At 43.5% G+C, this 144,179-nt stretch overlaps 3 protein-coding genes across 8 annotated transcripts in view; 1 reads left to right on the plus strand and 2 right to left on the minus strand.

Annotated features, from left to right (window-relative positions):
* Positions 1–203: 203 nt before the first annotated feature.
* On the minus strand, positions 204–80,978 carry dip2ba (DIP2 acetate--CoA ligase B (putative)a). The gene is made up of 38 exons (XM_086128133.1): positions 80,687–80,978; positions 44,964–45,026; positions 43,805–43,960; positions 43,593–43,718; positions 37,858–38,094; positions 37,635–37,766; positions 36,630–36,749; positions 36,361–36,558; positions 32,518–32,609; positions 32,325–32,435; positions 31,506–31,629; positions 31,198–31,307; positions 30,967–31,069; positions 28,847–28,911; positions 28,667–28,760; positions 28,470–28,589; positions 28,215–28,329; positions 25,270–25,409; positions 25,034–25,170; positions 24,520–24,600; positions 24,306–24,433; positions 24,106–24,220; positions 23,170–23,371; positions 22,977–23,089; positions 20,958–21,038; positions 16,527–16,650; positions 15,727–15,848; positions 15,514–15,625; positions 15,122–15,231; positions 12,881–13,011; positions 12,639–12,807; positions 9,996–10,166; positions 9,832–9,893; positions 9,714–9,771; positions 9,563–9,637; positions 8,259–8,433; positions 6,978–7,101; positions 204–3,931 (listed from the first exon to the last, which is right to left on the minus strand). Exons 1-38 carry the CDS (start codon positions 80,769–80,771, stop codon positions 3,679–3,681), a joined length of 4,734 nt encoding a protein of 1,577 aa, XP_085984259.1. The 5' UTR covers positions 80,772–80,978; the 3' UTR covers positions 204–3,678.
* A 4,531-nt stretch (positions 80,979–85,509) lies between these two features.
* Positions 85,510–90,775, plus strand: LOC147211525 (uncharacterized). Its single transcript, XM_086128144.1, is given in 4 exon segments — positions 85,510–85,646; positions 89,044–89,162; positions 89,475–90,318; positions 90,320–90,775. Coding segments are annotated over 3 exon segments (1,392 nt in total). The 5' UTR covers positions 85,510–85,646; positions 89,044–89,047; the 3' UTR covers positions 90,753–90,775.
* A 13,187-nt stretch (positions 90,776–103,962) lies between these two features.
* atf7a (activating transcription factor 7a) overlaps positions 103,963–144,179 on the minus strand; it is a 41,417-nt gene continuing 1,200 nt past the window's right edge. The window contains exons 2-12 of one of the 6 annotated variants that reach the window (XM_086128196.1): positions 132,302–132,373; positions 120,172–120,265; positions 119,029–119,144; positions 118,445–118,609; positions 118,227–118,375; positions 111,814–111,907; positions 111,615–111,734; positions 107,899–108,048; positions 106,347–106,535; positions 105,786–105,891; positions 103,963–104,868 (exon numbers count right to left, since the gene is read on the minus strand). In XM_086128196.1, coding sequence (XP_085984322.1) covers positions 104,633–104,868; positions 105,786–105,891; positions 106,347–106,535; positions 107,899–108,048; positions 111,615–111,734; positions 111,814–111,907; positions 118,227–118,375; positions 118,445–118,609; positions 119,029–119,144; positions 120,172–120,265; positions 132,302–132,349 — 1,467 coding nt within the window. In that variant the 5' untranslated portion in view covers positions 132,350–132,373 and the 3' untranslated portion in view covers positions 103,963–104,632. Of the gene's footprint in view, positions 104,869–105,785; positions 105,892–106,346; positions 106,536–107,898; positions 108,049–111,614; positions 111,735–111,813; positions 111,908–118,226; positions 118,610–119,028; positions 119,145–120,171; positions 120,266–132,301; positions 132,401–144,179 lie in introns of those variants that run through there. The other 5 variants (XM_086128179.1, XM_086128171.1, XM_086128164.1 and 2 more) reach the window with 5 other exon arrangements.

A 144,179-nucleotide genomic window follows, 5' to 3' on the forward strand; every position in this document is an offset into this window, starting at 1 on the left:
TTCAGTTTGACAGCATCATTCACTGCCAGTGTCCTCCAAAGTGGTTTGGGGATTGGTGCCGCAGAATGCATCGACCCCCTTACAGCCACAGCGCCGGTCACATTCATTGAGCGGCACTGCCAGCGCACACGGCACGGATGCTGTTGTCTCTCATTTAAGAAATGTCTGTGAAAACGGTGGGAAAATAACAGGAGCTTCTGACACAGACTCTTATTTTTTTATTATTTCACATGAACCTCATCCGATGACAGCGTGAAAGCTTTTTTTCTTTTGTCAACCCAGCTTTGAAGATCATACACCATTGATTGAACTGCTGCTTGCAGCTCGTCAATGCATAGTGGAGAGAAGTCATTGTTGAGGTATGCATTGTGGGCCCTTGGCTTCCTAATGACACCAAAAGCAAACACGTGCCCATGTACATCAGCCTGTGCTTGGAATTACTTTGGAGAAATGGAATGAACGTGAATGAAGAGAAAGTACATCAGCCTGTGCTTGGAATTACTTTGGAGAAATGGAATGAACGTGAATGAAGAGAATCCCTTGTCGAACACAGCAATGAACAGCACCTGATGAGCATCCAGAGACCAGCGGAGGACATTTTTACATCCCTAATCGAATAGCACCGAAAGAGGTCGGCATTAAATTATAAAAGTTTATTAAAAACCTTGTCAGAGTAACAACAAAGTGGCTCACATGCTTCAATTCACCATGAGTGCTTCTCACGTGCCAGTTGCATACATGTCACTCAAAGCAGTGTGATGAAAAAGAGCAATTCAACCCTGCTAATGTACTGGATATTCAATTCCAGAGTTGGATGGAAAGGGTTCAATTACAGTGGAGGCGACAAAAATTAAAAGAAATCAAACCGTTAGAAAAAATGAATTCAATTTTTTTTCATCTTAAAAAAAATCGCCATAAAAGCAAATCACCCACACACACACACACACTTGCGCGCACACACACAAAACAGTATTTGGAAAAGTGCACGGTGTTCCTGCCAGAGTCATCTAATAATAGTCCCAATGGTTATTTTTTTGTTTTTTTCTTTCTTTTTTTGCAAATGAAAGCAGAAAAATGCTGTCAAGTATGAAAGATCAGTCAAGTCTCATCGACGCTGCACACGATAAGACCAGTGATAACAGTATTTGACCTAAAAATACAGAATACACAGTGACATCCTTACCCTCATTGATCTCCTCCACCTGTGTTAACGCATCTCCCTCTGTGACTTGCTCGTAACTCGCACTCTGCTGTTCTGACCTTGTTCGAGACATTCAGTTAGCACTGGACTCCGTAATGACGGCATGGAAGAGAACTATGAACCGCTGGGTTCGAGGAGCTTCCAAATTAAGTGTTCCGCAGGTTTCAATAAGGCAAAAAGTTGTGTCCTCACTCGCCGATATCTTTAGTATATAACACCATCGTCCATCGCGTCACAATGGAGCTTATTGTGAAAAGGCACGGCCCCGTCTTCTAAACAATCAACCTATTTGACGATCTTGTTTTTACGCACCGTTAAAACGACCCTGAAGCACATTGCGAGAATGTACTCGCACAGATCGTGTCATGTGCGAGTTGAGAACAGTCATTCTCATCTGGTGTCAAAAATAAAACGAGAAAGATTTGTTATGGAGAATTGCTTTTACTTTGAAATGCTGGCATGGTAAATGTCCACTTTGTCTTTTTTTTTTTTTTAAGGACGCCAAGTATTAAAAGTCATTTGATGTGCAGTACAGTCATGTGTGGGTCTTTTTTTTTGCGGTAGTAAACTTTTAATTCATGCAATTGCCGTGTTTCTCCTTGGTTAGTGCATTTTGACTGTCCTTAATAAATGGTGTGGAACATGCCTTTCCCATGCTTTTAGACATCCTGTATTTTTTGTTATGAAGGATGTTATGTTGTCAGATATTTCACGGCTATTTTAACTGAAATATAAATGTGCTCAGATTAGACATCAACAGACCAGTTGAGAAGATGCGCTCGAGAGTGCACCACGCCAAGCGTGACCCATTAAGGTCCACACATACTGTACATGGATATTAAAAAACAAAAACAAAAAGTACATTTTCCTTGCCCCAGGATTTTTGACAATATATAACCACCACACACCTATCAAGTCTGAAATTAAACAACCAAGTCAATCTTTTGTTAGCTGCCTGTTTTCCAAAATGTGTCGGTGAGCAAGCCCTTTTTAACTTTGAAGGGTTGGGACCTATCAGTGCAGCTAATTTGCATAATTCCGTTCCCACAATGAGTCTCTCCTCCCATGACTGGGGAGCGAGGCTGTCTGAAGATCCACCAGTTTTGAGCCACTGATGGACTAACTGCACAGAAGCACTACCGTGTCAAGCCAAAAGGTAAGCAGAGCTGCAGATGAGCATTAGTTCACGTTAACTGGCTAACTGGCACTGACTCAAAATTTAAGCTAAGTGGCTGACACAGGGGAGGGGTACATTTGTGTTTGTACATTTGTCCGCTGCATGCACCATATGCACAGATCTACTATACTAATTGACAAATGTCATTTGACAGCTTGGTGATGAAGGGCAACTACCTCCACCGGTGAAAACACAAATGACGCTTTTACTTCTTCTTCATGAGGTCTCGCTTTTCTCTTTGAAAACAAAAAGCCGCTCATCTTGTCACAGTGCACAAGCGCCACCCCTGGTCACCGTGGTCACAAAGGCGCCAATCGATTGGCCCAGCAGTAAAGAGGAGAGCGGCAGCTGTGGCTCACTTCCATGAGACAGGACCTTGAAAACAGGTTAATTTCAGCGAGGCAAAAAAAAAATAAAAAAAAGAACGTGGGGTATAGTGTGACCTAATTCTTGAGGATTGGGAGATTTTGACGAAAGCATTTCACTGGAATGTTATTTAGACACCTGGACATTGCTTTGAATTGGGTGGAAGTGCAAAAAATGTCCACTTTAATGGCATCTAATTTTGTCTATATTCGTTTGGGTGTGGACTTAACGTGCAGCGGGCTGACCTACTCAAGGCTCCTTTGTGTAAGAATTGTGCAGGAATCCCCCCCCCCCCCCCCCAATTTGTGCTGTCAAATGAAAACCCTGTTCAATTATTAATTCAACGTTGTGTGGGCCGCTGTCGGCAGGCTGCGGCAGAAGACGATTCTTTTTTCTATTTTTTGTTGTGATAGGACATGAAAAAGACCAGCTTAATGGTCACAAAGCAATTAGCCCTCATCTTAACTCTCCTGACTGCCCTTCAAGTGCATTTTCAGGACGTTTTCTGTAACATGCGCTCCCATTGTGCACATACCAGGACACCCCCTGTTGGCGGTATCTGTTAATACTGAAGCGGAGGTTTGCCCCTGGGACGGCAGCAAATATGGAAGGGAGAGCGTGTTCCCTTTGAGGCAGGCCGGACAGGAAGTGGACTCCGAGGTGCGAGGACTTAAAGTGCGAGGGGGAGGAGGAAAGTTCCACCTCTTCTCGGTAGCTCCAGTCGGTGCGCCTCACTGTTATTGAGAGGTGAGTGCCCTTTATGAGGGCGTGGGGGGACAATAACAATAAAAAAATTAAAATGAAAGTCTGGATGGATTGTTGACATGGAAAGCAATGAATGGATGGGACAATGCAAGCCATTAAAAAAGATGAGCAATGACGAAACTAAGGAAGCCCGCTTTGATTGCTCGTAACGTTCTTCCCCGCCCCCAGATCACATGTTATAGGCCACATAGATGGGGTCAAGCTGGTCGGCCAGGAAGGAGTCGCGCAGGTGCATCCGCTGCTTCTCCCCTCGAGAGTTGATGGGGATCACGCCCGGGTCCACGATGACCACGACGCCCACGATGAGGTGGTGCTCCTCTAGAACCACGTTGGTGACGAGGGGAACCAGGTCCAAAGCCTCCTGCTCGGAGCCGCTCAGCTCGGCCACCACCACCAGGAGGTTGGTCCACGTGAACACGGCACTGAAGAGAACACACGTGCAAGTCTGATGTCAGGGAACACTCGGCATCCGAGCACACTTCAAATTCCCACCCCCAGTTTCAGATTATTCCTCCAAATGGGGAATAATTGGTGCGTTTACCAGAAGAATAAATACGGGAGTCGAGTCCAGGACTGGGTAGCCGATAGGTGACCCACAAAAAACACAATTTGTGGGTGCTGTTTTTGTTAACAAAACATGCTCGGACAAGAAATATGGTCATGGTATCCGTCGAAAAGATTGAAACTAACTTGACGATGCGCATATGTTAAACTAAGGCATGTCCTCTAATGAGCATCACACCAGTCTTCAAACTTGTATTCATTCAGTCAGTCGGCCTATTTGTCGTCACCATGTTGTTTGGCGCATGGTGCGTACCATACTGAAGACTGACCAGAGAAAGTGAAGGAGAGCATTGTCTCTGGGGATAAGAACGGAAATGACAAACAAGCTTATTCAAGGAAAAGGCTCGAAGACCATAATCAGAGATGAAAGTGGGCTTTTCTGAAAATCCCGGAAAAATAAATAAACACACACACACACACACACACCTGGCCGATCACGCATGAATCAGTTTACACAAAACGCTATTCAAATACTCGACATTCAATGACTAATCTTCCTTTTGTGTGCACACGTGCAGCCTTTGTGGCTTCCGTTCTCGACGAAATCTCGAAATCTCCGAGAAATGGCGAGGCCATGAGAATGTGAGGCGAGGGTATTACTGTTGAGGCGACGCCACTCAAGCTCAGCGAGCCTTAGCAGTAGATAGTCCGCTGCTCCCTGTTGCGCGTGCTTCAGCGCGTACATATACGCATGCGCGTTTTGATTTCAACCAATCAGCGCCGACGCAATAACGACACACACGACAACAGCTAAGCTAAACTAGCCGAGACGACACTCGAAGTCGGACGCACACGTTTTTCTGCCAATCTGTGTGTTTCCCTTTTTGTCCAAATATATTTTTTACGACAACTGTCTTGTCCACGGTGTCTTTTATTCATTTAACTGGGGTTTAGCAAGTGTGTTTATAAAGAGACGAAAATTTCTTTACTGTTACTAGTGTTAGTGTCTCAACATGGCTACGCTTCGTGAAAGCAAAACAACGAACTCAAACGCGTCTTCGTTCAATGTTGTCAACTAATATCCGGATTAATTTTAGGCAGATTTTCCTCAATTCCCTGGAGAGATTTTCATAAAAATGTGAAAAACCCGGAATTCCGGGAAACTACGGAGGACTTTCATCTCTGCATAATTCAAAAGCAATGATTTTCATCACTTAGTTTTTCAATAAATTATTATTTTTTTCCTTGGATTCAAGTTGGGTGGTTTCAAGTTTTTTTCCCCTCCACCTCGAACTTATAAGTCCAAGTACAGATCCGGACTTACTGATGAACATCTTCAAGCCACATTCACCTGCTCCCTCCCTCAATCCAAATCTGGCTCTGCTGTGTGAGATGAAGCGCCGCCAAAAATGATGTTTGAGAAGATTTTTTTTGTTTTTGGCTGGTGGGGCAGGAACATCTGATGTGGCCCGACCTCAGCCAGACCATGCTTCCTGCAGGCTCCCCAGGTAATTTGAGTTTGATACGCCTGGTTCCTATTTTATCCATCCATCCATCAATCCATTTTCTGAACCGCTTTATCCTCACAAGGGTCGTGGGGCATGCTGGAGCCTATCCCAGCCGTCTTCGAGCAGTAGGCGGCTGAACGGGTTGCCAGCCTATCGCAGGGCACACAAAGACGAACAACCATCCGGGCTCGGACTCACACCTAGGGACAATTTTGAGCGTTCAATCAGCCTGCCATGCATGTTTCAGGAATTTGGGAGGAAACCGGAGTACCCAGAGGAAACCCACGGAGGCACGGGGAGAATGTGCAAACTCCACACAGGAAGGCCCGAGCCCGGAATCGAACCCTGCACCGTGAAGTGGACGCGCTAACCAGTCGACCACCGGGCCGCCCATATTTTCTCAATATTAAGGAAAATAATGGTGAGAGTTTATTTTGAATAATGCACAAGAATCCAAAACTCATGGTCATAGTGGAGGGGTGGGCCAACCAAAGGCCAGATTATACAGATTCTATATAAAATGATGAAAAGTGAGCATAATAAATGAAAAAAAAATTCAAAGTAAGATCACTAGGTCTACACATTAGTTCTTTACCCATGTGATATAAAGCGATGTATTTATTTATTTCCACTATTGAAAAAATAAGGACGGGAGAAAAAAAAAAAGCTGAATTTAGGTCATTTTATTTTAATATCCAATAGTTGACCTTTAATAAGTCAAATAAACTGGCCAATATGAAGAGTAAATGGAACAACGTGCTTTGTAGGGCTCAGCGATATGCCTGAAAAATATTTCTCAATATAAGGATATCAGATATCACATATTGATCGTGACAGATTTTTTAAATTCATAATTTTTTTTAAATGTGGGTGACTATGACTCATCGTGCGATGGCGGCTCACATCGATTTGGTGAAGTATTGGTGTTTGGCAATGTGTCTGTTGCATGGGCCATATGCATGGACCAATTGGTAAGCGTAATTGGGTGGGTGGCTTGGTGACGTGCTGCCTCTAAGAGATATTCATTTAGAAAACACCTGTCAACAGTTTTCAAGTGTGCAAATTTTTGTTGACATTTTTCAGATTTCTAATATCTTTCCACATTCAAGTTTGACATCATCCATATTGATGTCTTGTTTCAAAGGCCATCACAGTCAAAAGTCAAAAGGTCAAACTTGAATTATGTCGTGCCACGCGTGGTGATTCAACTGCACCATGTAAACCTGCCGAGCATGTACGGCAGCTGGACGAGGACCGAGACCTTCCCGTGGTGTCCTGCGAGGGTTCGCCATCTGGCGACCTGCGAACACGGTCCAACCCACCCGCGGTGCCCTGGGAGACGCGCCGCATGAACTTGCGCGTCTCCCACGAGCATCGCTGGCGCTTCTGCGGACTATCCTCAGGCGCTTGCGGTGATACAACAACAACAACAACAACAGCATGTACGGCAGCTCACCTCTCTGCGATGCTGCGGTGAGCTCGAGACACGGACGTCTCAATGTCAATGGGGTGGTAACGTAAGCCCCTTAGTTCCAGCGTCTCATCCAGTGATCCCACTACAAATAAGGCGTCATGGCGATCTGCGGCAGGAAAGCAAAAAGTCCAATTCTATGCAGCACATTTCATACACAAGGCAATTCAATGTGCAAACCAGAGAAAACAAAAGTAGCTTACGAAAAATTTACCAGGAAGAAAAAATGATTTACAACCGTTTCGGGGATATCTGAGGTATGAGGAAAAAAAGGAAAGGCTTTAAACTGGATTTATAAGCATCGATTTCACTTCTGTCGGTAGCTTATTCCATTTGTGTGCTCAATCTTATATCATTTAGTACTTTAATAAGAGTTGCTACTGGACTGTAATGAAGTCAGAATCCTTATTGGAATTTATCAAAAAGTCAGTTTGGCTTCAAGAATTTGCTGCGCTGATTAAAAAAAACACTTTCTCGACAATCTTGGACAAGAAAGGAAGGTTTGAGATGGCTCTATAATTTACAAGGAGTCATCCACCTTTCTCTTTTTGAGAAGGGGCTTGATGGTGGCTACTTTCAGGGGTTCCTAATTAGGAAATTTGCCAGACTGAAGTGAGTCGATTATTTACTGTAACTCGGTTTGAACAGATTTCACAATAGTTTTGAAAAAGTCAGACAGTATTGAGTCAAAACAGCTAGTTGATGGTTTCAACTGCTGAGACAAATCTGTTGGGGTTTTTTTTTTTAGATCCACGCTCTCAAATTCTGCCATGATAATTGAATTATTCCCGGGTGATTTTGAAATTTTGCGGGTTTGTGACAATGTTAGACCTGATGGATTGTACTTTTTCACAAAAGTAGCAGGCAAATTCGTTGCATTTGATTTGAGGGATTTGCGAGTAGGTCAACCACAGCAAAAAGAGCTTATTCTTTAGGTTCTTACTAATGATTTAAGAAAAGCGTTGCCTAGCTTCAACTAACTTTTTGTTAAAAGTACAAAGACATTGTCTGGACAGTACTACAAGTCAAAATGTACTTGGAGTTTAGTTTTCCCTCGCTTCCGCTCCGGTTTCCTGCATTTTAATTTCAAAGTCATTACGCTCGTAGCGTATCACTACGATGTTTTAAGTCAACTGATTTTTCATCGGAGCAAGAGCATCCAGGACATTTGAGATTTTCCAAGGGACTTTATACAGAAGTTCATCGACAGTCTCTGCATTCAGAGATCTGTTATATTCTATTGACGGTTTAAAAACAGGACCTTACCTCCGCTAGCATCCAGGAGCTCGGTTCTCTTGATGAAGCCCAAGTAGCCCGTTTTGGCCCACAGCGTGTTGGGATCCCCAAAGCTGAGTCTAGTGTTGAAGTGGTCCGCCTGCAGACTCTCCTCACCGTAGATGGTGTAGTAGCCACTCGCACTGTGGGGACTGTTCACCCAGATCTACACACAAACCGAACTAAGTTTTGACTCACAAAGTCAGGCAGTTGACATTTTATGAAACACCCAACCCCACACACGCAGAAGTGCATGCACGCACACAAAGATGCATCATCAAAATGAAGCTCACGGAGTAGATACGGTAAGTCATAATTATAGTAAATGTATGTTTGGGAGAAAAAAATTTAATTCTACACCAAAAATATAAAACAAAAAACAAAACAAAACCCAACAAGTTCATTGCGTTCTATCTGTAACCTTGAATCACCGTATGTCATCAGCATAGTAATCTATAGACCTGCTGTAAGGACAAATGAGTAGGGGCAATAAACAGCTCTCTTTTTTTAACATTATATTAAATCAATCACTGATGTCACCTCTCATGTTTGTCTCACATGTAATAAACATATGACACGTCCCCAGTCTACATCTTCACTTGGAGCTCCTTCTTGTTAAACATTAAAACTCAAATAGACGACACCAGAAAATCAATGGCCATGCCCTATTGTGCATACTGTTCCCTATAAAGTGCACTATCAAAGGGTTATGCCATTTTGTACGGGTCTCCCAATGTCCAGGGAGGACAAGCATAGGCCACTCAATACTACTCGCGATGCATTTGGCAAAGTAGTGTGCATTGATGCTCACTCAACAGCTTCATCTAGACCGCAATGCATTGCAGGCTGGAAAACAACAGGTCGCAAGCGTAAACATGAAAGGGATACTTTAGCTGTAGACCACGGAAATCATGTACTGTATTCATTTTATTTAATTGAAAATATGTACAGTTTAATATAAATATTTCTTATTCCCAAAAGATAGTCAGAGATCTTAATGCACCGGTGCGTCATTACAGGTCCGGTGGTCACGTCATTTGCAAAAGAGGAGAAAGTGGTGAGCTGGCTGTCCGAATCACAAAACAGAATGAGGACAGTTACTTTATAAAGCGAGACATATCGTACAAGACTATATAGTGAAGAAGGGGTTCGGCAATAAGGGTGGATATTCGGACACAGCCCATTTCCTTTGTTCACAAAAAAAAAAAAAAAAAAAAAAAAAAAAGCACCTGGATACCTACGGAAAGTCCAGTTGAGCCAATGGTAAGTTTTTGCGATCATCTCGATCCACTTACCTCGCCGAGGTGGGAGTCTCCCAGCGGTCCTCGGGTCTCTGGGTTGACGATGATGACTCGCACCCCTGGTAGAATCTTCAAGCACAACACAATCAGCGTTTAGCTGCTGGGTTTGCGTCATGGTGCCAATCGAGCAATAATCAACACTCACAGTGCCTGACTCCATGAGCGGAAGACTCTGTGGCGCCCCCCGTTCCACCAGCCTCACCCTGAAAGACGCAGACACGTTTTCATAACGGTAGTGTCACAAAAGTAGCGTTGAGCATTACCTGTCATGACGTAACGACTTCATGTCAACGTAGACGGTGGAGGGGTCTGGTCCAGCCGTGCCCTGTAACACGGCCAGGAAAACCCCCAAAAAAGGAAGCATGCAGACAGCCATTGAGTATGTAAACCGTCAAGAAATGAATGAATTGAGCGTCAAAATTCACACCTGCATACAGACAGCCAGGTTGACCCTGGAGCCGAAAGCGGTACTGACGGCTCGTGACGATAGGCCGACATCTTTGAAGAGCTTGGAGAAGGACTGCGTGAGAGCAAGTCGGGGCCGCTCCTCAGCTATCACCACGCAGCTGCGCACGCATGACAAATTCACACCACGCGCCTGTAAACATACACGTGCACACAGCTGAGGTCTTGTCTTGGACAGCAACATGTTATTCATGAGCTATGAGAGAAACATGGACAAAATATGCACGGTGGCAGACGACCGCCTTTATCGCAACGGGCACCATCCAATTGTCTTTGGTACTCTGTATGTCACATATTATGACCACAAAAGTTGTTCAGCAAAACTGCTTTGCTTTCTTCTTGCAGATGAACGGATGGGCTACAACTTTGCGACAACCCCCGCCATCTTGCCTTACTACGGTGGGATCCAATAGGAATTAGAGCTGTAAACATTGATGAATGGGCCCTGAAACCCCCTTTTAAATGGTGAAAGCTCCAAATGCATTCAATGCTTCACCCACATGAGATGGCGTCAGTTAAAAAAATATTTTTAATTGTACACTGTCCATCTTTTCGGGATAGCTACTTCCCACTGGAGCTCATTAGGGCAAATTCCGAAGTAGGAGTTAAAGTCAACGTTCGAGTCTTGTCATTTGTCTAAAATGGCCAATGGCTTTGAGTCAAAACGGCACATTTCCTTTTCAATTTGGGGCATGGGTCCTTGGAACTTTTGACTGCACCCAGTTAGGCTCAACGTGGTCACATGTCTCTCGGCAATAAGTCTGATTCGTTTCCAGTGAGGGTCGAACTTCGCCAAGACTCCCTTCTGTCACCGATTCTGTTCGTAACCTTTATGGACAGAATTTCTCGGCGCAGCTAAGGAGTGGAGGGCGTCTGGTTTGGAGGTCTTAGTATTATAGGTTTGCTTTTTGAGTGTGAAGCGGTTTGGGATGAAAATCAGCGCGTGCATATCTGAGATCATGGTTCTCAGTCAGAAAAGGACTGATCCAGGTTTGGGATGAGATCCTGGTCCAAGTGGAGGAGTTCAAGTATTTTGGGGTCTTGTTCACGAGTGATGGGAGGATGGAGTGGCAAGTCGAGAGGCGGATCGGTGGGGAATCTCCAACAATGCGGACTCTGTATCGGTCCGTCATGGTGAACTGAAAAGAGAAGCTCTTATTTTACCGGTCCATCTGCTTTCCTCCCCTCACCTATGGTCATGAGCTCATGGTTGTGACTGAAAGAACAAGATCCCGGATGGAAGCGGCCAAAATGATTTTCCTCTGCAGGGTGTTCAGACTCTCCCTAACAGAAAGGACCGGTCAACCGGGAGGGGCTCAGAGTTGAGCCGCTGTGCCACCACATTGAGAGGAGCCAGATGAGGTGGCTGGGGGATCTTGTTAGGATGCCATCTGGATGCCTCCTAGGTGAGGTGTTTCGGGCTTGACCGGTCGGGGACGAGGGCCCCGCCGAGGACAAGCCAGGATATGTTGGAGAGACTACCTGTATGTCTCCCGGCTACCTTGTGAACGCTTCTAGATCTCTCCTCAGAAACTAGACAAAGTGGCGAGGGAGAGGGTCTAGGCTTCCCTTCTGAAGCTGCCGTCCCCATGACCCTACCGTCGGCAGGCGGAAGTCACATTTCTGAAAGGTCGTGGTGGGACCACCCACATTTTCAATGGGAGATACATGCTTGCAAGAATTGGTGAGATGCTACAGTTTTAAACTTGACCAGCAAATTGCTGCCGTTCTTAAATCTAGCTACTTTCATCTTAGGCAGCTGGCTAAAGTAACACCTCTCCTTTCTCATGAGCACTTTGAGACAGTAATTCATGCCTTCGTCACATCCCGGCTGGATTACTGTAATGCAATTTACTTTGGAGTGAGCCAATCCTCCATTAAGCGTCTCCAGCTGGCCCAGAATGCTGCTGCTCTCCTCTTGACTGGTACTCGTAAGAGGGAGCACATCTGGCATCCCTTCACTGGCTCCCGACACATTTTAGAGTTCTTTTTAAGATCCTATTATTTGTTTTCAAATCTTTAAATGACCTCGCGCCACCTTACCTCTCTGAGCTCATCCGCCCAACACACCTGCCTCAGGTCTGTGGACCTAAACATTATTAGAAGTACCAAGAACTAAGCGGCGGCTCAGAGGGCATCGAGCCTTTTCCGTTGCTGGTCCCTCTCTCTGGAATGACCTCCCACTGAATATTGGGCAAGCCCCCTCGCTGCCCATCTTTATAACTCGTCTCAAAACTCATTTGTATTCTATGGCATTTGACACGACATGGCTCAGACTTGATCTTAGTCTTACTCTTTGGTGCTTTCTACTGTTTTTGTTATTAACTTGTTGTTTTATTGTTGTAAATATGATATTTGCTCCATGTACAGCACTTTGTATACAGCGGTGGGTGTTTTAAAGTGCTCTATAAATACAGTTGAGTTGAGTTGAGACAATTGGAAGAACAATAACACATATACAATCACACTTATACATTCATTCCCAACTATTATGGAAACATCAACAAGAGCCAGATTGGATGCATAAAACCAAATGAGATCAACACAACTGACAATGAGTGAAAGTGTTTCACAAAGACAGCAAAGACAATGGAAAAACTCCAACCTTCAGCAGCTCTGTCTGGGTCCCGAGGCCTTTGGTGCAGAGCTCCATGACTGAGTAGGAGCAGAAGGTGTCTCGGATCTTGTACTGACTGAGTGTACTCAGCCACAGAGGAAGTGAGCTCTCCAGCTCCAAGGGAGGGATGAGGATTGACTGGTGACCTGAGTAAACACTGTCCACCACCAACACAGTCACTTTTGCAACAATCGCACTGCTCGTCATCATTGATACAGCCTTTTATGTACCTGGAGAGGCACCACAGGACAAAGCCTAGGCCGCAGTATGGGTCCAGGCAGATGGCTATTTGGCGTGAGGAGTATAGTTCACACTGCAGCTTGATGGAACGACACAGAGTGCTGACTGCAGCATGAGACATCTAATAACAAAACACAACAATGCGTGTGAGATACTACACAGAAGCAAAACATTTGGCAACAATTAGGCTGCATACAGTGCCACCTTGAAGTTTGGGCATGTGTTCCGCGTTGCAAATGTTCAGCCAACCACCATCCGGTTAACTTTGGAAACAACATTTCCCATTGAGAGCAATTATATTTTAAACTCTGAAATTATTACAACGATTGCCTGAATAGTTTGGATTTTATGGACGGAAAGCATTTTTGTCAGAAATGACATTAAGGTTGTAGCTATGGAGTGGAAGACGTGAACACAAACTCCAGAACACCGGGGCGATGGTTCTGATATTTGCAGTGGTCGAAGTTGCCAAAAGTAGAGATGCTTACATCAGTTTTGTTGAAGATTGATTACAGTTTTCTGACCTGAAACCCCTCAACTGATGTTAAGCTTTTTACAGGAAGTGTGAGACTGTGGCGGTCATGGAGTGGGAAGTAGTAGGTTTGGCTGGGTCCTCCGTCTGCTTTAAACTAAATAAGACTCTGTCCAACCACTTTCAACCAAACATGACCAACTTCATTACTGTGTGGGCACTGATATGCCTTAAGAGCAGACCGGGGCAAATTACGGCCCGCGGGCCGGATCCGGCCCGCTGGTCTTTTTAATCCGGCCCGCCGATGGTTGGCACAGTACACAATTAAGGTTCGATGTAAATGATTGTATTCATTTCATTTGGACTTGTAATGACAGGCATTTCAACGCCAGGTGGCTGAGATTTCAAGATTGCTAATTGCTTCACCATCTGAAGACACAGCTCATAGGGTACCAAAACATGCGACTATACGTTTTCATCCTTCCTAAGAAGGAAGCAGGATTGAAATGTTTTCGCTTATAAGCTGCACCAATTGGCATTCACGAGTTGTTCAAGTCTGCCATAGAAAGTGGACGAGCACAGTTTCCATGTGAACAAAACGCTGGCCTGTTTTGTGCAAACAGTGTAAAAAGGAGTTTGCATATACCACCAAAGCACTTCAACTGTCCGGTACCACAGACATAAAGTACAGATGACATGCCTCCTTGAGCTACATTCAGTGGGGGCAAGGAGTCAGCACATTTCACGGTTGTGCACTTCACTAAAACCAAAATAACAAGGACACTTGCACACCGGTACACACAATGTTGTATAATCACAACGGGGAAACTTGGAATAATCTTTCAGAGGTAAGATTATTTGTTGGTCTCTTTGTTCACATGCTGTAATGTTAGCAATAGCAAATAAGTAAACTTCCTGAAAGTCATTTTAGAAATGGGTTTGACATATTTTATTTATTATTATTGACTTTAATGGGAACATTTCCCCAACTCACGTAGCCTATATGTCAACTTCTATTCCTATCGGTGGCCGTCCGGTATCATCTGCATGCAAATGAAGTCACAGTGCGCACACAAACCGCTGGAGCTGTTAGTGCAAGCCGTCCAGGTACTAGTTTGAAGTCCACCGAACTTGAGCAAAGGATTGAATGGCCTCACGACGAATACTACAATTACAATATTTTAAAAATTGTTTTGTATTGTAATTCAATTGAAATGCAATTAAATGTAGTTTCAGGGTTAAAAATATTCAAGATCGGTGTTTGTTTAGGTCGCCCATTAAAACACATTTTTACAGCACAATACACACCGTTTTTTAGAATATTGCACTAAAGAAATACACACATTAAAAAGAAACTAATACTAAAAAAAAAAAAATAAGGCAAAACAAAACGGAAGCATTAAAAAAAAAAGTAAATAAAAAAATAATTAAATAAAAAACTACCGGTAATTTAAAAAAAACTGTGGAAAAAAAGCAAAGCTCAAAATGAAATTAAAATGAACTCTAATGTAAATTCCCAAACTATTATTACACTGGTGGTCAGTCATCAAAATGGCTGCTGGGCATCATCTTCGAGGTTTAGTGAGGTGCAACTCCTGAGGTGTCATGATGTTTTCCCAATTATTTTACAGTGATACTTTGGTTCAACAATATTGTCAAATTGTTCAAGGCAGAACTGTATATACAGTATTGGTCACAATTATTTAGCTCATCTACAATTTAAAGTATGTATTTTAACTCAAAGTGTGCAAATCGTTACCTTTACTCCAGTTAACATGCCTGTGGTAGACACACTGAAGTCCAGGTAAGCCAACATCTCGGCTGTTGGGGGCTTATAGATGTGCGGTGGCCGCTTTCTGGGTAGATCATCTAAGAGGAGAAAACTTTTAAAACACTTTTAAAAAATATTTATTTGTAATAATTATGTACTGTTGTGGAAAATGGTGGGCTACAACAAAGTACAAATTAACAATTTTGTACGGTATTGGATGTTTTTAGGCCAACAGAAATGAAAAGGACTTCAATGGAAATGGTCACTCGGCTGAAACAGAGAACACCTGCCACCCCCCCCCCCCCAATTAAATTGAGGTTCCACTTAGAAAAAAAAGTTTTTTTAATCCGTTACCCTGCGAGCACATGCAAATGGCCCACCTGTGTCGATGATGGTGGGCCATGTTTTGACATTCACGCTGGCGGCAGCTTCCCGGGACCTGAGGATCCTCATGAGTGGCTGAGTGGTCAGGATGCAGGCTGCTTTGCTCACCTGGAACACACAGCAAGCAATTACCCACACACCCACACACTCTCAAACAAATAATAGCCAGTGATCAAATATGTTTCGGGACCAAGGTGGCACCGACTCACGTCAATGATCATGCGGACAGTGGGGAGAGTGGCAGCCAGATTCTGTGGGTGGGGCGGCCTCACAGTCACAGGGATGACGCCGGCATAGAGGCAGCCATAGAAGGCAGCTATCAGGTCAATGCCTGCATGCAGAAGGAAGATATACAGGCTATTAACATAATGCAGATAATAATATTACTTGAATCACTTAATCGACTCAAGGAGACAATGCATTGGTTCCCACTTGTTTTAATGTGACATCTTTACATTAAAACACACAATCGAGAATTACAGAACACACAGTTTTGCAGCTTAGACCGTTTCACACAAATGAGCCATTGCTCAACCTGCTTTCGCTACCATGAGGACATGGGTGGAAGCTATGTATGGCTCTGCAATGAGGCCAGTGGCTACTTGTCGTCAAACAGTCCCGAGTCTGAAGAGAAAATGAAGGCTCCTTTACGATGAAGTAAAATCATCATTCGTATTTCCATTTTTGGCGCACTTCATCACCAAGCCAGCTTGTCACTACATGTGGCAAATCCGTGTATGTGGCACATGCAGAAGAAACATCGCCAAGTACAAATACCGTAGCCCAACTTTTTCACTAAACACACGACAGGGTCCATCTGTTCATGAGATCCTGGTCACGAACTTATCATTCATTATTTGGTCGGCTAGAAAGGTGATCAAGAGTTTATTCCAACTCGGAGCAAAATAAAGTAGCACTGTATTGTAGGAGCAACCGCCTCAACGTTCGTGCTCTAACAGGGAAGCTCATCGATGGTGTGTTTACATTTCATGATGATGCACATGTTCACCTGGAGGATAAAGCAGCACCACGTTGTCGCCGGTGTTGAGACCTCCTCGCTCGATAAGGGTGGCTGTGATTTTCTCCGCCCTCTTGTGAAGCTGAGCACAGGTGGCCGTGCACACTGCCACCCCCTGCAGCCAAAACAGAAAAAGTACAATTAACCCTCATCCGGCATCATATCGACAGAATTATGTTCGTACGACGACTATTCTCTTATATTCAGTGTGTCAGAAATGTTCCAGGAGTGGTGTCACAAAAACAAAACATGTTTCAATCCAAAATAAATGCCCGACTTTCAAACAGAACCAGGTCAGGTGAATAGGGATGTTTTTCCAGCATGGCAATGCTCTTCTCAGCCAGGAACGGTCAGATTCTAGCTGTTGCTCAACTTAAGCTTTAGTCCATGAATATGAATATATGACATATTAGATTATTTTCATGCAAACCAAATATGCAAAAGAAAAAGAGTAGGTAGATTCTGAACCAGCGTGAAAAATTCATCTCAATAAGTTTAGTTGCATCTCTGATTTAAAAAATGTGTTGACCAGTGTTATTATTTTAAAAAAATAATGATGATGCTCCTGAACAGAAATGATAGTCACATTAACTTGCAAGGCGGTATGTGATTATATTGGTCTGCATCATAATCCTGCATGAAATGACTTCACACCAACAATCAGGAGTGCTGTTACAATGATTGCCATGTCTCCCACCCAATGATGTTAGATCTACAGAAGAAAACACCCACAGTGGGTTGAGACCAAACACGAAATTTCACGTCGCCCCACTTGCCTCGCGTGCTTTTGTTCACGGGGGAACAAGAAGTTTGAATCTCGCTCGTCAATCTGGTGACTGGTGGTCGTGTTATTATCTTGGCCGCTTCAATGCTATCTTGTTTGACAGTTCAACATCTATAAATACGTTAAGTCAAAACATTCGCCAGATATGCCACCTTCCTCCTGCTGCCCTTTGGCTCGGTCCTGGCTGCTATTGGCAGCTAGCTGGCTGTGGCCAAGAGACCACAATGATTTTGTCCCACCTTGTTTTTAGTTTACCATGCTGTCGGTGTCTTGTTTTCTTTTTTTAATTTTGTTTGGCTGTGTGGCTATGCTTGTGCTGCTGCTACGTGTGACATAATAACGACACCGATTGGCTTATTGATTTATTTTGTCATTTTTTAACTTTCTTTTGATGGCGGCGCGGACACCCGCAGCGGCTCCTCTTGTTTTATTTTGTCTTCAGAGGGAAGAAATTTGATCTGTGCTCTATGTTACACATACAGCACATTTGACAATAAAGTTGTATCCAATCCAAAATCCAATCCAAACTTTCACTTCCAACGCTTCACCCGCTCCTCCCTGCTGGCAACTGTGCCTGACTGCACAAACTGCATTGATTGTATACAGTAGGTCAGGGGTGGCCAACCCGCGGCTCGCGAGCCGCATGCGGCTCTTTGGCTGGTTCCATGCGGCTCCCGGGCTTTCACACGACAATTGTCGAAAACGCCTCGGCGATGGCGCTGCCATTTAAACAACGGTGCTTAATACACAAAACGTACTACGTCAGCCTATCATCAATTCCGTTACTTGATTGACATAGAGGCAACCAATCAGATGACTGAATCACCGCTCATGCGCAGACAACGGTGCTAGGTGCTAAGTGCTAAGATAGTCAGCGATTTTCCTCTGTTTTTAAGGCAGGGGTGCCCAATACGTCGATCGCAATCGACCAAGAGCCAGCAGACTGGTCCCAAGTCGACTGCGAGCAGTGGGAGGAGGAAATGGGGGAAAAGAACAAAGATTTGTGTGTTTGTGTCTTTAGGTTTAATTTATGTTCGGGAGTTGCGGCTGTTGCTCGTCGTGGCGTGCATGGTGGTGTGTGTGTGTGTGTGTGTTTTCATATGCTTGCACGTGCACGATCGGGTCGATCGTGGGAGGTTGGTCGCTCCAAAAGTCGATCTTTGGACAAAAAAGTGTGTGTGTGTGTGTGCACGCGCGCACGGCTCTTTGCAGTAACACAGTAAAAAAAATTGGCTCTTAGTCTCTGACTGGTTGGCCAGCCTTGCAGTATGGCAACACACAGCTCGAAACATTCAGCATGAGTTTGGTCTGACCACAGCATAAAGCCGTTTCATGATGTCATAGAGCACAGACAGGACTTAAATGGATGCATGTAGAATGACTGAATGAATGAACTCGTGGATAATTTTAAAATTGACACATTTTACATTCCACACATTGATATTCAATTGAAAAAAGAAAGTTCAAATGCACTGTAACGTGTCATTGAGAGTTTAAGGTGTCTAAAGGTAAGCATAACTGTATTAGTCAGGGATGAGAGTCGCGAGTGATGGAAAAAGCAGAAAGGGGCGTGGCCGGGACGTGGGTCGGGGCCACTTACAAAAGTGGCTCTAAACATGCTGAAGATGAAGTGTATTCAATTTACACACTATTTGAAACTTTAACAGAAAAAAAATCCCAAGATTGTTCACTCTTCTTTCAAGTGAAAATTTGTGCAATTTTGCTTATGCATTCTTGGTGAGCACCAACATGTAACTTCAAATTTGCTGCTCAAAATCAAAACTAAAAAAGGAAACACATTCCCTGCCATATTTAAGATTTGCTCATTACTTGTATTCATAAAGTGTTGTGTAAATGGGATTTTAAAAAAAGCTGTTGATTCTTACCTCATACAGTGATAGCGAAGTCCCACACTGTTTACTATATATGGGTTATGAATGTATTTTATTATATAAAGTGGATGCCTATTTACAGTATAAACAACATTATACAGTTTCATGAGGTAGAATACTTTATTTTCTCTTCCTTTTAAGCTTTTTAGCAAGCGCTAAACGCTTATTGGTTCTTTCCGTCTTTTTCCACTCTCTTTTTAGCCAACTCCTCTTGTTTTTACACATGCCCCAGGCCAGTGGTGTCAAACATATGGCCCGCGTGCCGGAACCGGCCCGCAAGGAGGTTCAATCAGGCCCACAGGATAATTTAAAAGTGAAAAAATACATAAAAGACACAGAATTCATATTTTTAATAAGGTGCAATTCATTGAGTATCCGCTGGGGGACACTGTTTTGATCAGATCAGAAGATAACAGCAGCCTCAGTCCGTCACTGAGACAGACCCATGACAGCAGACGCTATCAATAGCACTCTCACATCTACACATTTAATAGCACTCTCCTTAGTTTGGAAGGTGTAGGCAGGGATTACATTTAGATTTTATATGCACGTGTAAATGGTTTAAAACTTCCTTTCTTTATAAATCTCGTTTAATCTTAAAGTGCATTACTATATTTTTCAATACCAATTACTTGTTAAAGTTTGTACAATCAGTGGGATCAGTTGCAATGCATATATGTGAATGATAAAAGTAAATTGCACATTTGTCTAAAGAAATCTAAGGTGCTTCATGAAATGTTTTGTAAAAGATATGTTCATTAAATTTCAACATTTTCCTAATGTTCTTGTTCTTCTTTATACCAAAACAAAGGAAAGACATATTGTTTTGGTTATTTATAGCAAAGTATGGTATCATTTTAATGGTCCGGCCCACTTGACATCTACCGAGGCCATATGTGGCCCCCCATGTGAAATGAGTTTGACACCCCTGCTCCAGGCTGTCTAAAAGCGCTTGAGATCGAGTAGTTACTTATCAGTAGAGATGTCTGATTTCAGTGTTTCACCAAGGTTGCGTGACTCTGTAAAGCTTTCCATCCTCTCGATCCGTATAGAATGACATCGTCACACACTGTACACAGAGCTTTACCGGCGACATCGAGCTTTTTCACGAAATCCGACACAAGCACAATGGTTCCTCTTTACTGTTTCCTACTGGGGACACCGTCATCTTTCTATCCAACCAGTCCCATCGAAACGTGTTTTTCAGATCCGCATCTATCTGACACACTTTAGCTTCGTCGCGAGTCTCGATAACATTCGGCATTCGCGAGCAAGGGGTTTAGGAAGGCGAACACGGATTGGTTGTGATTTGCATTTGCCGATATAGCGACCAATCACAACAAGTAAGACATTGGTTTGAGCCCATATAGGAAGTAACGACAAACTAACGCTTCGCGATAAAAAACGGGATTCAAAATGGATGCTTGCAAACGTTACTTGTAAACATTACGAGCCCCGAATCTGCCGAAGACAAGTCCGGACCGCCCCACTCCAGAATTTTTTTACGGATTTGGAACAATATAAAATGGGTCCATTTCGACTGGAAAAAAAGCGGAATTCCGCCAAAAAGTGGAAAAATCTCATCCCTGATAAGTAACACCTTCCATTACTGTTGCATTAAAGCAAAAGGTGATACTTCCATTGTGTTACTCGTACAAGACTGACAAGCACAATACCCATTCAGTCATTATTCGTGTCATCTTCTTTCAGAGATGATTAAGGTGGCTTAGTACTTGTTTACTCTACCTTTGCATTTAGCAGCACATAGAGAATATGGTCCGGGTCGGTCTGGGCTCTCGACTGCAGTGCGTCAGATAAGAACTGGTGCTGAAAGGGAGAGGAATAGACTTTTATATGGATGGATTATCGGTATATCAAAGCACATGTAAAACAGACAGACATGAAATAAAAACAACCCTCTAAACATCACAGTAAATATGTGGAGGTTGTTTGTGAATGCTCGCTCAGAGGCGCACACGCACAACAGGAGGGTAGCGGTGTGCGGAGAAGGTTGGTTTGCCAGGTCATGCTGGGACCATCTGCACCTGCTAACAAGCCATATAGTATACGGCAGTAGGCTTTGCAAAATGGGCATGGCCAATACAAACATTAAAAAAAAAAGAAAAAAAACATGCACGGTTCAGAGCCACCATAACCCAACACACATCCACAACATTGGCATATTAAGCAGTAACTATCAGAGCATTAATGTTCTGGAGGTTTAAATATACCGGTAGTGCAGCATCTATTTTCTTAGTCATTTTCAGAATCAGAATCAGAATCAGAATCATCTTTATTGGCCAAGTATGTAGAACACACAAGGAATTTGTCTCCGGTATAACACGCTGCATTAGTATCATCGTAAACAACAAATCATTGAACCATTTTAGAGTAACCAGTAGCAGTATTTCAAATCAAGTCACTGCAGAAATGATTTCTTCATTGTCAACTTTGTGTCAAGCAATCAGACACGACAAGACACGTTGTTATTCATTCATATCCATTCGTGACAATTCTTCGACACCGCTTTTCGAATACAGTATAAACACTGTATATCTTTTGTCTCTTTTGGGTTACCATAACTTCCCTTGAGTGAACCAAAATAAATAAGTACGCGTGTAATGTATTTGCCATCACTTTATTTACAATAGTATCATGTGACTGTCACTCTAAGAAGGAAAAAAAATAAATAAATAAATTCCGTCCTCTGGTCTCTCGACGCCAAGCGCAAGAGACTTTTAAACATGGGGGGCAGGGCACGAAGCGAGGAGGGTAAGGTGTCCCTTGGTGGTGGTCGAGCGGGGTCATGCAGACAGAGCTGCTTAGACCACTCATCAAAGCCATGCCACACACAGCGTCACAGCAAGCAGAGGTGCACACCAAAACCGTCAGTAACGATGTCATTGGAATACTTTGAAATTTGCTTTTCCTGAACATGAAAAGTCGACTTAACTCATTTGATGCTGCGCTTGTGACAGCTGATAATGAGAAGTATATATGAACACCTTTTTTTTAACCTCTGACTCACCATATACGGTACAGTTTTGTCAGTGAATGCGTGTGGACCCCTGCTGGCTGATCTGTACCGCTTATCATGGGGCTTGGAGGACTTCAAGACGGCAGAAAGCACGTTTTGACTGACAAGCAGCAGAAGCACCGGGAGCGGGGGTCAGACTAAATGCTTACCATCACTGTGGGCCACATACAGAGCTAAATGCCAACCCAAAGTGAGAATAAAGGTAGAATGACAAGAGGTGGATGGTAAGACATCATCAAGAAAAGGTCCCTAACAAACTGCCAAATTATATTTGGACCGGGGTGAACACAAATAGGCTTGTTTTCTGGTCCTTATTCTTTTTTGATAGTTTCCCCCTGGATTGCATCAATAAATATGACTGCTCCTCGAATACTGAAAAGTGAATGAACAAAAGACTGCTCTTTACCCATTGAAGAAAAAATGATTAGACGTTGGCTTTTCCAGCACTGATCCCCGGTGACCCGACTCTCCAATTGAAAAGTTGATTATGTCTTAGAAACTTAATGAATGTGTGTCTAATTAGCTAAATCGCAGGTATGTAAAGGTTTCCTCTCTTCTTGTCCTCATGACTATACAACATACAGCATGTGCACCCAGTTAGGATGTTTTATGTGGTGTAATGCTGTAAGAAAGGCCCGGTTTAGTTACTTTCATATTCGTATATGTACTGTATGTCTAACCTAGTGCAACAGATATGAACACGGTCAATGTTGTGTTTTGTGTGTTACCTTTCGAATCAAATCCTGGTCCTCCACCACACCCAGTTCTCTGCCGATTGCCTGGGCAATACGTTTCCCTGCCACTAGGTTGCCCACCAGCATTGATGCTGGACCAACGTCCACTGCACAGATCAGATCCGACCATTTTTGGCAACACCATCATTCAGTTGAGGAGTTGAATGGTTTCATTCAACAAACTCACCAGGCTGTTTCTGCCGTGGTTTGGGCATGTTGGTGACGCAGGTGTGCGGGCACATGAGGATGTTGCAAGGGTGCAGGTTTCCTTCCAGGAAGTTCTGCTTGGTTTCGCAGATGTGGATGCCGCCGAGGGGTGTCTTTGGAAGGGTATTGGCAGGCACCAGTGCGAGGCAGTATAAACCCACCTGGTGGATACTGTCGATGGCCTGTGGGGAGAATGTGCATCATGACATACACTGCGGTGCTAATCTACATTGTTGAAACCCTCTCATTGCTTTAATGCTGAATGGGGAGGGGTAAAGAAACTCAATTAGCATCTCCCTTTTTTTTTATATTATGCAAAGCCAGCCACTAATGACGCAAGACTAGACATAAAGCTCTCAAGCAATGTCCATCATATGGCAGCTGGCTATAGTCAGTAGCTAAATAGCAGCGAGTGTGAGAAGCTAATGTAGCAGTTGCACTCAGTGCTGCTTCTTGGGAAACATCACAATCAAATGCACGGAAGATTCAAATTGAAAGTTCACAAAAAGCAGCGCAATCCAGTCTAATCAAGCCAACTGCTATGGAACAACAAACAGGAACTACAAACTTCCCAAATGAAAACAAGTACCAGCACTACAGTGAAAGTCGTTTCCTTGTATCCTCAGCCTACTGCTTAGATACGAGTCTGCTTACTTCACACAAATTTCTTGGGAATATTTTTCACTCACTATCACTCCAAAACAAGTGCCACAAAAACACAAAGAGACATGCAAGCAGAGTTCCTTCGTTGATGCTAGATAAAATGAGGTCAAGTACATTAATGGCTTACATCATACAAAGCACATTATGTCACTTCCAAAAATAACATTTCACCATAAAAGGGGATGGATCATCAAACATCTGAGACGTTCCCATTGGTAGAGAGAGAGAGAGAGAGAGAGAGACCGTGACATACCTGCAGGACTCGACTCATCCACTGGAAGCTGTCCTCCTCACTGGCATCAGGCCGTTGCTCTGCCACGATCACGATCCTTTCATCGTAAAAAACAGTCACTGAAAAGACGGCGATCCTAGACACAGTCGGACAGACGAAAACACACACACATTACACATTAGTATTACACGTTTCATGTTAACAAGCAGGTAGGGCCTCACCTCCCCCTGTAAACTGTTTTGACAGGCTCCACGGCGAGAGCGGTGGCCACTAAGTCGTCGGCGTTGTGGCGTCGCCGACTCACCATCAGCAACCCCTCAATCTTGCCCACAACGAATACCAGACTGCCCTGGGGAAAGAACAGAAGGAGCACCTCAGCACCTACGAAACGTACACTTAATGTCAGCACTTTATTTCTCGGTGCGTGGGACTTACTGGGCCAACAAATCCAAGCAATCCAGTTCGGGTAAAGGGAACTTCCCCTAAAGGTGCTCCAGACTGGTTGACAGGGATCACCTAAAGTGGCAAAACATTAGATTGGGGTAGATGACAGTGTATCCAACTGGGCACCCTCCAATTGTCCATGATACTGCAATCGGTAAAATGCGTCTATCTAGTACGAGCAGCGTTTTGTATCACTGCCCCTCAACACAACTGCAAAGTAGAGTTGAAGTTAAATTGACATAAAAACCTAAGAAGGGTCACAACTTCATCAAACTTGACTAAAGAGGCACCATTTGCAGCCAGGCTTATTTATTTTGGGGAATTATTTATACTCAATTTTACTTTCCCACGTGTTCTGAAATGCACTTTCCACACATGGTTATGAGAATTTCTGCTTACAAAGATGTGCCTTCAAATAAATGTGCTGGGTTCCGCTTTTCTAAGAGTTTTTGGAGGAGAAAAAGATCATTTTGAGAAAATCGCTTCAACTTGAGCTTTGACAGACCTCAAAAGTGTTCTTGGTGACCCCAGGAAGACCGTAGTACATGGTGCCCCCCGCTCGGGAGCTGATCACAATCTCTCCTATTTCGTCAGTTTTGCACATCTGAGGAGAGCCATCTGGTTTCACGATGCACATCAGAGCTGAAATATATATGATGGATGGATCAACTCTGGGCAAGTATCACTTTGTGTTAGGATTTTGCCGGTAGTTAGTGCACGCAGCCACGGTCACAGACGAACCTCCAGGCATAATGTGGCCGACATCTTGAACAGTGAGAGCCGAATTCTTGTCCTCCGTGTTCACTCTGATCACACCGTGGCTCAGTCCACCCATGGAGAGGATGGCCCTGGCTGGCAGAGGAGCTCCTCGCGCCCCAGGTCTGCAGCAGAGTCGGCGGGAGAAGTGATCGAATTTCCCAAATTTGACCATGTGGCGACAGAAAACAATCATACTTTGTCAGCACATAACCAACATATCCTCAATTCTTTGTTTATACTTTGTAAATATTGAAGCTTGGATAACAATTTTCATGAGTGCACGCACCGCTGGCTGAGTTCACTTGAATGAGTGTCCCAGCCTCGGCGGTCACCCGGCCCAGCGGTCATGCAATTGGACGCCAGAGTGTGATGATGAACTAATCCAGCATTTTTCTTTTCAACTGGATTTTACATTGACTGCTGGACATGATCATCGTATGGACTTAACCGAGAATGGATTGCAGTACAAATTGATGAGTTCTTGGGACTTTTTGCTGCACTTTCAACATGCTGGATGAGCATGTGCGTGACCAGCAGGACCTGCGTGAATGTTTTGTCAGGATTTGCAGGCATCGGAGGTGGCTGAAGCAACATTAACAAAAGCGAGGCAGCAGAGATAGGCTATCGTAAGGCTATGGTAAATTCTAACCACTCAAACTCCACTGCTGAGCCTCTGCCTCTGATGCCAGACCGATAACACACAAAACAGTTGATCTGGAAGTAGGACTGGCAGAAAATCGTTGCTAAATTCTTGACTGTTGCATTTATCAATCACGGAAACCTGGCTACAGGCTCAGATACCACATACAGTACTTCTGTGCAACTGTACGTGAGGCTAACCGCAGTACAAAATGAACTTTCATCAGCAGATTATGACGTCCAGTAATGTACAGACTTGTTGGAATTTTGGCCTTTGAAAATGTCTTCTCATTAAAATGACCATTCGCACTAAAATGTTTGGGGTACTGCATTTATTTTAAAATGTGTGTGTGTGCATATATATGGGGGCAATGTGCATTGTTGAAAGGTCACTGCTGAATAAATCATTTTGTGATTTATTCTGTGTTGCATTAATATGAAATATATACAGTAAAACACGCCCGTGCGCAGTCTTGCTGTACTGTTTCTGACAGAAAGTTAAAAATAGGAAAAGATAAATTGTTCAGCAAGAAAGGAAGGACATAAAATACATCATTTTAATCTGCCAGTACAGATACTGTAGGTGTTGTGTTGACATTTGTCGAATGCTGTTGTTTAAAAAAAATCATGATGGGCCGAACAATAAATAATGAAAATACCTTACACTGACTAAAATAAAATATCTATGATGAAGCTGGTCGGCTTCTCTAACACCAGGCAGAGCAAGTTTTCTGCGGGGAAATCCCGTGTTCTGGTTCTTGCAACAGGTTAGCTAGGATGGGCTTTCCACCAATACCACGGAACCCAACACCACAGGTTCATGTTGTCATTACATGAATCGATGAGAACAACCACAACAGTCTAGATGTGACTGATCATAAATTTATTCTTAACATGTATTCAAAAGTAGTTTGAGCACAAGTGCATATCAAAATGGTAGCCCTTCGTATTAATTAGTTCCCAAGAAGTAGCTCTCAGTTTCAAAAAGGTTGGCAATCCCCATGCAGTAGTCTACTTAATTGCTCTGTAACATTGGTTCTGCATTTCTTTTTCATAGTGAACCTTAAGTTTGTTTTTTCTTCACTGTCTTTCCGGCTGGCAGTTCTTTGATGACCACATCGTTTCTGAAGGAAGCCCTCTGCGTTTCTACATGACTAGTTGTAATAAGAGCAATGTCATCTTTCTGTGGACAAAGACAACAAAATTGAAAACTTTGAACTGTCATTATTATTATTGTTTGAGTCCTCTTACATTGTACAATAGCAGACTTTACTGTATAGCGTAACATTAATGTTCCGGGATTGTAAGTGAAGGCATCATCTATGCACAGTTTTTGGTTTGCGCCCTTTCAACTTGAGGCCAACCGGGTGGAGCTGAGGCATATCAAGTGATGTAAGGAGGGTGTAGATGCATGTTTTGGCTTTGAATATAAAGCTGGGGTTAAAAAAAAAAAAAAAAACAATCCTGCAATGCTCCACATTGTTCTTTTACTGTATGTTTACATCGCACAGGGTTCTGATTTGCTTTAAAAAAAAAATTTTTCAAAAGAAATGGATTGGCTCCATTTCCGTGTGGACATGGTTATGTGTCGCCGAGAAGCAACGTCATCAGGCAGTGACTTTGTTTTGGTTGCCAACTTCCCTCCAAAGAGGTAACATGTGGCCTCTTTTTTTTGGGGGGGGGGGGGGGGGTTAGGGCAGGTCATATTACAACAAATAGTGCGGCACACCTGGGCTTCAGAAGTTGCAGCATTAAAAAAAAAAAAAAAAAAACATTTTTGGGGAATCCTAGCAATCATGCAAAGTGGATTTTGTTTTCGACCTCTACTTTATACAAGCTACCAAACGAAACTGAAACCTTACACTGTGTAATATACAGGTAAAACTAAGTTAGTGCTGCTCAATCAAAAAAAGTGTGAGTTATTTTATCACTGTGACCGTTATAAATCGTGAAAATTTAAAAGGTTGAGATTTACAGCCGATACCGATCATCTGAAAATCATGTGAACGGTCAGGTTCTGATCACATGATCAGATCGGGACAACCCTAATTATAAGCAAGTGTGGCATATCATACAATTCCATCTAAGTGCAAAATAAGGTGCAACCTTGCCAATGGCGCTTTTGACCTTTGACAACCTCTGATGTGCATGAGAGGAAAAGTGTTGAAGTCGGCTTGGGAATACACACAAGGCAAGATTTGACAGGTGAAAATCAGCACAGCCAGTAGAGCGTGCAACTATATGTCTTTCCCCTTTTCCGCATGTGGGAGAAGCTGGACATATTGTACCTGCGAATGGCCACCGTCAAGGCCTCGGGCGAGGTGGCGCATGGACAGATCACCTCAGGCTTTAGACCGTGAGACTGGAACACATTCAGGAAGGCATCGCATGACGACACAGACCCTAATCGCACAGACAAACAAACAAAAAAACCCCACACCAAATAAATAAATAAATACTTTTTTAGAATGGGGAAAGGGTCAAATATCAGCAAACAAACAAAAAAAATTGAGATAATCGTAAAAAAATGGGATGTGACTCACAAGGGTTTGCTCCATCAGCTACGATCAGCATTCGTATGGTGGACAGGTTGGTGTCCCTCTGATCTTTGTGAGCCATCATTGCCCAATGAAGGTCACGGCACTTCACTAAGGCCACGCGAGCTGTGAGATGACAAGAAACATAATGTGCACTGACAAACAATAGACAGACAACCATCATAAGAGTGATGAAGCCAAACCTTTGTGAATGTGCACCCTCTGCACCCAGGACATGGGACAGGCTTTCATGACGGAATACGGCACAGTAATGGTATGAATTCTATTCATGACACTCTGGAAGGACCACATACACATTGTCAAAGTTGGGACTTCCCACCAGTCTAAAGTCTATAGCGGACAAATGGTACTATTTATCTTACCGTTAAGACGCCATGCCACAAGCCCATGTCCTTTTTGCAGTCCAGCACGTTGACCAGAGTCTCACCTGAAACAATAAGCAGAAACAGCGAATGGGAGATACACACACAAGCAGGGCTAATGAATTCCATCCATCCATTTTCCGAACCGCTTGATCCTCACTAGGGTCGCGGGGGGTGCTGGGGCCTATCGCAGCCGTCTCCGGGCAGTAGGCGGGGGACACCCTGAATCAGTTGCCAGCCAATCGCAGGGCTCACACCTAGGGACAATTTAGAGTGTCCAATCAGCCTGCCATGCATGTTTTTGGAATGTGGGAGGAAACCGGAGCACCGGAGAAAACCCACGCTGGCCCGGGGAGAACATGCAAACTCCACACAGGGAGGCCGGAGCTGGAATCGAACAACAGCGAATGGGAGATACACACACAAGCAGGGCTACCTCTGCACTGTGAAGCCGACGCGCTAACCACTGGACTACCGGGCCGCCCTAGCTAATGAATTGTAATCCATAAAGATGGTTTGGTGAGAGGGAGGATGGAAACGGGCGCTGTTGCTCATTCAATCGCCTTCTTGAACAAATGGTGACAAAACACAGGCACACGGAGCCAAGCTGTCAACGGCCTCAACTGAGAGTGCCACTCTGCACACACAGTGGCTAATGCTAAAGCCACTTCGGTGCCGACCAACTATATATCCTCATTGGCTCACTTCCATGTCGTCAAAGAGGCCAGGTCTGCCTTTTAAAGGCAAATACACATTTCGCGTCATAGATACTGTAGTGTAGTCTGGTGACCCCAAGTTTGAAAAAATAATACCTGCACCTCACATGCATACACTGTATATTCAAGTCAAGTCAAGTCAACAGTATTTATAGAGCACTTTCAAACAGCCATCGCTGCATACAAAGTGCTGTACATGGAGCAATTTAACATGTACAATAAACAGTAAGACAAATCAATAATAAAGGCGGTAGAAAGCACCAAACAGTAAAACCAGGAACAAATCTAAGTCATGCTGAGTCGAATGCCAAAGAATACAAGTGAGTTTTGAGGAGGGTTTTGAAGATGGGCAGCGAGGAGGCTTGCCGAATGTTCAGTGGGAGGTCATTCCAGAGAGAGGGACCAGCAACAGAAAAGGCTCGATCCCCTCTAAGCCTCAGTTTAGTTCTTGGTACTTCTAATAATGTCTGGTCCACAGACCTGAGGCGCCGGGCAGGTGTGTAGGGGCGGATGAGCTCAGAGAGGTAAGGTGGCGCGAGATTATTCAGAGATTCGAAAACAAATAAGAGGATCTTGAAAATAACTCTAAAATGAATGGGGAGCCGGTGAAGGGATGCCAGAGTAGGAGTTATGTGCTCCCTCTTACGAGTACCAGTCAAGAGGCGAGCAGCGGCATTCTGGACCAGCTGAAGGCGCTTAATGGAGGACTGGCTGACTCCAAAGTAAAGGGCATTGCAGTAATCAAGCCGGGATGTGACAAAGGCATGAATTACTGTCTCAAAGTGTTCATGTGAGAGGAGAGGTTTTATTTTGGCCAGCTGTCTAAGGTGAAAGAAGCCGGATTTAACAACGGCACCAATTTGCCGATCGAGTTTGAAATCACTGTCCAGTTTAAGGCCCAAGTTTGAGACTGTTGACTTAAGATAAGGAGACAGGGGGCCCAAGTCTACAGGATGGAATGTACAAGGGCCACTGGGACCAAACAATATCACCTCTGTCTTCTTTTCATTGAATCTCAAGAAATTTTGTGCCATCCAGGTTTTGATTTCTTCCAGACAGGATAGGAGTGGCCTTAATGAGAAGGCGTCTTTCTTGCTCAGTGGGACATATTGCACAGCATAACCATATCGCTGAATAAATAAATAAATGAATAAAACCTCAAAACTAGATAAAAAATACAATAAATACTTGGTCACTCTTCCACGAATTTTGTCTATTGCAGGGGTAGTCTGGAACCCCCACGAGGGTTTACTGTACTGTAATCTGCAAGTATAGGTGAGAGAGGGAGTGGGAGAGCGAGACCGAGTGAGAGGGAAGCATGAGGGGCACCATTTTTTTTTTTAAACACACATTTTCCGTACTTCTTCGAATTGCCAGCAAGTGTAACTACTATCGTATATTGACCTTCACAGTAGTTACAAGCCTGTGTCAGGGCTTGACAGTGAGTCAGCATGGAGATCTTGGACACAGCCACTCCCATCACGGTCCCCTCCTTACTGGCTTTGTACTGGAAACACACACAAACAACACGGAGTGGAGGACAACCACATTTGTGAGATTTTAGAAGCGAATACATACATAATACCATATAGTAACAATAAACATAAACAAACAATAAAGATGACCTTGACCTACCTCGATATAGGCCGTGTCTGTGTTGGCGGTGGGAATATGGGGCTGCCAGTCTTTGGAAGGTTTGGTCAGGTACTTTGTGTCTGTCACCACCCATTTCATTCTTGGCCATCCTGGGGAAGGTGAACAAGTTTTAGCTTGACACAAGGTGTAGGGGAGAAGTGATGAAGAGCAACATCACGCAAAAAGGCCACCTGAGCAAATCTCAACACAACAATGTAAAGTCTTTTAGATGATGATCTCTGTTTTGGTCCCCAGGAGCAATACAGGGCCAGTGGTACATATTGACGATCGAACCGAGGCTGCCTGACCTTTGAACTGGATGATCTCTCCATTTGGTGTCTTGGGCAGCCCTTTGAGACACACTTCGCTGGTCAGTGCCAGACTGACACCACAGCTGCCCAAGAGGAAGCCAATCTGCTGGCTGCCTGCATCCTATGGAGAGAAACAACATTTGATAAATATCATGGATTATTAATCTGTACAAATCTATAGGACAGACACAGCAGGCCGCAGTCGGCCTGTCCAGAATTTCTGACCAGCTCTGACAAAGCTTTTATGAAGTGCAAATAAAATGCAACATAAGTGTGGTGCTTTTATATTTTGATATCATCTTTGGTGGCCCAGTAGTCGACTGGTTAGCCCGTTGGCCTCACAGCGGAGAGGTGCAGGGTTCGATTCTGGCTCTGGCCTTCCTGTGTGGAGTTTGCATATTCTCCCCATGCCTGCGTGGGTTTTCTCCGGGTACTCCAGTTTCCTCCCACATTCTGTCGCTGCACTATTCATACTAGCAGCATGTCATAACATTACAAGAGTGGTGAGTCTCGGCCACTGTTTTTGGGGTGATACAAAGTACGAATTGTCGTTGCATGATGTGGCGACATTGCAAGGTACAGCCTATTAAATGCACAGAAGCTTTTATAAGAAACAGCTGGCCACCGCAGGACAAAAATCCAATATGTTCAGCACACATATTTTTTGTCTTGCAACAAGATTGAACCATATTTACAATTTAATTTGTCCCATGGATGAAACTGGGTGACAGAGAACGCACTCTCATTCATTTGGCTGCCTCTCCAATTAAAAAAACATCATCAGATGTCTCCAAAGTTCGATAGCATTGTCCTTACTTGTTTCGAAAGGGGTACTTCAATAGGCACAGGGATAACCTCAGCCAACAAACAGCCATAGAATGCAACCCAGAACATAGCGGGGTCACTGTTTGGGTAAACCAGTGCCACCTAGGAGACAAGAGATAATAAATTTCAACATCACAAGCGCCACATGTACACACTCTGTGGGTGGCGATTGACATGCTCGTACTCGATCTCCAGGTGATAGCACAGGTTCCGTCTTCGTGCCCAGTTTATTCAGTAGGGTGTAAGCCAGTTTCAGACTGCGACTCCACAATTTGCCTGTGAAGAAGAAATCAAAGTGTTGATGGAAAATACACCCTGAGGTTCGGACAATATCCGTGATTGGAACCATTAGCATTCGTGGCGTCATACGGCGTAAGCCATCAGCATACTGCACTGGACCTCCTTTCAGCCAACAGGAAGTGATTAGTGGTGCTTGTGTGGTTTGCCTTTTCCTGTGGATTTTTGCAACACTTTTTCTTCACTTAGACATGAAGTTAGGGTTTGTTGGGCGGGGACGGTATTTGTGGTGGGTGCTGACGGAAGATTCAGACGATGGCAAGGTACAATGACGTGTAACCTGAGTGAACGCCAGTTTTCCATGCAGCGAACATTTTTTTTCTTTGGGGGGTATCACAACTGTTGTTTCTCTTGTTAAGGAATTTATTCCGTACTGTGATTTTTTTAGCCCCCTCTGTTGTTGGTTCTGTTCAAACACTTGAAAAAAAGAATGGAGAATGCTGTTGAAGGTATTTCCTGCGAACTGTGATTACAATCACCTTTAGTGCCCCTTGACACTCGGGAGTGTCCCTGAAGGCCATCAAGTTCCCCCGGGGAGGGACTCTTATCTCAAGATTTACGCGCAGCAGGAGAGGTCTGGACTTTCCCAACATGTCAAGATCGAATTGCATTGAGCTTTCTTTGTTTCCGGGATTTGCATGGAGGCGTAACTCCCCGGCTCTCATTATAATATTGTCTCTATATATTCTCATGACTGTATTTTTTCTGGGCTTCCTGACGAAATCTGAAACTCTCAGGAGCCCGAATCAATTTGTAAACTGCAGAAAAGAAAAATAAAAACTTCGAAGGTACTGTTCATCGTCTCCAGCCTGTATTTGGACAACCAATATCCTCATCATCCGAAATTAACGAACACGCGGGGGAAGAGAAAGGCCGACTCTCCCCCCAACACTCTTAAGACATGTTGAGCAATAATTCTAATTTTATTTAGTTGGGTCCCCATTTCCTGTTTTTGTTCTTTTCCACTATAATGCTCGGACCCGGGAGCTTTTTGTGAAAAAAGTATTTTGATGTGGATATTCTGTTTGCATGCAGTTTTGCATGCAGACTTTTTTGTTATTTTGACTCAAAGATTTCTGTAGCATAACATAGTTATTCTTCATTAAATTACACCTGCAGCACAATGTAAATTGAACTATATTTAATTTATTGCTGAATTTGTTAATGTCTCTGTAACACAGCAAACCATTCTTTCTTTCTTTTTAAATGCTTAGTTTTCACTGAATCCACAGTAGTATCGTTATGAAGATATTTGTCATGAATATAGAGATATACAGTACAATTTTAGCCTTATCGCACTGTCCAACTATAGATTGTGATTCATTTCTGCCACCTGGTGGCAGTGGTGCGGCATAAGGGTAATAAGTGAAAGCCCATCAAATAAGCTCTGTATGTGATGTATTAATTACAGGCAGTTTGATACAGATGACATCTGACAATAGTAGAAAAGTGACACGATAAAATGTTATTTATCGTCTTCGCAATGTCCTGTTGAGAGAGAGAGAGAGAGAGAGAGAGGTGGGTGGTGAGAAAGTGAGAGATAGAAACATACAGACACCGAGAGAAAGAGAGAGAGAGAGAGAGAGAGAGAGAGAGAGAGAGAGAGAGAGAGAGAGAGAGAGAGAGAGAGAGAGAGAGAGAGAGAGAGAGAGAGAGTATTGCCATGAACCTTAGAAGATGTTAAAATGTACCGTTTTCAAATCAGGGAGATAGCCTCGATGTAAGATAGATAGCGCTGCCGTGGTGCCACAATAAATCCCTAATATCCCAAAATACTGCTGCTAACTAACTAACACATAAGTTGCCACACTTGACAGACCATTTGAACATATTAATCAGACTACCTTAACCATAAATATATCATAGCTTAACTGACCGTCTTTTGTCCGCCTGGAATGATCACGTTAAAATGCACTTGACTTTTTTACAGAATTGGTGGACACAACCGAAGGGAGGTTCGAGGTGGGAGTAAATTGTAAATCGACTTTTTAGACACACTGTGGAGACGATATAAGTAACATTTACAATAACATTTTGAGTTTAGTATTGCCAATAGTAGGGGTGGCAATTGGGGTGACAAGACATTTGGTAAGGTGGCAGCTGCCACTCCTTGCCACTCGGTAAAACTGTCTCTGTACCAAGGGACAATTTAGAGTCTTCAAATAACCTACGAGTTTTTTGAATGTGTGAGGAAATCGGAGTAACCTGAGAAAAACCCACCAGGCAAGGGAAGAGCGTGCAAAGTCCACATGGGAAGGCCGCAGGTGACCCCTTGCAGATACGTCATGTGATCACGTGAGTGCCCATGATAGACGGCAAAAGTTAATGACTGCTGAATTGAATTTTACCCATCTAGCCATCCACTATTTCAACTGCTGCCTGCTGTGTCAACCGTTTTAATAAAATCGACGACTTTGCCGGAATTCACAGCGCGCGACCTTTATCATTATGTTTTCAATGCCTTATCCCCTTACAATGGAGCTGATAAAAGTCTGGACACATACCAGGTTTTTTTCTCTGGCTCGGTCCCTGGAACAAAATGCTACGCCCACACCGGGGGGATAAGATATCTTGTGACGGCAAAGGTAAAACTTGTTTATGGTGATTATGAGTAAAATATATGCACACTGATCGACTAACCCGGTAAAAAATTATTGCTGCAAATCCTCGAATACTTTGGGGGCTGCTAGTCCTTTTGGTTGATTGCTGCTATCCATCATCGTCTTTTATCTTCATCAGCAGGTACGTGATAAAAGCCAATTTTGGTTTCCACTCTTGTCTATTAGCCCATCCGACCGCACAGCAAATTATGACTATTTTAGAAGATAATCGCTTTTATAAAGAGACAAGACTATACACTTCACAGGAGTTTCAATGGTTTCAACAGGTGTAAATGGTTATTTTGGGGTGGTCGTTCTTTTAAAGCAGGGGTGCCCATTACGTCGATCCTGATCTACCGGTAGATCTAAGACAGGTCCCAAGTAGATCCGAGGAGTGTCGAGGAGAAAAAAAACAAACAACCATTTGAGTGTCTTTGTACATGTTAGTAATATATTTTTTGTGTTAATGTACGCTGCACCCTAATCATCCTATCAGTCTCATTTTCACAAAAAAAATAAAGCAGGTAAATCCTGAATTTACGGTGGCGCGTGATTACATCACCGGAAGTTGTTAGCACTCAGCAGTCTGCAATTGCAGCTTGTGATCAGAGCTGTTGCACTCCATCTTTTATCGTGATTATTCTCATTCAGAGTTTGCTTCGTGTACAATTCACCGAGGGCACGGGCAAAGAATAGGAATCTAGAAGGGTCCAGGGAAGCACTTTAAAACGGTTTGTGTGAGCTACGATAATTAACAGGCTGCAAAAGTGCATCGCATGCCTCAGTTTCAGGCTGTTTCTCATCGTGTGTGTGTGTGTGTGTGTGGGTGTGTGCGCACACGCGCGTGTGCCGGTAAGGGTAGATCCCGGGAGGTTAGTTGATCGAAAAGTAGATCTTCGGTCCAAAAAGTTTGGGCACCCCTGTTTTAAAGGCTGTGATGTAATACGCAAAAGGTGAATAGTAGAGTACAATATATTCTTGTGGGTATGCCGATTAAAATGGAAAATCAAATCATTGCCTGTATCAAAGGGTTTCTCACAATTTGGATTCTGACCCAGCATCACAGAACAGATAGTGATCTAACTAGGAGCTATCGCAGTATTCACAACTTGCAACGAATTGGCGCTCACCATATGTGAGAGTGTAGAGGGGCTTTCCTGTGATGTCCAGTGCTGTGAGGGCGGGGCTCTTGGCCTGGGTGGCCCCCCAGCGGGCTAGGGCTGCTTGCAGGGCAGGAGGCCAGTTACTAACAACACCAAGCGGCTCCCCCTTCACTGGGATGATTTGACGGCCTTCCGGCTTTGGGGTGTTGGGGTCTGGCTGGGGAACTGGATGAAACAGAGATTCATGACAAAGGGTACGGGCGTCATTTTTTTTGTAATGAATGCATCCTTCTCACCTTCAACTATTTCCTCTGAGTCGTCAAGGAAGAATTCACTGAGTGGTGGTCTTTTAGGGCGCTTGAGCGTGTTTAGTAACTGTTGAATCTTAGTGGACACTCTGCTGTTGACTGGCACACCTGCATAAACAACCACCACCGTCAACAAGCAAACAAATAAACAAACCAATGAAGCAAAACATTATACACACGTGCAACCCTAAAAAACATTACTATAGTAGTACACACTCACACAGTCGGGGTAAAAATCAGCAACAGGAAAGATTTGAATACTAGTTGGACAGACACAGGTCGGAGGATTCGGGCGGGGGGGGGGGGGGGGGTGAGCATAGGAGTTTGCCTAAATCTAAGCCTAAATCACAAGACAAACATGGAGAGAGACAGGCTGTAAAGCAAGCTGACAAGGGTGTCTTCAGCATCCCTTCCATTCCCACTTGGATTACCTTTTCGCTTTCCTTTTTAAATGAAAGTCAAGATGGAATAATGGACCCAAAAGAAAGAAGACAAAATGTGTGATTAGCACCATATTCCTTGACTTAAATGAACACACTCAAATGAGTGTCGTCACCACAGATGCCTATCAATAAAAATCAGCGGGGAAAAAACATTTATTTGACTACCTCAATTAAAAAGTGAAACTCACTTTTGATTCACTCTTCACAGTGTGAAGTAGTTCATGACTTTATTTTTGACAGTTTTGATGAAAATAGCTCACACAGCCAAAATTTGCTCTCTCAAGAAATAGGTTCCATAAGAAACCATCAAAACCATCAAAAACACTTACAATAAGATCGGAAATGTGTTTTAATCAATCCGCACAATACACAGTTTGAATTGAACTACTGAATCCATGTTTCTTTGATATTAGAACTTATTGAGAAGCACCTGTATGACTGGATTGATTCAGAGGCGATGGCTGGGTTTTATTTCCCACACGGTAAAAATGTACTCAGGTGTACCCATCTGATATCACCACCACTTTTGTGTAATTGAATGTGCATCTACCATCAGCAGTATCCAGCATACTAGAACGGCTCTGGCCACGGCTCATGCCCCTGACGGCAGGCGGCAGGTCCATCCTCGAGCCTCTGTCCTGGGCAGTGGAGGACGATGTCACATCTGGAGGAACACTGTTCTCTAATGGAGAACCACAAAGCGACTCATGCTAAGGTGGATGTCGACAGAGCAAAACAAACCCGTCTGTGTTGTTGATGAAGGGACTTTTTACCAATGCGCGCGTGGGCTAGTACATCAGCCAGCAGAGAAGCAGCAGGCTGAGGCGGGGGCTGGGACTGGCTTTTTGGCTCTCCGTGGGAGAGGGTGGAGGACGCCGATGAGGAAGTGGAGGAGCTTTGAACGGAACGGTTGATCCAGTAATCAGGACTTTGCAGCCCGTGGGCCAGCACCGCGCTGAGGGTAGCCTTCCTTCGCAGTGAGCCCTCATCCTCTGATGCAGAAGATGTATCTGGTAGAAAGAAAAAAAATCATTTGAAATCTGTCACCTTGATCAATACTCATACGCAGGTGTACCATGAACATCCAATGCTCCAAAATTCTTACAATTTGCAGTTCCACCAAAAAACAGGTGAACACTATGGCCCCAATGTCAAACAATTTCTGGAGCATGTACCGTCAACATATTACGTTTACTATATCTCATTTGAGTCAGCATCAAAGGACACTGTTATTGTTCGATTGCTTTGGGCTTGACAAGACTCTCAGCTGGCATAGAGCAGCATTTTGTAAACAGTACAAAGTTAATTTGGGTCTTTTGTGACTGGGGTAGTGCATTTGAGTGTTTGTGACTTTTGACCAGACGGAAGCACCAAGATGAAATTTCAGTCTTTTCCATTGGTTTCTAGTTGTTGAAGCCAGCTGGTTAGTGTCAACACTAACGGTGGCCCGATGGCCCAGGGCCACCACATGACTGTATCCATCTGAAGTTCATCCACCACTAGTTCACTGATGTTGGCCCGTACAGGCCACCCCACCATTGCAAATTTCATAAATGCATGTCATGAATTCAACACATTCCACAACACATGAACGCAAGTGGAAAAAAGACAAATTGCATGTCTCTTATCAAATTTGGAAAGACTGCTGGCGTAACTACCAGCTCACAGTAAAAGAGAATATCTGTCAGACCTTATTCAAGCTAACCGTCACAACCCACGCGCACTATTTAAAACGATAGATTCTGTACTCAAACCCCCTCTGCCTACTTGCTCGGATTCTTCACCCGAGATGTGCAACAGATTCCTTCAGATTTTCATTGACCCCTCTGTCCATGTTCCATGTTCAGCTGTGCTAAATTCTTTTGAAACTGTGTCCTTGACGCTTTTGGAGGATGTAGTTCGCCAGACGAAGCCATCTGGCTCCCCTTGCGACTCTCTTCCCCCGCACTTCTTTCAGGAGGTCTTGGATATCATCAACAGCAGCCTCTCTTCTGGTGTAGTTCCCCAACAGTTTAAACATGCTGTGGTCCAACCCTTGATCAAGAAACCTGGTCTTGATCCAGATGTGCTGTCAAGTTTCAGGCCCATTTCCAAACTGCCTTTCATTTCCAAAATTCTGGAAAAAGTGGTGCACATGCAGTTGAAATTTTTCTTGGATGAACATAACATCTAGGAGGTCTTCCAGTCAGGTTTCAAGACGATGCATAGCACGGAGTCAGCCCTGTTACGCGTTTCTAATGACATCCTCCTGGCAAATGACTCTGGAGACCACGTGTGTCTAGTTTTATTGGACTTAACTGCAGCATTTGATACAGTGGATCACAGTATTCTGCTGACTCGTTTGCAGCACTTGGTGGGCATTGGCGGCAGTGCTCTTGAGTGGTTTAGGTCCTATTTAGCTGACAGAACCTTTTGTGTCAGCCTTGGCTGCTCTGAGTCACGCACTGCTCCCCTGTCATGTGGTGTTCCACAGGGCTCAATTCTAGGGCCTCTGCTGTTCTCGCTGTATCTGCCCCCTTTGGGTTCCATATTAAGGAAACATGGTATGCTTCCACTGCTATGCAGATGACTGCCAGATCTGTGTCCCACTGAGCAAGAAAGACGCCTTCTCATTAAGGCCACTCCTATCCTGTCTGGAAGAAATCAAAACCTGGATGGCACAAAATTTCTTGAAACTCAATGAAAAGAAGACAGAGGTGATATTGTTTGGTCCCAGTGGCCCTTGTACATTCCATCCTGTAGACTTGGGCCCCCTGTCTCCTTATCTTAAGTCAACAGTCTCAAACTTGGGCCTTAAACTGGACAGTGATTTCAAACTCGATCGGCAAATTGGTGCCGTTGTTAAATCCGGCTTCTTTCACCTTAGACAGCTGGCCAAAATAAAACCTCTCCTCTCACATGAACACTTTGAGACAGTAATTCATGCCTTTGTCACATCCCGGCTTGATTACTGCAATGCCCTTTACTTTGGAGTCAGCCAGTCCTCCATTAAGCGCCTTCAGCTGGTCCAGAATGCCGCTGCTCGCCTCTTGACTGGTACTCGTAAGAGGGAGCACATAACTCCTACTCTGGCATCCCTTCACCGGCTCCCCATTCATTTTAGAGTTATTTTCAAGATCCTCTTATTTGTTTTCGAATCTCTGAATAATCTCGCGCCACCTTACCTCTCTGAGCTCATCCGCCCCTACACACCTGCCCGGCGCCTCAGGTCTGTGGACCAGACATTATTAGAAGTACCAAGAACTAAACTGAGGCTTAGAGGGGATCGAGCCTTTTCTGTTGCTGGTCCCTCTCTCTGGAATGACCTCCCACTGAACATTCGGCAAGCCTCCTCGCTGCCCATCTTCAAAGCCCTCCTCAAAACTCACTTGTATTCTTTGGCATTCGACTCAGCATGACTTAGATTTGTTCTTGGTTTTACTGTTTGGTGCTTTCTACCGCCTTTATTACCGATTTGTCTTACTGTTTATTGTACATATTAAATTGCTCCATGTACAGCACTTTGTATGCAGCGATGGCTGTTTGAAAGTGCTCTATAAATACTGTTGACTTGACTTGACATTCTGGCTTTTTAATATTCATGTACCATATTTTCCGCACTAAAAGGCACACTGGATTATGTGGCGCACCTTCAATATATATTTTAATTTTTTTTTAATATATTGCACGCACTGGACTATAGAGTGCAATCTACAATGCATCCACTAGATGGAGCTACAGGTACGTCTTTGTTCATCTCCGTGCCTTCTCTTCTTCCGTTCGACTCGAGAGGCGTTCATGACCGCCTCCAAAAAAAAAACGTAAATTAACGATTACTTCAATGAAATTACGAAAATTGAAAATACAGTAATGCATCAAAACAGAAAATCACAAAATAAATTCTATAGCCCCGTAGCTGCCACAGAACGATCAGATGTCAGCAAATTTGATCTTAGTTTTACTGTTTGGTGCCTACTACCATCTTTGTTACTGATTATTGCTTTATTGTGTATATATGTTCGTTGCTCCGTGTGCAGCACTTTGTCTGCAGCAATGGCTGTTTGAAAGTGCTCGACAAATACAGTTGAGTTGAGTTGAGTTAAATTGGAGGAGACTGGACTGTCTCAGAAGTGTTTGTTATTTATTTCTTTGTTGTGTACTGTATTCACAAACGAGGAAATCACAAAATAAATTGTGATTGATTTTCAGTTTTGATGCATTAATTTCAATTTTCGTAGTTTCATTGAAGGAATAGTTAATTTACGTTTTTCCGAGGCGGCCATGAACGCCTCTCGAGTCGAACAGAAGAAGAGAAGGCACGGAGACAGACAAAGACGTACCTGTATTTGTTGAGAATGTGAAAACCATTAATAAAGTGTGCGTTTTAAAAAAACAACACCACAGCTCTCCTTTTTGCGGAGCTGCAACAAAAACGTATTTAATAAAGCAGCGACACAGTTCACTGAACCAACAGCAAGTTCTAACATTGTAAGCATGTCTGCAGCAAGGAGCCATCTTGGGGGCGACATATTACCGTAATGGCGCACCAGAGTTTAAGGTGAGCTTTTCAGAAAATGGATGACTTTTTGGTGCGCCCTATGGTGTGGAAAATACGGTACTATATTTATTAGAGCTGTCAAACGATTAAAATATTTAATCTAATTAAAAACGCAACTGTCATAATTAACTCAAACGAACTAAAAATTAATAGTGATTACTCACGCATTTTTTATCGTTTCTGAATTTCCTTTTATTTTTTTCTATTTTTCCCCATTTTAATGCTCTCATCAACATGGAATCATGAATCAGTTTTCTATGTGCATAATGCAAATATTTTCTGAAATGACAATTTCGATTTTCAATTTTACATGAAGATTTTTCACTTGGAGCAGTTATTCACACATAATCTCTCACACAATATTACTGTCCATCAACAACAGCGAAAAATATATTTTGTCACACAAAAGCTGCTTTAACAGCTCTTTTTATGGAATCAAAACAGAGCAATATAACATAAAATGCACATCAAAGGTAAACTAGTACTCAGCCTATAGTGGATTTAAGCCATGGTTGCATACTTCGTTTTTCTCAAGTTTGCTTTGAACACAGCAGTCGGGCTATGTTGATTGTGTTGGTCCTTCTTGCGTGTAAGTCTCTCTACGCTTTTGTGTAGACATCATTTTGGATGACTACACTTGGTTAGATGACAACACTGGAGACGTTTTATTTTCAGCTAGGTCGCTACCACTGCACCGCTGAACTCTTGACGTGCCTCAGCGGCGCACCGTCGCTGTCAGACGAACACAGAGAAGCTCCACCCGCTTTATTTATATGGCCACGGAACACTGCAACCTTCCACATAAAATAGTTCCAAACAAGTAACAATCGCATCAGTGGCATACATCGTATTCGACAGGCTACCTGCTCTTTATTCATCAGAGGATCATCAACCTAGTCTCTTATTTCTCTCCCGAAACAGTGTCTTCTCCGCTACGTACAATCTCTGTACACAGCTTGTAATGGAGGCTCTCGCTGGCAATCCGTAGTGGAGTCGTTCGATGCAATGCGAATGATTTCAGCTTGAGTCGAGCTGTGGACAATGTTGACAGGCTTGCATGCAGTAGCCATACATTTAGCTATGGCTTCAGCAAATTTGTTCTCCGTCATGTCATCCATTTTTTTCGCTATGAAATGATCCATAGCTGTCTGTCTGAGACGAGGGGGCGGAGTACTCGAGTCAGCTGTGTGCTTGGCCATTAAGTGGCATTTCAGACTCGACGTGCTATGACAATAGCTCAGTTTACGACTGCAAAACATCCAGGTAACTTTGGTCTTGTCAGTGGAACTATCTGGCAACTTTTTAAAAGTAAACTTTCCATTCATTAACTCTTTAAGTATCCGTTTTCGGTGTCTCGTGCTGCCGTGGCTGGCAAAACAGACATGGGCGTGGACTTCTGCAGCGCGCCTGTTGTTTTGTTTCTGGTTTATTTATAGAGCAACGTAACATCCGCTGTGACGTGTGCCGCGTTAATCTCGCTAGAAATAATTCAATCCCGTTAAAATTCATTTAAATCAATGCCAATAAAAACGCGCTCAACTGACAGCTCTAATATTTATATCTATATTTTGGGTTTTATAAAGTTAAATTAATCAGTCAACTGTGCTCTTTTTACCCCTGCTGTGCACATTCGATTTCCCACAATCACAGACACATTGTGCTGTGTGTACAGGTTGGCCAATTTATATAATTATGAATTTCATTAAGTATTGCACATGCAGCTAAAATCTTGGAGGAACATTGCGGTGGGCTATTTATCACATTACTTTTAGGGCTGGTTAATCCCTGCTTATTCTTGTGACGAGTAACAGTGCTAAAATGTCACTTTAACATTACTTGTGTGGTTAATACAGGTTTTATAGAGGCGGCAAGTCAAAGATGGGAGAGTGTCATAAAACAAAATGTTGGCCGACTTGAAGTACCATTGCTGAACCACGTCAAAGCGAAAAGGTCATGGGCCATTATTTGTACCTGGGGGTGTGCAAGCATCTCCAGGAGATTGGACAAAAGCTGAGCGTCGCTTGGTGGGCATGGGAAGGGCCATCTTCTCCTCTTTGTGTTTGGCTAGTGCTGCCTGCACAGCTTCTGTGTGAATATCTAAACAAATGAATGTAAAGAATGAGAAAAGTAGTCTTTAGAATACAATAAATAGTAGATCTCATTAGAGTTTGGTTGGTTTGTACCTGATCTGTAGCGCTCATCTCTGGCCCCTCCACTCCGATGTGCACGATGATGTCTGGAGGCTGAAGATGTGGTGGGGCCCGGGGCCTCAGGGCTCGGCGTAGGCTCACCGCTGTGGCCCCCAGAAAGCTGCACATCTGGCAGGGTCACATCCGCATCTGGAGTAAAGTTAATACAGTTTACAAAAATTGACGTAATAAATACATTTACAACTGGGGAAAAAAAAGAAAAAAATCTTCATGACATCTTAAAAAAAGATTTAGAAAAGAAAAAAAGCACTTCTTAAATAGACTAACTATATCCTCAAGTTTATTAAGTAAACTAAAAAGCAACCAAACTTAAATGACGCATTAAAAAAAACCCTGCTTGAGAAACAAAATTGTACTCAATAACAATTTTTTTTAAAAAACCAATACAAAATAAAAACTAGCGATAATGAGCAATCCAAAATTATTATAATGTTGATCTGGAGAAATAGCACATGGTGGCTAAATAGATAAATATAACAAATAACAGCTGCACGATATACCAAGAGCACCTCTAAATTCACCTGAGCAATAAAACCTCGAAACATAACATCCTGTGTGAGGAGATAGAGAACATGACACGAGGGTTATTCTCTAGGGAATCCAAGTCCTTTGGAATATGACACCTGAGATGGCTAAAGAGATACAGGGGTGGGGGGGGGGGGGGGGGGCGTTGTTGAGGAATGGAGGACGTTTACTGGGGAAGGGCAAACAGCATCCTCTTGCTGAATAGTTCCCAGAATGTCCCCCTTTAAGTTTGTATGGTGAAGTGACTCATTTGAGACTGTCACAATTTTTCTGGTCAAGCCCAGTTGAGATCAAATTAGGGTGACTGTGGCCCCTGAATCGGATGCATTTGATACGCCTGGCGAGGCAGATAACAGTGTATTTTAACCCCATTGTCGTTTCTTGTGTGCAGATCTACGAATGACCACTAGAGTGTAACAGAGCATCATAGATGATGGTGGCAAAAATTGGTCAAAAGTCACAATGGACATTGACCTTACTGATTTTTACAGAGCAGAGCAAGTGAGTGTGTACGTCTAAGTATACATTTATATACTTGCTGTATTCATGAATGAACGAGTGTCACAAAGAACATGAAGCTAACGTAAGATTCAGTGGGTCGTCTTACTGGGCAAACAGGAGGCCAGCAGCTTGGCTCTCTTCTTCTCAAAGCCTTTCTGCGTGATGTCACCTAGGAAAGAGGACAGCGATGCCAAACTGTTATATTTGTATATTTAGTGCTGCACAAAATTCAGTGTAGAGGCACAGGTACACTCATGCATGCACATCCATACCCATCAGGCACCGCTCTGATCTGAACACACTCCTGGAGTTCTGAAGTTTGCCTGAATGGAGGCTAGTGCTTGGCGATAAGGACAAAATTCCAGACTGTGTCTCGAAATTCATGCCAGATACCTTGATAACAATACTTCAACAACAATAATGGGAAAACACTTTTTTGAGAGAGAAAAAGCGGAAATATAAATCTAAAAGGATCTGGAAAGTGCATTTTCTAACAAGACCTTGCTGACAGTCATCAACATTAAATCAATAATGAATCCAATAAAAAATAACTATAATTCACAGTGCACTGCCACTAATTAATTCTTTTGCTACAACAGAAGTACTTGTTTGCAAACATACGCATGTGTTAACTTCATCAATGTGTGTTTTTTCGTACAAATGTGTCCATGCGCTTATGGATTGACATATTACGTATCTTCAGTTCTAAGGACCAACGCACAGGGCATGATACTTTGAACACACGACTTGTCAAATGGGTTTTGGTGGATCCCGGGTTTTTTTTTCTGTTTGAAAAGGTTTAAAACAGCTCTGAGCTGCCAACCCTTGCCAATACCAAATCCAATGGATGACATGATAATACGTCCCTCTTCACTTGTTGTACTGTTAGTGAGCCAGCGTCCTTGATAGGCCCTCATTATTTCCAAATACAGACATATTTTACAGAATTGTCACACCGCTGCCACACCAAAAAACTGGAAAATGGGCGGAACATTTGCACACTAACATTGACATGCTCATCATCGTCACGTAAACCTGCAGTGGCGTGCACCATGGAACGCGCTTTCCGTTCACCAATGACGATGGCTCCTTTATATTTTTCTTGTCTCAGTATGAGCATTTCTTAACATAAAAATAAAAATATATTTTCCTTGTTTTGGGTTCCATGCCTCAAGTGGGTGGTGGAGGGGTTAGGGTTAGGTGAGTGGTGGTGAGTAGGAACAATAATAATAATAATAATACATCACATTTGCAAGCACCTTTCATAACACTCAAGGACACTGTACAACCAAGAGCAATAGTAAAACACAGATAAAATAATAAACAAAGAAAGAAAGATTTAAGGTGGGTAGGCAAGTCTGAATAGGTGGGTTTTGAGCTGGGTTTTGAATATGGAAAGAGAGTCAATATTACGAATGTTGGGAGGAAGTGAGTTCCAGAGTTTGGGGGCAGAGCGACTGAAGGCTCTGCACCCCATTGTACTGAGACGGGCAGAGGGTAGAAAAAGGTGGAGGGAGGATGAGGACCTGAGTGAACGAGAGGGAATGGAGATTTGAAGAAGATCTGACAGATAGGGGGGCGCAAGGTTATGGATGGCTTTGAATGTATAGAGAAGTAAATTGAAGTTGATTCTAAGTTTGACAGGAAGACAGTGGAGCTGTCGGAGGATGGGGGTGATATGATGGAAGGAGGGGGTTCTCGTGATGATCCGGGCTGCTGAATTCTGAACAAGTTGAAGTTTATGGAGGAATTTTTGATGGACACCGAAGAGGAGTGAGTTACAGTAGTCAATACGGGAAGTGACGAGACTGTGAACAAGGGCCCTCTATGGCCCGCCCACAGAGGCGTGTGTATTTGAGCCATGTAATTGTAGCAGTTTATTCCATTTACTTGACTGCACTGCTTACAGTTCGCTCGTTCAATCAGATTTCAGCTTCTATGAGCTGCCATATCAATCTGATCTGTCCAGGCCTTCAGAATCAGTTGTGCTGGCTGCTGTAAACTAAATTTTACACTGGTGCCTTGAGATAGGAGTGACCCAACTTAGGAGTTTTTTGAGATATGAGCAGTCTTTTGGCCGATTAAAAAATTGCTTTTGATTTCTCAGCGCAGACATAATACACGAGTGATGTATTATAGTGGCAGTCAACTCAATTAAATATCAGTTTGGCAAATATTAAAGGATTCATGGAAAAAAGAAAAGAGACTTCGGGCTGCTTAATACCGCTCCCAGGTGAAATTTACTGTCAAACTAAACACAAAATAAAGACCATTACAATTTGGTATTTAAAATAGCAAAACAACTGTCTAAAGAAATGCATTGCTAGTTGAAGGCTAATGCTGATGAGCATCTACATTGTGTTGCTGTGCTTCAACCTTTTGCGCAACAGACTGAACAAACGTTTTTGGATGGCATTGCCGGTTTCACGACTCGCGAAGAGATAGTGGCGGTATAATGAAGTGGAATAAATCGAAATCAGTGGTTTTTAACCTTGTTAGAGGTACCGAACCCAACCAGTTCATATGCACGTTCACCGAACATTATGGAAAAATAAAAGTGCAGATTTTTTTACAAATTCAAGACATTACAAAAACACATTTATTTAAAACAAATGCAAGTAAATAAAATTGCACGGCATAAGTATGGGTTTTTTATTTAATTGTATGACGTACTATCAGACCATCACACGGTGACTACTGAGTGAACTAAATTTTCCGCAGCACTGATTGGACAAGCAATGTCATGTGATCATCTGCAGCCAGTGATGGCCATGCGGGTGTTTCATAACTCATTGATATCTTGAGATCAGGTGTGTCTTAACCTCCATGGCAGAGGCTCCGTCGAACCCCTGAGACCGATTCACCGAACCCCTGGGGTTTGATCGAAACCAGGATAAGAACCACTGGTCTAAATGCTAACAAAGGGCCCAGGTACCAAATGCACCTCCGGTCATCTGAATAATAATAATCCTCTTTACACTAAATCTACTGAACAAACATGCTGAGAGGTAGGAATACCCACTGCTTAGCAGGGGAGAGAACATCATTTTGTGGCTTATATGAGTGTTGGGTGAATAAACACGTTGAGAAAAAAGATAGGCTTGCTGTTAGCTCTTCTGGTGCTGGATCGTCAACTCCACTGTTGTGATAGTTAGCCAGTTTGGTGTGTTCAGTCTCAGGCAAACGAGCCCATGATGACCTAGATTCCCTCGACTGTGAGGTGTGCCAAAACTAGTATGATGAGTTTGCATTGCCAAGACGACGACCACACTGGAATCCCGAGAGAAACAGCAGCACAATGATATGAAGAGGGGGTCAAGTCCAGTGCAAGAGGAGATTCCAGTACAAACGGAAGTGCCACAGAAACAGCAGGATGTCACTGAAGGCTTATTTATCAACTTCGTGTCAGTTAGCACTTCCTCTCATAGATAAAGTTAATAGGAGTTATTCTGACTGAGGTGGCTAGGCTTGTGACGAGAGGTGTCTCGACTAACCAGTAACCGAATCATAATCAATTAATGGAAAACGCAATATTTGGTTTAATCTATTGTGTAAATCATGCTTGTTTTCAGCCAGAGTACAAATAACCTCTGTAAACATGTGACACTGCTAAGTCATGAGTGGGGAAATGTATACACCAATGGGGGCGGAGTGAACTCTTTTCTCAAGTTATAACAAACATGGGTCAGGTGGAAAGGTTTGAAAAAAAAAATGAAGCTAGCAGTAAATCGACTTTCCCATATGAGATGAAGTCGATCTCCCTCCCTCCTTTCCTCCGTCACAGTTCTAGTGCATTGGATTGGAATTGTGGGTGCTCGGGCTCCCTCCACCATTCCAAAACCATGCATGTTAGACACCAGACAGAATAGACCATGCAAATATTTAAAGAAATATATCATATTGATTTGTGTTTGTTTTCAATATATTCCAGTTACATTAATATTATACTTGGATTCCGTAAAAAGAAAATTCTAACAAGTAACTAATAACTGTATTATATAAGAAGATATGAGCAAGGCACTCATCTAAAAAGAAAATAACACTTGTATACATGACACAACAATGGAATGGAAAGGAAATAAAAAGGTGGGTGCCGTTTTTTCTCTCTTTCGTTTGACATGCCAAACTCATAGTGTAGCCGACATAGGAAGTTGACTTTTTAATTCCTCGTATACCCTCCTAAGACCCGAACTCTTGCAAGGCATGCATTTTTATTTTATTTTTATTTTCTCTTTGATATTTAGGCTAATTGGGACCTGATGAGTGTAAAAACAAAGAATTATCTTTTTACATGATGTAACGTCCTCGTAAGTGGACGCCAGGCCCTTATAGTCCAAAATTTAACATTATAGTCATGAAAACCAAAAACGTCATGTCCACACATGTGGACGCAGTTGTGCGTCTAGAGTACCTAGACACCCATCAGGTGTGAAACTAAAAAGCAAAGTAAGTATTTTGTTCATTGCAAATTTCTTAAAATGTGTGACATTTCAGTGTGGCCGCTTAATACCTCCCAACATCAAATTTCTCATTAGAAAAATCTCAGGAGCTAACCAGTACAGCTCATTTGGGTGGCCAAGAATAGGTTGTCCAACTCACTTACCTAGGCGACATTGAATCCGCTCAATGACCTCAATCTGTCGCTTGAGGGAAAAATGACCACAGTGCTCAAGTTGGCAGATAAAGTTGCGCAATTCAAAGTCAAACTGGAAAGGTGGGGGCGGCGTGTGCATCGAAGGATATTTGACATGCTTTAAACATGTGGGCCAGGATTCTCCCTGCTGGTGCACAAATACCTGTCTTTGATTTTACAAGACGTGGAGTGCGAATGTCCATCTCCAAAGTGCAAAAAACAGAATCCACTCCCTGTTTGTGAACAAAACAAGTGAATCAGCTGTTGGAGATCACAAATGCCAATGATCTTAAACGCCACGCACGAGTGACATAGTTGACACAACAGACCCTGGTCAGTCAGGAGCAGTGCAAAAAAAAATTTCAGTTTAGGCAATCGCAATTTCAATCAGAAAATAATAAATGCCTGTGCTCATATAGCAAATTTCTACTCAGAAGCCCTTCCCCACCCCCCAAAATTACAAAAATCAGGTGAATGATGGTTCCTCTCGAATAATCCATAAATTGAGACATTTGTATCTCCAGGCACAACTTTAGTTCATAATTTGGTTTGAAATACAGTCTCTATTAACACCAGTACTGGAAAAATACTCCCACAATTCTTCTGTGCACGTTGGGACATATTTGCATGCTAGTAGTTTCAGTTTGTTTGGCCTTGTAGGTGTGCCACATTTATGCGAAGGGGTATACGGAGGCAGAAACACCCATACAAGCACAGCGATGTACACATGGATTGTAGCGGACTGGGGCATCATTGTCCTGTCACGCCCACTCCTGATACTCACTTTGTACCAGGAGAAGGGAGGGTGGTCGATCATTAGCAAACAGAGGAGGGCTTGTCGTGGATGTGGGGCAAAACAACCACACCGACTCTGTGATGGTGCGGCGGCTGCCAAATGAGAGGGAAAGCTGCACGTTTAGAGTACAAGAATGTGGCGCCAGCAACAACAGCACTGAGATTGTGTGTGTGTGCGTGTAATCTGAAGTTAGTGGACAGGATATGAGTGTTACTCCACCCTGTGTGCCTGTGTGTGCGCACGCTACCAAAGCTGTCTCGGCAAAGGAGGAATGTGTTGATTGAATAATACCATTCAAAACGAAAGAAAGCAACAACTTGCCGAGTATGTCCGTATACACAGGTGGTACAGGTTAAGGGGTGTTAATAAATGCAAGCTAACAAATGCTTACAGAGGGCTTCATGGTCAGATCTGTGAATATCTGCAATGACGTACTCATGATATTTACATCAGTAAATAAAAAAATAAAAAATCCATCGTCACACATTGAACGCAGACATTATTGACGATGAAAGAAAACCTTTATTAGTCTCGCAATGGAGAAAGTGCACCACTCAATATTTAAGTATTACTACGTGTTCCACAAAAAGATGCCACAAATAAATTGTTTTTCATCAGAAGTATGATCAGTCATCTGTGTATGTTTTATGTGTACCTCTCATGACACTATAACTTTAAGCGCATTTTATCAGCGTGCATATTGACTTTTGTTTCTCTCAACTTTTAAGAATGGATAACATTTTATCAACAAAATATGGTCTTCATTTAATGCATGGAATTCAGCAGAATTCATCGTTTCATGCCGAATTTACTCTCCCAGTTTTGATTCGGTAGCTTCAGCGCTCTTCATGTCCAGCGAGATGACAAGAGACAGTTTTCAACCCTGAAGATCAAGTACATCGATGATAGATAGCCTTCATTAAGTGAGGGCTTAATTCATCGATCGCAATATTCAGGGCTCTAAACAACAGGAGCATGCAGCACGGTGGACTGATAAAGCCAACAGGGTTCTATTGGAGTAACTTCAAGAACTAAAATACAAAACTGGAATTTGGAATTGCAGCTCCCCAAACCTTAAAGGGACACTTGAAAAAAAAGAGTATGAATTGGTAAATGGGCTGTCACTTATATAGCGCTTTTCTACCTCAGGTAGTCTAAGCGCTTTACACGGTTTCCTCATTTACCGACTGATGATGCAGCATCAGGAGCAACCGAGTTTTTGCTTCAGGACACTTTGAAAAGGTCGCAATGGCTGGGAATTGAACCCCAACCTATGGGTTGGGAGATGACCACTTGACCATGCCGCCATCCCATGGGCGTTAAAAGCAAACACCAAATGAATATTTCCAGATTCACGTAACATCATGAGCACACACACACACACGCATCTCACTTCTATATGTGACGTATGAATGTGGTAGATGCACATGCGCTGTGTTTGCGTTGTGTTAACGTTTGTGTGTGGATGGATATAAATGCAATCAAGCATTAAATTCAATTGTTAAGCAGCCAATGAAGCCCAGCTAGACAGTTTATCAACACCTTTGTTTTCGTTACTTCATTGCTTGCCCCACACCATCACAGTGGTAGACGAAGGGAGTTTGGCCTCTTGCATCCCAGAGGGAATACTAAAGTACACTGGTTAGCTTTACACTAACTAGCAGCTTGTATGACAAGCAGATGGACTTAAAATGAGTCCTAAAGGGAGATGAGCTCCAGAAAATGGATGGATGGCTGGTTGGAAGAAAACCCTGAGTTCTGCTGTTCGCCATTCCATCAGCACTGCGAAAAGTCCGTCAAATGTTGTATTCACCAAGTTTCTTGAAACTGATTCAGTTACTGGTTCTGTCATTGTTTTCTAAAGTAAAACCAGATGTTCGCAAATGTCTTATTTGGATGAAAAACAAAAAAATTATCAATCCGCTTTCACGAAGTACTACATAAATCAGAGAATAATCACTGGTGAGAGGGTGAAGTCAGAGGACTTGGACAACTTTAAATTAAAACGTGGCTCAAAACGTTTACTAAAAATTGTTTCTTAATTTGACAAATTAAGCAAAAAGTTTTGCTTCACTGGTATGTACAGTATAATTTAACAGTATTAAATTAATCAACAAAATAAAAATGAGATATGCATGTACAAATGAAAAAACTAAAGATTATGAGGAATATATTTTTGAGCATTGTAACAAAATGTTTCATGTGTGTTTCATTATTATGTATTGCCATTAACCGGTTGTGGCAAACAAGTCAAGTTGTTACTTTGAGTGCATCTTTTCCCGAGAGACAGAGCGGTAGAGAGACAGAGACATGTGTGTTGTTCGTTTTTCGGAGTCACTTATGGCCATACGGTGGGTGTGTTCTTGTTGTGAATGAAGAGTTCACTGCCTCATGTCTCCATAATTCATCGTAGATGCTAGAGAGTTGGGCATCTATCACAACACTTGAAATGTGTCTACCATTATTTGACAACTGCAGCAAAGTGCTTCGTTTAAGATGGTCAGAAAAGCCCGATTCAATGTACAAATGGTTTCACTGCACAATCTCAGGTCACACAGCTGCCACTAAGTGGCAGACTGAACACTAGATGAGGAAGTGACTCATATATAGTCATTTTACGTTCCCGACCTGTGGTGAGCAATTACATTCAGACTCAATGAAAATGAATAAATAAGGTGGGTGGATTCAAATAATGAATACTACTGCTTTGGGAAAGACTAAACTAACAATGACAAACCCGTAATTATAAATAACAATTAAACAAAAAAAGGCCCTCAAGGCATGCTGGGTACACCTTCAAAACACACAAGCAAAGCAGTTTGCATTTTGAGCCTCAGCAAAACAATAACAAAACTGAGAATCACAGACTTCAAAGTTTTCACTTTAATTCAATGGCAGTGATCGTCCCAGGTGATTATGCCACGTGCAGCCCGGTAGTTGGCATCTTGAGGCGAGACGATGCAGCAACGAGCTAGCGATAACAAGCCAAGCACCAAGCTTCCTGCCTCCAAAACACATTTCAGTTTCGCTCCTCTGCAATCACAGCCTCCATCATCTCCCTTCCATGACCGCGAATAAACAAAGCTTCTTACAAGTCCTCACGAAGGGATTACGATGATTAATTATCAGAAGGAAGGATTGAGAGGCTATGCTATTTTCTGAAGTATCATAATACTATTGATTGTGCTTAGGTGATGGAGTACACTTCACAAAGATCTCGCTGGAACCGCATTAAACGCGAGATAGCAAGCAATTCACTAGGTGTCTAGCGAGAACATTAATACAAAATAATGTTACAATCACATCTAAACACGAAATGATTGTTAAGGCATCCCATACGTCACTGTGAGGAATGGCCTAGAACAGGGGTAGGGAACTCCGGTTCCTCGAGAGCCAGTGTTTGCCTGTTTTCGATTTCTCTCGACTGTAACACAACTTTATGAAGCCTCTTACTTTGATGTGTATATTTGTGTAAAAATACATGGGCTACTTTGCTTCTGCTTACAATTGATGATTTTATACAGCAGCAGTAGAACTAGTGGATGCATTTCTCATTTGACACAGGTCTGTTTGTCACTTTTTTGTCAGATACAACTGTCTCAATATCACAAATTGAATCTGGCATCAGCCACGGCATACTTTCCTCTTCTTTCACTGCCATTCTGTCATGAAAGGCAGGCTTGCATTGCACTTTTTTTGGTTAAATGCGCCCAAACTTTCAGATTCTACTGCCAGCACCAGGTAGCCACGATACTGTCCCAGTGCTTCTTTTTACATTACATATGACCCATATTAGCACTATGTGTGTCGCGTCACAGGTGGGCAGACGGGCGGCATGAGCAGTGGGACATTTTGAGAAGGAAAAATAAAAGTGCAAAAATAATAATGACATTGACTATTAAATTAGACATCGACTAATCTTGACAGCCCTACTGGTAACACTCACTCCAAATCTACTAACCCTAATCCAAAAACTTGAAACCCACTCGCCCGAACTCATAGCCCTAACTCCTCATGTCAAACCCTGCCGAAGCAGTTCCAAGTCAATCTAAAGAGAACCCAACAAACAACAAGGTACTCTCCCTTCCAGGATGGTGGTGTGCAAACGACAGCGAGCACGTTTTCAGTGAAAGACGTACAGAAGCACACGGGCTGAATGGGTTTTGAAAGAACAACACCCCGACAGGATTGGACAGTATTTATCAAGACTTAAGAGCAGAAAGGTAAAAACAATGGGCAGACTGTACTGGCAACCTGGCTAAACTGTACTTGGCAGGAAATTCTCATTAATGAGAGCCATTCCACGCCACCCGTGTCAGTTCAAGCCGATTAGACTGGAGAAGCTTAATGGTGTATTTCACAATGGAAACTTTTTTTAAAAACCTGTTTTCACATTCCAACATGTCTCATTATTTATTCATCCATCCGCTTTCTATAGCGCTTGTCCTCATTAGCGTCACGGGTGAGCAACCCGCGTCTACCACAGTTGATTTTGGGCATGAGATGGGGGTATATTGGTGGCCAGGTGATTGCAAGATACGTACAGACAAACAACCATTAATGCTGATATTCGCACTAACAATTTAGAGCAGGGCTGTCAAACTCATTTTTGTCGCGGGCCACACTGGGAACACCATTTCCCTCGGAGGGCCATTATGACTGTCAAATCATATGAAGTCTAGAACAGTGGTTCTTAACCTTGTTTTGGTACTGAAACCAACCAGTTCAGATGCACATTCACCGAACTCTTCATGAGTGAAAAATAAAAATGTGATTTTTTTTTTTTTACAAATTCAAGACATACAAAAACAGAAAAAAGTCAACAAAATTAGTATAAGTAGAAAGTACAGCATATGTTTTTTTTAATTGTGCACAAAATGAACCAGCCAGTGATGGCCAAGCGGGCGTGTCATAACTAATTGACATGTTGAGTCGGGTGTGTCTTAACCTCCATGGCAGAGGCTTCGTCGAACCCCTGAGACTCATTCACCGAACCCATAGGTTAAGAGCCACTGGTCTAGAATAATGGTCTTTTCAATGATCGTTGAAGTGACTGTGATGATCTAAGTAAATGCTTAGAATGTTATTTATTACATATGAAAATTTGAAATTTTGCAAGATTTTAGCAAGCTTCAATCATGGAAGCTGACATGTTTGATGTGCTTTCATCACAATGTGGTGGGCCTGATCTGGCCCCTGGGCCTTCAGTTTGACACCTCTGATTTAGTGTGATCAATCAACTAGAACTGCAATAAACAATTGATCAAACACCAAATAATGAATTATTAAAATTACTTGACAACTATAAACTATCTATTCATCATTTAGAACTTTGGTTAATTTCAAATTGTTCATAATTGTTCCTTAGAATCTCAGTCTCCAATAAATATTCTGAGATTTCTGTGTGCACACGTTTGTTCAAACACACCCACTAATATTATATACATGTATATGAGTCGTTCGATGCAATGCGAATGATTTCAGCTTGAGTCTCGCTGTGGACAACGTTGACAGGCTTGCATGCAGTAGCCATACATTTAGCTATGGCTTCAGCAAATTTGTTCTTCGTCGTGTTATCCATTTTCTTCACTTTGAAATGATCCATAGCCGTCTGTCTTAGACAAGGGGGCGGAGTACTCACATCAGCTGTGTGCTTGGCCATTAAGTGGTATTTCAGACTCGACGTGCATTGATGATAGCTCAGTTTATGACTGCAAAACATACAGGTAACTTTGGTCTTGTCAGTGGAAACATCTGGCAACTTTTTAAAAGTAAACTTTCCATTCATAAACTCTTTAAGTATCCATTTTTGTGTTTGTTTTGTCACTTTGCGTTTGTTGTTACGTCGTGTGGACCTGATGTGGGCTTTTTTCAGCATTTTTTGGCCACGATATTCATCAAGGAGGAGACTCTGTGCTTGGTGGTTGCGCCTTCTCGGCAGCATGGGTATACCAGCACTGTTTTTGACTGGGAGGAATGTCGGCGCCATTTGACCGTCGTTGCTGGACAGTCCTGGGGCGTTTGTGTCTTGCGCCTGTAATGGGCAGCATTTTTCACAGCCCCGCTTTATTCAGCGGAGAGATCGGTGCTGTTGAACGGTCTGCGGCTGGATGGATGTAAGTCTTGAGGAGCCGACGATGAGAAGAAAGGAGCGTTAGTGCGGAGCGCCGATGCGGATTTGGAACTGGGAGTCGCGGCTTGGAGTTTGAAGCGGATTACGTGGGACAGGAGAAGTGAACTAATCTCTTTTCATCAATGGACGCTACAGCTTCGTGTTTGCTTTCAAAACTTAGCTTGTAGCAGACGTGTGCACATTTTCAGCATGACGTCTCTGATCCACTGGTGAAAGGACACTTTGATCCTCTCCCCTTTCATCTATAACCGCTTCAGACAACAAAGTGTATGCAGAAAGGTGAAGATTGCACGACTGTCTGTGTCCTATGTGTTGTGTTGTTTTATTTTTGTTATTTTGACTTCAAAATGGCGCCGCGAGAGTGGCTGCCTTTCCAGCAGCTCCTATATTTTGTTGTTCTACTTCTTCCTTTCATAACTTTGCTGCTGTGAATTGGGAATTTCTCCATTGTGAGACTAATAAAGGTTTTCTTATCTTATTTTCGGTGTCTCACGCTGCCATGGCTGGCAAAACAGACATGGGCGTGCACTTCTGCAGCGCGCTTGTTGTTTTGTTTCCGGTTTATTTATAGAGCAACGTAAAATCCGCTGTGACGTGTGCCGCATTAATCTCGCGAGAAAAAATTTAATCACGTTAAAATTCATTTAAATTAATGCTGATAATAACGTGCTAAACTGACAGCTCTAATATATGTAGATACACACACACACACACACACACACATATATGAGAGAGAGAGATCAGTATATCAAACTGAACCGAGTCTTTCCATTTGAAAATATATTGAGATATGTCTCGAATCATCTTTTACAGGAGAGATACACCTTTTAAGTTCCTTCATATTGTAAAACGACAATAACAAACTCATTGTATCACAGATTGATTTTGACTCAGAAGTTAACTTGTCCTAGCTTGGGGCAAACTCAAACTAGAGCACAACAGTGTTTTTCACTCCTGAAGTAGGAGGTTCACATTTCCTCTGAGAGCCTGCAAGTCCTTGTGGGAGTTTAGAGGCAAACGAGGCGGATGAAGCCGATCCCTGAGGAACCTGATAGGCCAACTGAGAGTGGTTGCTGTTCCACACCATCATCTTTCATTCCCAACAGAAACTGCACTTAACTGTTTACTGGCAAAGATTTTGAGGTTTATGATGATTTTTGTCTTTTGTGGACTCTACATTTAGCCGTCTCTTCGAGACATTTTTTTTCCCCCATTTACACCATGCAAACGTGTTCTGGGCAGCAAATTATTATTATTTTTTAAGAATTGGAATTGAGAACTGTCAGGAACCGGAATTGAATTGAAGAACCGTAATTGGAGCCGGAAACGTCAGAATTCAAATGATGCCCACTCCTACAATGTCCACTACCATCGTGATGTTGGATCCTTTCTTGATGAGATCTTGCCAAACAGGTGAATTAAACATAGAGGGTTTTTTTTTTAATACTCTCCACGTTTGCCAGACTCTGCATCACTAGACTTGTTTTTATGGGGATACCTAAAAGACAAATTTTACGCAATGAAACCTGCAACAGTCACTGAATTGAGAGCAACCATTTAACACACACAAATACGAAGGGAAGTGTGCTATTCCATCGCATTGTCAGCAGTGTCTTGAGAAAAATGGTTTGACCTGCAGGCTGTACTTTCACATTTTTCCAAAACTCGAACTTGTGGAACTTCTGGAGCATTCCCACTTCTTCAAGGTATCACCGTAACATAACACTTTTATCCTAACACAAACACACAGTGGAAAAGTATTCCAACGGATCTTGCCCGTGAAACATGAGATGGGCCAGTGTTCCGGACATAGCGGCAACGAAAGTGATTTAAGTCCAAACAGAGTTCACTGAAGCCTCTGCATGCCAATTGTTTCAGGTACATCCCTTTCATTCCATCTGTGACACCAGAAGATCACCAACTGCAGGCAAATATGACAGACACAAAAATAACACCCCTCTTTCATTGCTGAAAGAGTTGCACAAGGACAATGTGGAGGGAAGAATGTAATCTGGAAGCTGCTTGGGTTGTGTTGGGCCGAATGTAGCTGGCCGTGAGAGCGCACAGACCCTAAGTGACCAAGCAACCCTCGCTAGACTGCTCATGGTCCTGACCTCGAACCATTCTCAGCTCACAGTCATGAAGCAGGATGCTGTGGAAATGATGCCTCTGCATGCATGGCTCAGATCACGTGGAACTTAAAAGGACATGGGATAATTACGTTCCAATGCATGCATACAAATAGTTGGGCCTCTGGAGTGCCTGCCCACAACGTCATATGACCAAACCCAGAAAACTGGTTTGTGGACTTCCTGTGTAACAACTACAATAACTATGGATTAATGACAGATGGTTTGCTTGCTACAATATGAGTTTCATTTTTTTTCTTTGTCACTGGCATTTTCAGACAGGATAAACACATGCATATCAATGATTTAAACACATATATCGCATGTAAACATGAACGAAGCCGAGTCCCCTTTTGTAGCGCTTGAAGTAGCAATGTGAGAAGATTTGCCAAAAATGACTTTCTGACAAATGCTAATGGGAATGACTACTTTAACCCAAGGACAACACAGCGAGAATTTACAAAACTGGATGATGGGTGGGAGAAATGGAGGTTTGTGTGCATGTGGCGGGAACAATGCCTTTGTGTGATAGTGCCCAGAGAAACCTGGTTAAAAAAAAATATATATATACACGTGTTCACATTCATGCTGAAATGTTCATAGCGGTTTTAGAACAACATATGCTGCCTTCCAAGCAATATCTTTTTCATTGACACCCGAGCTTTTTTCAGCAAGACAATGCTCAGCCACATTCTTCATGTGTCACAAAAGTGTAGTTTCGTAGCAAAAGAGTGCGGGTACTAGACTTGGCTGCCTGCAGTCCAGACCTGTGTCCCATTGAAAATGCATGGTGCATTATGAAGTGTAAAATACGACAACAAAGACCCCGGACTGTTCAACAGCTGAAACTGGGCATTAAGCAATTATGGGAAAGGATTCCACCGACAAAGTTTCAACAATTAGTGTCCTCAATTCCCAAATGTTTATTGGATGTTGTTCAAAGAAAAGGTGACTGAACACAGGTAAACATGACCCTGTCCCAGCTTTTTTGGAACCTATTCCAGCCATAAAATTCAAAGTTAGTTATTATTTGTTAAAAAAAATAAATTTTATCAGTCTGAACATCAAATATCTTGTCATGTAGTGTACTCAATTAAATGAAAATGATTTGCAAATGATTGTATTCAGTTTTTTATTGATGTTTAACATCACGTCCCAACATTATTGGAATTGGATTTGTATATCAACATGATTACTGTCTTTATACCTTTCTTAATTAAATTTATTGCACCACCATTGCACTCTGAGAATCAAGTGATCAGATCATGACGTACCTGCGCAGTGTTGCTTCATTCTGTTCATCGGCATCACAAAAACAAAAGGAAAAGAATCAAGGATGTGTGCTCTGTATTGATAGCACAAGTTTGGGCATTGATTAAAAAAATCATAATAATTGTGCAAACTATGGCTTATTTTCATCCATGCATAGGCTTTGCCTTCTATGGAACATTCATCACTGTTGACAGAGCGCTAGCATTAGCATTGGCATTAGCATCTCGCTTCGTTGTGCTCATCTCAAACCTTGCCGCCAAGAGTTTCAGAATGGGCAGCGGTTGCTATATGGTCTTGTTGACATTCAAGTTGGATTGCTACAATAAACTCAATAGCCAGTTTTATATTCTTAATTTATTCCCAAATAAACCTGCAATAATCACAAGTGCCCTTGGTTGTTTGTTGATTGCTATTTATTGTTTTATTTGTTTATATTCATATATTTATGTCTTCATGTCTTTTTATGCAGTTCAGTTTTGCTGCCCTTATTTTTAGCTGTGTGTGTTTCAATGCACTCACTGCATGTTTGCACTGTGGTTGAGAGGAAAGAAATTTCATCTGTGCTGTATGTTGTGCATAGAGCATATTTGACAATAAAGCTGACTTGACTATTTGCAGTGTAGTCGAGCACCATGATATGACATCATCAGATTTCTTCTTTAAAGTTTCTGGTGCCATCCAGTCTTCAGATAGAGAAATTACAGTTGAAACCTAAATGCACTGTTATTTTCCTTCTATAACAATAATACATTTTATTTGTAAGCGCCTCTACAACTTTTATTATACTTAGTGAAATGAATGATCACATTATTTAGTTCATGGTCATTCGCCAGCAGGGTTGGCAACAGGAATGTTTTTGTTTCACCCTTTTCAACCAAAAAGAAATGTCATTCCATTTGTTAATTTTGTTTCATTCAAATTATGATACAAGGCTCTCTGTAAAGATTTGAGTAGAGATTATTTTTTGTATAATCCGTGTAGGACATTTGGAAACAACATATTTTACTTGGGGAAATAAAAATTTCCGTCTATTTTCTGACATGATACAGACCAACATTGTAACTGAATCACATTATTCTATTTGGAACAATGTCCTGTTTTTTAATAACAAAATAGAAATTTTAAAAAAGATTTTTTTAACTGATTAATAAATCAATTGAAAATCAAATAATCTATTTACAAGAAATCAGTAGATGTAGCTCTAAAATGTGACATTTTAGACCGTGCGCCTTATAATGTAATCCACCTTATATGGATCATCCATCCATCCATCCATCATCTACCGCTTATCCGGGGCCGGGTCGCGGGGGCAACAGCTTTAGCAGGGAAGCCCAGACTTCCCTCTCCCTAGCTACTTCTTCCAGCTCTCCCCGGGGGATCCCGAGACGTTCCCAGGCCAGCTGGGTGACATAGTCTCTCCAGCGTGTCCTGGGTCTTCCTCGGGGTCTCCTCCCGGTGGGAAATGCCCGGAACACCTCACCAGGGAGGCGCTCAGGGGGCATCCGAATCAGATGCCCAAGCCACCTCAGCTGGCTCCTCTCGATGTGGAGGAGAAGCGGCTCGACTTTGAGCCCCTCCCGGATGACCGAGCTTCTCACCTTATCTCTAAGGGAGAGCCCGGACACTCTGCGGAGAAAACTCATTTCGGCCGCTTGTAACCGGGATCTCGTTCTTTCGGTCACGACCCATAGATGAGGGTTGGAACGTAGATCGACCGGTAAATTGAGAGCTTCGCCCTTTGGCTCAGCTCCTTCTTCACCACGACAGACCGATACAACATCCGCATCACAGCAGACGCTGCACCGATCCGCCTGTCGATCTCCCGCTCCCTCCTGCCCCCACTCGTGAACAAGACCCAAGATACTTGAACTCCTCCACTTGGGGCAAGATCTCCTCCCCGACCCGGAGGGGACACTCCACCCTTTTCCGACTGAGGACCATGGTTTCAGATTTGGAGGTGCTGATCTTCATCCCAACCGCTTCACACTCGGCTGCGAAACGCTCCAGTGAGAGTTGGAGAGCCCTGTTTGAAGGAGCCAACAGCACCACATCATCTGCAAAAAGCAGGGATGCAATACTGAGGCCCCCAAAACGGACCCCCGCAACGCTTCGGCTGCACCTAGAAATTCTGTCCATAAAGGTTATGAACAGAATCGGCGACAAAGGGCAGCCTTGGCGGAGTCCTACCCCCACTGGAAACGATTCCGACTTACTGCCGGCAATGCGAACCAAACTCCGACATCGGTGGTATAGTGACCGAACAGCCCGTATCAGGGGGTTCGGTACCCCATACCCACGAAGCACCCCCCACAGAACTCCCCGAGGGACACGGTCAAACGCCTTCTCCAAGTCCACAAAACACATGTAGACTGGTTGGGCGAATTCCCACATACCCTCGAGGACCCTGCTAAGGGTGTAGAGCTGGTCCACTGTTCCACGGCCGGGACGAAAACCACACTGCTCCTCCTCAATCTGAGGCTCGACTTCCTGACGGACCCTCCTCTCCAGCACCCCTGAATAGACCTTACCAGGGAGGCTGAGGAGTGTGATCCCTCTGTAGTTGGAACACACCCTCCGGTCCCCCTTTTTAAAAAGAGGGACTACCACCCCGGTCTGCCAATCCAGAGGCACTCTCCCCGTTGACCACGCGATGTTGCAGAGGCGTGTCAACCAGGACAGCCCCACAACATCCAGAGCCTTGAGGAACTCCGGGCGGATCTCATCCACCCCTGGGGCCTTGCCACCGAGGAGCTTTTTAACCACATCGGTGACTTCAACCACAGAGATAGGAGAGCCCACCTCAGAGTCCCCAGGCTCTGCTTCCTCCAAGGAAGGCGTGTTGGTGGAGTTGAGGAGGTCTTCGAAGTACTCTGCCCACCGATTCACAACGTCCCGAGTCGAAGTCAGCAGCGCCCCATCCCCACTGTACACAGTGTTAGTGGTGCACTGCTTCCCCCTCCTGAGACGTCGGATGGTGGACCAGAATTTCCTCGAAGCCGTCCGGAAGTCGGCTTCCATGGCCTCACCGAACTCTTCCCACGCTCGGGTTTTTGCCTCGGCGACCACCGAAGCTGCGTTCCGCTTGGCCAGTCGATACCCGTCAGCTGCCTCTGGGGTCCCACAGGCCATAAAGGCTCGATAGGACTCCTTCTTCAGCTTGACGGCATCCCTTACTGCTGGTGTCCACCAGCGAGTACGGGGGTTGCCGCCACGACAGGCACCAACCACCTTACGGCCACAACTCAGATTGGCCGCCTCAACAATAGAGGCACGGAACATGGTCCACTCGGGCTCAATGTCCCCCGCCTCCCCCGGAACATGGGAAAAGCTCTGTCGGAGGTGGGAGTTGAAACTCCTTCTGACAGGGGATTCCGCCAGACGCTCCCAACAAACCCTCACAATACGTTTGGGTCTGCCAGGACGGACCGGCATCTTCCCCCACCATCGGAGCCTACTCACCACCAGGTGGTGATCAGTTGACAGCTCCGCCCCTCTCTTCACCCGAGTGTCCAGAACATGCGGCCGCAAATCCGATGACACAACTACAAAGTCGATCATCGAACTGCGGCCTAGGGTGTCCTGGTGCCAAGTGCACATATGGACACCCTTATGTTTGAACAAGGTGTTCGTTATGGACAATCCGTGGCGAGCACAGAAGTCCAATAACAAAGCACCACTCGAGTTCTGATCGGGGGGGCCGTTCCTCCCAATCACGCCCCTCCAGGTCTCACTGTCATTGCCCACGTGAGCATTGAAGTCCCCCAGCAGAACGAGGGAGTCCCCAGCAGGAGTACTCTCCAGCACACCCTCCAAGGACTCCAAAAAGGGTGGGTATGCTGAGCTGCTGTTTGGTGCATATGCACAAACAACAGTCAGGACCCGTCCACCCACCCGAAGGCGGAGGGAGGCAACCCTCTCGTCTACCAGTGTGAACCCCAATGTACAGGCACTGAGCCGGGGGGCAATGAGTATGCCCACACCTGCTCTGCGCCTCTCACCTTGAGCAACTCCAGAGTGGAAGAGAGTCCAACCCCTCTCGAGAGAACTGGTACCAGAACCCAGGCTGTGTGTGGAGGCAAGTCCGACTATATCCAGTCGGAAATTCTCTGCCTCACACACCAGCTCGGGCTCCTTCCCTGTCAGAGAGGTGACATTCCATGTCCCAAGAGCTAGCTTCTGCAGCCGAGGATCAGACCGCCAGGGTCCCCGCCTTTGGCTGCCGCCCAGCTCACATTGCACCCGACCCCTTTGGCCCCTCTCATGGGTGGTGAGCCCATGGGAAGGGGGACCCACGTTGCCTCTTCGGGCTGTGCCCGGCCGGGCCCCATGGGTGTAGGCTCGGCCACCAGGCGCTTGCCAACGAGCCCCACCTCCAGGCTCCAGAGGGGGGCCCCGGTGACCCGCGTCCGGGCAAGGGAAACCTTGGTCCATATATTTTTGTCATCATAAGGGGTCTTTGAGCCGTGCTTTGTCTGGCCCCTCACCTAGAACCTGTTTGCCATGGGTGACCCTGCCAGGGGCATAAAGCCCCAGACAACTTAGCTCCTAGGATCATTGGGACACACAAACCCCTCCACCACGGTAAGGTGACGACTCACTTATATGGATCAATATTCTGATTTCTTGGAGGAAGTATTTTAAATTTTCTGTAAAGTGCTTTGTTACAGCTGCAGCGGTTCACCATCACCCCCTCCTTCATACACTCCCTTGTATCACCGTCTTCATTGTTTATGTCTTGTTGCCCTGTTGTAACCGTCATATGCTTGTGCAGGAGTTTTTTGCCTAACTCAAATTACCTTCAAAATGAGGGTAGTTTGAGCGTGGGGGGGGGGGTTCTCCCCCTCTCCCTCCCTTGTGGTTTCTTTCTGACTTCTGGGTTGAGTGAACGCTGGCACGTTTTGGCTGCCGCTGCTCAACCCGTATTGTTTTGTGTTTTTTGTTATTGTAAAGTGTCCTTGGGTGTCTTGAAAGGCGCTTATAAATAAAATGTATTATTATTATTATTGTGAAAACCCTACATAAAGATGTATTGTATTGCATTCCCTCAGGCATATCTCCATCTAGTGGATGCATAATGCAACTGCAGCCACTGTTGTAGCGCCTCTTCTGTGCACCATATAACGTGGTGCACCTTTAAAATGAAAAAAGTTTTAAAACAGGCCATTCGTTTAAGTGCGGAAAATAAGGTAATTAAAACTAAAAGCAAATATGTTTTGTGTAACTGCATAGGGAATGATGTTCTATTAGTCACATGATAGCACAATGCCAATCTTGCAACTCGAGACTCAAGCGCATTCAACTCAGTGAAGACAGTTTATCAAGCAAGACCTTTGTTCCTTCAGTGCTGGCGTCTCACAGCGGCATACGAAGGGAGTTTGGCGGCAAATACACCCAGGTTGGCTTCGCACTAGATAGCTGCTTGACGAGAAGTGAATGAATTTAAAATTGGTCCAAAGGGATAACAGATACAAAAAACAAAAAAAAATAGATAGATGGATGGATAGTTGGAAGAACACCCTGGGTTCTGCCATTTGCTGTGGAATTATGTCTATTTCTTAATCCTTGTGGTATTTTGATGAAAGCATCCAACAGAAATGTTAAGACACAGGGATGATGACTCTGATACACAGAATCATTCAGGGTCAAAAAGGGATTCCGGATAAAATGGGCAGGTATTTGACTGTACATGGAAATCTTTTTAACAAGTCTCTTAATTTATAATGATAATAATAATAATGCATTTTATTTAAGAGCGCCTTTCATGCCACCCAAGGACACTGTACAGACAATAAGAAAATACAATGTAAAAATTGGTAAGCGAGATATATAAAAACAGGACATAAAATCATAAAAACAGGAAATGGAAGAGCTATGTGTTGTAGGCAATCCTGAACAGGTGTGTTTTTAGATGGGACTTGAAAGTGGAGAGAGGTGTGCAGTTTTGGAGGTCCAGTGGTAGATTGTTCCAAAGCTTTGGAGCAGCGCAACTGAAGGCTCTGGCTCCCATGGTGCTCAGGCGGGCAGGGGGCACTGACAGACGGAGGGAGGACGAGGATCTGAGGGAGCGAGTGGGGATATGCACCTGGAGTAGGTCGGACAGGTAAGGAGGGGCCAGGTTGTGGATGGCCATATATGTACAGTATATAGAAGCAGTTTGTAATTGATGCAATGTTGAACAGGGAGCCAGTGGAGCTGTTGGAGAACGGGGGTGATGTGCTGCTGGGAAGATGTTTTTGTGATGATGCAAGCAGAGGCGTTTTGAACCAGCTGGATTTTATGGAGGGACCTTTGAGGTAGGCCGAAGAGGAGAGCGTTGCAGTAATCAAGGCGGGATGTGACAAGACTGTGGACAAGAATAGCAGTGGTGCCGGGGGCTAGGGAAGGGCGAAGTCTGGTAATATTGCGGAGGTGGGAATAAGCAGTGTGGGTGATGGCGTTGATATGTGAGTGGAAGGTGAGCATGCTATCCAGGATTTAGTTTATATTTATGCCCCAAACAGAGATAACCCAAACATTTTTTCATAATCTATTTTTGAATTTATCGTCACAAGTATTACACATTATTTCAGGTGATTACAATTGTGCGATGGAAAGAAAATACCGTTCTACGCATGTGGAACGATCTCTATAAGCGGAGTAGAGAAATGATCAAGTACTTTATTTGGGTGAACCTGAGAGGGAATGACACACGCTTTGTGCTGACATTTTCGACTGTAGCGCGGACCTTGAATAGATGTGCACGAGCCCTTGTACGACATGATTTTAAAGTTAACTAGGTCTTCATTCATTATGATGATTTCATTTTCTTTTCTCTTTATAGTTTTGTTCATAGTATTGTCATTTTTACAACTTAGAAAAATCAATAAATAAATTGTGGGGGGAAAAATTTTTACTGGATGAAATCCTAAACTGAATTGGAAATCAAAGTGAATCATGAATTGAATCAAACTGGCCCCTTGTGAATGGAATCAAATTGATTTTGGAAATCTGAATCGAGACCCAGCCCGAATGGCTTCTAGTCAAGTGGCATTTACACTCACCTGATACAATGGTGGCTCCACACGCCATCACCATTAAAACACGATTAACTGTACAGTGTGTGTGTGTGTTGGGGAGTGGGGAGGGACATGGAGGAGGGGGGGGGGCGTACAAATTGGAAGGCACCAGCATGTTGGTAACATCAATAATTCTTCTGTTCCTTGTAGTACAATAGGTGGAATTGTATAAGTCCAGAAAGCCGATTAGAAATGTGAGCCACACCCAACATGTGCGAGGTGAGTCACGATCTTTGATTTAGCACTTTCCCGGGCCAGTTGAATTTAAGGGGTCCAGGAATGTGAGCCAAGATTTGACACAATGCATTGCAATGGGCCAAGAAAGGAGATACACATCAGCTTGTTGAGGGGCTTTCCTGAGGACATTCACTGAGTGGGAATTTCTGACATCCCGTTGGCACAATTCCACCAAGCAGATTTAGAAAGACGACTATTCAAAAGTCAGCCACAAATCTGCAAAGGGAGGAGGAAAAAAATAAACTCTAGTGGCTTGGCCTCTTGGAAACAGTCCTTGCACTTAATACGTAAAGAGAAAACTAATGTACGAAATCAATGCCGCCTTTACAAAGAAAAGAGTAGACCTTCAACACGGCCAAAGAATTACTCAAATGCCCGTCTGATTTGTTTGTTGGAAACGTCATGATGCATCCGTCAATGCCGACTCACAGTGATCCTGTGGGTGGCTATAATGAAGGCAATCCACATCTAAACAGAGGCTTCGGGAAATTAGACCCGATATCCAGTAAATACAGTATAATTAAGAAGAGAGCTGCAAAAACATAAAAGCTCAAGACTTGCAAAGCTGCTCTCAAATCAGAGGTCCTGTGTTCAAAAGTCACTTGAGATGTTTTTGATTGAAATAGCTTTTGATTTTAGCAAATATGGTGCAAATTCAACAAATGACTGCAGCTCGACTTACATTTTGGCTTAAACATCGTCGTGCTTCCCTGTAGTCGCACTGCGGCTGTTCCTTAAAAAAACGCTATGAGAGAGGTAAAATGCTAATATTATGCGATTTTACCTGCAAAATTACAAACAACACATTTTCAGAAATAGTGAGCAAACCAAATGTTGATTGTTTAAATTTACACTTCATGAAGGGCCAGCCACTTCAAACGGCTGGACTTGGTTCATAATCCTGCGAACCAAGTCCTTAACTACATAATCGTTGGAGGGATGTAACAAAGGAGGTGTGTACCAAATCACAGTAGGAGGCTTTAGCCAGGACTCAAGTCAAAAGTTGAGCTTTGTATGGGCCTCAAAAAATGTAGCGATCCAACCATACAAACGCACATTTACCGTTTGACTGATTACTTGTCAATTAAAAACCAATTCTAAAAGACAGCCACAGACTGATACATTCATGGGATCTTCGGTGTGCTTCAAGAGGGCTTGTCTCCAGAATCTGAACCCCTGGCATTTAATCCATGCTCTCCTTTTGTCTTCCTGAAACACAGGCTTGTTCTTTCCCAAAAAGAACAAAAGTGGATGCGAGGAAACTACGAGTCATTCTCCACACCATTTTCAAAGTCTCAGACGATCAGCTGTGTTGATATGCGCACACAGATAGATAGATAAGAAAACCTTTATTAGTCTCGCAATGGAGAAATTCCCAATTCACAGCAGCAAAGTGGGTGGGTGGGTGGGTGGATGGATAGAAGTATATACAGTATTCACACCTACGGACTTCTTTCAAATGGAAACTCCCTCACCCGGAATAAAAACCTATGCATTAAAACTTCACCTATGATATTACATTAACAATCGATTCATAATAAGGGAAGTTCCAGTACCCGGAAGCTCGCAGTGGCGCAAACACAAGCAAGTCTCGCTCAATACTACGGAATAACTGTCTGCACCGCTTTTTACTCTCATTGGATCCAAAACGGCAACACGTAAGTGACTCCATTAGCATGAGTTTTACTGGAATAGTGAATGATTTTTTAATTTACGCCCTGTAGATCGTGACATCCAAACGAAGATGAATGGTAATGACCGTGGAAGAGAGTGGAATCTGATTAGCTGCTCAGAGTGAATTGCTTATGGCTCGACGGACATGCAAATAAACGAACGTTTCCCTGGAATGCTTTACCTGTTATCATGCTAAAAACCTTCCGCTAACTGGACCACTAATTAGAGAGAAAGCGAGTTCCATCGCACAAACAATGGGCATTGAGGACTTCGAAGCGTTTCGTGTCTGGCTTCAACATTTGCACGACATCAGCTGAGCAACGCTGTCTTGGGTGGTGATCGAGGGGAGGTCAAGTTCGAGACAGTGAGTGAGTGGAAAGAAAAGCCACCAGGTCTATTACTAGTCTCATTTTGTAGCAAATAGTCCTACGTTTTTTATATTTTGTATTTTTGTATATACCCCTACTGTATGCTGCAGTATTTGTGTTATAGTTTTTGGAGCATATATTTTTGAATTGTATTGCTTGTGTTGTTACATACGTATTTCGTTCACATACTTGCATGTTCATAAAGGACATGGACCATAGTCGTATTCCACATAAGGAAATTCTGTTATAAGGAAAGATTGGACAATGCAAATATGATTCCTTACTAGAGAATACTTTCTGTACACACACACACACACACACACACACAACACACACACACAAACAATGTTCCCTCACTTATCGCGGTTAATGAAGACCAGGACCCGGCCGTAATAAGTGAAAACCCGTGAAGGAGATCCCGAGATAAAAGTCTAACTCCGCCACCTAAACAATGAATGACCTTACAGCAGCTGTGAAATGGAACCTTTTTAAATAAACATACAGCAATTACGTTAAAGGCGTGTCAAAATATTTCTGAAACTGTGACATGTGAGCACGCAAAGCACTTGGCACATTCTTAACAGGTCAGTCAGCGTGCCGTGTTCGAGGAGGGCAGTTTCCAAAAGGATGTGATATTTCACACACAAGTCACTGGCATGACACTGACCCAAATGTGCTTCTGTATCATACCCAGGAACATTCCTACACAACTACATGCACACGATGAGCACTGACTCCGTAGAATATTAGGAGGGTTGCCGCCGCCACAGTAATGGCAGCACTTTTTGGTCAAAGAAAGTGTTTTCTCCAGCCGTGACAGCCGATTTGCCTGGCCCGGATGAGTCTATTTATATTCCTCAGCATTACAATACTTGCATACTTGATAGTGTCACACCACAGTAAAGACAAGCGACCAAGAGGGTGTAAAATCCAAAGGAAAGTTGTGCAAAGAAGTAATATTGTGTGCGTCATTGTCTGGCTCCCTGAGTAAAATGTCTGCCGGCCGCTGAAGAGCTGAGTTAGGAGGTTGTGTAATTAAACGTCAGCCGGATGCTTGACTTCAGCATCGAGATATGTGAGAATATGTGTCAAGTGGTGAATCACCACATGGGTGTAGGAATGACCTTCTGTTCTCAAATCTTCCAGTCATTATTCTCTGGTGTTAACTCATGTCTTGCATCATCGTCACCATCACACCTGTCACCTTGACGAACAGCCAAGTGAGAGAGGTGCACAAAACAAGTTATTTCGCTGCATGGATTGGCAGGAGTGGAAGTCACACCTAACAGCAGTGACTCGACAACGCCATTTGAAGAGCCTGTAAATGCAGCGGCATAAGCATATCTGCCTCACAGTCAAGAGGTGCTGTGTTCAAATCACAGCCGTGCTTGCATGGCTTTTTGCCCAGGTACCTCCGCTTCCTCACACATTCAACAGCCCGCATGTTATGTACAAATAATTCATTACACTTGAATGAACCTCGGTGCGAATAGAAGAAATCAAAATTGACAGGTAACTTTGTCACCCCAAAAAAAAACTTTTCCTGGGGAAGGTATTCCTCAAAGTCAGGTGTCAAGAGGATATCCTTTGAAGGTCCAGGTCCTGGAGCCCGGGACTAAAAGTAGAAATATTAATCAGTTGAATCTTGTAAGTTAAAAAAAAAAGTGTTCCAAGATAAGCAATAAGATAAGAAAAGATAAGAAAACCTTTATTAGTCTCGCAATGGAGAAATTCCCAATTCACAGCAGCAAAGTTATGAAAGGAAGAAGTAGAACAACAAAATATAGGAGCTGCTGGAAAGGCAGCCACTCACGCGGCGCCATTTTGAAGTCAAAATAACAAAAATAACACAACACAACACATAGGACACAGACAGTCGTGCAATCTTCACCAATTTTCTGCATACACTTTGTTGTCTGAAGCAGTTATAGATGAAAGAGGAGAGGATCAAAGTGTCCTTTCACCAGTGGATCAGAGACGTCGTGCTGAAAATGTGCACACGTCTGCTACAAGCTAAGTTTTGAAAGCAAACACGAAGCTGTAGCGTCCATTGACGAAATAGAGATTGGCTCACATCTCCTGTCCCATGTAAATCCACTTCAATTCCAAGCCGCGACTCCCAGTTCCACATCCGCATCGGCGCTCCGCGCTTACGCTCCTTTCTTCTCATCGTCGGCTCCTCAAGCCTTACATCCATCCAGCCGCAGACCGTTCAACAGCACCGATCTCTCTGCTGAACAAAGCGGGGCTGTGAAAAATGCTGCCCATTACAGGCGCAAGACACAAGCGCCCCGGACAGTCCAGCAACGACAGTCAAATGGCGCCGACATTCCTCCCAGGCAAAAACAGTGCTGGTATACCCATGCTGCCGAGAAGGCGCAACCACCAGGCACAGAGTCTCCTCCTTGATGAATGTCGTTGCCAGAAAATGCTGAAAAAAGTCCACATCAGGTCCACACGACGTAACAACAAACACAAAGTGACAAAACAAACACAAAAACAACAAAAAAAGCAAGGCTCATGAGAGCACTTGCCGACGGCTGCCTACTCGGGCGCCATCTTGACTTCAAACTTCAATATACTTGGATAATAAAATAACTCTGCTGTTGTTAATAGGGGTGATGATGATGATGATATTTATCAGACCGATAATTATTGAGGCCGGTATTTAGGGCGAAATTGAAAGCACCATTAAAATACACTCATGTAGAACCAGCCGAAGTCTACTCAAGTCTAAAAACAATATGTATGATATACAGTATATTGAAACTTGAGATAAGCATTTTGATAAGCGCTCTGTCCCAATCACTTGAATGAGAGCCGCAGCCGTGGCTTCCTTTGGCGTAACCTCGGGTGACGGCTCCGCCTCCGGGGCAGCCTGCTGTAAGTGGCCGTCCGAGAGTGATGACGTCCGAGCTGTGCCTTTTCCTTTTTAACTGTACTTTTGGCTTCGTTGCTGGATACTGTAACTGTGCGGACTGTGGGTTGAATTCCTCTTGATAAGTATTAAACCTGGATGTACTGTGTACTAATTTATCGCTAGCTAGCGATAAATCATCAGGTAGCTAGGTAGCTAACTAGCTAGCTAGATAGATATATAGATGGATAGATAGTGTTTTTTTCCATGTATTACCCCAAAAAGCAAAGCACTTTGTAGGTAGTGTGTATAAAAGGTCGGGAGCCATTCGAGCCAAAACCACATGCAAATTCGTCTTCTTGTAGCGATGTCATCTGGTGGCTCTTTTTAATTGGCTGCTGCTTGAGAAAGTCCCTTCTGGGCAACACGCGAGAAGAGGACTACAACTCTCAGATGACTGTTCGACCTTCTCTTCTTTCGGCTCATGGCTCAGGGATGGCAATGGCTAGTGATGAAAAAAGCGGCAAGGGGCGTGGCGACCAATCACAACAAGTAAGACATCATACACGTCCAATCACAGGGTTGTTTACAATCGGAAGATGGAAAGACTGATCGGGAGAGCTCGTGAAAACTTGACGATAAGGTACCTGACCCTCCCTAAAATTTTCTCAACGGATTTAGACGATTCACAAAAATGATCAATTTAAGAAATAAAACGGCGGATCCCTGATGGCGGATCCCTGATGGCTAAGAAGTAATAACAAAATCAATACATTTAAAATCAACCACAAAGACTCATGTATGAAATGAATTGCCATAGGGATAAAAGGACATTTTGACTACAATCATAGTTAGTTACTTTTACATTGTTGACGAAAATGTTTTTTCAAATTTTGTTTGAGTTATTTCATTAGCTTTCGCTCACTAAAATAAGCTCGTTACTAATCTCAAAACGTGTCTTTGCCTGGACTGCAGCACACGTGTTGAATTAGGGCATATGAATTCTTGTGCCTCCAGCATATCTGGAGCATTGTGAGGGGGTATCAGCATTATTAACTATTCACCACAACAACATGCATATGTTGTCATACTGTATATGCACATAAGAGACCAAAGTGTCCAACCATCTGCCTTCTCCTCAGGCCTGAGCCCACAGATAACACAAGAAGGAAGACGGCAGTTCTTTGGATTGATTGTGCCCCAGAAGAACCAATGCCCGAGAAATATTGAAACAAAACATTTTGTTCTTTGATGGAAAATCATTTAGATGTGGTGGTAGACAAATAAGGAAAGACCCCAGCAGTGACAAAGAAATAGTGTTGCCCGGACCAGACAATCATAGAGGTCCCGAGAACTAAGCGGAGGCTCAGAGGGGAAATGGAGCCTTTTCCGTTGCTGGTCCCTTTCTTTGGAATGACCTCCCACTAAACATTCGGCAAGCCCCCCTGCTGCCTATCTTTAAAACTCGTCTCAAAAGTCATTTTTATTCTTTGGCTTTTAACTCAACATGAGACTTGATTTTTAGTTGTACTGTCTTTGTGCTTTCTACAATCTTTGTTATTCATTTATTGTTTGGTGTATGAATTATTTTTGCACCATGTATAGCACTTTGTACACAGCACTGGTTGTCTTAAAGTGATCTATAAATACAGTTAAATTTAGTTATTTTATTGCCAAGTGATCCGATTGGCTCAGTATCATGGTCTATGTAGTTCACAATGCTGTGTTCAACTGAGGAGGGCGAAAATTAATGTTTTTTTTGACGGAGACATCAAAAAAATATTTGCTGCTCTGTTTTATGGGCGAGATAACTGATTCACTATTTCTGGTTACAGCATGGTCCATGTGAGCAATAAGCAGGACGTTTTTAATTTGCTTGTGTGTGTGCATGCATGGCAAAACTTCTTGGTCACGCCTTGTGTCTCATCTCTGAGATGCTATTCTTGTCGCAGAGGGCCAAGATTTAAAATAATAATTACATTGAAATTACAAGCATAGGATGAGGAAAGAGGAGAGGGGTTTTTTTGTGTCAAGATCATTGAAATAGTGACAAAACGTTTTCTATATGAAGCCACTTTAGAAAAATAAAAGCACTCCAAATTAGAACAGTTTTAGTTTCGCCTGGTTGACTGGTTAGCACATGTGTCAAAATGCAGAAGTGCAGAGTCCAATTCGATTCTCGTTTTCCTGTGCAGAGTTTGCATGTTCTCCCCTTGCTTGCGCGGGTTTTCTCTGGGGTTCCTCACACATTTCAGAAAACTATCCATAGCAGGTTGATGAAACGGTCTAAATTCTCCTTAGGTTTGACTGTACGCAAATGGTTGTTTGTCTATGTGTGCCGTGCGATTAGCTTCTAGCAGGTGTACCTCGCCTGCTGCCTGAAGAGGGCTGGATAGGCTCCAGCATGCCTGCGACCCTTGTGAGGATCCGCAAATCAGATCATGGATGGATGGATAGTTTTAGTTAAAGCAGCACAGGAAACACAAATACATGAATACAATGCTAACAATCTTGCTTCTGCCATAACAGATGGAGAAGATGTTGACTGAAGAGTGAAGCTGTGAAATACTTTCAGTTTGTGCAATAAGCGTGTCATCCTGCCAAGATCTGAGCATCACCTTCCTCTTTTGTTCCCGTAAAACCATAGCCATGCAACACATACACACACCGCAACAGGAAACAGAAAACTAAACTGAAGGTGAACCACCTTCCTCAGTACAGTATCCATCAGACAACATCACTATCAAATATGCACACACACATACATACATAAAGGTGTGTGTTTTTATACAGAAAACCAAAAAAAAAAATATCAATTGAGGTCATCAACTTTTAATATGTAAATTTAATCTGTGCATAGCAGCACACTGTTTACCTCTCTTGAAACATGAGATTTTATAAAAAATCTCCCCCATATTTTTGACTATGAGAGGAAGTGACATCACAAATCCAGTTGCCATTTTGCCTGTCAACACACTTGTGTAAACCTGGGTGGTTTCAAAGCGATCAGCAGGAACGTCGACTGTGTCAGGCTGTCAGCAACAAAGGGTGCAGAGTCATTTACGTCTATTAAACTGACTTTAACTTCAATCCGACGGCTCTCGCCATCTTGCTGCGGGTCTGCGGCAAGCAGCTAGCGCTGTGCTAAACGCTGGCAACGGGCGCTGAACAAAACGCGTCTGCGATTCATCATTATTTCAGGAGAGCGTTGTGTTGTTGACGTCAGTAGGAAATAAGTCAAGTCTGCTGTTCTACGCAACACACTGCCGAGAACAACTTCAAAATAAAAGGAATTTATGTCTGTATACTGTATTATTTATTTCGCGGTGCTTAGTCCATTTTTTTTTTAGTTTCTTATCATTCGTCAGCATAAGAGGAGTCGGTCAGTGAGGGACCTTCCATCAGTACTGAAGCAATGCTCTCCTCTGATTATAATCATTCACTTTAGATGAATACACACACAATATGGCCCAAGCTTGTGTCCTTGGAACCAAGTCAAATGTTTGGGGCTGGGGTGGCTTAATCTTATTCATTATTCCTCCATGAGAACAGGATTAATCCGAAAACCATATTTAGACGATCAGGGCACATAGAATGTATTGAAAATAATATATTTGACTTGACCTCCACTTCAATGCATTTCCCCCCCCTACATTACTTTGATTTGTTAAATACTTTTTAAACCATTACTTTTATACTTTTACGAAAGTAAAAAAACTTGAGTTGACACTTTAAGATCTTTGAAAGTCTTTTCAAATCCCAATACCTACAGTTCTACTTAAATAATGAATGTGAATGAATACTTTTGACAACTCTGTCTAGTAGTACCGTATTTTCTGGACTAGAAGTCGCTTCTGAGTATAAATCGCACCAGCCATAAAATGCATAATAAAGAACAAAAAAAACATACATAAGTCGCACTGGAGTATAAGTCGCATTTTGGGGGGAAATTTATTTGATAAAACCCAACACCAAGAACATACATGCCATCTTGAAAGGCAATTTAAAATTAAAATTAAATAGAAAACAACACGCTGAATAAGTGAACGACATGCTAACCTTACATGACGCAAAAACAACGAACTGAGAATGTGCTTGGTATGTTCAAGTAACATATTAAGAGTTATTCAGATAACTATAGCATAAAGAACATGCGAACAAGTTCACCAAACCATCAATGTCGCTCCAAATCACTAAATCCAATGGAATCTTCATCCTCTGTGTCACTTTAAAACAACTCCACCAACTCCGGAAGTAGAAGATGCAGTGCTTCTTCTTCTACGTCGCTTATGTCAGACTCATCGTGGTTTTATCAACACAGGTCTAGAACTGCCTCTTGTGGTTAAATGTGAAAATAACATAATATGGTCTTAATAATTTCACCCATTAATTGCTCCAGACTATACGTCGCACCCCCAGCCAAACTATGAAAAAAACTGTGACTTATAGTCCGGAAAATATGGTAATGATAATTGTGATTTAAACCGGTATCCGAACTTCCCACTTTTATTGCTGTGTCATGATATCATGGCAAAATATTACAAGCTACTCTTCGGGTACATGAGGTGGAGCAGCGCGTGAAATTTCAACCCTGTGCCGGCCACGAGAGGCCAGCAAAAGTCATCTTCTTCACCTATGGCCCTCCTTCCTCCTCCAATGGAAACAAGTCAGAGAGAGTTGCACAAAGGCCGAGTTGAGCTGAATGGTTTCAACGCCAGAGCTCCTGACCGCGCCGACTCAAAGCGGCTGAATGGTGGTCATTGTGTTGCCATGGTCACAGGGGTGCTCACGACAGCAGTAGCTTGCTTCCAAGAGGCCGCTTGGCAGGCCGGTGCTCTTATCCAAGCAACATGGGAACAAGCGTAACCCCTCCTGTTGTACCTGGTCTTGTTATGAACTTATCCTCCTGTGATGAGCTGGGTCAAAACGGACCCATTTAAACATTAAAAAGTAAATGAGAAACACAGTTTTATGTACAAGCCCAATTTTACTGATGATAATTATTGCAAAGAGCTACCAGTTTTTATATATGTGTGTGTGTATATATATATATATATATATATATATATATATATATATATTAGAGCTGTCAGTTTAGCGCGTTTTTAACAACAAGCGCACTGCACAGGTCCATGCACGTTTGTTTTGCCAGCCATGGCAGCGCGAGACACCGGAAACGGCTACTTAAAGAGTTTATGAATGGAAAGTTTACTTTTAAAAAGTTGCCAGATGGTTCCACTGACAAGACCAAAGTTACCTGGATGTTTTGCAGTCGTAAACTGAGCTATCGTCATAGCACGTCGAGTCTGAAATACTCCACTATGTACTCCGCCCCCTCGTCTCAGACAGACAGCTATGGATCATTTCAAAGTGAAGAAAATGGATGACACGACGAAGAACAAATTTGCTGAAGCCAGAGTTAAATGTATGGCTACTGCATGCAAGCCTGTCAACATTGTCCACACACGCGATTGTTACCTCTTTGGAACTATTTTGTGTGGAAGGTTACAGTGTTCCGTGTCCATATAAATAAAGCGGATGGAGCTTCTCTGTGTTCGTCTGGCAGTGACGGTGCACTGAGGCACGTCGAGAGTTCAGCGGTGCAGTGGTAGTGACCGAGCAAACACTGAAAATAAGACGTCTCCAGTGTTGTCATCGAATCAAGTGTAGTCCTCCGAAACAATGTCTACACAAAGCCGTAGAGAGACTTCCGCGCAAGAAGGACCAACACAATCAACATAGCCTGACTGCTGTGTTCAAAGCAAACTTGAGAAAAACGAAGTATGCAACCATGGCTTAAATCCACTATAGGCTGAGTCCTAGTTTACCTTAGATGTGCACTTTATAATGTTATATTGCTCTGTTTTGATTCCCTAAAAAGAGCTGTTAAAGCAGCTGTTGTGTGACAAAATATTTTTTTCGCTGTTGTTGATGGACAGTAATATTGTGTGAGAGATTATGTGTGAATAACTGCTCCAAATGAAAAATGTTCATGTAAAATTGAAAATCGAAATTATTAAAATTATTTCAGTAAATATTTCCATTTTGCACAAAGAAAGCTGATTCATGATTCCATGTTGATGAGAGCATTAAAATGGGGGAAAAAATAGGACAAAAATATATAAAAGGAAATTCAGAAACGATAAAAAATGCGTGAGTAATCACGATTAATTTTTTGTGAATTTGAGTTAATTATGACGGTTGCATTTTTAATTATATTAAATATTTTAATCATTTGACAGCTCTAATATATCTATCTATCTATCTATATATATATATATATAGATAGATAGATAGATAGATAGATAGATATATCTGCGGGTGTTTACATTTTCAAATTATTACTTCTACAACATTCCGAGGAAATCCTAATTGGCAAGTGTAATTCAGTGGCTTGGTGATGAAGGGGTGCCTTCACGACTCAAAATACAATTGAATCGTTATGCTACAGTCAGACCGAATATGTGCTGAGCATTTCTGGCGCTGTTTCCATAGAAAGTGAATGCAGTTCATGTGATCCAGCGCTGTTGTTTGCAAGGTGGCAAATTTGAAGCATTTGAAGCAAGAATTGTGCTTATTTGCCCATTGCGCCATCATAGGCTGAAGTGAACTTGTGGTGGCGTCAAGTCTGCAACAGAAGTTACCTACTAAGTCACACACATGTGCATAACTGGCAGGCGCACAGCCAAATAAAGTTTAACCACCCCCCCCCCCCAAAAAAAAAACACACCCACACTCGGTGTGGTGGGAAAAAAAACTATGTGGTACAATATCATTGCAGGTTGTGGGACCAAGAGGTATACAAACACAGCCAGCTTCCACGAACCAGCTTCTCCAGTTGCAATTCGATCCTCTTCACTTTACTTTTCAAATGCCGACCACTTATCCTCAGCACCTCCATCCATCAATCTGTACCATCACAGACAGTCCAAAAGCAACGACATTTCCGATGATCAAGGGGGTGCTGCAAAAATGCTCTCCATTTTGATGCAAAAAGCAAGTGCTTTATGGCCATAAAGTGGCAACGGTCAAATAGCACCAACATTGTCCTTAATAGAAACCAGAGAAGTCCAGAGCACATTTTTTTCCAAGTCATTTGTTTTTTTTAATTAAGTATGTGCCAAGAACAAATCTCGATCAGATACCTCCCCAATGCATTAAGGGGAACACCACTGGATCCAAATCTTAATTTTAACATACTAACTTTTTATATGGCTGTAAATCAGCAGTGGTTCAAAAAAATTAAATGAAATATTTTAATTCTTGACTTTAGAAGATAAGGAACTTAAAATTTTTCGATTTTTTTTCCAGCCAATACGATCAGTTGAAAATCATGTGATAGGCCCCAATTTCTGAGCACATGATCAATCGGACAACTCTAACAGAGACAGAGATAATGCAAACGCACTGCCGAAATGGCGCAACCATTAAGCACCAATATTCTCCTTCAATAAATGTCATGGCCAAAAAGTATGAAAACAGCCAACAACAGGCCCACACAACATAGAACAAACATTAAATGACAAAAACAAAAAGAGTTACCATATACTCATTAAAGTACAATAAAGAGTGTAGCTTCTTTAGCAGACTGCCAACACAAATGTGCCATCTTTGAACACGAAGAAATTGCACAAAGTATCCTCTTTAGGCGTTTTTTATCACCGATACTGCGGCTCTCTTCCAAATTCCAAAAATATGTTTCTTGCTTCATCTGAGGATTCTGAATTGTCCGAAGGTGTCAATGTGACATGTATTTGTGCCTTGCGAAGGGCAGGCAACCAGTTCAGGGTGCATTCTGCCTCCTGCCTCAAGTCAGCTGGGATAGGCTTCATCCACCACCCTATTGAGGAGAAGCAGTGCAGAAAATGGATGAATGGATGCACATCTGCTTCAATAAATGGAACGAATAAAACTCTCACGTGAACATTTATGACATGACATTCCGATAACGGAAGTAAAAACACACTTTAAGTGGGGTGGGAAAACAGGGTCTGATTGGATTGGAGAAATGCGTCCCATGTGCCTGACACAGTGGAAGGCCGGTGGTGCTGGGGCGCACATTCTAAGTGTGGGATGCATGAGGGGGGCTAACAGCTGCTTGGGGGAGGGTACTATGTACTATGTTTTGGATTCATTGTACAGCCGCTCATCACAGTCAAAGCAAGTTAACTGGTAGGCATTGGATACAGTAGAGTCGATGAGGCTGGTGGTGATGCGCCATTCACAAACACCGTGACTCATAGTACCAATGAACACGTCGCATAAGGCATCATCTTAGATTTCTTCCAGGAAGCCTACGAGCGTGTTACTAGCAGTAATCGAACAAGGAGAAATGACAGCACAGTCAAGCCCTGACAAGTCCGGCCTTCTTGCCTCTGGCCATGGCCGTCACACACATACATAGAGTGAACCGATATACTGTATAGCCAAGGCACGCGATGTCTAAACGAATTCACGTGTTTAAAATAAGGGTTTGTTTAAAACGACAAGGTGTCGTATCTGTAACCAGCTTGCGCGTCTTCAGGAGCGACTAGCAACATCCAGTTTCAGCTGACAATAAGCTAGGTGATGCCGCGTGCGCCCGTTGCCCACAACAAAACACATTGCCCGGCTACAGTCGAGACATGTTCCGACGTGGATACGACTGATCTCTTCCATTCGTGGCGTCTATTTACCTTCAGACAGCTCCAGGTCCAACTCCGCCAGTTGGTCTCGAACCTCCTTTGGCAGGGCGGATAAATCTACGCCGCGGTCTGCCATGACTTCGGCGAAAAACACGCACGCGGAGTGGACGCACGGTCGATGCGGCAAACGCCACTAGAAGGGGAATAAAAGGACCTCCCTCATTACACAAAACAAGCATCCGAATGAGAGAGACCATACATCCGTGCGGGTGGCCACTCCGCCATAATGAGAGAAACTCAGGAACAGCGGCAACGGGCTTCGTGGTCACGTGATTGGACAGGCCTCGCCTCGACACCGTCCCCTTCTTGGCTTAGTCTCAATGCTCTTACTTGTACCCTTCTGAGCCTCAGCTGTGCGTACTAGTCAAGGTGCTCTTTCACCGCGCCCCTTTTGCGCCCTTGTTCCACATTTTGGCGGAGTCCGCATTCATGGTCTTTGGTTGAAGCATATAATACACAACTCATTGCGGAGATGACCAAAAAGGTGGGAAAATTGTCTGTATTCCTGTCGCGAAAATGAGTACCTTCACTTTAAATTAAGTCATACGTTTAAATACTCTTTATTTTTAAATCGATGATCGTCAACTATGTATATTGTCTGAGTGCTTTTGCCGTACTAAGCGACTTGCTGCGCATGCGCTTCAGATCTTGCAGAAACCGTGAATAGTAAAGCCCGAGCTGCCACCGACTGGAATCCCGAGCTCGATTTTTTTTTTACTTTAATACTACTATACGGCAGTTTCAATCATATTAACTAGCAAAATTGCTAAATAACAATCAGTCCCGCAATGTTTGATGACGTACTTTCAACACAGTGGCGCGAGTCGATGACGTAGACACGGCCCCAAATCAGCAGTTTTCGTATGCTGTCTCTCGAATACTAGGTACGTACACTTCTACGATGTGTACACTTCGACGAGGACCGTAGGATCGACTGTGGGTTGTGGGTCGTCCTCCTAGTGATGGCAAAATGAAGTCCCATAAAGCAGTCAAACCCTGCAGGGAAATACATACACACGTAGGGGCTTCAAGATGATTCATTTCCACTACGCCATCATGTGGACAGAAAAATGTATAACATGCCTGGTGCATGCAATAAAATGGTGGGGTGTAAATCATTCTCTGAATACAAAAAATATATATATTTGAAGAGTGTTTTAACATGAATTGTTCTGTGTTACTTTGTCTATGTTTGTGCTTATGCAACAAGTGAAAATGTAAAATAAGGTAAAATAAAGTGCTTATTCATTTTTATTTAAAAACAATATTTTTTTCCAAAGTTTTTGGACTCAGGCGGTTTCTTTCTTTGCAGAGAATGTCACCTACTTTTGAAAAAACTCTTTCACATGGTACTGATGAAGCAGGGGTGCATAGATATGAGACAGCAAGTTGGTACAGAATAGGAAGCGTAAATTTCTGTGATTCCCAGTACTGAAAGGGACTTTCAACTCTGGGGATGTTTGATGCTCCAAGAAACTTTTGCACCTCAACTGTTGCATTTGCCGTGACATTTGTGGTTCTTGCTCGATGGATTGAGGTATCAAAATTATGTCACAGTTTGCTTCCTTGAAAAGATAAACAAGATATTAGTATGAATCTGTTAAATAGTACTTGCAGTGCATTACCTTCTGAGGTGAGATCTGCTCAAAGTGCTCCCAAACAGGGGAAAATCTCCTCTTTCTTGCTGGTTGCATCGCAAAAAAGAAGCTCGTCGAATCGAATGCCAAAAAGTAGCGCAATGAGTGACCCGAAAACACAAAAAGTAGCGCTGTCAAATGATTAAAATATTTTATCTAATTAAAAACGCAACTGTCATAATTAACTCAAATTAGCTGAAAATTAATCGTGATTACTCACGCATTTTTTATCTTTTATGAATTTCCTTTTATATTTTTTTGTCCTATTTTTCCCCATTTTAATGCTCTCATCAACATTAAGATATCCTTTATTTGTCCTGCAATGGGGAAATTTACAGTCAGAGTTCAGAAAGGAAAACACTGGGTAGGGAGAGGGGAAAAAAACACGCTCGAACTATCCTCTTCTGAGGATAATTTAAGTCCAGGATAAAAAAAGACCCTAGCACATAAATAAGCATATGACAGTTACAACAAGTCACAAGACATAACATGTAATGAGGGGGCGGATGAATGGGAGGGGGGAGGGGCGACCGTGACGCGGCCCGTCCGACCAGCTGCACGGTCCACCGAGCGCTCTGCAGATCATTCCACGTCGCGGGGGAAACGAATAGGAACGATGAAGACGGTGAGGATAAGGATGTGTATGCGCGTGTGATTGTCTGGTTGTGTATGCGTGAACAGGCCGCAGCTGCTTCGTCAAGGTCTGCTCATGAAGACAGTCCTGGCTTATCAGTCCATGGCCGAGAAGGAGGGGGTGATGGTGGGGGCACTAGCTTCCGTGCATACCTTCCATCCAGGGGAAAGGGGTCCAAATAGCGTTGTTTGTTTTGGAGGGATGGCCGCCAACAATTTCAGGTGGCCTTGAGTCCGTGGCTGTATCCCTTCACTGGCGCCGATGAGCCAAATCCTCAATTCCTTTTCGAAGCGAAAATTACAACTTCTCCCTGTTGTTGTCGATCGTACGGAGACGCTCCAGAACCGCAATTGCGGTTGAGCTCAGTCAGCGCTTGAGTCTGAGTGTTGGACATTCGCGCTAGACCATCGAGAATGACCGGCAGCTTCTTCACTTCCAATAAAGCCGCTCCCGTCGGTTGGATTTTGCGATAGAACAGGAAACTGCGAACACCAAACTGCAGCATACCTGCTATCAGAAGGCCGATAATGTAGATGTCTTCCTCCTCCTCAACGGACAGTATTGACAGGCCCACCATTCTCCGCTTCCTCCATGGATCTAGGGTGTACCTGGCAGCAAATGTCCCGAGGGGCAAGCAGGCTCCCCACTGCCTGCTCTTCTTGTCGAGAAAATCTTGTCGATTGCATCAAGAGACCAGCCAACCAATTCCATGGTTTGTTTTTTAGGATGAAAAATACGACGGAGGCTAGGAAAAGACAGCACAAGGACAGCACATAGACTGAGTGGCGAGCAGGGGGGAGGGGGGACAGGAGCAGAGCAAAAAAGCGTCCGCCTTCGTTGAGAGCCAAGCAACATGGAATCATGAATCATTTTTCCATGTGCAAAATGCAAGTATTTACTGAAATAATTTCGATTTTCAATTTTACATTAACATTTTTCACTTGGAGTAGTTATTCACACATAATATCTCACACAATATTACTGTCCATTAACAATAGTGAAAATAATATTTTGTCACACAACCGCTGCTTTAACAGCTCTTTTTAGGGAATCAAAACAGAGCAATATAACATTATAAAGTGCACATCTAAGGTAAACTAGTACTCAGCCTATAGTGGATTTAAGCCATGGTTGCATACTTCGCTTTTCTCAAGTTTGCTTTGAACACAGCAGTCAGGCTATGTTGATTGTGTTGGTCCTTCTTGCGCGGAAGTCTCTCTATGGTTTTGTGTGGACATCATTTCGGATGACGACACTTGGTTCGAGGCACTACACTGGAGACGTTTTATTTTCAGTGTGGTCGTTACCGCTGCACCGCTGAGCTCTCGACGCGCCACGCACGGCCGCTGTCAGACTAGTGATGGGTCATTCGCGAACTTTTTAGTGAGCTGAGCCAAAAGAACCGGCTCTCTAAAAAGAGCCGGCATTCCCGTCACAATGTCAGACGAACACAGAGAAGCTCCACCCCCATTATGTATATGAATGCGGAACACAGTAACCTTCCACACAAAATAGTTCCAAACAAGTAACAATCGCGTCAGTGGCATACATCGTATTCGATAGGCTACCAGCTCTTTATTCGCCAGAGGCTCACCAACCTCGTCTCTTATTTCTCTCCCGAAACAGTGTCTTCTCCCGCTTGGTGTACCTTAGCCTTCTCCGCTACGTACAATTTCTGTTCACAGCTTGTAATGGAGGCTCTCGCTGGCAATCCGTAGTGGAGTCGTTCGATGCAATGCGAATGATTTCAGCTTGAGTCGAGCTGTGGACAATGTTGACAGGCTTGCAATGCAGGAGCCATACATTTAGCGATGGCTTCAGCAAATTTGTTCTCCGTCGTGTCATCCATTTTCTTCGCTTTGAAATGATCCATAGCTGTCTGTCTGAGACGAGGGGGCGGAGTACTCACGTCAGCGGTGTGCTTGGCCATTAAGTGGTATTTCAGACTCGACGTGCATTGACGATAGCTCAGTTTACGACTGCAAAACATCCAGGTAACTTTGGTCTTGTCAGTGGAACCATCTGGCAACTTTTTAAAAGTAAACTTTCCATTCATAAACTCTTTAAGTAGCCGTTTTCGGTGTCTCGCGCTGCCGTGGCTGGCAAAACAGACATCGGTGTGGCCCTGTGCAGCGTGCTTGTTGTTTTGTTTCTGGTTTATTTACTGAGCAACGTAACATCTGCTGTGACGCTGTGTGCCGCGTTAATCTCGCAAGAAAAAAAATTAATCCCATTAAAATTCATTTAAATTAATGCCGATAATAACACGCTAAACCAGGGGTGCCCATTACGTCGATCCTGATCTACCGGTAGATCTAAAACAGGTCCCAAGTAGATCCGAAGAGTGTCGATGAGAAAAAAAACAAACAACCATTTGTGTGTCTTTGTACATGTGAGTAATATATTTTTTGTGTTAATGTACGCTGCACCATAATCATCCTATCAGTCTCATTTTCACAAAAAAAATAAAGCAGGTAAATCTTGAATTTACGGTGGCGCGTGATGACGTCACCGGAAGTTGTTTGCGCTCAGCAGTCTGCAATTGCAGCTTGTGATAAGAGCTGTTGCATTCTATCTTTGATCGTCATTATTCTCATTCAGAGTTTGCTTCGTGTACAATTCACCGAGGGCACGGGCAAGAATAGGAATCTAGGGGGGCCCAGGGAAGCACTTTAAAACGGTCCGTGTGAGCTACGATAGTTAACAGGCTGCAAAAGTGCATCGCGTGCCTCGGTTTCAGGCTGTTTCTCATCATGGCGTGTGTGTGCGTGTACGGGTGCGTGTACGTGTACGCGTGCACGTGTGCGTGTACGTGTACGCGTGCGTGTACGTGTGAGTGTGTGTGTCTGTGTGTCGTAAGGGTAGATCCCGTGAGGTTAGTTGATCAAAAAGTAGATCTCTGGTCCAAAAAGTTTGGGCACCCCTGCGCTAAACTGACAGCTCTAACAAAAAGTGAAGGGTAATCCATCGCATTTCTTTGTCGCTTTTATTTTCGAAATACACTCAAACCAATCGATTCATTTACTGATTCATTCCGGTGTTCCTCTGTGTCCAAGTAGACAGGCACCTTCAGGCACTCATGTTTAAAATATCTTGGCTTGCCGTTGAGTACATCCTATTGACAATTTAGTGGAAATTGCATAAGTGACCTGTGTGGTCATTTTGTGAATTCAAATAGGCAACAAATGCCAGTTCCTTTTAAACCATTTAGAAATGATAAAGCTTGATAAACAAGTCACATATTTTTCTGTTGGTAGGTAATAACATTCCACAATATACAATGTAAATCTTCAGTTAAGGATAAAAAAAGGACATTTGCAAAATACCACGATATGTTGCTCAGCCTCTCCGGACTGCACGATCAGGTCCACAAGTTGCTTCTCCTTAGCAAAGCAGTCAGCTGCAACAAGGACATGGTCCGGGCATTTTAAAGTGATGCCACTCCCTCTTGGTACCCTGTATACAGGCATTACAGGGGTTTTGAGTCCTTGAAGCAATGCTCGAACCGGTAGAAGGTCCAGCAGGGGGTGGGGAAGCAGAGGGATGGGCAGCAGTGGGTGGGGCAGCAAAAGGTGAGACAGCGGTGGGTCGTGGGGATGCAGGCGCCTTAGCAGCAGCAGCAGAGACCATCAAAGCAGGGTGCTTTTCCTTACACATGCGAAGGTGATTTATGAAGGGTACCCGGCGCATTATTATTCCACGGCAATAGATGCAATGAAAGTGCAGTTTTAGTTGGCATTGTAGCCCACATCTATGAATGGTATACCCTGTAATAGAAAATAGAGCTTAAACGTTTTAAATAATCATTTACAATTATCATAGACAACATCTTTACAAATGATCAGCTACAACAGGTCACTGAGTGATTGGTTAGGAGCCATCCGAATACAAATTATCTATACTGTGACTCACACAAAATTGTGTCTGGCAAACTTACCTTCATGTGATACTGCTCGGTTAAAATGGCCCTCCACGTGGTCCTTTACCTTGCAGTAGTATGTGGGTTTAAACCAAACTGGCAGAATGGACAGTGGTACATACTGCAACATGTGTTGCATTTTTGCAGCTCAGGGAGAGATGTCCCTCATTGTATTGTGACATGCATCTGGAAAATAAAGAGAATGAATTGTGAAATCTACCATGTCAATATAATTCTACAGAAAACTAAGGCCAGAATAATAAAACGATGCTTTTTTTTTTAAATTGCTACTGTCAAAAGTATTAGGGATCCCATACGACCTTGCGTGTTTTTCCCAGTGCTTTTTAAAGTCACAAAGAAACGAGGAGGACATTAATATAGAGGTACAAGGAAAATAATGTGACGTAAAATTCTGCATTAGCATGACACAATGTGCAGTCAATTTTTAATTGAATGCACATATTTTGCGCTTTTAGCATTTCTTTGATGAAGCCCAAAGCGCTTGAAAAATGACCAGTATTTACCCATTCACAAACATACATACAGTCTATTCATCCGTGTCATGATTCGGTTTAGGGACCATCATAGGTAATTAGGGTAATGTGATGAACACCCAAGGTCCTCCCTTTTTGATTCCCCCTGGGATCTCCCCCAAGACTATCCCACTGTGGTCAGAGTATAAGGGCTAACATCCAGGCAAAGATGTGAAGAACTGCCTTTGTTTTGTAAATTGCGCCGTTACTGATGCACCACATGGGGGGCACATGAGGAAGACACTACTGGCTGTTGTTTTACATTTAGACTCCCAAAAGACATTGGATCTTTCCTGATTTCTTGGCTGATTTCAAGTTGTTCTGTTTACATGGTGGCATGGTGCGAGTGCAACCAATTTGGTCGCCTCTTACGTTACAATTTCTCAATGGCGTAACGGTGACAAGTTTTTGAAAAAAGAAGCGGTTGCATTGGTGCAACCAGCTGTTTGGTGGCTGGGACTCTTTTTGCTATTATTGCCTACAAAGACAGAGTTATTTTATAACATTCAGACTCTCAAGAGGGAGACTTGATTCTCCAGTCTGTTTCCCCCCCACAGAAACCAAATATGTGTCACACCCTAATTACTGTCCATTGTCTTCCTAGGTACCCATCAACGAGTGGGTACTTAGCCACTGACAAAGACGCATCTGTCCTGCACAATCAGTTACTTTGGGTGTGAAGGGTGTGTGAAACTAAAATTGAAATGTGCGGGGTGCTCATTTTGTTCCTCTGTCCTCTAAAATTTTAGGATTGGCAGTATGCAAGTATGCCCTCCGTAAAATGACTGGCCATTATAACAGTAATTATCATGGCAAATAAATAAGTAAAAATGATTCTTGACTCAGCTGAAGGATGATTGATAAACATTAGCGTCTACAAACACCGACTCAAATAAACTGAAATATTACAATAAGATCAGTATTTCTAAGAGGGTAAAATATATATACCTGTATATCAAAAGCAAAATTTACCAAAACACCACCAATATTTTTGTCAATCTTTTTTTATTGTTGTTATCCTGCAAAATACAAAAAATAGGGAATCCACAGACTTCTGAAAATCTCAAAATCTACATTGGCATTGTGCGTTTGCGTGGTCTGTCTGGGCTGTCAGAACAGGGTAGGCACTCCAATGCTGGCACCTTCTTGCATTTGCCACAGGTGTACTTGTAGCAGTGAACACATCTGCCAGCTGCAGAGTTCCGTGCGCATCTGCTCTCACACCGTGCACCTGCTGGGTGTGAGAGGCTGCTGAAGAAGCTTGTTTCTTTGCGTGATTCCTTTTCTTTTTTGTGAGATGTGGCCAGCTCTTTTGCCAGTTCAACCAAGAACTGTGCGCCTCTTTCCTGCAACCCTGTGCATGCCTGATAAACAATGTGAGCATTCACTGCACGTTGGAGAACACAGCAATTGGTTCGACAAAACACCACATTTGAGATTGTGCAGGACAGCTGCGTCTTTGTCAGTGGCTAAACCCACTCGTGGATGAGTACCTGAGAATCGACTTGTTTTTGCATATGTATGGACTGGGCAGGCTTAGCTTGGAAATTTTCAAGCAGACTTATGTTTTGAGAGGGATAAATAGGCGCGCAGCCCTTCCTTCATTCACTTCACCTCGATCACAGAAGCATGCCGAGACAGTTGACTGCGAAGCAGGCATTGGCAATGATCCTTGCCGATACACCAGAAGATTGTGACTCCGATGGCGGAGAAATCAAACTTGGCCTATCCTCACACTCTTCTGGTAAGATTTCCCCAATATGAAATTTCTCCCACTCAGTTGTTTTACTTACAAAATATATAATTACATATTAAAAATAATTAGAAAATATATTTTATAGTTAAATTCAGCTGTAGCTACTGCTTTGTCCGTGTTGCATTTAGTTTATCACTGTGAATATCTCCAATGTTATATCGTATGGGTGTTTACATCTCGTGACTGTCAGAACTATAATGCATTGCGGTTCTGGCTCATGGTCTGTGAATCTCTATATGGGGTTGCTATAGGTGAATTATTTTGCTAATATATGAAAATCATGTTTTTATCTGTTTGCAGATGAGGAAACCTCTACTCCACCACGACCAGAAAAAAGAGCTTTGGATGATCATGGGCGAACAGAGGTTGCTAAAGATGGCACAGTGTGGCGGGAAGAACAATTGGCAAGACCTCTCCTTTTCACTCCAGTTGAGCCATACACCGCTGATGGAGCTCCAACAGCCTACACCGGAAGAATCGTCACGAGTCGTCTTCAGAGCTTCTTGTGTTTCATATCGTTGGAGATGCTTCGCATGATTCAGCAATGCGCTGTTCAGCATGCACGTCATACGGAACAGCAGGATTGGTTCATGGATGTTCCAGAACTGATGGCATTCATTGCTATCCTAATCTGGAAGGGGGTGTGTCCAGTTCCAGCCGTGAGTGACAACTGGTCTGCGGCGATGGGGAACTCAAGGATCATATCTACAATGGCTCGAAACCGCTTCCAAAGCATCATGCAACATCTCCGCTTTGATGACATGTTCACACGTGCTGAGAGACAAGAGACTGATAAGTTTGCTGCTATTGCTACTGTTTGGGAACACTTTGTCAAAAACTGTATCTCAGTCTTCAAACCTGGCCGACACATTACTGTTGACGAACAACTTTTCCCAACAAAGGCTCGGTGCGGTTTCCTGCAGTACATTGCAACAAAACCTGACAAGTTTGGCATCAAGTTTTGGGTGGCCTGTGACTTGAAATCAAAGTACATTTGCAATGCAATCCCATATCTTGGCAAGGACCCCAGTCGCCCCAGCGGTGAGAGACTGTCAGAAAGTGTCGTGATGAAGCTGATGGAGCCATTCATGGACCAAGGCAGAACTTCAAGTTCTGCCTAGTTCTTGTATCATTTGTATATGTCTTATACAAAAGTTCTTGTATAATTTGAAAAAGACCATTTTTATTTCAGACAAAGTATATGCACCAAAACGCAAGAAGACCGTCTGTATCCTCAGCAGCATGCACAGCCAAGTTGAGACTGAGGATACAGACAAGAAAAAGCCAAACACTGTGACGCGGTACAACAAAGCCAAGTGTGGAGTGGATGTGCGTGCAGGAACACGGAGATGCCCAGTTGCTGTGTTCTACAACATGATCGACATGGCTGCAGTGAATGCTCACATTGTTTATCAGGCATGCACACGGTTGCAAGAAAGACGCGCACAGTTCTTGGTTGAACTGGCAAAAGAGCTGGCCACATCTCACAAAAAAGAAAAGGAATCACGCAGAGAACAAGCTTCTTCAGCAGCCTCTCGCACCCAATCCCTGCAAATTTCCCCAGTGTGGGACAAATAAAGGTTATCTTAATACAGACTTCAGCACGTGTGAGCATGTACGCACATGGTTCGTGATAACTTTTTTATGTTAACCTGCACTCCAACCCCTTGCCGTCCTCTGAAGCAATGCGTCCGTCTTGTCCGGGGAACCCAAGACAATGAAATTATTTGTAAAAAAAAAAAGAGATTTAAGAAAGAAAAAGAAAAGAAAAAAACATGGAGGGACACCGTTCACAGATCTGTCAAAGGAGCCTTCTCCCCCTCCATGTCTTGCGCTCTCATTTTATCTTGTTGGGAGGTGGTGAAGGCCAGCTCAATCAGCATTTTGAGCAGCTACACATAGTACAGACTAGTGCAACTTTGCTTATCCGCAAAATAATTGGTCAGCATTCAAAGGTATGAACAGTTACTTCCATTTAGCGCTGTTACATGTCAAATTCCCATTACACGTCCCCACTGTGTGAGAACGTGTTAGCCCGCTCGTCTAAGATGGCACCGTCAATTCTGACACAATGCTTTAACGGTCGAGGCAAGAGGGGTGGGGGTGGTTTGCAGCCTTGACACCTACCAGTCAGGCGAAAGCTGAAATGACAGCCGAAACTGTCAACTTCACTTTTTTTCTTCACTTAAACAAAATAAAATATATATATTTTTTAAATCTTTTTTTTTTTGTTAAAAATTAACCGCGATAAACAAGGGATTACTGAATTACATTTTTTAGGAGGTGGCCTGACTTTTCCTTTTTTGAGGCGGCCTGACTTTTTTTGAATTGTGGGCTGGGGGGCTTGACTTGGCTTGAAATGGCGGCTTGAAATTGCTTGGCTTGAGATGGCTTGGCATTTTTTTTCTTTGGGGGGGATGTGATTTTTTCATTTATTTTTTGAGGCGGCCTAATTTCTTTTCTTTTTAATTGGGGCCCGGGGGTCTTGTCTTGACATGAATTGGCTTGGCTTGGTTTGACTTGACATGAATTGACTTGGCTTGAAATGAATTGGCTTGGCTTGGCTTGTAATGACGGCTTGAATTGGCTCGGCTTGGCTTGACTTGAAATGACGGCTTGAATTGGCTTGGAACACACTGATCACTCGGTAATGTCTTCGGAAGCATGTGCACACCAGAGGCGATTGCTCTAAGACTGCACGGGAAGCTCAGCTTCCCCTAAAATGTCCAAAAATAAGTGATCAAATACATGTGTGTACAAACTGTACATACAATTGTGTGTACATGTCATTGACTAAATATGCGCTACAATGTGCTCAACTTTTTTTCGAATCAGCTTCTTATTACTGGTTACGACGTGACTCTCTTCTCATTCATTCCCGCAACTTCACTGTGCTTTCAACTGTGTGGACGGTGAGAGTCGACAGCGCAGTCGCTGGGCGTCGAGAGAGTTCAGAGCCCATTGCCCCAATGCATTTAAACGAGACGAGTCATTGGATAAATGCTGGTTTTGTCCCGCCCATCGGACGCTCAGCGTCTCTGGGAGTCGATGGACAGTGGGCGTGCAGAAGCTCTGCTTTTCTCCATGATGATTGGATGATCTGTCTGAGGCTGATTTTTGATTGACAGCGAAATGAGCCAATCACCGATCTTTTGGTGTTTGCATCGTGGGAGCATTTTTCAATTCTCATTCTGTTCTGAGTTGAACTGGAGACTTCTTCTAATCATCTGAGCGACACTCTCTTTGTTGAAAACGACTAGCGACAAATTAATCTTGTTTCTGGTGGATTTTATTGTAGTTGCTGTAGTTGTAGGACACTAGTTAAGTCCCTGGAAAAGACGCCTTGTTGGTATGACAGGGTCACAGATCATTTTCTTGAAAAGGAACGGAGAGTAGAATCCACGTATAAATAAACTGAAACATTTTATGATGTAGGCCGAAATTGAGCTTCCCCTCCTTGACAGACCAGCATCCGCCACTGGCTCATATATATATATATATACACAGTATATAGATACACGTTGCAGCTCCGAAAAAAAAGAGAGTTGTGGTGTTGGTTTTTTTTAAAAACATAGACTATTTATGCTTTTAACAGTCCCGACAAACACAGACACCTCAGCATCTGACTCCGTGCCTTCTCTCCTCTCGCTCGACTCGAGAGGCGTTCAAAGGCAGCCTCCGAAAACGGAAATTAATGGTCACTTCAGTGACACCAAGAAAAGTGAAAATAATCCACCAAAACAGAAAATCAAGCGAGGAAATCACAACATAAATTCTATGGGGGTGTTTGTGATCTCACAACAAAGGAATGAAAAACAAACAATTCTGAGACAGTCCAGTCTCCTACATACAGCATGCGTTTCCTTCATTGTAAGTTTTATAGAAGGCTTTTATTTTTTTGCGGCTCATAGACATGTTTTTTTTGTCCTTTCTGGCTCTTTCAACATCTTGGGTTGTCGACCCCTATCCTAACTCATCTCTGTCTCTTTGCGACACATTTGTCATTCTCAAGAGAATTTATAACAGTGCCTCTGGAGTGGGGATTGAGTTGATGGCCTGTGTTAGAAGCGTTTACCTGCAGAAAGATAGCGGCTGCCATTAGTTTGGACTCATGATGTGTCGGCCCGGAGCCAGATCCACGCCTCCTCCCGGAGACCAGGGGCCCGCCGGGGCGTTCCGCCTCTTCCCGGGTGTCGGCTGAGGGATCAGGTGGGCCGACACAAAAACGTTCCTTAATAGAGCCGCAGACCGGGAGACAAACCAGCTGTTTCTTTGAGCTTGAGGCCGGAATCGTTCAAAATCCAAGTACAAACTTAGTCCAGAGGCCGAGGTGCAGGCTGGTCACAAACGAGTTTTATTCAATCAAACCCCGGAGAGGTACAGATGTGCACATCGGAAAAACTCTGAATTCCCCCGAGGCTAAACACAGGTTTTATAGCGTTATGAGGGGCCAACCCCTCTCATTTCATTGGTTAGTCTCTTCGATCGTTTATCAACTTTAATAGTATCATAATGCGTTGTGTAATTCTGATTGGCTGTGGCCTTCTTAGTTGGCTAGATTTTAATGGTATCTATAAATCACTTCATGTCTTGGTTCTGGATTCTAATGGTATCACACTAGTTTTATCTTTAAAATATAATAGAGGCCCCTGCCAGGCCTTTGTGTGATTGCATGTGGGTTTCAGGTATTACCGTATCTCCGGAGTCATGGTAACTCAATGTATGCGAGTCTTTAGATTTGATTGTGTCTTTGCCGGCTCGGCAACCCGCTGTAATTACTGAAAGCGTACAACAGTCATTGCCGTTACGCGTTTTGCTAATACAATGAAGGGTGTTTTTCGCTAATCTAATGAGGACCATCGCAGAATAGCTAGCAATCATCATCAGTATACATTTTGTTCGCTTCCCATGCATTCGTTTGACATATTCATTTCTCTGTTTGACAACCATATGCCCATTTTTCTACCTACTACGATTCGCTAACGTAATTCCATGAAATTAGCACAATACTATATATAGTATGGGCGGCCCGGTAGTCCAGTGGTTAGCACGTCGGCTTCACAGTGCAGAGGTACCGGGTTCGATTCCAGCTCCGGCCTCCCTGTGTGGAGTTTGCATGTTCTCCCCGGGCCTGCGTGGGTTTTCCCCGGGTGCTCCGGTTTCCTCCCACATTCCAAAAACATGCGTGGCAGGCTGATTGAACACTCTAAATTGTCCCTAGGTGTGAGTGTGTGCGTGGATGGTTGTTCGTCTCTGTGTGCCCTGTAATTGGCTGGCAACCGATTCAGGGTGTCCCCCGATAGGCTCCAGCACCCCCTGCGACCCTAGTGAGGATCAAGCGGTTCGGAAGATGAATGAATGAATATATATAGTATATGCCACTTACCTTGTGTTGAAATAGCCCTTGTCTCCCTTTTTCTTGTTCTTCGTGTTTCATCCTTGTATGTGCACTTCAGCCTCTTGCCACAGATCTGACCATCCCTCAAGTAAATCTTCCCTTTACTCTGAACGCAGCAACTTTGTCCTTTGTCGAAGCCTGGTACGAACAGTGCACACTGGCCACAGTGGCCAGTATGGACACAGTGGTGACAGAGCAACTAGCTGCAGATCTGTGTGCAAAGGGGACTCTCTTGTCCCAGAAGGAGGAACAGGTAGCTGCATTACACAAGGGAGTCATGGGTCTTGCCCACAGCCAGGAGGGCTTCAACGCAGCCGTTACAGCCCATGGGCTGTGACGGACCCTGTTCAAGAACGGTTGTTGTCATTACATCTACCTGCTGACCAGGACTCTCTCATTGAACCAAGACAAGGGCACGGAAAATCCAACTGGGACCCGGGAAGAGGTGGTGAGCAGGGTTACGGAGGAAGGGGGGGGGGGGGGGGGCTTCTCACCACCCCTTCCCTGCTCACCACCTCTTCCCGCTACTCTCTTCAGGTAAGCACTATCGAACCATGCGCACCAAAACCAGCAGACATTAAAACAGCTTCTTCCCACTCTCCTTGAAGTCCCTAAACAGTTCACCATATCATTTCAGGACAAGCCATTTCATTTCAAGTCAGGCCCAGAAAAAAAGCCATTTCATTTCAAGCCAGGTCATTTCATTTTGAGGCAAAAAGTCAAGCAAAAAAACAAGCCAAGGAAGAAGCCATGCCTAGCCGAAAAAAAGTCATGTCGAGCCAAGCAAAAAAAAGTCAGGCCAAGGTCACCCCGCGCCCCCAAAAAGCCAAGCCATGCCAAGAAAAGTCATGCCTAGTCAAGTCAAGACGTCATTTGAAGCCAAGCCATTCCTGTCAAGCCAAGCCAATTCATGTCAAGTGAAGCCAAGCCAAGCCATGTCAAGCAAAGACCCCCAGGCCCCAATTAAAAAGGAAAAAATGTCAGACCGCCTCAAAAAAATAAAAAAAGTCGGGCCGCCTCCAAAAAAATCTAACAGTAAGCCTTGTCAAGTCATTTCATGCCTAGCAAAAAAAGCCAAGCCCCTGCAAAAAATGTCAGCCCCCCCCAAAGAAAAAAAATATGCCAAGCCATGTCATGTCAAGCCATGCCGAGTCATTTTAAGTCCAAGCCGAGCCAATTCAAGCAGTCATTTCAATCCGAGCCAAGCCGTCATTTTAAGTCAAGCCACGCCAATTCAAGCCGTCATTTCAAGCCAAGCCAATTAATGTCAAGTTAAGTCATTTCAAGCCATGTCAAGTCATTTCAAGTCCAAGACGAGCCATTTCAAACAGCCATTTCAAGCAGTGTCAAGCCAAGTCATTTCAAGCCGTCTTTCCAAGCCGTCATTTCATGTCAAGTCAAGCCAAGCCCCTCGGGCTCCAATTTAAAAAAAAAAAAAAGCCAGGCCGCCTCAAAAAAAAGGATAAGTCAGGTCGCCTCCACAAAAAATGTAATAGTAGGCCTTGTCAAGTTATTTCATGCCAAGCAAAAAAAGCCAAGCCCCCGCAAAAAATGTCAGTCCCCAAAGAAAAAAAAAATGCTAAGCCATGCCATCTCAAGTCATTTCAAGTCCGAGCCAAGTCAAGCCAGGCAGAGCCAAGCCGAGCAATGCCAAGCCGTCATTTCAAGTCAAGTCAAGCCAAGCCAAGCTAATTCAAGCCAAGCAAAGTCAATTCAATCTGTCACTTCAAGCCAAGCCAATTCAAGCCGTCATTTCAAGTCAAGTCAACCCAATTCAAGTCGTCATGTCAAACCAAGCCAATTCATGTTAAGTCAAGCCAAGCCATGTCAAGCCAAGACCCCCGGACCCTAATTAAAAAGAAAAACGCCAGGCTGCCTCAAAAAAAAAAAAATGTCAGGCCGCCTCCAAAAAAAAAACTCGGGTCATCGCAAAAAAAATGTCAGGCTGCTTCCAAAAAATCTAATAGTAAGCCTTGTCAAGTCATTTCATGCCAAGCAAAGAAAGCCAAGCCCCTGCAAAAAATGTCAGCCACCCCAAGAAAAAAAAATGCCAAGCCCTGTCAAGTCATTTTAAGTCCAAGCCAATTCAAGCCAAGCAAAGCCAATTCAATCCGTCATTTCAAGCCAAGCCAAGGCAATTCAAGCCCAGCCAAGCCAATTCAACCCATCATTTCAAGTCAATTTAAGCCAATTCAAGCAGTCATGTCAAGCCAAGCCAATTCATGTCAAGACAAGCCATGTCAAGCCAAGACCCCCGGGCCCCAATTAAAAAGACACAAAAGTCAGGCCACCTCAAAAAAATAAAATAAAAATAATTGTCAGGTCGCCTCCAAAAAATATAATAGTAAGCCTTGTCAAGTCATTTCATGCCAAGCAAAGAAAGCCAAGCCCCTGCAAAAAATGTCAGCCACCCCAAGAAAAAAAAATGCCAAGCCATGTCAAGTCATTTTAAGGCCAAGCCAATTCAAGCCAAGCAAAGCCAATTCAATCCGTCATTTCAAGTCACGCCCATTCAAGCCCAGCCAAGTAGTGATGGGAATTCCGGGTCTTTTTAGAGAGCCGGCTCTTTTGGCTCGGCTCACTAAAAAGAGCCGGCTCTTTCGGCTCCCAATTGGCTCCTCAGTTATTTTGTTGCTTAAATTAATTTACGACCAAAATTAATGTAAAATTATGTGTAAAATGAATTACTAATGTAAAAAAATCTACAGTACATCAAATATTTATTATTTATAAGGCTTTTATTTATATTCTTCTGAACATAATCAACATGGAGTACATCATGGAGTGCTACAAAAAATACATCGTTTTGTTTTCTGTCAGCTTACTTGGAGGTCCAGCTTTGCTGCTTCTGTTTGGTACATGGAGAGAGCACTGCTGAGGTCTTGGAGGGAGTTGCTGAACAGGGTGGTGTCATCAGCGTATTCAAGGTCGGTCAGGTGGAAGTTGCTGAACGACACGCCCGAGACTTGCTCCCGGACTCGGATCATAAGGCGGTCAATGACACAGTTAAAAAGGTCAGGAGCGGCCACGCAGCCCTGTCTGACCCCACTGTTAATGGGGAAGCACTCTGAGTCCTTCCCATTCACACGAACACAGCTCTCTGAGTTGTTGTAGAGTCGCTGGAACAATGTGGTTATTTTGGGTGGCACTCCAAGGTATTTCAGAATGTTCCAAATGGAGAGGCGGTCAACTGTATCAAAGGCAGCTTTGAGATCTATGAAGGCTATAAAGAGATGTTGGTCCTTACGAAACTTTGACCTTCTCAACAATGAGTCTAATTGCGGAGATGCGACTATAGTGGACCGTTTGGGCATGAAGCCAGCTTGTTGGGGGCAGAGATGGCTTCGAATGGCAGGAAGAGCACGGTGAGAAGGATATGGGTGAAGAGTTTTGCAGGTATGGAGAGCAGTGAGATGCCTCCGTAGTTGTTGAAGATAACTTGATTTTATTCCTTGATTTGTATTCAGCTTTCGACATGATAGAGCATACATTTGTTTTGTTTTTTTACTTCCTCGAATAGGTTGGATTTGGGAACTACTTATGCAATGCTATGAAAATTCTCTTTGCAAGTGGTCACAGCTCGAAGTTAAGTGAAGGTGGAACACAGAGGTTCAGAGGAGAGGTATCTTGGGCAGCGACGTCTCGTCTCGGTTTATCTTTTTCTATTCTGTCTTGAACATAAAATCATGTGATCTCGGGGACTTCTTGATTGCTGGGGGAAATGATCCTTCTCAGTCAGGTGGCATCTATGCGATTGGCGCAAACACAATTTTCTCCAAATTCTCAAGTTTGTGCTTATATTTGGAGAAGTGTGCGTTAAGAAAAAAAACAAAACGTGACTCTAAATCTATCAGCAGGAGATATGTATTCTAAATCTTGAATCCCCGAATTAAAAGAGAACCTAAGATTGATAATGAGAGGCCTGTCACTGGGAGGGTGTGTACTTCTGGTCAAGGGAATCTTTTGACGTATTTATCCAGCTTTCTCTTTGGCTTTGGACAATCGCAGTCACATGTTATGACCCAATGTTTAATTTCTTTAAAAAAAAAACATTAGAACATTGCTTTCAAGAGAAGTGAAAACCAATGTATTTAAGGTACATTGGTTTGAAGATTTTCTTAAAAATTACTCCTCGTGATAGATAAGATCCCCATTCAACAACTTTTTTCATTCATGAATATTATATTTGGAATGATGGTAACATTCTACATCATAGAAGGAGCATGTCTCTAATTTCTTTGCGTAGGTTGATCTTTCCCAGACAGGACGAGCGTCTTCTGCCAATGAGTAGCTCAGGGTGAGAGCAGTTGTGAGCGTGGATGCCATGGCTCCCCATTTCAAGTTTCTCAATTTGTTCCACTGCAGGTCTCAAACTTTGGATATCAAATGTCAAATTCAAGTACTGTGAGCTCAACATCCCCAAAATGTATAAAACATGTTTTATTTCTCACTTTGTTGAAATTCTTAGGATATGATCCGCATCTGACTTTGAGAACTAGTTAACAAGAGAGAGCAAAACAGTATTGTTTGGCGAACAAGCGCTAACTGAAAGCAACCGTGCTGCGATGTTCATCACACCGCCTTTCATGTATGGAAACTGCAGCGAAAGCTATTTGTGTTCAGAATATTCCACTTCGACATGCATGAAAAAGTAAATATATTCATATGATACACATCTATTTACAGTACAAGGACACGTTATCCAATCATCTAACCATGGGAGTGTTACAAAATACCGTGTACGCAACTGTAACATTATTGCAACATGTATTGGACAAATCGTTCCATTCACTATTTTTAACTGCAGCTCAAATTGTTAATGTGCGGAAGGCTGCCGTAATTGCTGGTAATAAGTTAGGGGAAAAGACCAAATTCATGATCAAGTGTTCCGTGGCGAGTTGTACAGTGCTGGGGGGAGGGGGGGGGGGGGGCCCCCAGAAATGAAGATGTGAATAACTCAAATTCAAAAAAATTTCAAAAGTAGTCAAATGTAAAAGGAGTTATTCCCTCCCCCGTTGTTCTTTTACAGTACAGACAAAAAAGGAAAATAAATGATACTTGCTATTTGAAATATTTTTGAAATAAAATAAGAACAGCATGAAAGGCAGAGTGAACCAAAGCAACCACATCCTGGCAAGTTTTAGTGCATAAGGACATGCTCGTACAATTCTCAGGGTTTTTTTTTTTTTTGCATATATGTTACCATGCTAGGTGGAAAAGGGATTTAAAAAACATGACACAAGTATCTGCATTATGTACTCGCGTCAGCTCTTTACCAGATGACAGTCTTGTTTCCGTCATAGAAAAGTGGGTGGTTTGTAATGATCATTTTTAATCTTTGGATTCTTGTTCAGTACATTTTCTTTTCTCCATAAAAGAATGTTGACATGGTAATACGAGGAGCCACACATGATTTTAAGGCCAACTGGTAGGACACTAGAAATGCAATTCTATTTGTGGTCATATTTTATATGGCTTAGTATTGTTTTATTATCTTTTTGGGTAGGGAGCATACGGGATGCTTCCCCATTTGTCTCAGCAGCAAGAAATGTGCAACTGTCCTGAGTTACATGCAGTGCAACTTAAGTCGAGTCCCACACATGGATTGAAATGGAAGCATGACAAAGATGGAATCACACTCCCTTCAGGAGGGAGTATAATAAATAGACTGCTCAAAAAATAAATCAAAGAAACACTCTGAAAGCCCATCAGAGCTCTTGGTGAAAAAAAAAAGCATGCGGTCCATCTCTGCTGTCATAGACTGGCTAATCTGTAAGGAATAAAAGCATGCCGCATCCTCCTTTGACGCAATTAAAATCTATCAACCTACATCTGCCTCAATTCATAGAAACCTGGAAAATCAAAGTGGATAAAAACAATGCTGCAGGTTAGTTCATTCATCCATCCATCCATTTTCTGAACCGCTTTATCCTCACAAGGGTTGCGGGGGTGCTGGCGCCTACCCCAGCTGTCTTTGGGCAGTCGGCGGGGGACACCCTGAACTGGTTGCCAGCCAATCGCAGGGCACACAGAAACAAACAACCATTCACACTCACACCTTTGAGTCAATTTCGAGTGTTCAACCAGCCTGCCATGGATGTTTTTGGAATGTGGGAGGAAACCGGAGAACCCGGAGAAAACCCACGCAGGCACGGGGAGACTCCACACAGGGAGGCTGGAGCCGGGGATCGAACCCACGACCTATGCACTGTGAGGTTGACGCGCTAACCACTTAAGCACCGAACCGAGTTAGTTGAGGTTACTTAAATTTCATTACAGCAACTCCAAATAGTACTCGCTAGTTTGTATAACCCCCATGTGCTCGTATGCATGCTCGTCATGAGATGGCGGATGTTGTCCTTGGGTATCTCCTCCCAGATCCGGATCAAGGCAACACTTGAGAGCTCCTGGACGGTCGGAGGTACAACTTGGTGGCGTCGGATGGACCGCAACATGATCACGCCCCAGAGGTTTTCTGTTGGATTGGTGCCACTCATCGTACCAATTCCTTCACTCTCCAGGTACTGCCTGTATACCCTGGGAGGCCTGACATTGCCCGGTATCAGGAGCAACCCAGGACCCATTGCACCAGCACAAGGTCTGAAAATGGCTCCAAGGATTTCATTCATCCCGATACCTAATGGCAGTTGAGGTGTCGAGCCTGTAAGAGGTCTGTGCGTCCGTTCATGGCTACACACCCCCAGACCATCACTGACCCACCACCAAACCAATCATCCTAAATGATGTTATTACCTAGCATAGCATAACGTTCTACACGGCCTCTCCAGACCCTGTCTGTCACACATACTCAGGGTGAATCCGCTCTGATCTGTAAAAAGCACAGAGCGCCAATGGCATACTTGGCAATGCTGGTGATCGCTGGCAAATGCCAGTCAAGCTCCACGGTGCCGGGCAGTGAGCACAGGACCCACGAGTAGAGGACGTCATGCTCTCAGGCCACCCTCGTGAGGTCTGCTTCTGATTGTTTGGTCAGAGGCATTCACACATGCAGTAGCCTGCTGGAGCTGGAGATCATTTTGAAGGCTTCTGGCAGTGCTCATCCTGTTCCTCATTGCACAAAGGAGATCCTGGTCCTACTGGTGGGTTAAGCACCTTCTCTGGCCCTGTCCAGCTCTCCTAGACTAACTGCCAGTCTCTTGGAATCTCCTCCATGCTCTTGAGACCGTGCTGGGTGAGAAAGCAAGCCTTAGACCCAAAATTCCTCCAGGACAGCACTTGAATGTGCCCTCTTGCCCTGTCTGTGCAACTTCTGTAGGGTCCAGGTACCGCCTCAAGCTACCGGTAGTGACACTGATACGCACCAAATGCAAAGCTAGTAGAAAAACTGTCAGAAAAGAGGAAGAGGGAAGAACTTGTCAGTGCCCTCCACCTGTCAAACAATTCCCGTTTTGATGGTCGTCTCATTGTTACCCCTCTAGCACATCTGTTGTTGATTTCATTGACACCAAAGCAGCTGCAACTAATTAACAAGTCCCTGTTTTGTAACTCACCAGATCAATATCCCAGACGTTTAAAAGACGTGATGATACTCATACTAAAAAGTGCTGCTTTAAATTTTTTGAGCAGTGTGTGCGTGCGTGTGTGTGTAAATGTGTATATATATATAATAGGCCAAAGGAAGAAAATAAATCCAACTATTATACATGATTAGGCATAAGCAACGCACTATGTTGGGAAAACCATCAACAGTTGATAATATTTCTCATAAAGGGGTATAACATGAGGTACGATTTTTAAATTGACATTGGTGTGTGAGAGGCACTTTCCAGGATATTTATGAGTATTTTACATATGGGCCATGGGGCATGGCTTAAAAGTAGAGGCACTCTTTTGAGGTGAAAACGTTTCAAAAAGGCGAGATTTACACCCTGTATCAAAACACAATGATGATTTTTTGGCATCATCAGGATGAAAAATGGCGTAAAATCAGATATGCTCATGTCATAATAAGGCCTTTTTCAGAGGAAAAACACGAGATCATAAATCTGCTATCTGCTAACATGACCGGCCCGGAACATTGAGTGACTCCACAACAAATTATGTTGCGTACGCATTGATCCGATTAGCAGAGAAAATTTTAGATTAAATAAATCAGTGGTGTCCAAACTACAGCCAGGGGCGATTTTAGTCCAACCATTTTCAACGGCCCACGGAATATACTAAAAATAACGGTGCGGGTGGCATGATTTGGCGAGTGTTAGAAGTATAGCTGTCGAAAAATTGGGGGGAGTGATGGAGAGTATAATCACTACTGTTAATAAAGCTTTTCTAGATATGCAAATATACAAATAAATTACAGGCTCAAATTGTACTCGATTTTTTGTAAAGAATAAACGAAACAAATGTTTTCCTCCTTTTTCTGCTTGGGGTCAAGATTCAATTTGTGACTACATAAAAATTAATGATGCTCAAGTATGGGCGGCTAAGGACTGATCACTTTTGCTTTGGTCGTGAATGAGGAGATGCGATTTAGCTCCTGCACAGTGGAGGTGCCAATCTATTCTCCTGAGACGCAAGGCCACGGGCCACCCCAAAACTTTAAGAACCCCCCCCCCCCCCCCTCATATTTTCCTTATCACCTTCAGCTGAAAGACCCGACAAAGCAGTTTTTCAAAACATGATTTGAACAATGTATCATCGCTTGATTGATTTTTTGGATGTTTAAGAAGTTAAAAAATATGAATTTAACTCTTTCATTCCACAAGACGTACTTGTACGTCTTTTTAAAATTAGGCCCCGCCTACCAAGGACGTACTTGTACGTACGTCTAAGTCTTTTTTGTGCGTCATAGAGAGGAGGAGGGTCTGATGCAATCTATGAATGAGAATAAGCCGTTTGCATTGTAAATCATGTAAAAAGCGACCAGTAGGTGGCAGTGGTGCCTCACATGCTTGAAATGCATGCTTTTACAAAAAGCTTTTTTCTCCGTTGTTTTGCCCAAGAATCGCCATTTTCATGAAACTGAGCCATTTTGTAATGCCGATCGCTGAAGAATGGAACAAGATTGAATTTTTTTTTTCTGCTGAAAGAAGAGAGTCCAAACTTTATTTTGGTAGGCTCTATGTTTATATAGCATTAGAACCAAATATTCTGTGGGCCTTGCAAGATCAGTCAAAATCCAGTAAAACGCTGGGATTGAGGGGGTTGCTCCAGTGAAAATGGCTGGGATTGAATGAGTTAAGATGGCCCCTTTCTTCTATTTTTCTGTATGCGACCTTTGAGGGGGAAAAAAAAGTTTGGACACCTCTGATGTAAATACTTTAGAGTTGTACTATAGAGCATAAGGAATAGATGTCATATTTTATAGGAGGTTAGCTGCATTCAAACTAATAAAGAGGAAGGGTAGTTTCAGGCCAAATAAACACGACCTTACGTTTTACCGTTTATACTGTTGCTTACTTCCATGTTGACACCTGTGCGGCTATTCACGTGCATTTTAGAACCTGCAGCTTGTTTCTTGTGTTCGGTAAATGAAACCGCAGTGATATCAGATACGGGTGAACCTAAAAATACATCCCAAAAAATCTGATATAGTCCAGTGAGATGCTAAGGCAGCAATCTCGATCTCCCCTTAGTGCTCCTTTCTCATCCGACGGACTCAAATGCACCACACCGGGCACACAAGGTCCAAATCAAAGTCCTTTGTTCACAAAAAAGTTGGGTAATACCAGCTCTGCCAAAGGGAGGGTCCAATCCAGCCGCAGGCCAATCACGTGGACACTCAGACGTGCTGTGTAAATCCCGCTGAACAAGCCTGAGTGTTGTCTGCAATCTTAGGTATGAGTGGTACATGTGAACCATTGAGTGGGGAGGTAAAGACACAACAAAGAGCAAAAAGGGGGAGTCCAGCCCCTGTCATCTATGGCAAAGTGAACAGGAAGCTCTCTCAAAAGTCTCAGTCCATTTCCAGAAGGCTGCTACTGAGCTCCAGGCCACAGCGCGATGGCTCGACAGAAGAGGGGCTTGAAGAGGCCGGGAAGAGGCCGCTCTTCTTCCTCGAGTGACAACGTGAGGGGAGTCCGCGTGGCGACAGTGCTCATCATCTGGCGGCGGACTGCGAATGTGCGGCCATGATGATGTGAGATGCTCCGCTCTCGACACTTTGCTGCTGACCCAAACCGGCCAGCACAGACATGGCCATGGCTTCGGCCGCCGCCCTCGAGCTCAGGCCGTTGTGGCTGGCCGAGGGGCTGGGCGCCAACGAGCTGTGCTGGATCACTGGCGCGGGGGAACCCGTTGGCTCCGAGGTATCTTTCATGTTCTCGTCCACAGCTACTGTGAATAAAAGGCGCAACATTGAAATTGGCACACGGCACACGGCACACTACCGCCTCCTATGATCAAGTCAATACGGCATTTTATTTATGCCGACTTGGAACAGCTTGTATCGAGCAGGTATGTCTTGTGTCCCTTTGGGGACACCGTACTTCCCCTTAGAGTGACATTCGGAACTTATGTATAATTTTCTGCACGATAAAGTGCTTCGGACTATAAAGTGCTCCTTCAATGAATGGCCTGCTGCTATTTAATTCTGTTTTCATATATAGGGCGTAGTGCATTATAAAGCGCAGCGAATAGAAGCTACAATAGTGGCTGCGATGAAGCTATGCATCCACTAGATGGCACCACGCTAGAGGAAATGCAATACAATACAATAAAGCTTTATATAGAGCAGTGGTTCGTAACCAGGGTTCAATCAAACCCTGGGGCGGGTTCGACACAGCCTCTGCTATGGAGACGAAGACGCACTGACTCAACAAGTCAATTAGTTATGATACGCCCACTTGGCCATCACTGGCTGGTTCATTTTGTGCACAATTAAAAAACGTATACTTTATACTTGTACTAATTGTATTTACTTTTTTCAGTTTTTAATAAATGCAGTTTTATATGTCTTGAATTTGTAATAAATCATTTTTTAATATTCAGTAATGAAGGGTTCGGTGAATGTGCATATGGACTGGTTGGGTTTGGTATCAGTGGTACCACTGATATAGAACTGCTGTAACAACGAGAACTGATCACAACCACGGACATGAAACATAAATGTCGGCAACGCTGTCTTCTAAAAACTGAATCTGCTTGCCACATCTGCACTAAAAATAATATGAATGATAGTTTCTTGCCAAACGTTCTCACAGCAAAGGGTCTTTTTTTGTTTGTATGTTTTTTTTTTTTTTTGTTCGGCTCACCCAGGTAGGTGGATTTCTTCTGCAGGGTGGTGACAGGACAGTCCTTGTGTGCCAGCAGCAGCTGCTTCAAATGTGCCACCTCGTTTCGCAACAGAGACACCTCGTTCTGGTCAAGTCCAACAAACAATTCAGCAAACCGTTAAGAAAAAATGGACTTTGCTTGGAGCAATATGCTTCACATTCATCACAGCTCATATCACTGAGCAACATTTTCTACAGTGGCTTTTCTGGTTTCGAGTCTGGTCTGATTCTAATCAGAATCATTCAAACTGCGGACATGAAAAGCAAAATCACCAGCAACCGGCAATTGAAATCTAAAAATCCCGTAAAATCTATCGGAAGTCAGAATTGAGTCTTTGCCGCACACCTGGCAATTGTAGCGCATGTTGCCTGACGAGCGACGAGAGAACTGTAACCCCATATCGGGTTTTTCAGCCCCCACCGCATTAGACTGTACTCGGGACGGATGAACCAAATGAATTGCAAACGTCAAAGCATCCAGTGAACAAATGCTTTTCAGACATCATTTTGTTATCTGACAACCTCTGGGAATAGACGTACCGACAGTGAGATGTTCATGCTGCTGAGCTCCTCTGCCTTTTTTTCCAAAGAGTTGACCCACAGTTTACGTTTCTGCCTGCAGCGCGATGCCGCCGCCCGATTCCTCTCCAGGAAGCGCTGCCTTCGCTCGTCTGGGTCGTCGTCTGCCGTCCGTCGCCGACGCCCACCTGTGGGCTGTGCTGGTGATACCTGCAGATGGGTGGGGAGGTGGGGGACAGGCAGACACAGGGTGTGGCGGCGAGAAGAGTGAAAAGCTTGAGTCACCTCGGTTGTTTGGGTACATCACAGTCGTTGGAAAAAAAAGAAGAAAAAGACAGCCCTAAGCCTCATTCCAACAGAGGGACGGCAGAGAAGAACATCCAGCGGAAGTTCGCGTAAAATAAGCATTCACAGTTTAAGTCTCTTTCTTCGGCATGTTTCAGCATCAAGAGAGTTGGAGCTGATGAGAAGTCATCAAAGGGACAGCAGAAAACTTTTTTTCAGCACTATAACCTGCTGTATTTTGGTAGCTTTCCACCTCCTGTTCTTTGCAAGGAGGGTGAAGTGTCTTACTCAAGGACACAACAACACATGATTCAGACTGAACAGCGGTAACTGGATGACCCGCTCTACCTCCTGAGCCATGGAATGAGCCATTGTGAATAGCAGAGTTCAGCTCTTTCCACATATTCTCAATTGGATTCTGGTCTAAGACCTGGGTATGTTTAGTTTTGAATGCTTCTATTGGAAATTTTTCTTCATGGCCCTGTAGGTGGCTCCATGCATCTCCCAATCAATTTTAATGATCTTCAATGTCCCTGCTGAATAAAAGCTACAGACCACCAAGATTGATAGTGGGGATGGTGTGTTCAGAGTGATGTACAGTGTTACTTTTACACCAAACATAACGTTCTGGATTTCGTCCAAAAAGTCTCATTTTGTCAAGTCTCAATTTTGGTCTCATCTGACTACAGCACCTTCTACACTTGGTGTCTCGCGCAGGTGGCTTGTTGCAAACTTCAAACGGGAATTTCGATGGTTTTCTTTGTGAAATAACTTTCTTCTTGCCACTCAAATAAAGGCCAAATTTGTGCAGTGTGCGACTAACATTTGTCCTGTGGACAGATTGGCCCACCTCAGCTTAACCGGAGTAATAATGGGCATCTCGGCTGCTTTAAACTTTTGCACACCTTTATTCCGGATATACCTGGTGTGTTGCTTGGTCATCACGATGCGGCTTGCTCCGCAATGTTCTTTGAACACACTTCTGAGACCCTCACAAAGCACGTGTATTTCCAAAGTATCCCGAGACTAGATTACAGACAGGGGAACACCAGCATCATTAGTCACTTCGTTCAACATTGGATCATTTAGAATCATCACGAAACCTCTGGAGTCAGTTGTTTACACTGAGACAAAAGCGGGATGAAGAATTTCACATGCCCTACTTTTCAGTTATTTGTTGAAAAAGGGCGGGTGGGGCCAATAATTTCACAAGGCACTGTACAAGACATGCAAGTGTACATGTTTGTTATCAAGAACATCCTTACGAGGAACAGAGGACACTGCGTACCTGGGGCTGTGCAGGTGACGGAGCATCTGGCTGCTGCACGAGAAGCTGGCTCTGTTCCGCTCTCTGAGGTACCATAGGACTGTTGCCCATGGCCATCATGCCTATGCTGTGTCCTGATGGGCTCTGTTGGGACAGCGCTGCCTTCAGACGCTATGGAAAAATGCATCAATCAGTGGAGAGACCTTGATAGCAAATGGGGCAGCGAAGATAAATGACGCTTGGTAAGTCGGGCCCCTATTGCCGCTGCAAGAGTTGCAAGAAAGAATGCTTGCCCCAGCCCCTACCTCCAACAGCAGCGGGAACACTCTTTCATTCATTCATTCATTCATTTTCCGTCTTCGGGCAGTAGGCGGGTTGCCTGAACCGGTTGCCAGCCAATCGCAGGGCAACTTTGGGCCACAATTTTTTTTTTTCACATCTGTTTTTAAGTCCGGACCATTGTTTTTCAAACGTCCCATACTGTCCTCCCCGTTGAACCCACGCATTCCCCGCAACAGTGATTTATTGCCACTCGCTGCATTTTCTTTTGGTTGTTGTGATGCTGCCCAGGCCACTATACAATATGCCTTCCTCGCCGCCACCTCAGTTTCAGTGTTTGAGAAATGGTGTTTCTTCTTTTCATTTCTTTTGTCATCCTGATTCCCACTTCACATAGAATTGACCACCATGGCTCAGTGGGAGTTGTGCGGATGCTGAGATACGGGAATGATTGTCGGATGCAATTTTGTTAGTAGACTGCCCTGGATACCCCACAGGTGTGCGTATGTACTGGACTGTCCTGGCTCCATTCCTGTTTACGCTCTCTACACCTCAGACTTAAGCTACGTCACTCCAACCTGCCACCTTCAGAAGTTCTCTGATGAGTCCGCGATCGTCTGCCTCATTACAGATGGAGATGATTGGGAGTACAGGGGATTGACGGAGGACTTCGTGGAATGGTGCCTGCAGAACCACCTCCAGATCAACCCCAGGAAAACGAAGGAGTTGGTTGTGGATTTCTACAGGAAACTGTCTTCACCTGCACCGATGAACATCCAGGGTATGGACATAGAGAGGGTGACCTCCTACAAGTACCTGGGTGTTCTTCTCAACAATAAACTAGACTGGTCTACCAACACGGACGCTCTGATCTACTCTGAAAACTGAGGTCTTTTGGAGTTCAGGGATCACACCTTAAGACCTTCTATGACTCTGTGGTGGCCTCAGCCATTCCTTATGGCATCATCTGCTGGTTAGGCAGCATCTCAGCCCGGGACAGAGAGAGACTGGAGCGACTGGTCAGGAGGGCCAGCTCTATCCTGGGCTGCTCCCTGGACACTCTGGAGGAGGTGGGCAACAGGAGGATGCTAGACAAGCTAAAAGCTATGATGGTCAGACCCTCCCACGCCCTCCAGGGCACCGTGACAACAGCACTGGGCAGCTCCTTCAGCCAGAAACTGATACACCCGCGCTGCAAGAAGGAGAGATACCACCCTTCGTTACTGACAACTGCTGTCAGGCTATTGAATAGACAGACCTGAAAACCTGGACTCACCCACACTCACCCATTTTTAATATGCTTATGTCTATATTTTATATTTATTTATAAACTTTTTGTTCTTATATAATATATACATATACATCAGAGGCGATTGCTCTAAGACTGCAAGGGAAGCTCAGCTTCCCCTAAAATGTCAAAAAATAAGTGATCAAATATATGTGTGTACGTACAATTGTGTGGACATGTCATTGACTAAATATGCGCTGCAACGCGCTCAACTTTTGTTCCGAATCAGCTTCTTATTACTGGTTACGACGCGACTCTCTTCTCATTCATTCCCACAGCTTCACTGCACTTTAAACTGTGTGGACACTGAGCGTCTACAGCGCGGATGCTGGGTGTCTCGAGAGTTCAGTGTAGGTTGTCCCAATGCATTGAAACGAGACGAGTCATTGGATAAATGCTAGTTTTGTCCCGCCCATTGGACGCTCAGCGTCTCTGGGAGTCTATGGACAGTGGGCGTTTATGGGCTAGCCCAGAAGCTCAGGTTTTCTGCAGGATGATTGGATGATCTGTCTGAGGCTGAATCTCTTTTTGATTGACAGCGATATGAGCCACTCACTGATCTTTTGGTGTAGGCATCCGTGGGAGCATTTTTCAATTCTCATTCTGTTCTGAGTTGAGCTGGAGACTTCTTCTAATCATTTTAGCGACACTGTCTTTGTTAAAAACGACAAGCGACAGATTAATCTTTTATTTCTGGTGTGTTTTATTGTCGTTGCTTGTGTTCGCAGACTGACTTATATCACCCCAGTTAAGACCCTGGAAAAGAGGCCTTGTTGGTATGACAGGGCCACAGATCATTTTCTTGAAAAGGAACGGAGAGTAGAATTCGCGTATAAATAAACGGACACATTTTATGATGTAGCCCGAAATTGAGGCTTCCCCTCCTTGACAGACCAGCATCCTATTATATACATATATACACATATGTGTGTGTGCACACATATGTGTATATATGTATATAATATATTGGCTGGGGGTGCGACTTATACGCAGGAGCGATTTCTGGGTGAAATGATTAACACATTATTATATCATTTCACATGTTATTTTCACATGAAACCGCAAGAGGCCGCTCTAGACCTGTGTTGATAAAACCACGATGAGTCTGACGTAAGCGACGTAGAAGAGGAAGCGCTGCATCTTCTACCTCCGGAGTTGGTGGAGTTGCTCTAAAGTGACACAGAGGGTGAAGATTCCATTGGATTTAGTGATTTGGAGCGACATTGATGGTTTGGTGAACTTGTTAGCATGTTCTTTATGCTAGAGTTATTTGAATAACTCTTAATATGTTATTTGAACATACCAGGCACGTTCTCAGTTTGTCGTTTATGCGTCATGTAACGTGAGCATATTGTACACTTATTCAGCGTGTTGTTTTCTCTTTTTTTTTAAAATTGCCTTTCAAGATGACATGTCTGTTCTTGGGGTTGGATTTTATCACAGACATTTCCCCCCCAAATGCGACTTATACTCCAGTGCGACTTGTGTATGTTTTTTTTCTTTATTATGCATTTTATGGCTGGTGCGACTTACACTCAGGAGTGACTTATCGTCTGGAAAATACGGTAGTTATGTATTATGAGGAAATGGAGCCCTGCACTCGGCTAATTGCTGATGTGTTGTCGACTGCTCTATGATCCACAAAGTTGTCAACAGTTTGGCTCCATTTTACATTCATTTGTATTTGTATTCACAAACGACTCCCTAGTCTCCTCCCGACTTACCTTCTTTTGACCCTTAAGAGAAGAGGTGGATATCATGTTGGTTTTTTTTCTGTGGCGTGTTTCAAGTTCTTGCATGAATGAAAATTTTTCGGTGTGTGTGTGTGTGCAGATTTTATCGTCAAAATAAAATCAGTTACGATGCTTTAGGTGCATGTCTGTAATCCTTCTTTTTTGTTGACATTTTTTTACCAATATGGTGCCAACACTGATAGCCGAGATCACTTTGGTTAGTACAAACATTGTTTTAAATTTCCCTTCCATTGCTTCCCGATTGCGCATATTAATTTAATGAATTTGTGTCTCAAGGGTTAAGTGCAATAATAAAAAGTCATATGACTAAGAAACTGAGTCAAAGGGAAGGCAGTGGCTGGCTGCAGGGTGAAGATGCAGACAAAAACAGGGGAGAGATAAAAACATTAAAAATAGAGAGCTAATCAAGCGCTTACCATCTTGGCTTCGGAGTGAATACTGTAGCCAGAAGGAGAGTTTGAACCGCTGCTGCTGCTTCCCAGAGGAGGCCCAGGGATCCCGGGAATGTTTGGTACCATGCACATGGGTCGGGCCAGCTTGGGAGCAGATAAAATGCACCATATGCTGCAGTGACTGACATTTTTCATCCCCTCAAATTTTTTTTGCAGGTCTTACATTGATGACAGAGGGCATCTGAACAGGCCCTGGGAGGACAGGCACAGCCTGGCCCGAGGGAAGCATCATCATGGGGTAGTGGCTTGTTGGTGAACTAGACAGAAATTAGAGGAGTTTGCATAGGTGACAAAGATCCAAATGTTCCGCAACATATCAACTTTACATATTAACTCCCCGCCCCTTTATTGGTGTGTGTGTATGTGTGTGTAAAAATATTTTATATATGTATGTTTAAATGTGTTTTATATAATAATATAATATTCTCGTCTCACCCCTCGGGTGGCGTTCGTCCCTCATTCAGCTCGGGTCCTCAACCAAAGGCCAGGAAGCTTGAGGGTTCTGCGCAGTATCCTTGCTGTTCCCAGCACTGCACATTTCTGGACTGAGATGTCCGATGTTGTTCCCGGGATCTGTTGCAACCACTCATCTAGTTTGGGGGTCACTGCCCCGAGTGCTCCGACCACCACAGGCACGACTGTCACCTTTACCTTCCAGGCTCTCTCCAGCTCCTCTCTGAGCCCTTGGTATTTCTCGAGTTTCTCGTGTTCCTTCTTTCTGATGTTACCGTCACTTGGGACCGCTACATCCACTACAACGGCTTTCCTCTGCCCTTTATCTATGATCACGATATCTGGTTGGTTCGCCATTACCATCTTGTCAGTCTGGATCTGGAAGTCCCACAGGATCTTCGCTCTGTCATTCTCCACCACCTTCGGAGGTGTTTCCCATTTTGACCTTGGGGTTTCCAGTCCATACTCCGCACAGATGTTTCGGTAGACTATGCCAGCCACCTGGTTATGGCGTTCCATGTAGGCTTTCCCTGCCAGCATCTTACACCCTGCAGTTATGTGTTGGATCGTCTCAGGTGCCTCTTTGCACAACCTACACCTTGGGTCTTGTCTGGTGTGGTATATCTGGGCCTCAATGGCTCTGGTGCTCAGGGCCTGCTCCTGAGCAGCCAGGATGAGTGCCTCTATGCTGTCCTTCAGGCCAGCCCTCTCTAGCCACTGATAGGACTTCTTGAGATCAGCCACTTCAGTTATGGTCCGGTGGTACATCCCGTGTAGGGGCTTGTCCTCCCATGATGGTCCCTCTTCCAGCGCCTCATCCTCTGTTCCGCATTGTCTGAGACATTCTCTGAGTACGTCATCCGTTGGAGCCTTCTCCTTGATGTATTCATGGAGCTTGGATGTTTCATCCTGGACAGTGGCTCTCACACTCACTAGTCCCCGGCCTCCTTCCTTTCGGCTTGCGTACAGTCTCAGGGTGCTGGATTTGGGATGGAACCCATGGTTAGGAGCTTTCGGGTCTTAACGTCCGTGGTCTGAATCTCTTCCTTTGGCCACCTTATTATTCCTGCAGGGTATCTGATCACTGGCAGGGCATAGCTGTTTCTTGCCTGGGTCTTATTCTTGCCATTGAGCTGGCTTCTTAGGACTTGCCTCACTCGCTGGAGGTATTTGGCCGTAGCCGCTTTCCTTGTTGCCAGTTCGAGGTTGCCATTGGCTTGTGGTATACCGAGGTACTTGTAGCTGTCCTCAATGTCTGCTATTGTTCCTTCAGGGAGTGAGACCCCTTCAGTGCGGACTACCTTTCCTCTCTTAGTCACCATCCGACTACATTTCTCAAGCCCGAATGACATGCCGATGTCGCTGCTGTAGATCCTGGTTGTGTGGATCAGGGAATCTATGTCCCTTTCGCTCTTAGCATACAGCTTTATGTCATCCATGTAGAGGAGGTGACTGGTCGTAGCTCCATTTCTGAGGCGGTATACATAGCCTGTCTTGGTGATTACTTGGCTTAGGGGGTTCAGTCCTATGCAGAACAGCAGTGGGGAGAGTGCATCACCTTGGTATATGCCACATTTGATGGACACTTGGGTAAGTGGCTTGTCATTGGCTTCAAGTGTGGTTTTCCACATCCTCATCGAGTTCGCAACGAAGGCTCTTAGGGTCCCTGTTCACCTTATACAACTCCAAGCATTCAGTGAACCATGTATGTGGCATTGAGTCATATGCTTTCTTGTAATCAATCCAGGCTGTGCACAGGTTGGTATGTCGGGACCTGCAGTCTTGTGCGACTGTTCTGTCAACCAGGAGCTGATGTTTGGCTCCACTGGTATCTCTACCAATGCCCTTCTGTGCTTCGCTCATGTATTGATCCATGTGTCCACTTATCTTAGCCGCACTGATGCCTGACATGAGCTTCCATGTTGTGGAGAGACAGGATATTGGCCGATAGTTGGATGGGACTGCACCCTTTGAGGGATCCTTCATGATCAGGATCGTTCGCCCTTCGGTTAGCCATCCTGGGTGAGTCCCATCCCTCAGCAGCTGGTTCATTTGTGCTGCTAGGCGCTCATGGAGTGCTGTGAGTTTCTTTAGCCAGTAGGTGTGGACCATGTCCGGGCCTGGTGCTGTCCAGTTCTTCATATCTGAGACTCTTTCCTGTATGTCTGCCACTGTTATGGTAACTGGGTTCTGTTCAGGGAGGTGTCTGTGCTCCTCTCTCAGGGTCACCAGCCATTGTGCACTGCTGTTATGTGCAACCTCCTTCTCCCATATGCCTTTCCAGTACCTTTCAGTTTCCAGTCTTGGTGGGTCAGCTCTGTTGTTAGGACCCTGCCACTGAGCGTACACTTTCGCAGGTTGTGTTGCGAACAGCCTGTTTATTTGTCTGGCCTCATTCTCTTTCGTGTACCGCTTTAGGCGGCTGGACAAGGCTTGGAGCCTTTGTTTGGCAGTTTCGAGTGCTTCAGGGATGGTTATCTGGATGTACCTCTCGGGTATCGGCCTTTTCATCACACCTCTCTGGGCCTTCGTCAATTGACTCACATCTTTCCGAGCCACCTTGATCTTAGCCTCCAACTGTCTTTTCCATGGTGGGTAACGTATCTCATGGCTTCCATGGTTGCTCTTATAGCCAAGCATCTCTAGGATCACTGATGCTGAAGCGTATATCAGCTCATTGGTTTCTGTGATTGTTACGGTAGGGATCGCCCTCAGTGCTGCATTCACACTTTCCATGAGACTTTCAGGTGGTACTTCACATAGCCGTTGTAATCGGTTTCTAGGTTGCCCAGCTTTCATTCTCGCCATGATTTTAGCTTTCTGGTCAGTTGCTGCCTCGCTCAACATTTCATTCATAGGGGCTGGCCTCCCAATCTCATCATCTGCATTCATTGGGGCTTGCCTCCCAATCTCTGGCATGACCTCCTCCTCTGATCTGGCAGCCTGGGGCCCTTCACCATAGAACCTGCGTTGTACCTCATCAATCTCAAATTGTGACAGCAGTTGCCGTTTGTGGATGTTGAAACACTGAGCTACTAGTTGTTTTGTGGTCAACCGTGACTGTGGGTTTCGAAGTAACCATTTAGCCCACATTCTCTGCATGTAACCCCTTTGACTAGGGTTACTTGAGTAGTAGCATTCCAACAGCCATGTTATCGCATCTCGCCCATCTCCGCGTTGTTCCAGGAGCCCATTTTTCATCAAGGTGCTCTGGTTCCCCAGCACCTGACGCAGACCTTGTTTGGCCAGGCGACGTCTGAGCCGGCAAGTCATTCGTTTTATTGTCTCTCATCATTGTATGAGGTAGGCATTAGCGTGAAGGATCTTGCCCAAGGACCCACACTGGATGGTGTTATATGCTCATTTTTTTTCTTTTTGCCCCAAGCGGGATTCGAACCACCGTCTCCCGATGCCTTACCAACTGAGCTATCCAGCATATATCAGCATATATACTGTATATAGCGGTCCAGTGGTTAGCGCATCGACCTCACAGTGCAGAGCTACCGGGTTCGATTTGCATGTTCTCCCCGTGCCTCTGTGGGTTTTCTCTGGGTACTCCGGTTTCCTCCCACATTCCAAAACATGCATGGCAGGCTGATTGAAGACTCTAAATTGTCCCTTGGTGTGAGTGTGGGTGTGGGTGTGGATGGTGATGATGTTCGTCTCTGTGTGCCCTGCGACTGGCTGGCAACCGATTCAGGGTGTCCCCCGCCTACTGCCCGAAGACAGCCGGGATAGGCTGCAGCACCCACCGCGACCCTCGTGAGGATTAAGTGGTTCGGAAAATGAATGAATGAATGAATGAGTGTGTGTGTGTGTGTGTGTGTGTGCGCGCGCGCACACGCAAAGAATTGGAAGCATTGATTTTGATATGTATTTCAGTCCAGTTACTAGTTACCTTTTAAAAAAAAGTAGTAACATAATTCAAGTACCACCTTATTAAAGTCATGTAATATGGATACTTTTAATTAACTTTTGGATTATCTCAATACCAAATATTCTAAGGAAGATAAAACAAAAATAAATACAGCCCCAATATATTTTTGTATACAGTGGAGCTCACTCTTTGCAGGTCATAAAGACCGTCCCGGCGAAAATCCATAGATTATTCGACAAATACCGTAATTTTGGGCTCTAGAGCACACCTGATTATAAGATGCACCCACTACATTTTAAAAGGAAAAAAACATTTCGTACACACACAAGCCACACCTGTCTATCAACCGCAGGTACCCATTTTTTGCAAAGAAAGACGGTACACAGCAAGAGGTTTCAACGTTTAATCACATACCTTCACTTTTCTTTACAAATAGTAACGCGGTAGCATGACAGCAGTAAAACAGCACTCACACAGCTGGTTTAAAAAAAAAGAACTGAATTAAATGTGAATATGTACAAGTCTAACACTTGTGAATTTATTTCTGTTCCACAAAAAGACAATGTTGAATTTGTTTGGCTCTACATTAACATGTCTCATATGTGTCCCCGAAAAAAATAAAAAAGGTGGTGTTGAATGGGAATTCAAATTCTGTCCTGGTTTTCTTTTTAGATTTATTATTTCCATCCATCCATTTTCCGAACCGCTTAATCCTCACTAGGGTCGCGGGGGGTGCTGGAGCCTATCCCAGCCGTCTTCGGGCAGTAGGCGGGTTGCCTGAACCGGTTGCCAGCCAATCGCAGTGCACACAGAGACGAACAACCATGCGCGCTCACACTCACAGCTAGGGACAATTTAGTGTGTTCAATCAGCCTGCCATGCATGTTTTTGGAACGTGGGAGGAAACCGGAGGACCCGGAGAAAGCCCACGCAGGCCCGGGGAGAACATGCAAACTCCACACAGTTAGGCCGGAGCTGGAATTGAACCCGGTACCTCTGCAGTGTGAAGTCGACGTGCTAACCTCTGGACTACCGGGCCGCCAGATTTATTATTTTTGAATTAATATTGTTATTAGTTCATTTAGTATTTTGAAATACTCTCTTCTGAAGACTACCATCATATGGCATTTGGGGAGGTGATGGGTTGGTGTGCGGTTTGGTCTGATCTCTTTAAAAACATCCTTGCTGAAGCGGTTGGTTTGTGAACCGTCACAACTGCCACGAGTAAGGGGGAAGAAGATCCTCTTATCAACTCTGAAAAAATGAAGAATTAGCTTAAAGTATGGCCGTAACGGAATGGATGGGTCATCGTGGACAACCACAAGTCCTGAGTCAAAACCCAGCAACTTTTTTCTTTGGGGTTTGCTCAAGGAGCACGTCATCTCTAGCAAATCAACAACTTTGGAGGAACTTGAAGGGCCAACAAGAAATCAAAGTATGTCTTCCATTCCACAAGCGTTCCTTGTGAAATGAGTGGATGCGGTTCTAAGGCGGCTTGAAAAGTTGATGGCGAATGCATATTGGATTTTAAATAAAACACGATGCTATACACTTCTAATCTTCATTTCTTGTCTGAACGAGAGTTCACGAAAAAATGGCAAGTACAGACCCGAACTCTTGCAAGGCATGCATTTTTATTTTATTTTTATTTTCTCTTTGATATTTAGGCTAATTGGGACCTGATGAGTGTAAAAACAAAGAATTATCTTTTTACTTGATGTAACGTTCTCGTAAGTGGACGCCAGGCCCTTATAGTCCAAAATTTAACATTATAGTCTTGAAAACCAAAGACCAGGTCCCAGGAGGGGAAAACAGGGATTTACTTTTCAACGACCTTGTGTGTGACAAGCAAGTACATGTAAAGTCCTTCTATTTTACTTTCATGCATTTGGTGAGGCATAATTTTGTCTTCTTTTTGCTGTGGATTTTCTAGCAACTCCATGTTCAATGTAGCCAAATAAATTCCTTTATTGCGAATCAATTTGAGTGTCATGATTTACGTTTTGAATGAAGCAGCTAATGTACCAGAAACCTTTCCCAGGTCATCTAGGTCGTTTGTAAATATCTATGGGCTGTATTTGAGCAAGACTCGCCGCTGCCGCTGAGGTCGGTGGGTCGGGAAAGTCCCAACTATCCGCTGAAATAATCCAGTTATGTGGTCCTGCTTAAAATGTTTTGCTTTTCATTGAATGCTTTTTCTTCAGGGCAGACAGTAGTGGAGGTCAAGAAGTGCACAAGAGACTCACCCCAAAGTGCGATTCGAAGGCGGTGCCTGTGTGATAACGGAGGTGGGCGATGGCATGGTGGGCTGAAGGGCGTCAAAGCCCAAGTGCAACGGAAGGGAACCTGGACGCACAATGGTAGGTGTCGGGGCCGAGCTCCTGGGTGGCATGTCCTGAAACAAGATCATCGGAATGTCATTTGCATGCGTTCTTTGTTTGCAATCGCACAGCTTGTGTCTTACCTTCACCTTGTCCGAGGGCTCCGTTCGGATCTCTGGTGTTGGAGAGATGGAGTCTGGACTGTCTGGTGGCGAGGAGTCAACCTCAACTGGTGTCTCCTCCTTCACCTTTACATCCGATGGCGTCTGTAGGCTCATGTCCAATGCCACTGAAGAGGGAGCAGGGGTCTGAGAAGGCAGAGAAGGAGAGAAACATTGTGAATACCGCTCGTCGCATGAGCCAACCCACCACTGTTTGTGAACTGAATTTTGTTGACCTAAACTGAACATTTCCAACAAAGACAGTGGCAACCCACATTCATTGTGTTTTCAAAGTCAAGTCCACAGCCGAGATACTCAAAGTACAACGGTGGGTAATTATGACTCGATGGAAAAAAAAAAAAACACCATTTGAAATACCGAAACTCCTCTTTCACTTGTGTCAATCTAATCTGCAGACACTACATTTGGGGGGCAAACAGAGCTCACATGAAAAAAAAAATTCAAGTATTACTGCCCAATTGACAGTTATACTTGGAATTTTTTCTCATGTGTTTTCATACGGCTGTGTGAACATATACAAACATATGAAACAATCTCCATCTTACGGAGTTCTTCGCTCGCTTGTTGTCATCGTCATCTTGTTCGAAGGAGTTGGCCAGATCATTGAACAAACCGACTTCCTCACAGTTCTTTAGGAAGCGAGTGGGAGTGGGCGTCTGATCTGGAACAAAAATGACAAATACCCAAAGCGCCACTGAGCGGCTTTTTATTCATTTGTATAAAGTACTCGAAAAAGTGGCCGTCCCTCCAAAACAAACTACGCTATTTGGACCCCTTTCCCCTGGATGGAAGGTATGCACGGAAGCTAGTGCCCCCACCATCACCCCCTCCTTCTCGGCCATGGACTGATAAGCCAGGACTGTCTTCATGAGCAGACCTTGACGAAGCAGCTGTTTCCTGTTCACGCATACACAACCAGACAATCACACGCGCATACACATCCTTATCCTCACCGTCTTCATCGTTCCTATTCTTTTCCCCCGCGACGTGGAATGATCTGCAGAGCGCTCGGTGGACCGTGCAGCTGGTCGGACGGGCCGCGTCGCGGTCGCCCCTCCCCCCTCCCCCTTCCCATTCATCCTCCCCCTCATTACATGTTATGTCTTGTGACTTGTTGTAACTGTCATATGCGTATTTATGTGCTAGGGTCTTTTATTTATCCTGGACTTAAATTATCCTCAGAAGAGGATAGTTCGAGCGTGTTTTTTTTTCCCTCTCCCTACCTTGTGGTTTCCTTTCTGAACTCTGACTGTAAATTTCCCCGTTGCGGGACAAATAAAGGATATCTTAATCTTAATTGAATATGCCGATGAATCGCATAATTGGGAAAAGGGCTGCACAATATTTTGAAAAAAAAAACCTCATTACCGCAATAACGACCAATGGAATATGCTTTACGCAGACAAGCAGTAAGTTTCATATGAATATGATATGCTGTTATCTGAATTTGACCAGTCCAATGCAACCTTCAATGGGAATTGTCATCCAAAAAGTGAACAGTACATAGGGGTATTGCAATTTATGAACTAACAGTACAGCTTGAATGAAGAAAAACAGTTTTTTTTCATGCATTACAAAACATTTCTTGAGGAACATGTTAAATATCGCCATAATATCAATCCCGCTCTATTTGACACCCATATTGCACAGCACATGTTTTTCCAATGCCGTGCAGCCCCAATCGGTACCTGCGATAATGACAGAGTCCGTCCTGGGTGCAAACTTTAGTGTCATCTCATGCTTGTGTTTGTGGACAGCCAAGTGGTCCTCATTGGTAAATCTCTGGTGAAGTGAAAGAGGAGAGAGGAAAGGGGAAAAAGGATAAAGTGAACATACTGTAGGCTCAGGGCTCTCATATTGTCACTTGGAAATGTTGCCCAACACGTGCTCTGAGTCTGTGTGCCACAATCCATTGTTTTGCTCGTCGACCAGTCACTGACAGTAGTTGTGATTAGTCGACTAATCATATCATATGTAACTCGCAGAATATCAAACCAGCAAGCAGCTACACTTGTATAGCACTTACAGCTTATAGCTTGAATTCTGTAAGGCATGTGCAAATTACAAATATAGACAATCACAACACAGTCAACTTTTATTGAACTATGCAGCACCTACCGACATTCCTGACATGTTAATAAAGGAGGGTGTGATTCAAATTGAAGGCGATGCAGTGGCGTTTACATTTTTAGCTGTAAATGTTGACTGCATTGAACATTGAACAGTTGCAATATGAATACTATCAGCGTATTTCTAAATTCAAAAAGAAGTAGTGGGAATCATATTTTACTCTTCTCAGACATCAAGCTTTTATTTTTATTTTTTTTATGTAGAAGAAATCAGATGAGTCAAATGCTGAGAAGGCAGAGTGCTGAACAAAACAAAAATGTTTTGGTTTTTATTTAACCTTGTTTATGCAGAAAGTTCAGCTTTTGAGCTACAATATCATAATGAGGTATTCACCCGAGATAGACATTCTGAAAGATTAGGATGAAGGTATTTTTTTGTAGAACTTTAACATAGTGTATAGCAGTGTTTTTCAATCTTTTTCAAGCCAAGGCACATTTCTTTCATTGAAAAATTCCACGGCACACCACTACCTGAAAATGTGAAAAAAAGCTTATTTTAATAATTATGTGTTATTATCAGCGTTTTCAATTTTTAACATTGAAAATTAACGCAATATTATAACACATTGAATAGGAATCAAATCAGAATCAATCCAATATTTGGTGCATTCGTTTTAATGGCAAGTAAAATATAGTCAATTCGAACTTTAACTTGCTCGGGGTCGGATTTTTTTCTGTGACAGCCGTTTTTTTTCTGCCGGTCGTTTGCGCTCTCCCACAATATTGTACCAATCCCTTTTCCCATCTCGAGTCTTTGTATAATTCCAACATCATTCAAATGACTTTTCTGCTGAATGTGTCGCTTGAGGTTGTCCCGCTTCCAGTTAGTCCGTATTTTTCCATCGGAAAATTTGCTTACAGCTTAAGCTTTGCTGCATGTTTTGCAGAGCAGACCTTTCTCACTCGAAAAAGAAAATATCTCACCCAGTTTCACTGCTTGTTCTTCTATTTGCACATCCTCCGACAACCACTCCAACTTAAAACAACCGCAGTTCATTCTTATTTTGGTTTGGGGAGTCGACATATCACGTTCACTGCCCGGTCGTTTCGCCATGATAAAGATTAGCATTAGCGTCACTTATCGCCGCCGCACTGTTATAGATCAGTTTCATGTGATGTATGCATACACAGTATTAAGTTTGGCTGCGCGCGCATCTTGGAGGCAGAAAACACACGCTTGTGAATCGTAATACTCCCGTGCCGTGGTTTGTCAGAATGGAAAGAGCACACACAGAGATCTAGTCTTTTATACAATTCCTGCTGGTAAACACCCCTTTCAGAAAAACAGGCAAAAGTTATTCGCTACAAGCTTGACCACGTGAGAATGCAACACGCCCAGTGCGGCAACGCAAGCGATCTCGGAGAAGACGGCGGGTGCCCCGGGGAGAGTTCTCTTTTCTCGGTGAAGGGCACGGCGCCCTGGAATGGGTTCGCCCCGAGAGAGGGACCCGGTGAGCCCCCGTCGGCCCTTGAAAATCCCGGGGAGAAGGTGTAAATCTCGCGCCTGACCGTACGCATATCCGCAGCAGGTCTCCAAGGTGAAGAGCCTCTGGCATGTTAGAACAAGGTGGGTAAGGGAAGTCGGCAAGTCAGATCCGTAACTCCAGGACAAGAATTGGCTCTAAGGGCTGGGTTGGTCGGGCTGGGGGATCAGCCGCCCCGCCGCCCGCCCCTCGCCGCCGCCGGAGCCGGGATGCGGGCGCGGAGCCGCCCTGGCGGGGGTCAGGCAGGCAGAGTTGGACGGGGACGGTGCGGCCGGGCAGGCGGTGCAGCGGGGCGTGAGCACCGCCGTCCCGGCCGCTTTGCCTGCTCCCCACCTGGCGTCCGCGAAGGCGGGTCGGTGCGAGGATGTCGGGTTACGGCGGGCAGCGGTGGCGACTCTGGACGCGCGCTGGCCCCTGTCCGCGGATCTATTCAACTGCGGCGCTTGGTGGGTCCCCCTGCTGTCGCGGTCGTCGCGCGTTCCCCCCCTGTTGGGGGAAGGGCCGGGGGTGGTGGCACGGGGTGCGTCTCTATGTCTGGTCGCCTCGGCCGGCACCTAGCAGCTGCTTTAGAACTGGTGTGGACCAGGGGAATCCGACTGTTTAATTAAAACAAAGGCCCGCGGGGGGTGATGACGCGATGGGATTTTTGCCCACTGCTCTGAATGTCAAAGTGAAAAAATTCAACGTGAGAGGCAATTAAGAATGCTCGTCTGTGCAAACAACAGTGACGTCATTAAGATGCGCGCGCATCTTGGAGGCAATGTTTGCAAACACTGAAATTCATCTATTGTTATGGAGCAGAGAACACGCGCAAGTACTGTCAATGCCGTGATTGGCTGCATCGCGTCATTGCATCGTATCGTGTGATTCGCTGGACACCTGTCACTCACTGAATTACACAGCAAATTGATACAGAAAAAAAGTTCTATATCTAATTAATTTGCAGTGCGTTCACTGCGCTGGATAGGTTTTCTTGTGCGCTGAGAGTGTGCAGCCAGTGCGCAGTTGCGCAGCTTAGAGGGAACATTGGTGCCGCTGCATCTCCAGTAAATGTAAATCTAGATGAAAGATACCTTTCATTGTATTGCCTCGCGTCGGAAACTTCGCTTGTCTCGAAGCATAAGGCAATTTCCTAGCTGCTGCTCCATGTACAAAACGTTGTATACAGCGGTGATTGTTTTAAAGTGATCTATAAATACAGTTGAGTTGAGTGTAGGAAACGGGGATATAGAGTGAGAGAGCGAGTGTGCTGTCCATTTTTCGGCATCAGCTATGGCCATACAGCAGCTGTGTTTTGGTTGTTAATGAAGGTGAGTTCACTAATGCCTCTGTAATCCATCGTCGAAGCTACAGTATGTTACCGTAACCAAACATGACATCGCTCTTATAATGTTAAATCAAACACGCGCTGACTTCCAGATACGACTGTCCCAATGTCAGAATCGGGCATTAGTCACGGCTTGATTCCTTTTTAGATGCTCTAGCATCACAGCCGCCTTGCTGCAATGAATTGCAGGTTTCCAGGGCATTCAATATTTTGGGTGAAACACCTCTTAATTTTCAGACTCCGTTGCTAACATCGGTTTGCCATGACACATCACGGGTGTACTGTGCATGTGTGTCACAAACTGGCAAACGGCAGCAGGAACAGCAGAAGATGAGGCAATTTTGAAAACTGAAAAACTGACAAAATAATGATGACCTTGACTATTACATTAGCTGTTGACAGAGTTGTTACGAGTTGACTAATCTTGGCATTCCTACTGTTGTGTGATTGTCTGTGGCATAAAATCCTCCCAACCCCCCATCCTTGCCACAGACCATGAGTTCAAATATCTTTGCTCATGCCATATCGACCAATGCAGAATCTGATTATACATACACATGTGCGCTTCGTTTTAGTGCCACATTGGCATTCAATTAGTATTCAAGGAAGATTATGAAAGTATATATAATTATACTTTAGTCTATTTGTTGTCCGGTCACTTGTGAGTCACATGATCCCCTGTGGCTATTCTGTCTCGACTTGCGTTTCCAATCATGTTGGACACACAAGTAAACATACACAAAGACTGTGCGCACTGGAAGTCTTATACAGACTGAAAACAGACTACAATTTAGACGCGCGCACACACACACACACGCGCACACGCACACGCACACGCACGCACGCACACACATTCTAAGCAGAAAAGACTGTGTCCACGATGGTATCAAAAGAGTTTCAGTGTCGTGACTGCTGAAGATCATGGCCAGTATTACTTCTGTTCAGCCAAGTTTATCTTTTTAAATTATTTTATTTTGGTGGGATGCTTCTTTTTTTCCCCAGTTGTGCTTTTTTGTGGACAAAAGACTTGATTGGCTCTTCTGTGAGTGGTGTCATGCATTTAAGTTGATCTGTTTGTGATGTTTGACATAGAGAGCACTGAGTGAAGATTTCAACTATTACATTACCTGTTTGCGCTAACTGCTAGCTAGCTAGCTGCCTACCAAAAACCACCGTTTTCCCACGTGTGCTCAAACGGTAGAGAATATTGTATGTGTGTTGTTGTTTGTTATTTATTTATTTATTTATTGTTTTGAACTTAAGTGAGAATTTTCGTTTTATAGAAAGGGTCCAGCCTGTGATGTTACCTGTTCACAAAATGCTGACAATGAACTAGTTTGGGCCCCTGTGAAAGCGAACATTTTTTAAAATACAAATCTTTACTTTTATTATGACCTCCAAGCATTAGAACACGTTAATGAGAGAGACTACGTGTTTTCTTATGTAATGGAACACCATCATAAACCAAAGAAATCTGTTTAACGACTCCTCCTCAAACATTATCAAGCGGTAGATTGATACTGATGAATAGTGACAGTGAACTTCTGCTTAAAGTTGCACGATATAAAATATTATTTGAAACATTGCCTGTATATACCATTGGTGACAGTTTGGATTCTGAAATTCCATCCATCCATTAACTTCCAAATTCCACTGATCCTAGTGAGAGGTTTTGTTTTGAAAGATGAGCAAATTATATCTTGTGTGCAACTTTGAGGACTGATACTTGAGAAAGTCAGGCCTCAGGAAGACAGAAGCATCCAAGATGCCACACTTGTTCTGTGGAGATGTATCAGCCAGCAGTGTAAGAGGAACAATCTTGGCTATGGCACCAGGCTTGCTGCTGCTGGCTGAGACCTATTTTAAGGGTGCCGCGTTGCAGTTGTGAAGGCTGCCGTGAGAGAGTGAAGTGGAAACACAGACAAGTGTCAGGGAGGGCTTATTTTTAGCCCTGCTGGGCAACATCACCAATAGAACTCCATGTCTCATCTGTTTGCAGTCTTGCTGAGGTAACTACCACAGAGTGATCACCGCGCTAGAGATACTGGCTGACAGGATTACCATGGCTCACAGTGAAAATACTGAGCATCATATAATAGGGGGCAGTTGTTGTTGTTGACGATGCTGTTGTTAGCTTTGTGAAAGGAAAACCATGAGAAGAGCCAGGAGTCAAACAGCCTCTGTCACTAACAGCAGTGATTCACACTTTCCAGGTCGCTGTTACTTTTAAAACTGCAGTGGGACACAAAACATCATACACATGCTGAACAAATCATTGGACACACCTAGATATCTCATGAGATGTTTAAAAACAGGAGCTGAAAAAGGGAATGGAATGGGGTGGGGGCAGTAGTTGTGGCGGCTAGAAAAATCAACTTTACATTGCCTTTAAATTGCAATATACAAGATAAAAATAACACAGTGCACTGCTAGAAATTGACCTCTCAGGAATAATGAATACGCCTTCAAATGCACACTTTTAAGTAATGATCCTACATAAGGCGTTAGCATCATTGCTACTTGCAAATGTGCGTGATCAAAAGCTGACACAATTGATTGCTGCTTTTGTCCCGTGGCTGCCAGCTAGTTATGACAGGCTAAACTGCTCATTTTTGCATTGGTAGACATGCCGTCCACATGATCACTTGGGTGCTACTTGTTCAAGTGATTCAACAGATTTCTTGTATTGCCTTGCTTCTGATGACATACCTTGCACAACGGCCTCTTCCATATGGCTCTGGAGATGCCGCCACAAAAGTGATTGCCAAAACAGTTTCAGACACCGAGTCTACAGCCGCGCACATTTCCGCCACGTCCAATCGAGTAGATATGCTCAGAGCTCGCAGCGGGACACGTAGTATCACAATTCTCAATCATATAATCACCCAGCCCCAAGTAATCGACGAGGTTGGAGGTCAAATTCAAGACTTATTAATTTTTGTTTTAATTTTAATTCGTCAAATTGTCCCCAATGTTCCATGTTGTCCAAAGTTGCCCAAAGGCATGAATGATGTGCATCTGCTCAGAAGAATCAACATCCCTGTTTTGTTGGTTCCACTGTCGCGATTGTGTGAGTTTACCCTAAGAGTCATTCGGTAAATCATTTTCAAAGAATCCTCATTTAGTATGAGATTTGAGGCTATTTACGATCATAAAATCCTACTTGGTCTGTGTTAACTTTGGCAAGCCAGAGTTAAGACAAGTCTTGTTTTTAGATTCATCTACACTTGTGAAGACTTTTTAAGGATCCGGAGGAGCCATGGTAACGGTTGGAAAAATGAATTTCCATGATCCATACCTGAATCCAAATATTGGTTGTTTTGCGCACAATCCTGCTCACCCACCACCGAACAGTGACCAAATTACATTACATTCCTTATGGAGGGGCTCACCCTTTTTCTGCATCCCTGAAAATGCTGCGCCGCCGGACATATTGAATGGCTAGCCCCACTCACTGATAATGCGTACTAATACAGCATTTTGCATAGACTTGTATATATACAGGCATATAGATATTAAGTGATAAGATCCATATAAGTCACGCTGGGCATTACATGTGGGTCAGCAAATCCAGTCCTGTTGTTGAATGCATCAGGGTCCCTATCTCCAATGAGACACAAATGCCCCGAAGTTGTTAATTTCTGAGTCACAGCCACGTTTCCTGAAATTCATTCATTTATAAGCTGGTCACGACAGACGCTCCCTTCCCCAGATGGCTGATATTGATCTATATCAACAACACAACTCTAAAAAGTCATTTCAATGACACATGGGGTGTTGAGATGGTCCCCGACTAGCAGGCTTGTTGAAAATACGCCAATAGCACGATAACACATTAAAACAAGACTGTATGAAGAAAGCTCATCGATCAAGGAATGCAAAAAGAAGGGGGGAAGGGGCATTGAAGAAAAGAATATAGAAATAGTGGTAATGTGTTACATATTGTTGATGGGACATTACTCGCCAACATTTAATTGCAGACCAGCAGAAGGGACAAAACAGTATGGACTAATTGTTTGAATTTGTTTACACAGAGCAGTGCTGTTCCATTATCAGCCATGCAGCAAGAAGTTGAGTCTGTTTCCGACAATGATCATTTCTCCTATTAGCCTAGAATAATGCATTTGCTTTCAAATGCTTACTGATGCACAACACAATTTTTTTTTGTATTACATAAATCTCCTAAAATTTCTTGTCAAAGGCTGAATGATGCATTCAACACAATATTAATTCATTATTTCAGATTGTAGTGTTTTGATTGGCAAATTCACTTCACTTACATGAACATATTAAAGAAAGTGGACAAAATATAGCATGCATTTTTCTAAAAGGTTTTTGGGACAAGAGCAAGTCTCTTCAAACCAAACTGGCACTTAACTAAGTACTGCTACCGCACCCCTCCACACATTTTCCTTGGGGTGTCGGACAGAGCGCAGAATGCATTTTGAGGTCTGCCATTGTGACACAAAGACAGCTTTGCTATGCCTTTGTTGTTGTGTTCAGAGTGACTATAGTTGTTGAACAATATAATAATAAATACCTATTCGTACAGTCATTGATATCTCAAGTGGTACTTAGTGCAGTGTTCCAGTGGTCCATTTTGAGATTGCACGACTGTCTGTCTTATGTTGTGTTGTATTATTTTGTCATTTTATGTTAACTGTTCTTTTGATGGCGGCGCGGGCATCTGCAGCGGGTCCTCTCCTGTGGTTGAGAGGAAATAAATTTAATCTATGCTGTATGTTGCACATGCAGCACATTTGACATTAAAGTTGACTTGAACTTGAACTAGCTACAGTATGTGTGTTATTTATTTAATATGAACATCTTTTTAATTCAAAATAGCCTCCCTCACGCAGAGTAAATGAGGTGAACTTCCAGCCACACACATTGAGCCAATCACAGATGCAACCAGACACACACAACATTTGCACAATGAATATAAAGTATATACTGCGGTGAGGCTGTCAACGTGAGTTGAGCTATTCACGATCTGAGTCCATCTATACTTTAGATATAGTTTGCGCAGATGGGGCGGAATCTGTACACCGGAGCCCAACGGCTTTGAGAATGTGCTTACTTTTGTCCTGTGCACGGCAGGTAAAAAGTGGACAATGTAGGACAAAATAATCATTGTGGTCTGCGGGTACCAGGACGTGTACAACACAGCCAGATTCCATGTTCATGTAGGAGAATGAAAACGCAAGACACTTGAATTTCACATATTTTCCAGGCCATTTTGTACTTGACAAAAAGAATAGCATGCTCAGCAATAAAGTGTTCAGCGGGCAGGGATGAATGGGCATGAGGCTATGATTGCAAAATACGTTTGCAAAAACCCTATCATTTTGTGTCAAAACGTAAAATTACGTTTATTAAAATGTAACAAAGGGCTTTGCGTCGCTCCTGAGAATGTATCAAGGATTTCAGACTGATAAATCACCACTACATGCATACCTGTCAACTCATACGGTTTAGCCATAGTTCATACGGATTTTGTGGTGAATCTTACGTATATGGCCGTATCGCACAAATCATACGGATTCTGAAAATTTCCGGGTTTTTTTTCACCAACTCCAAATGATTTGAAGTTGGTGAGAAAAGTAACGCAGGAATACAACTCTGAACACAGTAATGCCACTAAGTAGAATGATGATTAGACATTAACCAGACATTGTATTATGGAGATCTACAATAAATATCATTGAAAATTTCGTGGGGTTTTTTTCTGCCGTTATTAAATGCTTTGGTATGTTACAAGGATTTTTTGCTCTTTATAAGGATTTTTCTGGAAGTTTATACAGGTTGGCGCTCCAAAAAGTTGACAGGTATGTACATGGCAGGAGTGGCTTTGAGATCTTGGTCCACACATACTGTGTATAGAGCAGAGGTGGGCAAACTACGTCTTTTTAATCCGGCCCGCTGAAGGTTGGTACACAATTAAGGTTGTGTCATTTGGACTTGTAATGACAGGTATTTCAACGCCAGGTGGCACAGTTACTTGAAGTTGCAGAGCACAGGGAGGGAGGGGGAGACGATACGGAAGCCTGCAGTAGCGCCAACTCAAGCAACTCCCGCTCAATATGACGGAATAAGTGTGTCCGCGTCATCCATCATTGGATCCAAAACAGCAACATGCAAGTGACTCTTTATTGCAGTGAGTTTTACTGGAATTGCGAACATTTTTACGTCCTGTAGATCATGGCATCCAAACGAAGAGGAACAGTAATGGCCGCGGAAGAGAAAGTGAAGTGTATCTGATCAAACGAAGTGGGTTACAAAGTCCCGCGACCCTAGTGAGGATCAAGCGGTTCGGAAAATGGATGGGTTACAAAGTACGAAACATTCAGGAGACGCTTGAGAGTCTGAAAGACTCAAATCAACGAGACTTTGAAAAACGAGGAAGCGATTCTTGCTCAGTCCGATTCTGGCTATTTCCATGCCCAGAGTGAATTGCTTGCGGCTCGACGGACAGTTGACTAAATAAACCTTTCCTGGAATGGTTTGACTGTTATCGTGCTAAAAGAATTCTGCAAACTGGACCGCTAATAAGAGAGGAAGCGAGTTCCATAGCGCTATGGGCATCGAAGACTTCAAAGCGTCCCGTGGCTGGCTTCAAAAGTTCGTTGCACGACATCAGCTGAGCAACGCTGTCTTGTGTGGTGATCGAGGGGAGGTCAAGTTCGAGACAGTGAGTGGGTGGAAAGAAAGCCACCAGGTCTTTTACTCGTCTCATTTTGTAGCAAATAGTCCTAACTTTGCCATATTTTGTCATATACCTGTACTGTATGCTGCAGTTTTTGGGGAATATATTGTTGCACTTTGTTGCTTGTGTTGTCACACATGTACTGCATGTTGTTAACATACTTGGATGTTCATACAGGACATATACCATAGTTGTTTCACTGTTCTCATTAAAAAAAGAATGGTAATACTTTACTACTTTTGTTCTGTTGATGTTTGGTATGGACTGTCAACATATACCGTTTTTATATGTACCGTATCTTGTGCTGACTCGGCCCACCTGTCAAATTTAGAAATCAATGTGGCCCCGAGCCAAAAGGTTTGCCCACCCCTGGTATAGAGAATGGCAATCCTACATCGCGTGCGGAAGCAGTGTGGTGGTGAGAACTGGTCTTCACATTTACCACACAAAAAAAAGGACTTTTACAAGGGTCAATGTGAACACACATGCAGGGACATGCGTGCATGTTCACAGTTCAACGTTGAAAAGTTCATGCAACAGTGCAGTGCTTTTCCTGACAATAAAAAGTTTATTTGCAATCAAAGCACACTTTTTTGTGTTGTTTTAGTTGTTATTCAGTAGGAAAGCATTGTTCAGATATTTGAGGTATGACAAATGCAATAAATAAATAGCAGCAAAGCAGAACTTTCACAAAAAGCTCTTTTTTTTCAGAATCTTTCTTGGAAATGCTCATTTTCAACTGCTGTTTACTAATGAATGGAAAATGTCTTTTGCTATAGTCCATGCTTGTACAGCTACACAACTTCATTTTCTGTAGGCCTTCAAAAATTAGTCAAAATGTCAAAAATGGCTCCCAATTTCAGAAGAATGGCTAGCATTGAACGAGTTTATCTGGGGGTCAGTCAATGCAATTATGACAATGTCAAAATATCAACATTAAATTAGCGCTTAGTTTTTTTAAATAATGGTTTACATTAATTATTATTTTTTTTAAATCCATAATGTGCTTAGCTTAGTAGGACTGGGCAAATATGGCTGAAAATGTTTCCACATCAGTCAATCTTGATAATTATTTGTTCTACCTATTTAAAATAAGAAAAACAATGACCTGCTTTTGTGTACAGTGGAATGTGTTTTTTTAGTTAGATGCTAGGCCAAAGCAGTATTGTTGATAGTTACATTAACCTTCATTCAATGTTCATACAAAATTATGTGCAGTCATCTCATACTCGCTTGCAGTGCCTGTTTTCGTGTTGACCAATTGTCTTCAGACTACTTGATATTTTTTTGCGGACCCATTATTGCCATAGTCCATTCATATTTTACTTGCCAGATTTGGGTTACGGTGTTACAGCATGTCAAAGACGGGGAACTCCCTTAGTTGTACACCATGTATGCAACTAATGTATGTATTTAACAGGGTTGTTATGCACAATGGTGACTGACTAAAAAATGAGTTACCACATTAACAAAAAACAAAAACATGCTGACAAAAACAATCGAAAAAGAATGATCTCAGCAAATCAAATGTTAAGATCAAACATTTACAGATAGCTTTGTCAACACAAATAGAAAGTTTCCGTTTATCCAATAGCTGACAACCGAGGAAAGTCGCTCATCTGAGTTCCGCAGCTGCACACCAAATGCTGGCATCAAGCAAGCTAAATGAATGTTTGTATCACAGGAGCGTGTCAAAGGGAAAGCTGTCCTTAGGTGTTCACTGTGCTGTCCTGAGTGCAAACAACTACAACAAAAAGCAGCATTTATTATTTAGTTGACAATCACATGTTTTTGACCTATTCTCTTGCCTGTGATCGTTTTGTGAATCACAAATGTTCACCCTGCAGCTCAGGGGAGAGCGAAGCACGCAACACTCGAAATGAAAAGCAGCCGAGCGATAATACGCGTCCTTTGGAATCCCTTGAAATTCTAGCAGACACTTGGAGTTGCGAGGGAAATCGGGGCCGGCGTGAGTCACTGGCAGCCACAGCTGCAACCTGTGTCTGCAGGCTCCCGTGGACAGCAGCGACAGGTTGTTACCTTCCAGCTCTGATGACTCACAGGAGCTTCCGCAGTGACTCACCCACCGCTGGAGGAGACAGCAGCGTCTCTCGCAACACCAGCGTCTTTGTGTGCACACAAATGTATCAAGCGCAAAGAGAGCAGACTCACCTGTCCACAGCCGGGAGCGTGGCACACAAACGGTCGGTCGTCGCCCATTTTCGCAAAGAGCTTGCAATGCAACTGCGGGAGAGGAGAAGAGGAAAACATGACTCGGTGGTTCCTTGCTTGATGCGCCTTCAGTCCGAGCAGGAGGCTATTTAAAAACAACCCCTGCCAAGGAGGAAAACACACACCGAGACAGCAAGAGCAACTTTCCCCCTTGGTGAGATTTCCTCCACACGAGAGGGCTTCTGCTCAGCCAATGACGAGCTGGCTAGCAACATCTCACACTTTCTCATCTTCTGTCCCATTTGCTTTGTAACCCCGCCTTCTCCCCCGCCCCCGCCCCACCCACCCGTGCCCCCAACTCGAGCTTGTCTGACTACTCACTGTCTGACATGATTGGCAGACGAACTGAAATGCACAAAGGCTGGATGGCCGGCAGCAGTTCATCTGTGAGGTTTTGGGCTTTAGAAGCAGAGGCTCATGTCCCGCCGCAGACAAAATGCAAAAATAGCAACTGGTTCTTTGCGAGATGCCAGTCAGCTTCCTGGCTACTGTCGAGGTGTCCTTGAGCAAGGCATCAGCCCTATTCCCCAGTTTACATGATGTTTGCGTGCCCCCTTCACTCTGACTTGTGTCTGTGCATGCCAGCCTCAGCCTGTGTGTGATCTGATTCACTGCGTGGTGAACACAGAATACACAGCAGAGTGGCAGGTGAAATGAGAAGTGAAAACAACGGTCACGGCCTCATTTGTTGTCGAGAAAAGTGAAACATGAGTAAATCAAAGGCGTTTATTGAAATGTAACATGTGCGTCTGTTGCTGTTTCTGTTACAAACGCGTATTTACTTGAACACCTTCTTGAGGGCTTTTGTACTGATATTTCTTAAAGTCCTACATCTAATTAAAAAGCAAATGCCAATGCATTTAATGCACCATTTTGCCAGTCCCTAATGGAATAGGGCTGCAATTAACAATTATTCTACTAATATCCACCAATCTGCCATTTTTGTCGTTTCATCGATGCATCAGCTAAAAAAAAAAAAAAAAAAGGCCAAATTTTTAATCCCTTCATTCCAAAACTTGACACTATTTCCACTATTAGTGACAGTGCAGAAAACGCACAAATATAATTATAATTACTGGTTTAATCAAAACAAAAAAGAAGGTCCCTTTATCATTGATTATCAAAAAATATATATTAATTTGATAAACAATTAGTTGTCGATTGATTAATCGTTGCATCTCTGGTAAGGTATGAAACTTTTTGAAGGACTGTCAAACTACTGAAGACTAAAATAAAAGAGAAAAAAAGAAAAAGGTTTCTTGATCATCGAATAAACTCGAGGTCAAATCTTCTGTGGATGAATTCATGTTTTTCAAGTGGCCACGCTGCACGTATTTCTGGTCACTGGACAAACCATCCTGAACATGGAACAACTCACACGGAATTTACAGCAACGCTCACCTAATATGACTACAAATCCTAACACCACATTCTCCCTGCTCAGACTGATTGATAAACTTTTGTCTCTCTCTATGGGTTCGGTGAACATGTCTAAACGAACAAAGTGTGCAGCTCACAGGTTGATCCGATTGGATGTCGTCACTCGCACAGTTCAGTTGGACAGTGACGATACAGTCATCAAGTGTTACATTGTGCGACGATGCTATTCGGTTTCTTTTTTAAGCTTATATGTAAGACAACTTTGCCATGACTTTCGGCATTGCCCTGGTTGTCGGCGCAATAGGCAAAACATTCCGTATGACACTTTGTCTCTCATCTAGCCTCTTTGAGTAGTGGGGAGTCCGCATTGCTCAAGAGTAGCAGTTAGCGGTCACTATCTGACTCCTACAGCACACACTTAAAGGCATTTCCTTCAAGTGCACCGATGGGGTGGATACAGGGGGCACACAGGCGAGAACGTCGGCTGACCAGCATCTTAGCGTACTTTACCTCTTTAAATGTAGATAGATGTCAGGTATTTTTAATTATTTTTTTTTCCAGTGTAAGCATAAAAATAAACCTGGACCAAATCATTTTTGAAACACTATCGCGGTTCAAGACTGGTACTGGTGCCCGTACCTGGTGCAACACTACGTTAATTGTCGTAGTAGTAGGCCTGGGCTGACTCCGGGGCTGCAACGAATGACTATTTTGCTAGCCGATGGACTAGTCACTGGTAGTAGTCGTGATTAGTCGACTCATCGTATCCTGTCGTTACCTTCTTAATTAAAATAATTGCCCAAGTCATTTGTTTTTTCTTTCAGAAAACACAAAAAATGAACCTCATTCTGATAATCTTCTTCTTCTTTCCATCCATCCATTTTCTAATCCCTTTATGCTCACGAGGGTCGCGGGCATACTGGAGCCTATCCCAGCCATCCTCGGGGACCCTGAACGAGTCGCTAGTCAATCGCAGAGCACACATAGGCGCACAACCATTCGCGTTCAAACTCACACCTAGGGGCAATTTCGAGTGTTCTTTTAATAATAGTACCTGGCCAAAAGGCACGGTGAGAACATGCAAACTCCACACAAACCTTCATCAAAATTTGACTTGGGTAATTATTTTAAGAGGCTGCGTAGGTAAATCGCAGCATATCTCACCAGCTGCGATTTACCTACTCAGCTGTCATGACTTTACAGCTTTAATTTCTTAAAATGAGGTATGCATGGCAACAGAAGACCAAGAGTGGAGACAAATCTGTGAAAGCGGACAGAAATGAGCAAACAGTACAAGATGGGAAGAGTTTTGGGGGAACGTTAATATTGGATTTTTCTTTAAAACACCTTAGTATTATTTCAGAATTTGACAAGATAAAATCGGATCGATGCCGCAGACAATGTGGACAAACTGGGGATCATATGTACATTTTTTGGGGGACTGTCCAATACTTAAAATATTTTGGGACGGAATTTGGGGTGAGCTTTGCTCTCTGCTAAATACCCCAATTGAATGGAACCTGATGTGTTTCCTCCAATGACCAGAGAGAAGTACGTCAAAGATAAAAATCAAGATGTACAGTATCTTTGAAAAATTATTTTGTTGGTAGCCAAGAAAATGATTACTAAATGCTGCTTTGAGCCATTTCCCCCAACCATTGTTCAATGGAGAGAAAGGACAACGAAGGTGTATGATATGGAGAAAATAACTGCTGGGTCAAATTTAAGCACAGACATATTCCAAAAGACATCGAATCTGCGAATAACACACCTGAACCTTTGGGGGTGCGGGGGGTTGTCTTTGTTGTTGTCAGATTTGCATTTGTTATAAAACAGACAGTTACAACTTTTGTAGAGTGAGAGAAATGTTGAGATGTTACATATCTGAAGGTCTCTGTTGTTAACCCCCCCCCCCCCCAAAAATGGTATGTATCTGAAACGAAATTTGAAAATTCTTAAAAGATCAAGAGGAACACCATTTTTAGCGCTGTAATGTATCGTAATGTATTGGGTTATGTGCTGTCATTGAGGGGTTGTGGCAAACATGTCAAAGTGTGCAACATTTGAGTTCTCCTGTTTCCGAGTTCTTGAATGTACTCTGTTTGGGAGCAAGTGTGGGAGCGAGAGACAGCAAGTGTCTGTGCTCTTCGTGTTTCTGCGTCACGACGGCCATACAGTAGCTGTGCTTTGGTTGTTAAAACGGCACTTCACTGACTAATGACTCCGTAATCCACAGTGGATGCTAAAATATGTTCGCAGAAGCAAACCTGACATCGCTGTTACAACATTACATCAAACACACAGCTTCCAGACACAACTGTCCCCATGTCAGAAATGGAATCAGGCATCCGCTACAACATGCGTTCCTTTAGTTCTCAACCTTTTTCCCTCAGCCATGACAGGCAGGTCTGCATCGCATCAAATGTTACGGCTGAAATGGGCCACAACTTTCTCACTCTGTTGCTAACACAGGTTAGCCACAGTGAACCTCCCAGTGCTGAGGTCACAACTCACTATTTTAAGAATTAATCAGCCATTATTATTATTATTTTTTTAAGATTAATCGTTGAATCTAGAAGAAAATGCAACATTTATCTACAATAACATGATCTCAAATTGGCAGTGCAGAAAAGCGCACGAAAAAAAATAACAGAACTCTTGCAGTAATAAAAGATCATAAGAAAAAAGTAAGAAGCGAATTCAAATGACATGAGGCTATGAAAAGACCCACTAAGCAATTTCGGCTAAAAATTGCTTTTGTCATCCTCCGTCTTTTGTCTCCCCAGTCTCAACTTCCACGTGAAGAATTTCATTCTTGCGCTTGTAACCTCACCTGCATCCCGAGTGACAAAACAATCACATTCTCACGCTTAGCTTTTTATGAAGTCAATGTAAATCTTACATACAAGACATTAGACTGATGAAAACGACATACAGAAAAATAAAAACACAACTTCAGGACTTGTCTCTTATCTCATCATGATTGTCTCTCGTTTTGTTTTGTTTTGGGGGGGGGGGGGGGGGTTCAGTTCAAGAGGTCGAGTTCAGATGACTCCCCATTTACCAAACAAGATATTATGGATATGCTAAGACATTTTGTCCAAAAGATACAAAAAAGACATCATACTGAATGAATGTCAGCATCATATTTTACTGTCCTCATTTGCTTTATTTACAAAGTGACGAGTGCATTTCCCTTTATGTTCACGAAGTGGCACGGACAATTTGGGGGGGGGGGTCCTTATTCAGTTAATTAGGTGCAATATTTTGAGGGAAAAAAGAACATATTCACATGCAAAACCTTATTATACTGAGAGGAGAAAGTTTGTTTGGATACCATGCGAGCGTCAATAATGTTTATTTTAATAAAAAAAATGAGCACTTGCTTGTGTCAGAACCTGTTTGTGCCTGGTTAATCAAGATCCAATCATTAAACCAGCAGTGCTTCCATTATCCAAATTCAGCTTTTTTATTGGTTTAGAGCAGTGGTTCTTAACCTTGTTAAAGGTACCGAACCAGACCAGTTCATATGCACATTCACAAAACCTTTCATTAGTGAAAAATAAAAATATGATTTTTCTTTTTTACAAATTCAAGTCATAAAAACTCGCCTTTATTAAAAACTGGAAAAAGTAAACAGAATTAGTCCAAGTATAAGTTGTTCAATTGTGCACAAAATGAACCAGCCAGTGATGGCCAAGCGGGCGTGTCATAACTAATTGACACGTTGAGTCGGGTGTGTCTTATCCTCCACGGCAGAGGCTCTGTCGAACCGAGACTGATTCACCGAACTCCAAGAACCCAGGTTAAGAACCACTGGTTTAGAGACTCAAATGCGTCATGAGGGCATGCTCTGGCTCCCATAGCGCCTGCTGGTCTCTGAACTATAAGATCAATGGAGCGGGTGACAATAATCGCTCGACACAATGAATTGTTGTTGAAATTCGTTGCCAACACATTCAATTATCGATTTTTATCGATTCATTGTTGCTGCACTACTTCTGTTGACATCGCGGATAATCCAGAATACCACTAGAGTGCGTCACGGACAGGCAGATAGCCAGCAGAGAGATGATGCAGAGGACAACCAAAACTGCAAAAATATCATCACGATGATGTCGACTTTGAAATCAGCTGTTGAAGAATTTGGTCACTGGCGTAGTCGTGACCAGTTGACTTCCACCTATTTATGTAAATTGGGAGACCATTACGCCACTGGCCACCATCATCAGTCAATTACGTTTAATTGTATATGGTTTCCTTTCACTTAAGATGAAAAATAAACAGCTAAGCAGCTCGCAACCGAAGGTGCTGTAGCGTCGTTCAGCAGGCTGGAGGCTCTTCGAGAAGAAGCCGATCAGGCGGAAGTTACCGTCGTGGAGGACCGTGCCAACAGCCTCCCGTTGACAGGTATCAGACATCTGATATCTGATTTTTTTTCCATTTTATTTCATTTCTTTAATTTGGGAAAGGCTGAAAATATCCATTTTCGTGCATTATTTGAATTGTGACATTTTCAGAGCAAAAAAAAAATCTAAACGGTCGCAATTTCCATACCAGTTCTCCTCATTAAAAGGTCATTCGCGTACTAGAGTCTAACCGGGCGGACTTCGGCCAAGAGGCAGGGTGTACACTGGAATGATCGCCAGCCAGTCGCAGATTTCACTTGAACTTCAACTCTGACTATTCCCAAAACGTGATTTGCATCAATCTTGCATCATAGATTAGAACAGATCAACATCGATCATGGCAGCAGGGTCGGAGGAGATTTTTAAGACAAAGCAATGCATTAGTTTCCGTAGAAATATTTCGGATTTTGAAAGGAAGGAGATCGTCTTGCCGAGTCGAGTCGTTGTAAATGACCAGAGAAAGTGATCGGGAACACAACAGTTTGTCAATGCATCTCGACCAGCCTCATGCAATAAAAAAAGGCAACCAGCTTGTCCTGAATCAACAGCGGCAGCAGCTGTGCAAGGTAGGCACGGAGCGAAAAAGGTGTTACTGCTTTATTTATTCAAAAACTGAATTATACATCTCCATGTGCCCAAAGAATTACTTCTTATTGCGGAACACGCAGAGAGGTGTCTTGCTGCCAGACCAAGTAGACCAGCTGACATTTTTGAAAAAGAATATGCAAGCCTTTGGTAAAATTGTTTGTTTTGTACAGCTGTTCTTGAAACAGAACGATGACAGCAGCAGCTTAATTCTTATACAGTTTCACTTTGTTTATGCTCGAGCAGGAAGAGGATTAACATTGAGCTTGTTCTGACATGAATGTTTTACATTTTGGAACCAGTCAAGCTGAGTTGATTTCAAAATGAAATCCAATCAAACAGCATTCATTTGTGTTTATTTACCTTCAATTAGTATTGGTCTATTGACAGAAAAGCCATTGTAACCATATTGCCAGTATCGCACACATTGAAAGAGCCATTTTCAACACTTTAGATTGGTCAATCATTTGTTAAAAAACAACACCACACACATGTGTGGACTGGCCAATAGTCTAGATCTGTGAGAGAAATCTGAGATTTACCAAACTGACATGAGAGGTTGCGGCCCAAACCCAGCAATACAATACAAACCAGTTGCCAAAGCTCCAGACGAGACGATTCATTCATTCATTTGAACCTGGTACCTCTGCACTGTGAGGTCGACGTGCTAACCAGTCGACCACCGGGGCGCCCCAGACTAGACTTACTTTTTATCTAGCACAATGGACCCTGGCCTTTTTGAGATGCAAGTAGAACATTTAGGGGATCACACTGTAAAACGACCTGCTGTGTAATTCCGCTACATAACTGATAAATGGACTTAGCCGTGGGGCAGAAATTTTCTCAGCAACAAAAAACATTAAATACTAGTTATAGTTCTGACCACCAAAACAAACCCACAAAATGAATGCGTGAGTAGATGAAAAATGGACTCAAACTGTCTCCAATATTAGAGAGTAAAAAAACAAACAAAAAAAAAATGCGTACCGAAAGGCAGCACAGCAATACGAACATGCGACGATAGGCCACTGCTGAAACCTTGGTGACAAGCCTTCTTTTCATTGCTCATATGAGGCCGGCAAGGTGTAAATATCTGAAAGTCTTCCCAGTGCTGAGGTCAGTCCATCTCCCTTTTTCCCGTCCGCGAGTACAGCTGCGCCTGAGCCAACAAGGTCGAGTCAAAGCTTCGCATGACGCCAGGTGTGAAACAGGTCGCGGTGTTGTGCATCAGTCTCCGTCGACGATATACATGTTTAACACTCAGTCGCGTTTCACCGACACAAGGGTGCCAGGTCCCTCACAAAGGACTTTCAATCGGCTGTGCCTATTTGGGCAGAGTGGTGTGCACACGGGACTCTGTCGAGCTCGTTAGAGCAAGGGTGTGGACCACAAATGGCTTGCAACTTATTTAAATTTCACTATGAGGACACGCGAGACGTGAACTTGGCCAGCACCGACGTTAACTGGCACATTTGAATTTGCGGGGAAGTCCACAATAAACGCCTATAAGGACATGAATGGAAAAGAACATTTGGCTGCTGCATCTGATTTTTTATCATGTGCTGAAGCAGCGATTCTCAACTGGTGGGTCGGGATCCAAGTGGGCCTCGGAGCCATTTTGGATGGGTCGCGGACAGCTAGTCAAAAATGACATGGATTCTTCTTTGGATGATTCCAGAACATTACAGAAGCAAATCAAGCTCCCTCACGGACGATATGAGGTAAGCGACAGCAAGTCTGGCTTCCTTCTTTCGCCACTATTTTACTCTGTAAACAAATACAGTGCAGCTCATCCTCTGGCTGGAGAACGTGATGGTGAGCAATACCTACCAGTGAGAACTGATCATTGAGTGCACTTTGCATCAAAAAGGAGCCAACTCCACAGCTGTTTACTCTGAGACACAAAATATGATATTAACAATAATTACAATTGGAAATGGTCACACTGAATGTGTGATTCTTTCTTTGTACTCAAACATATATTCCAACATCATCTAAAAGGGAACGTCATTTATGGTATTTACACTGACTGCATCATACTGAGATCTGGTCTGAATACATCAGCCTCTCTCTTGTAACGAAATGCAAAAACCAAAATGTTTGACACAGCTTTCATGATGATGTAGTCAGTAAAACGTCAAGCGCAACACTAATGTGGATTTTTGGGTTGGGAACAATAAACCTCTATCAGTAGCAGACTCTTCAATCGATGCAAAATCTGCCAAGACTCCCGGGATACATCAATCGTAGAGTTGTGCACCGGCTAGCGTGAGGCTACCAATCGGTTGCATGAGGCCTTGCAGTTTTCATTTCTTATAACAAGAGCGAGATCTCTCGCACTGCGCTACATACCATTCGGTATGTATGCATTGTTTGCACTTCCTACCAAAAACAAGTGTCTGGCAGGAGCAGCACCATTAGTTTCATTTCCGTTTCACGATTTTCAACATCAAATATCTTTTCAGGTTTCCATTTACATGAACTCACATTAAATGCAAAGTCACATTTTTTCCCTAAGACCGCCGTCAAATCGTGGCTCGCGCCAATCTGCAGAGCGAATGTTAACATGCACCTAGAAACAATGCTAATGTACATCTCAGCAACACTTCTATGTTCCGTTGTTGGTACTGTGTGACCCCAATAAAGAAAGTTCCCATGAACATCAAAGGTGTCTGTTTTCTTTGTCCGCAGTCTTCCGTGTCAAGGCAAAACAAGCTCGAGGCTAAGAAATTATGGTCGGCTTTTGTTCCCCGATGTATGTTAAATAAACACATAATAGAAGGTCAGAAAAAGGCTTGTTTTTCTTCTTCGATTTCCAATTACAGTCAAACCTCGGTTTTCGAACGTCTCTGTTCTCGACCAAATCGGTTTTCGACCAGATAATTTGAGATTTTTACGCTTAGGATTACCACCGAAAACCACTTTTTGACCAAAGTGAGCAAACACGAATACACCACTTGATGCCTCTCGGCTTCCGCGTGTAGCGCTCATTGTGAGCAGACGTGTTTGTTGTGATTGACACAAATCAGACTTTTTGTTATTTCTGCATAGTGTATGAGCCCCTAATCATGGGCTAATAAAACAGTTTTGGATTTCGAACAAATCGCTTTTTGAACAGCCTTCTGGAACGGATTATGGTCGAAAACCGAGGTATGACTGTATTTAACAAAAAACGGGAGATCGCTCATTGCCATCATGTTCAATGGAGACAGCAATGCTGCTTCCTAGCGGCCAGAGGGAGAAGTCTTTCAACACAGAAATGTTGAGCGATGTGCCTACAGTGAAACTCCTCTACAACGAAATCATGTTTGCAGTAAGAAATTTTTCACAACAGGGGGTTTTCACTGTAGCAAATTTGATCTCGGATGGAAACACACACACACGTTTGTTTACACGCACACACAAACGTACTTTATGTGTACTGTTTATTTTTATTCCAATCGTGCCTAAGTATGAGCATACACTTATTTGACACTTCATATAGTCAGTGTAGAAAGAAAAAAAGGGAAAGAAATTGCGAAATTTACGATCAGCATTAACATTTTCTAGGATAATGTCTTTTATTTTGCTTCCTCCGTCTTTCATTTTAATCACTTTTACCCTCTCTTCCAGCACCAGAGCTCTTCTTGTCTTAACTGCTTGACATCCAAAGGTCCGTTTTGTAGCCATTTTAGCAATGCAACATTCGTACTACGTCTGAAACTAACAACAAATACTTCCTGGACTACTGTGCATGTTTAAACCAATGTGGTGGTTGCTGTTGCCATTTCCGAACGAAGCAGTAGAGGTCGCTGTTGGATTAGACTTCGTTGTAATGAATCTCGTCGTGAGACAAGAGCAGAGAAAAAGATTTCGTATATTGCAACATAGTTTTTTATTGTTGTATGGGGGGCAGGAAAGTGGGAATGGTGTTAATGCATGAAGATTTTTTCACACTAGGAGGTATTTTCGACTATGTAGGTTTCGTTGTAGAGGAGTTTCACTGTATTTGGCTTTTTCATTGCTATCAACCTCTTACTAACGGTTAGATGTTATTTCAGAATAAAATTACCTAAATTCAGCCTTTTTTGTTTGGATCCATCGTTGAAATAGTTTTAAAACAACAACAACAACAATCAAATACTCACCAAAGTGAAGGAATAAAAACAGGGTTTTAACCATGTCCAGGTTAACTAAACATTGTGCAACATTTAACATTTGTCTTATTGTTTATTTCCATCTTGTTGAACGATGTTGACCTGCATTTAGTTGTTTGTGTAGATTTTGGCTCTGGCCGTTGTTTCAGGTGTTTGTTCAGTAACTACAAACACAAACGGTACAGAGTGATATCAGAAAGATTATTCCAGTTATTCCGTATGTATGAAAAAGAGTGTGTGTGGGGTGTGGGGGAGCGAATTCCAAGAGGAGATGAAGGGATGGTGTTGAAAATGGTAGGGTCTACTGTAGCACTGCTTTAATCCCATTCATTCCAACACTAGATATCAAGTGTGCCTATTTTCACCTCCCTTCATCCAAGGTGACATGGAAGCCTTTAAAGTGTCCAGATTGTTTTTATCCTTCCCATTGAGCTGCAGCCAAGCTCCCTCCGTTGAACTTGGGTTTCTCCGACTCAGCAGGTGTTAGGGAACAAGTCTCAGCTAAAAGCAGCAACAGCCACCCTGTGTTTGATGTAGCCTGCTAGGAAACTGACTAAACAAACTGTATTAATAGCTCACGCTGCAGCCATGACGTTGGAATTGGAGGCTTGAATTGCTAGAGGGTAAGGGGGAGACCCCCACAAACAGAAAAGAATAAGAACGTAAATTGGCTATTGGTCCACAGTGGGATGCTGAGGCGCTGTTAATGTGGGTTATGACCTTCTAAGCTGGGCCCCCTACATGTATTTATGTAAGCAAATGGACCTGTGATTTGGACAACGGAACAAATGAAATCCAATACCCACCACTGGTCTAAAAGCTACATTCATGCCATGCGACCACACCGTGCAGGACAATGCACGAAGAACAGAGGTTATTTTTCAGAGAAAGAATACAATAATTCAAGCTGCAATGAAGGGGTCCTTGAACCCCCTTTTTTGTGGGAAGTCCCTAAAATGATCATCAAACTTGGGTGCCATGCTCCAGCTAAAACATAAACACAGGATAACAGGATACACTTGTTTGAATGTGAATTTTGGGCCATGTTGGGAGCCACAAAAAGGCCATTCATCCATCTGATGAAAAATAACTAAAGCGATGATGAAAGACTCCTCGCATCCCTTTTATCATGGTAAATACTGACAAGACCAGTTCAGTTCCGTCATGAAACTTTGATGCAAAGTGCTTCCCCCATTAGATAACATACATATTCCCAAGAAATAGACACTTGCAGAAACTGACGAGTTTATGGACATTTTGAAGCCCCAAAAAGTCGCAAGGATGATAATAATAAACAGCCGATCAGGG

This window comes from Hippocampus guttulatus, chromosome 1, assembly GCF_054856545.1.
Source record: "Hippocampus guttulatus isolate MCC_2025c chromosome 1, RoL_Hgut_1.0, whole genome shotgun sequence".
Taxonomy (NCBI): domain Eukaryota; kingdom Metazoa; phylum Chordata; class Actinopteri; order Syngnathiformes; family Syngnathidae; genus Hippocampus; species Hippocampus guttulatus.

Excerpts from the sequence above, each read along its gene's own strand:
- dip2ba (XM_086128133.1), bottom strand. The coding sequence starts at position 80,771 with ATGGCAGACCGCGGCGTAGATTTATCCGCCCTGCCAAAGGAGGTTCGA. Across the intron at positions 21,039-22,976 it reads ACCAGGATTTGATTCGAAAG|CACCAGTTCTTATCTGACGC; the intron begins GTAACACACAAA and ends TCTCCCTTTCAG. Across the intron at positions 16,651-20,957 it reads ATGTGCTGCTAAATGCAAAG|GGGGTGGCAGTGTGCACGGC; the intron begins GTAGAGTAAACA and ends TTTTGGCTGCAG.